The following is a 128,032-nucleotide window of genomic DNA, read 5'->3' on the forward strand; positions in this document are numbered from 1 at the left end:
GGTGGGCTAGAGTCTGCCTTGCAGTGCATTGGGTGCAGGTTTGATCCCTGCTCAGGGAATTATGGGCTTCCCTGCTGGCTTAGATGGTAAAGGGTCTGCCTGCAATGCGGGAGACCTGGGTTTGATCCCTGGGTTGGGAAGATCCCCTGGAGAAGGAAATGGCAACCCACTCCAGTACTCTTGTCTGGAAAATCCCATGGACGGAGGAGCCTGGCAGACTATAGTCCATGGGATCCCAAAGAGTTGGACACAACTGACCAACTTCATTTTCTTTCTTTTAGGGGACTAAGATCCCATATGCCACAGGGCAACTAAGCTTGTGCACCCTCCACAACTGGAGAGTCCGTGGGTTACACTGAAAGATTTTGCAGCAAAACAAATGTTTAAAAAAAAAGTAGCACCATTTTTGTTACCTTATCCTGATATAGCTGCATTTTTAAATCTAGTCACCAACTAAAAAAATGGAGTGGCCTCTTGAACTTAGAGAGGCCATGCTCCTTTTTCACCGGTCTGCAAGGGGTAGGAAAGAGGGGAGCCTGCCCGGAGCAGCTCTGATGCTCAGCTGCCCAAGGCTCTGAGGTCAGTACGGCCACACCCACCGGCTGAAGGAGGTCCAAAACCTGGGGACTGAGAAGCTTCACGGAACAGAGCAGATCTGTTTAGAGTTTCCTGAACGTTGAAGGGTTTGTAAGGAGGTCTTCAGGTCCAGGCTAATGGGGGAAATCATTGCTGCTTTAAGATGCATGGTCTTTAATCCAGTGGTTCTTATCTGGGGCAATTTTGATCCTCCTCCCAGGGGACATCTGGCAAGGAATGGAAACTTTTTTAAAAATTTTATTTTATGGAGGGAATTCCCTGGCAGTCCAAAGATGAGGATTCTGAACTCTGAACTAGATTTAATCCCTGTCGGGGAAATAAATCCCATAAGTTAATTGGCAAGGCCAAAAAACATTTTTTTAAAAATTTATTTTATTAAAGTATAGTTGATTTACAATGTGTTAATTTCTGCTATATAGCAAAGTGATTCAGTTATACATTTATATACATACTTTTTCATATTCTTTTCTGCTGTGGATTTCCACAGAAAATTGAATATAGTTTCCTGTGCTATTTAGTAGGATCTTGTTATATATCCATTCTGTATATGCTGTTAATAAAGCTAGTGGATGCAAAGGAATTCCAGTAGAGCTATTCAAAACCTTAAAGGATGATGCTATAAAAGTGTTGCACTCAATAGGTCAGCAAATCTGGAAGACCCCAGCAGTGGCCAGAGGACTGGAAAAGGTCAATCCTCATCTCAATTCCCAAGAAGGGTAGTACTAAAGAAGTTCTAACCAGGCAATTGCACTCATCTCCCATGCTAGTAAGATCATGCTTAAAATCTTGTATGATAGGTTTCAGCATTATGCAAACCAAGAACTTCCAGACATCCAAGCTGGGTTTAGAAAGGGCAGAGGAACCAGAGATCAAATTGCCAACATCTACTGGATCACAGAGAAGGCAAGAAAAACATCTATTTCTGTTTCATTGACTACGCTAAAGCCTTTGACTGTGTGGATCATAACAGACTGTGGAAAGCTCTTAAAGAGATGAGAATACCAGACCTTCTTACCTGTCCCCTGAGAAACCTGTAGGCGGGTCAACAAGCAACAGTTAGAACCCTGTATGGAACGACTGATTGGTTCAGGACTGAGAAAGGAGTATGACAGAGCTGTCTACTGTCACCCTGTTTATTTAACCTATACGCTGAGCACATTGTGAGAAATGCAGGACTGGATGAGTTACAAGCTGGAATCAAGATAGGCGGGAGAAACATCAATAATCTCAGATGTACAGATGTGAAGTGAAGTGAAGTGAGAGTCGCTCAGTCATGCCCAACTCTTCGATACCATGAACTGTTCGATCCCATGAACTGTATAGTCCATGGAATTCTCTAGGCCAGAATACTGGAGTAGGTAGCCTTTCCCTTCTCCAGGGAATCTTGGCAACCCAGGGATCGAGCCCAGGTCCCTTGTATTGCAGGCAGATTCTTTACCAGCTGAGCCACAAGCGAAGCCCCAGATATGCAAATGATACCACTCTAATGGCAGAAAGTGAAGAGCAACTAAAGAGTCTCTTGAGGGTGAAGGAGGAGAGTGAAAGAGCCTGCTTAAAACTAAATAGTAAAAAAACTAAGATCATGACATCCAGTCCCATTACTTCACGACAAATAAAAGGAGAAAAGGTGGAAGTAGTGACAGATATCCTCTTCTTGGGCTCTGAAATCACTGCAGATGGTGACTGCAGTGAAATCAGAAGATGATTGTTTCTTGGCAGGAAAACTGTAACAAACCTAGACAGTGTGTTGGGGAGCAAAGACATTACTCTGCCAACAAAGGTCCGTATAGTCAAGGCTGTGGTCTTCCCAGTGGTCACATACGGTTGTGAGAGCTGGACCGTAAGGAAGGCAGAGCACAAAAAAATTGATGCCTTCGAACTGTGCTGGAGAAGATTCCTGAGAGTCCCTTGGATAGCAAGGAGATCAAAACAAGTCAATCTTAAGGGAAATCAACCCTGAATACTCATTGGAATGACTGATGCTGAAGCTCCAGTATTTTGGTCACCTAATGCAAACAGCTGACTCCTTGGAAAAGTCCCTGATGCTGGGAAAGATGGAGGGCAGAAGAGGAAGAGCGCGTGAGAGGATGAGATGGCTGGATGGAATCACCAATGCAATGGACATGAACTTGAGCAAACTTTGGGAGATGGTGAGGGACAGGGAGACCTAGCAGGCTGCAGTCCATGGGGTCACAAAGAGTCAGACACGACTGGGCGACTGAACATATAATAGTTTACATCTGCTTAGCAAGATCTGGAAACATTTTCAGGTTTCATAACTGGGGAATTTTACTGGCATCTAATGCATAGGGATCAGAGATACAGCTAAACAGCCTACAATAGCCCCCCACAGAAAAGATTAATCTGTCCAAATGTTAAAATGTGAGAGTTAAGAAATCCGATTTAACCCTCCGGGGCGACACATTCAGGGCGGCCACTGCCTCCTAAGAAGTTTCCTACAAAGCCTATCTCGGCTTAAAGCTTAAAGCCCAGATAAGAAGAGGGTTGGACTACAGGCCCTGCCCAGGCCTTCAGGGGGAATTTCCCTACCATCACCTGGCCACCCACTCTGGTCCCTTTGCTGGAGGGCCCTGCCTTCAGGTAAATATTTTCCCTGCTTGTTTGGGAAACTTTGAGAAAAATCCCCTTTAGCCATCTTGTAAGCATTGAAGATGTACCCATACAGTGCTTTGTGCTTTGCCACCAAAAAAAAAATTTTTTTTTTAATAAGGCAACTAGGGGATTTTTATTATTTTTACTCAAATAGCTAACAAGCAGCAGTCAGCTCTTAAGATTTCAAAGGTGGTAGATCCAGCAAGGTGCTCAGAGACAGCTCGGAATAAAGAGTGGGGTTTTGGTGTCAACGTCGAAGTCCAGTTGCTCAGTCGTGTCTGACTCTTTGCGATCCCATGGACTGCAGCCTACCAGGCTCCTCTGTCCACAGGATTTTCCAGGCAAAAGTACTGGAGTGGGTTGCCATTTCCTTCTCCAGGGGATCTTCCTGACCCAGGGATCGAACCCGGGTCTCCAGCATTGCAGACAGACGCTTTACCATCTGAGCCACAAGGGAAGCCCGGTGTCAATGTATTAAAGGTCTAGATGGGAGGGGTGATAACCCAGGAATGCTGACCTGGGTGCTGGTGGCCTGCGAGGGTGGGCAGCAGTGACCAGAAGACCTCCCGCCTAACCCCCCGGCCTCCATCCACCAGTGAGGAGCCCCTGGGAACCTTTGCCTGCACCCACAGAAGATTCTTCTCTCCTCTTCCTGGGTCTCGTCTTTACTAAGCAGACAGGGGGCTATCAGGGAATGTGAGGCAGAGAGCTCGAGGAACGTGAAACTCCTCTAGAGGAAAAGGCAGAGGGGCCTGAAAGTGCGGCCAGTGTTCCCAGGTGCTCACTGATGGCCCTTGAGCGCCTGCAAGGGGAGGAAAGAAAGTGAAGTCGCTCAGTCGTGTCCAACTCTCTGGGACCCCATGGACTGTAGCCTACCAGGCTCCTCCGTCCATGGGATTTTCCAGGCAAGAGTACTGGAGTGGGTTGCCATTTCCTTCTCCAAGGGATCTTCCTGACCCAGGGATCGAACCCGGGTCTCCTGCATTGTGGGTAGATGCTTTACCCTCTGAGCCATGAGGGGAGGGGAGCTCTCCTCACCATCTCTGACTCTCATCCCCCTCCAGGGCCAACAACCCCCCCCCCCGCCCCCCCCACCGAAACCCTTCAGCCTAGCCTGCTTCGGTGGACTGGACCCCGGGATTCACACATACAGGCCCCGTGTCAGCTCAAATCAGGAAAGGAAAGTGGATTTGGAGCTGGTTAACCCCAGGGCGTGGAGGCCTTTGTGTCCAGGGCAGGTGGGAGAGGATGAATAGAGATGAAAGAACTGGGCGGAGAAGCTTAACGGGACTCTGAGGCCATGGTGGAAGCCCTCCTGGAGAAATGGGCTCCACAATTTCCTCTCCATTCAGTGGCTTCATGCTAGAACCACCTGGGGAGCTTTTTAAAAATTACCCGAGCTCAGACCACTTATATCGGAATAACCGAGGGGGGTCCCAAACAAGTATTTCCTTCCTTTTTTTCGACTTTGGGAGATTTTGTACCTCCTCCCAGGTAGGGAAGCTTGATTTCTGAAATGACTATCCTGAAGGAAAAGTACCTAGTTCTTTCGTCAGCCCCCAACTCCCACCCCCAACCCCTGGGGGCACCCCACCGACAGGCAGGAAGCTTCTGCTTTGCTAGGTTCCACAGTTTCAACCCATTTTCTCAACAACTGGGTCAGAGCATCTCAACTTTCGAAAAACAGGGGTCCTGGAAATGAACTGATTCAGTAGGAGTTGGACTGAAGTCTATATTTGTGCTGGCACGGGAAACAGCAAGGGAATAGGAGAGCTAGACTGGTGTGAATATAGCAAGCTTACGGCACTTAAAAAATATCTATTTTCAATTACCGTAAGAAGCCCATTTGCTTACAACATATCCTGCTAATTTTAAACTAGGCTGATCCGATAGGCACATGCGTTATGATTCTAATAATTTAAACACTGAAATAAATACATATTGGTAAATGGCTGCTGCCCTAAATTCTCAGAGTTGCCTCTCTTCCCACTTCTTCCATCCCTCCCTCAGCACCACCCCCTCTCCTGCCTCTGTGATCCCACTACTCAAAAGTTATTTGCTTTCAAAAATTACACTACTTTATAGTATGTCTTTCTCTCTCTCCGAAGTAACTGGAGAAGTGGCCAATCAGCCTATCAACATAGGTTTAAAAAAGTAACAATGTTTCTCATACTGTGTTATAAGTATAACTGTAATACAGTATGCCTTAAAAAATTTGTAACATTCACTCACTCATTAGACTATAAGCTAGGCTATTATAAGACAGTCATATTGCTTGATTGTTCATTATCTGTGCATGAATCATTATACCTGTAATAAATATGAATTTCTTTTTCACATGGTCTTTCCATTTTTGATGTCTAGTGTTAGTTACATGTATAACATCTTTGTATCACATAAAGCGATACTGAGGTAGGTACTGACAGACGATTCATCTTATAAACAGATGATGTAAACTGACAGTGCTGATAAATGAAATACAGTCCTGTAAATGAATTTTCTCTTCCTTATGATTTTCTTAATAACATTTTCTTTCTTCTAGCTTACTTTATTAGAAGAATACAGTATATAACACATATTGCATTCAAAAAATGTGTTAATCATCTGTTTAGGTTATCAGTAAGTTTTCCAGTCAACAGTAGGCTATTAAGTCAAAGATTCGGGAGAGTCAAAAGTTAAATGTGGATTTTTGACTATGCAGGGATCAGCACCCCTGACCCCCGAGTTGTTCAAAGGTCAACTCGACTTAGCTTCTATGTCTGTTGTGAGGGTTTAAATGAGTCATTTTATGTGCCTGACACATAGGAAGTGAGACACAACAAGGTACTGGACTGTTCACTGCTCTAGAGTCCTGACTGTAAGAGTCAAACAGGGCTTCACCAGTCCGTGCCTTTTGGCCTGGGATTGCCTACCAAGAGATGGCACTGTTCTCTAATTTGTCCCAGGACCGCGCAAGAGCCAACAACTGTTCTGACAGCTGTTAGTTGTCAGCATATGGGATTTAAGTGTCTAGCAAATGTTTTGTTGTTCAGTCACTAAATCATGTCCAAGTCTTCTGTGACCCCATGGACTGTAGCCTGCCAGGCCTCTCTGTCCACAGGATTTCCCAGGCAAAATACTGGAGTGGTTTGCCATTTCCTTTCTTCAGCGGATCATCCCGACCCAGGGATTGAACCTGTGTCTCCTGCATTGCAGGCAGATTCTTTACCACTGAGCCAGCAGGAAAGCTACCTTTTAGCATTGCCCTTAGGTTCTGGGCTGATGCTGACTGAACTGTTTACATCAGTCACTTGGTGGCTTTGTAGCGTTCTCCAGAATAACCTCAGTGGGAATGCCAGTACTCCAAGTCTTGCGGTGACCATTCAGATACTGTGTAATAAAAGCTAGAAATTAAATGTAGAAATATTGATAAGGTAAGAAGTTAAAAATAATGCTTGGCAGCACTGTGTATTACTTAGGTATACAAAGAGATATGGTTCAAATAAAGAGAAACATGTAAGAATGATAAGAACGATATTCTGGATACCCGTTACCTGGGTGGAGAGGGAACAGGATTAGGGGAGGATTTATAGGGGTCTTCAGTTCTATTCATCTTATTTATTACTAAGCTTAATGGTGGATATGCAAGTGTTTATTATTCTTTAATATTTAAAAATAATTTATAGCCATTACTATTGATGGAGACCATCTTTCTACATGAGAGCTAATTTTTCATTTCTGCCCTCATTAGTCTCTGTTGAATATTAAAGCAGTGTATTGATTTGGAACCGCAGAATAAGCAGTCATTCATACAAGAAGTGTTTACTGTTGAATGGTAGAAAGTTCATAGAGTTAAGAATTTCACCTGAACATTATTACAGTTATTACATTATTGTTACACTTCTGAGCGACTTCTTGGTTATTGGACTTCTTTCCCTTCTTACTATGGGGGTGGGGGTCTCTGCCTTACTCAGACTTACAATTTCCGTCCTATAATAGGCATTGTGTGTGTGCTTAGTCACTCAGGCCTGTCTGGCTCTTTGCGACCCCATGGACTGTAGTCCACCAGGCTGCTCTATCCATGGGGATTCTCCATGCAAGATACTGGAGTGGGCTGCTGTACCTTCCTCCAGGGGATCTTCTAAACCCAGCGATAGAACCCTGGCCTCCTGCATTGCAGGCGGATTCTTTACCATCTGAGTCACCAGGGAAGCCCCATAATTGGCATTAATCAGTGTTAAATTAAACTGAATGAAACACAAACATGACAGCTTTTATCCTTACAGAGCTTTCAGTACGCTAAGGGTGAGAAAAGATATAGGACAAGGTGGCCATGATAAGAGCCGTAAGTTATAGGCAAAGCTCCCTGGGAATTTATCCAGACATTAACTTCATTGACAGCTATTTCTTAGGCATCTACTACGCCCTGAATATGGGCTTCCCAGTTGGCACAGTGGTGAAGAATCCATCGGCCAATGGAGGAGACGCAGGTTCAGTCCCTGAGTCGGGAAGATCCCCTGGAGGAGGAAATGGCAACCCACTCCTGTATTCTTGCTGGGAAACCCCATGGACAGAGGAGCCCGGTGGGCTACAGCCCATGGGGTCACAAAAGAGTTGGACAAGGCTGAGCGACACCCTGGGTATATAGTTGTAAATAAGAAAGACACAGTCCTCGGTTATTGCATGGCCCACTTCTCACCACCTTCATCACTACTTCACTGGCACTGTCACCAATATTTTTTATTTGGATTCTTGCAATAATCTAATGCTGGAATCCTACCTGGCCTCCCTACTTCCGTGTTCCTCTACACTAAATCTCAACTGCTTCCAGAGAAATCCTGTTAAAATCCAAATTAGGGACTTCCTTGGTGGTTTAGTGGTTAAGAGTCCACCTGCTAAAGGGTTCAATCCCTGGTCTGGGAAGATCCCACACGCCTCGGGGCAACTGATCCCGTGTGCCTCAAGTACTGAGCCTGCGCCCCACAGCCCATGAGCTACAACTAAAGGAAGCCCGTGCACAGCAACAAAGACCCAATGCAGCCAAAACTAAATAAATAAATTTAAAAAGCCAAAAACCCTAAATTAGAGCTCATCACTCCTGCTCTAAAACCTCATCTGTGGGAGACCACAGACATGGCCACAATTCTTTAAATTCCTCCCATCAAGAGATGAAGTCTCTTTCTCAACCCAGAGCATCTGACCTGGCCTTGTAACTGTCTTTGTCCAATAGAATGTGGCAGAAGGACCGTGGTGGGAAATCTGGGCCCCAGGAGGCTTTGAATGCTTCCAGCCTTCCTCTTGGAATCCGAACGACTGTGTTAACAAGCCTGGGAAAGCCTGTTGAGGGATGAGAAGCCACGTGGAGTAGAACTATCCTGGACAAGGTTGTTCTGGACCAGCTGATGATCAGCCAACCTAATGGGTTTGAGGGCACAGGACGTGTAACTGTTCTGGGCAAGATTGCCCTAAAACAGCCGATGATCAGCCATCCCACAGGTATATGAGGACACATAATGAGGTCTGCTGAGAACCACCCCCAGCTCCCCTGGGGGAATATTCCAGATGACCCGCTCACTGGAAAGCTGACTAAATGGCTGTTGTTTTAAACCACTGAGATTTCTTTCTTTCTTCTTTTTTTTTTTTTTTTGTGGTTTTTCATGCAGCAAAACAAATGGATTCATCATCTCATTCAGAGAAACAGTCAAAATACTAACTGTATCCTTGGTACTTAGAACTGGAAGCAACGTAGGTGCTCAATAAACACTTGTTGAGTAAAACTCACAAATGGCGCTCACCTTCCAGAGAGGGAACACCCACACCATTCACTCCCTCCTTCCCTTCAGATTTCTGCTCATTTGTTTTCCTTTCAGGAAGGCCTTTCCCAACCACCCTGCAGAAACAGTAACCCACTGACCCCCAGAATTCCCTACCCCTTACCCGCTTTATTTTCTTCCATGCCCCTTGTCACCTTCTGCTGTGTTAAATATTAGCTCCTTTGTTTACTGTCTGCTTCCCCCACTCAAATACAACTTCCACGGGGGAAGGGGTTTTGTTTCGCTCAATTTACCTCCAGGACAGTATTGTCTTAGGGCAGAAATTCAGCCAGTGGACACAACATCCCTCAGGGCCATACTTCCTTTCAGTGAGGGCTAAGCAAGGCAAATATTTAGCTTGGAGCCATACGGGGAATAAGACAAGGCATTTTTTGAAAGCCCAAATGCCTAGGTGTGTGGGGGATTGCTTATTGAGAACTTATCAAACATGCATGTAACAGGACAAGTGGCACTACATCTAACAATTGTCTTTATGGCATAGTTTACAGTCTGCTGGGGCTTTGTAATCCACTTTTATTTGCTTCTCGAAACAGCCCTGAGAGGTAGGCAGAGAAGATTTTATCATCCTTCATTTACAGAAAAATAAGTGAGCTATCCAAGGCCACAGACATACTAAGGGATAGAGGGAGATTTCAAATCCTGATGATTTCGACTCCCAAGTACAGCGCTCATTTCTGTGTCCATGTGTGAGTTCAACTGTTCCTCCACTCTGGGCTCTGACCTTGGGACCTTCATGAATCATTAAGATTCCAGGCTGACCCTGATCCCCTGAAAGACCTTCAATACAGGAGGCATCTTTTCTCTAGATAGAGCACCTGCCAAGAGGCATAGGCAATGAATAAATGCTTAGAACATCGACTCCAGGCTAGCCCCTGTGGCTTTCAGACCTACCATCGCCCCTTCGGTCTGTCTGGAAAGGTCTGAGCCCTTGGGTCCCTTCACCCCCGGCCCACCCCAAGGCAGGACAGAGAGAGAGAGAAGCCCCCCACCCCACCCCCACCCCACAAGACAGGACAGGCAGCCACTTTGGAGAAAAACCAGAAAGAAATCCCAGCCCGTTGCTTTCCTTTCGGTTTAAAATTCAAGTCGGGTGACAATGGAAACTCTTCCCTTGCTGTCCTCTCTGCCCATGTTGACAGAAGACGGACTTGCTAATTCTGGCTGGGGTTTTTCCCTCCCTGGGCTGTTTTTCTCTTTTTATCTTCATCAATTGAAGTGAGCTGTTCTGCCTTTCAAACTGTCGGAAGGTATCTGGGGTTTTGTGTATCTTTTTTTTTTTTTTTCTATCTTTTCTTTCTTTCACATAATTCAGTGGGTCTTTTCCCAGATATGTATTTTCTCTCAATTTAACTTCTAACTTAAGTTTCCGCCCATGTGACTTCCAGCGCGAGTTACCAGAAACCACAAGAGTGAGAGAGGGCGCGAGCCCCAAGGCAAGCGACATGTCCCTGTGGGGAGCAGAGCCTCTGCACCCCAGAGCGAGGAGGACGCCGGGGTCAGAGGCAGCGGCAAGGCGGGCAGAGGAGGGCCCTGCGGAGGGGGGTGGGCTGCTGGCCCGGGGGGAGCAGTCAGGAAGGGAGGCCGGCTGGTGACAGCAGAGCCCCGAGGCGCCTGGGGCTGCGCGGAGAGCCCGGAAGACCGCGGCCATGCCTCACAGCTCCGACAGCAGCGACTCCAGCTTCAGCCGCTCTCCACCCCCCAGCAAACAGGTAGGGTCCTGCCTTTCCCTCCTCTTCCCTCCTGATTCTCCGGGGCAGAGGGGAGAGGGCCAGGCTTCCTGGGCCTCTGCCCGGGGACGCTGAGGGGCCAGGAGATGGCTGGTGGCCGGGGCATCCTGTTAGACTCAAGGGCTGCAGGGAAGCTGTGCATCTCGGGCGGAGACCCTCATCCTTCCGCCCCTCCTGCCAGAGGATGCTCTCCGCGTCCCCTGATGGTACCCATCGCCTTCACCTCACCTGGGGTCCCATCCCAGGAAGCTTTCTAGGAAGCCGAGAGGGGAATGGGCACCAAAGAACTCTGGTCTCTCAGAAGAGAGCGTCTATCTCTCTCCAAGGCGGTAGCAGAGTGAGTGGGGAGGAGCGTTGGTGCGGGCTGAGGGCACGCACACCCGGAAAGCTAGATGGTTGCCCAGGAGACAGCCGGCAGAAGAGGCGAGGAAAGGGATGGGGTCGGGGGAGGCAAGTTAGAAGGAGGAGGACCCCAGGCCAGCTCGGAAGGATCTATCTTACCTCCCAGCACGAAACCTGTTGCTGGCACAGGAGGGGGTTAGGAGAGCTGAAGGAGGAAGGAAATGGATCAGGAGATGGTTCTGGGCACTTGAAATTATTCCCTTGTAGCTCAGCTCTGGGGAAACTAGAGAGAGGAGGGTGGAGATTCTGGGTGTCTAAGATTCTGACTTCCAACTCAAAAGTTTTCAGCTTGAGGATTGCCAAAAGAAAAGAAAGAAAGAAAGAAAGAAAGAAACCAAAACACCACGAGCATCCTGGCTGCTTCCCATCTCCCAGGGCTTTCTCCTCATCACATTCCTTGACAGCCATCTCCACAGAAAGTCTCTCCCTGCTCATCCAATACAACCGTGCAGGACAATGTCTTCTGCAAATCTAGGGTTTAAAAACTGCCTTCTTTCCCTGGTACAGATGTCTGAGAGGGCCTTCAAAATGCTGCAGCCCGAATAAAAGTATACAAACATATACTACAGCTTCTGTCATCAATACCTGGCAGAAGAGAGGCAGGTAGGAAGGAGTCCTAGTGGAGACCTCTAGAGGAGAAACAACCCAGTCCTCCGCTCGAGACCGTATCTGAGCCGTTCAGACCACCTGGAAGCCTGGGCTCTTCTTAGGAAGGAAATTACTCATGGCTTTCATGGTAACCCAGCTCCCCAACCCCCTGAGAGGAAGAGCACTTCCTTCCTATCTAACCCACTGCCCTCTGACTGCAATGGCCTGGAAGTACCAGGCCATTGGTGAGACGTATGCTTGGGCAGCCAGACTCTAGTCCTGGGAACCGTGTCCCTCTAGCCTGCAGGGATGTGAGACGGGGCAGAGCTGGGGGTGCAGGAGGGTTTCGGTCCAACTTCTACACTTAGCCTGTAGCGTCTGGGCAAAGCCAGAGCTAACCTCTCTGCTCAAGTGGAGCACACGCCCATCTGTGGGAGGCACTCAGATGACACCCAAGGTCCCCGGGTCCTCCTAAGGACCTGGCTCCGACCTGCCAGGGCCAGGTTATCTCCATCATTAAAACTGTTCCTGGTCTCCACTTTGAACTAGGCCTTGTGCTCAGGGCACCCTGGGGGATGTCAGGGTCACGGAACATAAAGAAGGGAATGCAGGGGACAAAGAGGCAGATCTGGAATGGGGACCTCAGTCTGGGGCGGGGGCAACAGAAGCCCCAAGGGGTCACACCAGGGAAGAAGTAGTTGGTAGTGGGTGAGGGAGTGGCTTGGAGAGGCATCAGACTCAGCACTGGAGGATGCAACTTTCCAGAGTACTGTGAGCTCCTGGGCAAGCTCTTTGAGGCCTTTGTTCCCCCATGTAAGATGCAAATACTCATATCAACTTCTTCAAATCGGGGGGTTAAACAAGAGCACCTCAGGGAAAAACACTTGCACAGAAGCAAGCACATAGTGAGTGCTCAACAACATTTTAGAAAAAAAAAAAAAAATAGCAAAAAGGTTCTAGGCCAGAAGTGACAGGGTTAGGGTGGAACAGCCCTGAACAAGAGAGGTGATGAAACACACTTCATCGCCTTAACCATCTTTTTCCAAATACAGCTCTCCTGAGGCCTCAAGCTCTTTTGCCCTCTTCCTGTATCTTCTGGCCAAAGCTACAGAGACACAAGCAAGTGTAACAGAGTGTGGGGAAGAGTTGCCTTTGGGGTTCAGCCTTTTGGTCACTAGGGCGTGGACGGGCAAATAACAATGAAGAAATGGAAGAGTGGACATTTCTCATGACAAACACCATGAGAGGCGGCTTCAGTTCAGAAGAGAGGAGTAGACTCCCCTAATTCTCCTCATCTCTGCTCCCCAGGACTCATCTGATGATGTGAGAAAGGTTCAGAGAAGGGAGAAAAATCGCATCGCCGCCCAGAAGAGCCGGCAGAGGCAGACACAGAAAGCCGACACCCTCCACCTGGTGAGTGTTGAGTCCTCTCTTCATCCTCTCAGACTGTAGGCTTTGCTCCCCACCAACCTGTGGACACCCAGACAGAGTCTTGAGTCTGCCTGTGTGGAGATGTGTATGTGGGGGTGTCAGTGGAGGGGTGAGGGATACAGGTGGGGTGGGTGCGTGGAGAAGATTCTGTCGCAGGAAATGGGCCAGGAGGCTGAAAGAGAAATGAGCCCCAGGATGGCATGTGCAGGAAAGCTGAGTGTGGGCAGCCCAGAGGCTGGTGGAACGCAGACCCACCTGCTAAGAGATGGGATAACCTCAGAGAGCTCCATCCCACGTGAACCCAGATAGCAGAAATCACGACTGCCTTTGAGAGCAATTCAGAAGGTGTTATGTGCTTTGGGGAAGCCTGTCATCTCACAGTGCTAGGAACACATATAGTCCCATCCCCTGGGAGGCCAGCAGAGTGGCCACTTTGGGCCCTGCATTTGGGACAACGAGGTCGACAGGGTGCTGCACCCCACAACTTCTTTTCTCGACATTATTAAGGTTTGATTTCAAAATCTCTATTTTGGTGATATGCCAAGAGGTCTGTGAATGATACAGTTGCAAGTGCACGTATCTGGCAGTCATCATCCTGGTTGAGTTGCCTCCAGCCTTGCACTTTCTAGGGAAGCCCTGACCCCTGGCTTGAGCAGGGGTTTTGGGTGATCAGAACTGCATTTCCTCCAGTAGCGCAAGATCCTGGTCAGTGTTTACAAATCTTGGCTGTGTGCTTCTTACAGAAGAGTCTTCTCCTCACCTCCCTCACCTTACACCTCGCCTCTCTTCACCCTGCCCTTTAATTTGCTCCCTTTTCAATCAACTCTTATTTCACTAGCTCCTTTCTCTTCTATCCCTTCAGCCCTTCCTCTAGCAACACCGTCCTTTCTCATCCTACCCCACCCTCCCCCTGACCCCGAACCATTCCCAGACCCCTAGCATCCCAGGAATTCACTCCAGTGATAAAAAGGGGAATTGGCACCAAAAGTGAATATGCTTATGTTTATTTGAAAGATTAGCTTCGTAACTGGCCAGTTAGAGAAAAACTGTATTAATCCCATCAAGGAAAAGTAAGATGCAGTTTTAGGTAAAAAGATATCATTTTTAACTTTGTAAGGAAGCAGAGAGCAGGCAATGTGAAGACCTCTGACTGTTTGCTTGTGTTTTATTTGAAATGTATTCAACATGTTTTCCAATGCATACTAACATAATTTTATACTCATGAATATCTGTTGATTCAAAAGAGAGAATGAATGACCACTAAGTCTGTTCTCTTTGGTAATTGTGATCAGTAGTCTAAATGTTAAACTGGTGGTGGACCTGCTGCTTATATGTTCTCCGTGATTTCACCATGGCTTAGGGGCTCACGACCCTCAAATTTACTATTTTAGGCTTGAAAAATATATGAATGCTAACTTTGCCTCCATCAGCATCTGATTCTTATTCAATATTCTTTAGAACAAGCAAATGAACAAATAAATTAGTAAGGATAAAGTCTACTTTTTGGTATAAGTAGACAATGTTCTGAAACTGGAAATCTGCTTAGTTGCAGTTCCCTTATCAGGAAAATAGGACAATGACTACCCCATAGATAGAGTGCATATAAACAGCTCAAGCTCAGTCCTCCTAGGCATATCATAAATATTCAAAAATTTTAAGTATAATAAGAGTAATATTAGTGATAGTTTCATTATAAGAAATAAGATGATTACAACTAAGGTTTTATGCATCTGAATTTATATTTATATATAAATCACAGGATCTCAGTCAGGGGTGAAAGATTTCTTAAAGGCTGGAAAGTTCAGACACACTTTTGATGCTCAAGACTCTCTCCAACACCCTCTGGACATGGTCCCTAAAGTATGCCTGTCACTCCTAGCAATGGAGAGCCCCTGCTAGGGAGCTCAACCTCCTGGTCTTTCTTAAACTCGTTGGGGACATATCACTGAGGGTGACATGCATGCTTCCTTGCTATGGCAAGATTTTCAACACTGACTCTGCTGTCTCTCTTTGCAAGAAGAGAGTTTGAGCCAGAAGATGTAGTCCATCTGATTATACTAGTCAAGACCATACCAGGATACTCTCTGGGGTTTGGGGGTCACCACGTCCACACTCAAACCCTTGGCCTCAGTCTCTAGAATGCTCTCATCTTTGCCATACCTGGACACAGACTCCTTCCCACTCCTTTCTCTGAGCACCGTGGCACTCACCTTCACTTTTTGACCAGTGAGTAGGACTCCTCAGAGTTTATACAGCAAGCCTGAGTGTTGCAACCAATGTGACTTATATTTCTTGACTTTGGGTAGAAGCTTTTGGTAGCAACATATAAATCTGCCACCATCAAGCAGAGGGTTTGGCTGTGATCTGAAATTTGACAGCAACATACAAATCTGCCACCATCAAACAGAGAGCTTGACTGTGATCTGAAATGTTCGTTTCCTCTCAGACAATAATCACCCATCTTCTGCATCCATTATCCTGTTAATCATGTTTGTGATTCAGGTAGAAAACCTTCTATTTACCACAAGTATTCTTAGGTTTGGGTGCTTGGTTTGCCCTTGATTCCTTTCCACGCTTGTCTCCACAAGCATTGAGGCTCTGGAACCATTCTCTGGCCTGAAGACACAGCCATAGGACTCACTTAACAAGATGTAAAAGACCAGGGTTTAGAAAGTACTGTGGTCCTAAATAAGGACTATATTTGTATTAGTATGCTAGCCTCTTACATGCTGGGGTAACGATTGATTTCTTGGTTTCAACTTTGTCACTATTATTTCTCTTAAAATAGCAAAAAAATTATTCTGTTTCTCCAGTGAGAGCGTGGAATACCTATTATGTAGCATTTTCAGTATCTATCCTATACGTGGTTTGCATCAACACTGTGTGTAGATTGCTTTTAAAATAGCAGGGTAGGGAAGCTGGTGCTTTCAACAAGCGGTTTAACCTCATGCCAATGTGATAACATCTCTGGCCTTGACTACCACTCACATAAACCAAATTAGGAGGGGCTCCTTTTCATAATCGTAATAGCAACACTGTCCACATGCTGTCTTTTTGTTTATTTTTGCCGCACCTTGTGGCATGAGGGATTCCAGTTCCCTGACGAAGAGTTGAACCTGTGTCCCCTGCAGTGGAAGCTCAGAGTTCTAACCCCTGGACCACCAAGGAATTCCCCCACATTCTGTTTTAATTCTCACTTGGTTGGTGTCTCACCCAGCACTCAACACACTGTTACTTTTCTCCCGCGGTCAAGTGTAGAGTCCGTTAGGCAGAGTGAAGGAATTGATTAAAAAGGAGAAAGTCAGATCTTGAGCCATTCATTTTCAAAAGGTATTAGTCACTAATAAGTGAATCCAAGATAATCAGCTAAAAACTATTAAAAATAATAAGAACCCAGTCAGCTTTCAAAGTTAACACAAAAAGTAATAACTTTTCTTATGCAAACTAGATTAAAAAAATTTAATAGGAAGAAAGAGTCTGTTTATAATACCAAGAACAGCAAATGGAAAGAAGGAATAAATTTAACAAAAAAATACAGGGTTTAGTTGTTTTAAGCTTCAAAATTATTCTAGATGATTTTTAAAATTTCAAATAATTGAAAAAATTATGTCTTATGTAAAGATAGCAATTCTCCTTAAGTTAATTTAGAAATTTATCTAATTTAATGTGATCTCAGTAAAATAGGATTTTCTGGGTATTGGAGGAAATTAAATTAGATATTCTAAATACCTTGTGAAAAATAACCATATGAGAATTTCTAAGAAAATTCTAAAAAAAGGAGGGTAATTATAGGAAATTAGCTTAATAAGATATTAAAGTGAATTATAAATATAAAAATCAAAACAATGTGGAAAAGATAGAATATTGGACAGAATAGAACATAGAAGTAGACCTCCAAACAAACTCAAATTTGAGACCCAAATACAAATAGACCCAAATACAAATAGACTCAAATATAAATAGACTCAAATACAAATAGACTCAAATATAAATAGACTCAAATGTGTGTTAGTTCCTAAGACACAAGTAAAAATGCAAAATGTCTAAGATGGCATTTCAAACAAGAGAAAGATGAAGTACTCAATAAATTGTGTTGGGGAAACTGGTTAGTCATTTGAAAAAAAAAACAGCTAGAGTCTTCACTTTTTTTACAATACGTATAGATTAAATATAGAAAAAATTAAAGAAATTTGAAAAATTAGCATTAAAAATATTTATCTTGGAATGAAGTCTTCCAGATAAAATGAAAAACCCTGAAGCCATAAGGGAAAGATTGATACACATTTATCAATAAAAAGTGTATTTTATACATAAGTGAAAATGTCTATACAGTTCAAAGAACCTAATAAGTAAAATCAAAAGCAAGTGAAGACTGGGAAAAATACCTGCAACGCATATGACCAAAAAAGGGCATATTTGCTGAATATATGAGAGCCCTTATGAATAAGAAAATGATCTACAAACAAAAGAAAAAATGAGTGATAATAAGAATAGGCAATTTATAGAAAGAGAAAAATAAATGGCAAATAAATACAGAAAAGCTGCTAGACCTCAGTTAGGAGAATGACAGTTAAAGCAACAGTTACATTCTCTGCCAGGCTGACACAGACAGAAAATGTTGCTAAAAGACCATGTTGCCAAGATGATGGTCAAGCAGGTACCACCCCATACTACTACTGGAAGTATAAGTCGGTGCAACTCCATTAGGGAGAAATTTGACCATGTCCAAAGTTACTAGTGTGCATACACAGTAACTTGGCGATTTTACATCTAGGAATCTGTTTACAAACGTATTCACAGATTACACAATTATGTACACGTAGATATAATCCTCGCTGCATTGCTTGTCATAGCAAAGACTGGAAATAAGCTAAATAGTCATCAGTAAGAGAATCATTCAATAAACTAGAGTTGGTTTATTCAGTGGAATACCACAAATGTATTAAAATAACAAGTTAAATCTGAATGTGCTACTCTGAAAAGATTATCAAGCTTCTATACTCTTAAGTGAATAAGTATGAGTCTGGAGTATAGTTTTCTTCCATGCATATTTTTAACAAAAATAAAAACATATATGTGCATATGCATATAATCTTAAAAATTTTCAAGTAGGTTTTCCCCCAAAATTGCTAACGATATATGTTTCTGAAAGTAGGACAAAAGGTCTAAAGCAGAAGAGAGATACTTTTTGTACCTTTTTATATAGTTTGGATGTTTTTATTATGTGCTTTTATTTATATAATATAGATATTAAATTCCAAATATAGATCATTATTACATGTGCATTAGAATGATTTCTTTTCTAAATTGATCTCAAACATTGAATAGTCTTCCACTGTGATGTTTTATCCCTTGAATATCGTGCATAAATATCTCAGTCCTTTGGGACAACAGTCAATTGGGATTTCTAATGAGTAACCTTATGGTCTCTAGCACTAAACAAGCCACTGTAAGGGACAGAGAATTAGTTTCATTTGTGTGATTATCTTGGTAATTGTAGGATACTCTGGTGCCTTGTAGCAGGAAGGATTTTGAGTCTGTGTCCCAGGTCAGTGGGAAAGAGAATTGAGATCAGTTGAGACGCTGTGTTCATGAAAAAGCTAGAAGTAGAGGAGGTGATGGAGAGGCAGTAATATTAGCCCAGAGCTATGATGTTGACAAGTCATATCTGGCCTTGAGGATGGAACTGGAAGCAAAGCAGAGTTACAGGGTCAGATCTGGAAGCTGGAACTTCAGATACTTAGACTGGAGGAGGGATGTGTGTTTCCCTGGGACTGCCTCTAGTGTGAAAGATCTCATACTAGTTTAAAAAAAAGAGAGAAAGATTTACAGGTTCAGGGTAGATCTTTAATGTCGTATATAGCAAATATCAGGAGGGTAAATTATGTCTGAAATTAAGCTGATGCTGTGAGAAATAAAGTTTTTATAACTGGAGGAAAATTGAGTAATGGAAGAAGCAAAGCTCAGCAAAGGTGCTCGCTTCCCAGGCCGCCTTAGGAGAGTGTTCTTGGTCTTCTGGTAGGGCCTGGGCAAGAAGGCTGTATATGGTTCTTTTTCATATTCTATAAATTTTTTTCACCCTCTAGGAGATTATACCATAAGTTTTATTGGTATGGAGAAGTCATAGGTTAAAAAAAATAAAGTAAAATGAAAACCACAGAAAGAATGTTCTTGCTAGTTCCAGCCTAAAGAAGTTCAGTGTAAAATCAGTGAACTACCCAGGGAAAAGACATTTCTCTTGTGCCTCTACTGCTCTGAACTTCTTTTTATTGAAAACATATTAATTGAACACACAACTATATACCAGGCACTGTGCATTATGTTCTCTACCTGCAGTTATCTCACTTAATCTGCACAAAAACCTTATTTTGTCATTGCTGTATTAGGTTAAGTAACTTGTCCAAGGTCACACATTTTGTAACTAGGTCTGTCTGACTTCAGAACCCATCTTTTTAACCACTAGGCAACACAGCCTCTTCCTTTGGATTCTTGTGAAAACTGATCCTCTTTGAACCCCTTCCTGAATTTTTTCATTTTGTTCTTTAAGCAGTATCCTCCAAAGTTGACACTTTTCCTCCTCCACCATTAGGCTTAGCTGAGAAAGTAAGCATTATATCAAAGCCATTGAAACCATTTTTAAAGAAGCTGAGTAGCAGTAAATATTAACATCCTGCTCTTTGGTGGAGCAATTCCACCTACAGGAGTTTGAAGAAACAATGATGCACAAAGATGACCAATTCATCATTATTTGTGAATAGTATACACTTTATCAATACTCTAAAATTGGACATATGCCCAGCTATGGGGATAAGCATATTATGACACATTCATACACTAGAATTCTATGCTAGCACTAAAAATGACTAAGTGGATCCATATTTATCAACACAGAAAGATGTTAATGACATGGCATTGAGTGACAAAGCAAGTGGCAAAGAATATGCAGAGTATAATCCTCTTGATGTAAAATTTGTGGTTTGGGGGCATGTTTGCATGCATAAAGAGGTGTCTGGAAGAATAGTCTTCAAAATGCTAACCGTGGCTACCTCTATGTGGTTGAGATTTGAATAAGTCACCTTACTCCTAGTACTTTTCTGTAATTCTTTTTTATTATAATAAACGTGTACCATTTTAAAAATCAGAATAAAAATTTGACAATTCTCATTTGGAAAGGAAAAATACACCGAGGAATTCACCACCCCTAACTGCTTGTCCTACTAATGAGGGGTCAGTGTGGTTTATGGTCAGCAGGTGTATTTAGCACTGTAAGGAATTTCTGTCTGAATGCGATTCCTTGTCGAGGCCAGAAATTGGCGGCACCTACTCAGCTGAAGTCTTCATGAAGCTGTTTTCAGCGGCTACCAGACTACTTTCTCTTGGAAAGGATGAGGGAGTCTCACCAAACCCCAAGCTGCTCTGGGGTTTTCTCAGTTTCCTCTGTAGGACTCGGTCAGGCCCCCCGAGTCCTAGGGGGGTTCCATAGATTGGTTCCACAGGCCCAAGTCCCCTCCAGACTGCGGAGCACCTGTAGGGGACCCTGCATGGGTCCATACGGGAGTTCACAGAGGGAATAACCATAATTGGTCATGCCCCCTTCTTGATGGAATCGCAGAATTAAGAAGAAACTCAGAGATGCTCCAGGCCACCCTGCCGTATGTATTACTGGTGAGGACACCTCTGTCTTCCTCCAGGACACCCAAGAAACGAAACCTCTTGCCTTCCCACCACTTGCTTTTGTTTCTGTGCCATTTTGCTGAGCAGGACTTTGCCCTGCAGATGGTGTTGCCCTCCCACGCCCTTTGCAAAGGGTGAGTTAAGAAGTAGGCCATTAACCAGGACATGTGAACCGTCCAGACACTGTTCAGCAACAGAGCCCAAGCATATAGTAAGAGCCCAGAAAGGCAGAGAGTCCCAGGTTGAAAGGGGCTAAATTTAGAAGTTCCTTTATTTTATTTATCTATTTGGCTGTGCTAGGTCTTAGGGATCTAGTTCCCAGACCAAGGAATGGACCCGGGTCGCCTGCATTGGGAGCTCAGAGTCTTAGCCACTCGACCACAAGGGAAGTCAAATTTCCTTTATTTTAAAAAAGATCTTAAAGGTGTAATCCGAAATCAAGAGGACAATGACATATTAGGGGAAATATTTCTGTCAAATTAAATAAATTCAGGTTTAATACTTATAGTATAGAAAGAACAGCCTTTTTAAGAAAAACCTCAAGATGCCAATAGGTAAGTGGGCAAAGGCTATGAACAGAAAGCTTACGTAACATTTTTTCCTACTGAAATGAACATAACCCAATTTTCTATTCTGATTGTGAAAACAATACACACCATGGGTTTCCCAGCCTCGGCAATATTGACATTTTGAGTTGGACAATTCTTTGTTGTGTGTGTGTGGGAGGGGGTTGGTCTCCAGCACTGTAAAATCTAAAATTTACCCACTTAGATGCCAGTAGCACCACCTCATCCCTCTGGTTATGAAAATCAGAAATATTTCTGAATCTTCCCAAATGTTCCCTGGGGGGTCAAAATTGTCCTTGATTGAGAATGCTATACTAGGAAATACATATATAGAAATGTATTTCTTCTTAGTAATCAATAACTTGTAACATTAAAATGAAATGAAGAAACTTCCCAAACGTTTGTTAGCAAAATAAATTATTTAAAATTACAACACCTGGGACTTTCTTGGCAGTCCAGTGGTTAGGATTCTGAGCTTTCACTGCAGGGGGCATGGGTTTGATCCCTGATTGGGGAGCTAAGATCCCCAGTGCCATGCAGCAAGGCCAAAAAAAGAGAAAAATCACCTAAAATTACAACACCTAAATCCCAACAAGGTTGTTGTAATAATTAATATATACATTCATGGCTGATGACACTGTATATCTTACACAACCTTTTATAAAAAATACTAACCAAGGACTGGAAGATGTTCACTACACCATTATTTATAACAGCAACCAAAATGTCTAGCATTAGAAAGCCACATAAGGTAAACTGTGGATCATCTGTTTGTTGATGTAGCCATTAAAATAATAATTATGGTGATTTTGTAGGTGTACTCTAAGTATATATACAAATTTGTATTTTCTTTTCTGTCATAATTTTGTCACACTTACAAAAATCACCATAATAATTATTTTAATGGTTGTAACAACAAGCAGATGATCAACTGTTTGCCTTACATGGCCTTCTAATGCTGGACATTTTGGCTGCTATTATTTGTTAAAAAGGACAAGATGGCAACACGTATAAATGAAAAGGGTTGTGTTTAGAGGACTAGAATCATGGGTGGGTATACTTTTTAAAAAATATCTTTAATATATTTATATTATATGTTTTTTATTAAAAAAAACATAAGAAAATAATCAAATTGACCCTGAGTGAATTCTGGTAGAAACTGAGGATGAGAACAGTGAGGGTATCCCTGAGTTAGAATTTAGGAGAAAGGCTTTGGTAGAAGATCTCATAATTTATCCTCCAAACAGGGACATTTTTGAGAGTGAAAAGAGGCACTAGTTAAAAATTACACGAACTGGGACAATACTATGAACTGGGAGTGTCCCAGTAAACATCTGGTCACACTAGATTGAGGGGAACCAAGGAGGATGACATAAGGCTCTTAGGAAATTCACGAGTAAATATTAAGTTCAGAGCCAACTAGACGGAGCTAGATTCCTGGTGCTAGAGGGCAATTTCCTGCACGAGATGACCCTGTTACTAAAATATTTTCCAGTTACTCAGCTGGCGCAAAAATATGCCTATTGCTAAGAGGGTGCGGTAGTCCAGAAAATGACAAAAGCAAAGGCCATATTCCTAGTACTAGAGCTCATTCGACAGAAATGATTCTTTCTTTCGTACAAGTACATATGAAATGCCTCCTGTGGGCTTTTTTTTTTTTTTAGGTGCTGAGAGTTCAGCAGGGACAAGACAAAGTCTCTGATTTCAGGGACCTTACATTCAATCAGAAGTCACACTGGAAAATCAACTGACCAATTGTTATTTACTATTTCACTAATTACACAAAGTGAGGAGGGCTTCAAAGGAAACCAAATGGTGCAATGTTGACAGTGACTTGAGGACAAGGCTGGGAATGGTGATCAAGGAAGGTCCTTCTGAGGCCCTGACATCTGAAATCAAATATGAGTCTTGGGAAGGAGCCTGGGAAGATCCCAGGAGAGGGTGCTGTCTCCAGAGCCTTCAGGCCAAACTCTGTCAAGGGTCAGAAAGATGCCTTGTGGGGCCCAGGACTGTGAGCTCAAGAAGAGGAACTCAGGAAAAAAGGTCATTGTGCCCCAGGGAGCAGGAACCAGATGGGGTGGGGGTGGGGGCCTCAGTAAAATGAATTCAAATCCAGTGGGGACAGGGAGAGGGCATATACATCTGAACCTAAATTCTGATCTACAAAATGTAAAGCAATTACACCTCACTGGGCTGTTTGTGAAATAACGCGAGAGCAAATGTCAGAAGAAACAATAGGGCATTTGTCAGTTTTGCATTGGAGAGATTTTATTTGTTTAATGCAGAGAGGCCAGCATTTTCCTATAAGTCCATCACATGAAGATATCAGAAGTATTATCATATATGAAAATGTATGCCCTTCTTTCCAGTTGTTCATACAAACTTTAAGAACACTGTTTCCCTGGCTGGGTTTTTCGCTACAGCTGGTCAGGTCTCCTTTGCTTCGTTTGGTTGGGACAGGTTAAGCTGAGGCCAGGGAAACTGCATGCAGGGTTCTGACAGTGCTATAATTCAGCTCTCCCACTCCACAGCTTCAGTCTGGGGAACAAAAGTGTTGCTAAGCAGGTCTTTAAAAAAAAAAAGAATCTCTTACACTCATTTGTGGGCTTCCCTGATGGCTCAATTGGTAAAGAATCTGCTTGTAATGCAGGATACCCGAGTTCGATCCCTGGGTCGGAAAGATTCCCCGGAGAAGGAAATGGCAACCCACTCCAGCATTCTTGCCTGGGAAATCCAATGGACAGAGGAGTCAGGTGGGCTACAGTCCATGGGGTCACAAGAGTCAGAAGTAACTTAGCGACTAAACCACCACCAAACACTCATTTGTAACTCTTCTAGAGTTAAAAGTAGAAGCAATAAAAGTACTTAAATGCTTGGTTAAACACTCCCTGGGAAATTTCATGGATATCACAAATTTAGCAGACTCTTCAAATGCAGGTCTCAGAGTTTGGTAAATTATTACAGACTCCAAGTTGGCAGTCAAGAAACAGGATTTTACTGGCCACTTCACTGTGTGCCAGGCACAGTCCCAGGACAAAACTCTGTCTTTCACTCCAGACAGTGTTTTGTCCTTCACTGAGGACGTAAAACAGTGAAGACAAGGATAGCTCCTGTCCTCATAGAGCTTACCAATCCATAGGACAAATAATTTAATGAAGTTATCATTAATGAGATTCTGATAAGTCCTCTACCTCTTGCCTTTCTATGAGAGTGAACTATTCTGGGCCACTTGAAATTTTCACCAATTGTAAGACTCTTTGCTTTAAATAGCCATTTACTTTTAGAAAAAAATTTTGATTTAGAAATGTCGTCTTCCTTCTTTAAAAGTTCTTTATATTTATATTATTTATGCTATGTTACACAATAAATACATTTAGTAAAGCAAAAGATTAATAAATATATATGATACCATAAATTTAACAAAATCAAACTGTATATATTTATATTGTTTTATTATTTTCAAGAGGAATCTACTGTGAACATACTTCTCAAGATCGTTGTTCATTAAGCTCACCTAGGAAGTACTTTTTTGATCTTCATGCCTGAACCCAGTCTGGAACAATTAAATTGGAACCTCTCAGTGGTAAAATCCAGGAATCAAAAATTAAAAAAAAAAGACAAAACCTTTCCAGGAAACTGCAGTGTGTAGCTAGGACTGAGAAGCGGGGAGTGATGACATTTAGAAGCCTGTCCGATGCATGTGGTAGAATGTGTGGAGTGAATCTGGGGCAATTTTGCGGGTATATACCAAGACACTCTGTCCCAAAGACCTGCAGCTTAAAACAAAACCAAAGAAAACAGTTCAGACCTTGATGTTGATGGAAATTATTAGCTTGTTTTTCAAAACTGGGTGATATCCTTTATAACTTGAGGTATCAGTCAGGAGTTATAGAAAAACTATCCAACAGAGGCATCAACAAGTCACCATTTGTATTTTAGATTTTTCTCAAATAAGAAGTTCAGAAGTAGACAGACCAGAGATAGTACAAGACTGTCAACGAAGAACCAACCTCCTTCTCTCTCTTGGGCAGCCATTCTCAGGATGGGGTTTTAATCCTCAAGGCTGCAAGATGGCTGCTGAATCTCCAGGCATCAATCTGTGTCCAGAGAGGGTAGCCTTTGTCTGGTGAGGCTTTCCCTTTTCCCCCCAGAGAAGAGAAGCTTCATTCTCTCCCTTGCTGTATTTCTGCTTATGTCTCATTGGTCAGAATCTGTTACATGGTCCTTATCTAGCTGCAGGGGAAGCTGGGTAATTGAGGAATTCTTTTCGTAGCCTCTCTAGAGGAAAGCAGGGGTAAGGAGTTTGGGATAGACGTTGAGTGAACCCTCTTATAGTGTTTCTCATATATGAGGCCAATGAAGTCATGGTCCTGAAAGCCAAAGAACAGAAGAAAGGGCCCCAGGCAGGGCCCTGAGGGGCGTGGCTGGTGTGGTTAAATATCAGTGGATGACCAGCTGCTGATAGTCCTGGGCCTTCAGCTTTAAGGCTCGAAAGTGTAGATTTCTCCAGAATTCAGTGCAAAGACCTGTGGTTTGGTGGTTCTTCTCTCCTCCTCAGGTGAGGAACAGGAGTGGGGGCGATCTTCCCAGGATTGGTGGGAGACACAGCAGATCCCACGATGGCTTGGGACATGCCCTACTCTCGGTTCACAGACCTCTCGGGGAATGGTGGGCTCCAGCCTAGTCCTGCCTGGGGAGGGCCGGGGAGGGAGTGGGTTGCAGACTGCTGGGGATTAAATCAAGAGCTGGGTGTGAGCTTCACACAGTACTCTCGTATTGAAGTGTGGGTGGGAGCTGAAAGGTCACCCTACCAATAACTGCAGGTTCTGTTGAGGAGAAAAACACAGGGACTATTTTCACCCTTCTGGAAAGTGTGATTAGAAAACTCAAGGAGAAGGTCAAGGCACTAAACTAGAACTGGCAGGAAGACGCTCCAAGCCCTGCTCAGAAGGCCTGGAGAGTCCCTGCTAGAGCCTTGGGTTAGAGTTGGTCCTCAGCCTTGGTCCCAACTGGCTTCCCTGTGGGGAAGGGACCTGCCTGGGGATTCCCCATCATTCAAGCGCTCTACAGTGACCCCCTGCTTGGCCCCTCCACTAGGGAATTTCCCAGAATGTTCCCACACCCCCGAGAAGCCTCCTCCTTAGCCACCCCCAAGCTGCCTGTGGTTCATGGTAAGGCTGGCATCAAGTAACCTCACAGGTAAGGGTGAATTGTGAACATTAGCATCTCAATTTGCATGAGGCGGGAAGAGAGGGAAGATGAAATAGGAAAGTCAGCCAGGTTGAGGCCTCACAGGAGATAATTACCAGATATCATAAGATTTAAACAGACCTCAAAGGCAGGAAAGGATGGTGGGCACGGACTCTGAAGGCAGACAGTCTCAGTTCAAGGACTGGGGCTACAACTGACAAGCTATGTGACCTTGAGCAAGTTACTTAACTTCTCTCTACCTTAGATTTTCCTCTTCTGTACAAGGTGGCTAGTAATATTATCTACCACATAGGGTTGTTGCAAAGATTAAATGTAATGGTAACTGCAATGTACTTGGCACATGGTATCGCCCAAGAAATGTTAGTCATTATTAATTCACACGAGATTACTCTTTTAAATTTTTGGTTTCTACTATCTATCTCATATACATTGAGTCTACATACCTCTGCTTCCAACACACAACTACCCTTTCCAAACAGTTAGAGGTTCTAGTTGGCTAATACACACAGGTAGTCAATTTAAAATCTAAAATATTTGAGAGTTAGAGAGGGCTTGGACTTCTAATCCTGTGGTTTTCAACATTCACTGCACATTAGACTCCCCCTGGGGAGCCCTTAACAACTCAATGCCCAGGTGCACCCCAGCCTGATTAGATCAGAATCAGGCATCAGTAAAACTTTCCAGGGATCCCACTGATCCTAGTGTGTGATCAAGGTTGAGAATCGCTGTGTTGGCCCAGTCTTCCTGGTTTAAAGTGAGGCAACGGCGGCTCAGAGAGGAAAAGGATGTCACCAAGGGTCACCCAGCCAGAGCCAGGACCAAGACCCCTGTCCACTGTCACCTGATGGAGCCCCCCCTACCCCCCGCCCCTGGTGCCATGGATTCCAGACCAAGCTGTGGTCTGGGGATGGTCTGGCCCCAAGTCAGCCCTCTCACAGAGTAGCTGCACGTTAGACTCCATCCCAACTCAGGGCAGGAGGTGATGATTAGCTCTGTGTTTGGAAGAGTGTGACCGACTCAGGGTTCTTGTGTTGTCTTGAAGGATCACCAAACCAAGACCCAGTTTTCTCTTAGAAGGCTAGTGATCTTAGTGACTCCAGAGACCCTGAGTCGTCAAGTCTCTCAAGAGAAGCAGTGGGTGGGCTAAAAGGAGCTCAGGTCTGAAGATGGAGAAGCCGAGAACCCAGCCCTGCTCTGTATCTAACTGGTTCTGGGGCTTTGGATCAGTCACCCACTCCGACTTTCTGGGCCTCCGAGAAAATGTGTCTTTTTATTTTTTTTCACTTTTTATTTTGCACTGGACTAGCGCTGATAAATATTGCCTAGTTGATAGCTTCAGGTGGGCAGCAGAGGGACTCAGACATAGGTATACATGGATCCATTCTCCCCCAGACTCTCCTCCCATCCAGGCTGCCTCATCACACTGAGAGAGTTCCTTGTGCTATATGGTAGGGCCTTGTTGGTTATCCATTTTAAATACAGCAGTGTGTACATGTTGATGATATGAATGAACTTATTTACAAAACAGAAACGGATTCACAGAGAACGAATTTATGGGTGTGGGGGGTCGGGGATGGGGTGGGGGAAGGGATAGTTAGAAAATAAGTGTCTCTAGGTGAGTCTATAGCCCTTTGTTTCAGCAGCTGCCGCCACCAACCTGTAATCCTTTAGTGATGGGAGTGAGGGGTTTGCACAATACGTTTGTTCCAGGGTCTCAGTTGGCCTCATCTGTAAAATGGGACAACGATAAGGGCTGGCCTGACATAGCCACCTCAGAGGGTTATTGCAAGGAGCTTGAAGGATCTAAAGGAATTCCAAAAAGTAAAAAGCAGGTTACATGGAAGCCCAAGGGCAGGCTACCCCACCCCCACCTTAAGAGAAGACACACAGGTTAGAAGCCAAAATTTACTTTCTAAATGTTACTTTCCTTTTCCCCTTCTGAGTTCTCAGTTTCCAGGCCTTATTGGGAATTCAGGGGGAAGTTAGGGGGGCTGTGATCATGGTACCTCTGGGTAGAGAGCTGCTCCCAGGTGGCCCTAAGCCAGGTGGCCCTGTGTGAACCCTTCGCAGGGCATGCCGGGCCCCAGGGAGGGTCAGAATGGACCTGGGCCGGGCAGGGGCAGGCGGGGATGAGAGCCCTAGATCGGCCGCTTCCTTCTGCGAGGGAAGTCAGGCTCTTCCTCTGCAAAACGTCTGGCTGGCTGCAGGGCCCCTGGGCTGGCAGTGCTGGTTTCTCTGGGGCCCTGGCAGGAAGCAGTCTTGCTTCCCAAGGTAAAGACAAGTTTCTTGTCGCAGCTGGTTGTTTTCTAGTTAGAGGCTATGGTGGTTTCGAACGCTGTCCCAGAGCTCTGGGATCTCCCAGCGGGCAGGCAGAGGGAGAGGACAAAGCCGGAGCTCAGCAGGGCTGGCTTAGGGAGGAAGAGCCCGCTGTCACTTCCCGAAAGCCGGCCGGTCTCCGGGCGGAGAGAAGGTCAGAGCGGTTGGTCCCTGCGGCCCGCCTACCCCGCCCCTCCCTTCTGCCTCGGGGTTTGCCCAGGCTCTTCGGAGCACAGAACTTACAGTAAATGTTGTCACCAGTGGAAACTCTCAGAGGGGGCGAGGAAAAGGGCTAGAGGAAGGGGCCAGGACTCCCGGCCCCCAGTTCCCGTCTTGCCAACACCCCCCAGTCTCATGTGTTGCTTTATCTTACCTTTTGGTAAAGAGAGGGGATGCCCTCTCTCTGGGATGTGCCCGGAAACAACAGAATGGTGAGATGAATGAGCTGGTCACACCTTGCAGAAGCAGCAGCCAGTGCCCCTGTCTCTACCATCGTGGCTCTTTGCATCCCAACTCCCCACCCTGTTTTAGAGATAGGGTTTTCCTTTGTATCGACCTGGACATATTTTCTAGCCCCCGGCCACACACAGGAAATGCCGGGCTGAGGTTGAGCACGCGAGCGTCTGTCCTGTACAAACCGACGGAAGCTGCCTTGTTGGATAAGGCCACGTTCTCCTTACCACTTCAAAAGAACTCCCATTTACAGGGGTGAGGGCAGTCGGCAGTGTAACTAACTCTCTCATTAACCTGAAGCTGGTTTTCTAAAGCAAATTTTAAATGTCAAGTTATCATACATCTGCTCACTGCCTACTGTAATTCTGAGTCAACTTCTGATCCATCAGTCGATGTCATCAGGTGGCCAGTCAACAAGCACTTGAGTTCATACTCCAAGCCAGGCACTTAAGTGCTTGGATAGTTAGAACACATTTATTACCACATTTAACATTACTAGCTATTGTTTTCAAACTTGTCTGGTGATTAGAATAATCTGGGGCACTTGTTAAAAATTCAGATTCCCAGAATTCAAATCCCAAATCCCAAACTCACTGAGTTCAAACCTCTAGATTTCAGGAAGTGCCTGGAACTATATTTTTACCAGGCCCTCAGATTAGTTCTAATGCCATGGCAAGCTTGGAAAACACTAACCTAAGCGAAACAGAACAGGAAAAATAAGACCTGGAGTCCAAATATTAGGTCACTTTTTGAACAGAAATGTAATTTATTTGCATCTCCAGTGCCATTTTTCCTACCTCTGTGGGTACCAATGATTAGCAAAGATGGTCTATCTGAGTCAAGGAATGTGAACATTAAAATCACATTGGAAATGCAATTCCCCTGGTTTTCTGAAGGTGGGATTGTTTTCCAGTATATGCTAGCTGAAAGTGAAGTCAGTCAGTCGTGTCCAACTCTTTGCGCCCCGGTGGACTGTAGCCTACTAGGCTCCTCCATCCATGGGATTCTCCAGGCAAGAATACTGGAGTGGATTGCCATTTCTTTCTCCAGGGGATCTTCCTGACCCAGGGATTGAACCCGGGTCTTCCACATTGGAGGCAGACGCTTTAACCTCTGAGCCACCTGGGGAGCCAAATGCTAATTACCAGGGTGTAATTGTTGATTAATTAATGATGTGATTGGTAATCATCCCTCTTTACCCTGAGTCTTTCTTTCTTTTTAAAATTTCTTTGTCTGCACTGAGTCATTATTTCAGCACATGTGGGCTTCTCTCTAGTTGCAGTGCACAGGCTTCTCTGGTTGTGGCATGCAGACTTAGGGATTCTGCAGCATCTTAGTTTTCCAACCAGGGATTGAATTTACATCCCCTGTATTGGAAGGCGGATTCTTAACCACTGGACCACCAGGGATGTCCTGAGTTTTTCTGATTAGCATGTATCTGATGGTTCCCTGAAGCAAGGGGTAAAGGTGTTTCTGGAAAGAAAAAAGGAAGCACAGGTGCTGGGCCACACCCAGAGTTCTACAGGACAAGCTGCTGGGAGACAGCATTCTGCCGGAGTTTCACCATTTATCATTTAGAAGACCCTAAGTGTTCTAGAATTTGGGTGAAGTAGACAGTTAACCAAGGACTCCATTCATAAGACTAAATGCAAATGCTGGGAATGTTAGGCGAACACAACAGTGTAACAGAGCAGAAAAGAGTGAAATTAGTATAAGTCAGTCTCACAAACTCTTTTCTATTTTTCCAGCTCTGGCTGGTCATGCACTGGCCTGGACATGCACTGGCCTGGACATGCACTTGCCACTCTCAACTCTCATATACACTTATGGAGACCTATGCATGTACCTGCATGCAAAGGAGCACACTCATGCAATTCACACATGCCTTCACACACACACATATCTGTTAGTTGGGACCGGATGCAACTGCCATTTTTCTAGGTCAAGATAAATATCAGCAATTTCATATGGTTTGATCTAAGCAGCTATGCATATACATGTACAAATATACATTTGTTTATGCAGATGCACGGGCTTCCCTGGTGGCCCAGATAGTAAAGAATCTGCCTGCAACGCGGGAGACCTGGGTTCGATGCCTGGGTTGGGAAGATCCCCTGGAGCAGGGCATGGTAACCCACTCCAGTATTCCCGCCTGGAGAATCTCCATGGACAGAGGAGCTTGGCGGGCTGCAGTCCAAGGGTCGCCAAGAGTCGGGCGCGACTGAGCACAGCACACAGCACCGCACCCACCCACACACACGACACGTACAAATACACACGCACGCGTGCACACACTCGAATGTGCAGAAAAAGTCACCGATGCCCTGCCTGGTCATGCTAGTCGAAAACTAATGTGGAACTCCCACTGCCTCCTCCACGCCCCCCAATCTTCCCCTGCGCCCTGAGAGTAACCTGAATGTCCATCCTTTCCGCTCACAGGAGAGTGAAGACTTGGAGAAGCAGAACGCGGCTCTGCGGAAGGAGATCAAGCAACTCACAGAAGAGATGAAGTACTTCACGTCGGTGCTTAGCAGCCACGAGCCCCTGTGCTCCGTGCTGGTCCCCAGCACGCCCTCGCCCCCCGAGGTGGTGTACAGCCCCCACCCCTTCCACCAGCCTCACGTCAGCTCCCCGCGCTTCCAGCCCTGAGCTCCCCCGAAAGGAGGGCGAGCAGAGAATAGAGCCTCCATCTCCAGCTGCTCCCGGGGCCTCGGGAGGGGCGCACAGACTGTAGCCAGGCAGCCCTCCTCCCTCAGCGCCCTCTCTCCACCCAGAAAGCCGGAGGCTGAGGCCGGACCCCAGGATCGAGAACCCGGGGACGGGAACGCGAGGCAGCTGGAAGTGTGTGCGGCCACCCGCAGCGTGGTCGCCCGCCGCCGGGGGCTGGGTGGCCTGGACCTTCAACTGGGTGGGATGCCTGACTCAGAGCTAGGTTAAGCATGACGCCCAAGTTCGGTGACCCAGAGGGAGGAGGGTAGGGCAGGGCTATTTTTCTAAATAAATGTCTTAAAAGAAACCAATCTGGCAAGGGCTTGAAACCTAAAGTTTTGTGGGGTTGGGGTCATTTTTTTGGTCCTTGGGCTTAGGAGCCCTTAAAGGTCTGGAGACTGCTCGTAGGGCTCTTTCCCACAGCTTGTTCATCTACTTGGGAAGCTGGGTTTTCTCAAAGTATCTTCAATTTTCCCTCTAGGCATCTCCATCCTTTCCCTCCCCAAATCACCTTGCTGTGATCTCCCACTTTCCATGCCTCATTGCATGATGCTTTCTAGGTTGTCAGCTCTAGACGCTTCTAGGGTCATTCTCTGCACGAGAGAAGGATTGGTGTCAGATGCGGTGGAGTGGGATGGGTCATTCATGCTGGTATTAACCTCTCACAGGACTGCGCTGACTCAGCCCCATCCAGATGGCCAGCCCTGGGGGCTGCTGCATGCCTGGCCCCACGCCAGGAGCACTAGTAACTCTAGGAGCCCCTCACATGAAGCAAGGCTTTCCTCTCCGGGGGGGCAACCCGTGGTTCAGAGACACAGGCACTAGTATCCTGCTAAGGACTCCGCCTCCCCTGGGAAGCTGGGATAAAGCACACACAGCTTTGTCATCTCCGCAAGGCTCTACAGTCCGAGGGCAGGAGTGGCTCAGATCAGTTCAGTCGCTCAGTCATGTCCAGCTGTTTGTGGCCCCATGGACTGCAGCATGCCAGGCCTCCCTGTCCATTACCAACTCCCGGAGCTCGCTCAAACTCATGTCCATTGAGTTGGTGATGCCATCCAACCATCTCATCCTCTGTCATCCCCTTCTCCTCCTGCCTTCAATCTTTCCCAGCATCAGGGTCTTTTCTAATGAGTTGGTTCTTCGCATCAGGTGGCCAAAAGATTAGCTTCAGCATCAGTACTGTTATGTGGCTCAGATAACATAGGATTAGCTTCAGGGCTTCCAACCCACAAGTCTGGCCAGAACTGAAACCAGCGTGCTCTGGTTTCCCTGCTCGTATGTCCACCTGCTCCTCAGAAATCCCCATGCCAAGCGCCCCTCTGGGCTCACCCACACCACTGCCCAAGAGCCACGGCAGGGCCTGTCCCCTTGTCTCCACAGACACACACATGGCCCCTCATGAGTCAGCTGGGGCCTGAAGTGCCAGGGACTGGCGTGGAAGGTGTCAGATGCAGCCCCTTGGCAGCCTCTGAAGCTCACCCTGGGGTCCTTCAGAGCCACTACCTGTGGCCCCCCTGCTGGTGGCCGTCTTGGGATGCGGCGGGCACGGGGGAAAGGGAGGAACAAACTTGCTCCCCTGTGCCAGCATCTCCTGGGCCTGCCCGCTGATGGCTCTGGTTGACTTAAGGCAAGGTTTCAGGGACCTCCCCTGCCCAAGTCTCTCCTACCCCCTGGGATTATGCCAGTGCTGGACTAGTGTGACTACTAAACTCTGCAGAGGCCTGCAAGTGCTGCCTCCTAGCACATGGCCACCTGACCTCCTTGTGGCCTAACTATGGGAGATGTGCAGCCCAAGGGCCTCTGAAGGCGCATTGCCACCATCGAGCTCTCACCCCCGAAGTCGATTCCACACGAAAGCCCAGCATGTGGGAAGGGGGCTTGGAGCTTGTTGGAGACAGGCCGGAAGACCTCTCCCAAGGATCAACATTGCCTGCAGAATCCTGCGTTTTAACCTTTGGTGTCCCAACAGAACTTGGTAAATGAGACTTCCCTTCCAGTGCACGAACTTGGTGTAGCCTGGGATGAGGGGCTATGGCAAGAAGGAGCTCTCCCTCCATTTCCTTCAGGGCCTGGTTTCTGGTAGCTGATGCTCTGGGTAGCTCTTTCCCACACCTGTGTTAACAGGCAAAGCAAAGTTGCTGATGGCCACCTGAGATATGGCCTGCGTTGACTAGAATTCAATTTTTCTCTCTCAGACTCAGGAAGCAGAACTTTCCAGCTAGCCCTTCCTGGACCAGACCTCTCTTGGGCTTCCCTCCAATCAGAGATGTTGTCCCCACCCCTGCTCTAGCTCTGTGATTTCCCCCCAGAAACCCCCTGCAGAAGGCACATGACCAGTGCCGGGCACCTCCGAATGATACTCAGAGCCATAACCAAAAATGCAGGGCTCACGTGTGCCACTCCTGTCTCTCAGCAAGGACTTCTCTTCCCCTTTCATTCGCTACTTTCTAATGAACCTGGGAAGTTCCACTTCTCCTTTCTGATCAGTCTGACAGAGATCGCAAAAGGCTAGGCTGAGTGCCAAAGCTGACTTCATTGCCACACAGGGAAATTGGAGGGGCAGCTACAGAGAGGTCTTGACTTCCAGTGCCTTCACTTCTTCAGATGTCCCACCATCCAGGCTCTGTCTCAGCCTCCTACCCATGACAGAGATAGTCCCTCAGGTGGGTGGACCAGTCACTCATAAATCCCTCCAGGGCCCAGGGAGGCCCTGTAAATACATGAACCTCACTGGACACTGGACAGTTGGGAGTGGCTGGGAATGTGGCAAATTGAACAAGGAGTACTTACCTGCTGAAAGCAAACCACTGCCCCTTGGTTCTATTCCACGCTGCCCTGGAATTCAGGACCAGTGTGGCCAGGGCTTCCAATTTTCCAAGAAAAGCCCCAAACCAGAATTTCTACATGAATTCCCCCAGATTTTAAAACCCTCTGCAGACCAGACAAAATGTGTGTGTGGAGGAGGTTTGCCTCTCATATCTGCAGGGCTTGCAGCAAGCGTACACACAGAGGCCACGCACCCTACGGCTAAATACCCGTATCAAACATAAAAAATGTTAACCGTGTTAGACGAAATATGCTCTTTTCTCTTGCCTTGATAAATAGACCTTCCTCACAACCTGGGAGGTGGGGTTTGAATATAAAGTCTTCGATGCTTCAGAAATTTGTATTCGCAATGGCGGCACAGGGAGAAACACCCCCGCGACTGCAGCCTGTTCTCTTCTCGTCTCTCCTCCGGCTCCTCCACATCATGTGGATGTCGGTGGATATAGCCAGCATACAAGACCAGTCCACCCACACCCCTCCTCCACAGAAGCCATCCCCAGGCCGCTCCTTCAGGCCCAGGGGGGCACCTACCAGGGTCTGACCTACTCTGGTGGAGAGTTATCCGGGGAAGAAGGTTTCAGCTGCTGGAAGACAGCTAGGGGCGCTGACAGGGGATTCCAACGTGCTGGGAATATGGAGCATGGTCTAAAGGGACGGAGGGCTCTGGGTAGGCATGTCCCTTCTGTCCTCAGGACTCGGCCCCGTGAGAAGGGGTATAGCAGGCGGAGGGGAATTCCCATAATGTGGGGAGTCCAGAGCAGGGACCTCTCTTGCCCGGGTCTGAGGGTGGCCCTGCGGAGGCCTGCCAGAGTGTCTCTCTGATCTGGGTTAACCACGTCTCCGTGGAACGCCCAGCAACGTGAATATCCTATGCAGCAAGAAATGGGCACATCATTATCTGTCGTTTCGACGGAGGGTTCCTGTTGGCCTCAGTGTTGGCCTCTTGCTTGCGGCGTTCTTCCCTGAGATAGTGTCAAAACAAATTACAGGAAAGCCAGAATTTTGGTCTTTGGGCTGAGAAGCGTGGGTGGGGAGAGAGAGGGAGGTAAAGTCAGCTCAGAGGTCACGGGGTTGCCATCTGCTGGACCCAAACTTCCCAGCAGTGTTTATTCATACCTCCAGTCAATGTCCCAGCTGCAGCTGCAGCTTCGCATGCAGCTTCCCCAGGCGGCTGGGGACCCCATTTCTCTCTGGGACAGACAGGCCGGCCCTCTGTGCTGCCCTGGCCTCCTCCTTCTCCCTTACGGGAGTCGGTGCTCCCGAGCGGCCCAGGAATTCCAAGGGGGAAAACGATGGCTACGTGAACTAAAACCAACACTAAGGTGGGACAGATGAAATCATCTTTGCCTCTGTCACAGGGGATTGGCGTTTTAAGAGGTACCCGAGGTTCCTGGCCCAAAGGAATGATGCTCAATGATGCTTTTTAGACTTGGTGGCCAGTGTGTATGTCATGGAATCCTTGCCGTGTGGATGACTGACTTCTATTGTACGTACAAGGGGACTGGGGGCTGGAAAGGAGTAGAGACATATTCCTCTTGTAAATCTTTTTTTTTTTTTTGATGTGAACTCTTTTTAAAGTCTTTATTGAATGTGTTAGTATGTTGCTTCTGTTTTGTGTTTTGTTTTTTGGCTGTGAGGCTGGTGGGACCTAAGCCCCCGACCAGGGATTGAACCCTCACCCTCTGCTTTGGAAGGCGAAGTCTTAACCAATGGACTGCCAGAGAAGTCCCTTCCTCCTGAAAATGTTGTTTCTCAACTGCTTGATATGTGATTTGAGTTAATCTACTTCCAGGAAGATGGAATAAAAAGTTGATCCTGGTTTAAAGAATCTACCAGCAGGCAGAGCTAAAAAGCCCCCTCTTGAGACGAGAAATTTACAGACAAATTTCACTGGTGCTTAGGAAGTTTGTCTGGCTTCTTCTGGAGGATTCCTGATGAAAGACCAAGGTTAGGAACAGTGGCAGAGACTGATGATTGACCTCTCAAGGCCATTCTCCCCTTTTACCTAACTGCAGCACCCTTGTTTTGTCTAGGACGGCCTACCAACCTGCCCGGGCACTCTTGTCCACCTCTCATCTCTTGGAGGCAAACCCTGTGAATTGGCCAGGCTGTTCACAGTCCTTGTTCACGTCCTTGACCACATCTCAAACTTTCCTTTCATCAAGCCTTTGCTCATCTAGCTATTATCTCCTTAGTAAGTCTGTAAGCGGGACCCAGGAATCCTCACTTTTACTAAGATTCCTTGTCAATTCTGATCTAAGTAGCATGAGGTTAATATGATCTAAATGGCATAGATGCCTCACTTTATTACGCCACCGTATCTTTTTGAAATTCTACCCATTTTTCAAAGTTCCACTCAATCGCCACAGTGCCTGCCTAGAATGCAAGATGATTTTAGATGATACTCAAGTAAAACTTATTTAGTCAGTGTATATTTATTTCAATAAGTTTAGTGGTTTTTCCATCTTTTATGATGATATACATCATCCTTTACAAATAAATATACTTTCATAAAAAGTGAAATGATCTAAAGAAATATGCTAAAAACTATAGTCGATTAAGAAGCTTCACTCATTAACGTACATGGTATGTATTAATGAATATTTGCTCTGTTTTCTATGTTGTTGCTTTTTAATATGCATTGAACACAAGAATAAAGGGGTAAAAGAGAGATGAATAAAACTTCTATGTTGGCCAAAACTGAATATATATATTTATGTGTGTGTGTGTGTGTGTGTGTATATATATATATATATATATATATATATATATATATATATATATATATATAAAATGAATAGCTGATCTCCAAAGCTGATCACTGACTGCATATAGCAAGAAAGTCTAGAACGTTTAGCGTCAATATCTTAAAATGCCTCGAGATGGGGAAATGAGATATGTTGCTTTTCACTTTTCAGACTTGGACACGTCTCTAGAGAAAGAAGAAAGGGAAAATTTCAGAGATGCTACTGGGCTTCTAAACTTTAGTATTTATATTTGCTAGTAGAAATATAGAAGCCCAGTAGCATCTCTGAAATTTTCCCTTTCTACTTTCTCTAGAGACACATCCAAGTCTGAAAAGTGAAAAGCAACATATCTCATTTCCCCATCTCGAGGCATTTTAAGATACTGATGCTAAACGTTCTGGACTGTCTTGCTGTGTGCAGTCAGCGATCAGCTTTGGAGATCGGCTGTTCACAGCTGCGCTGCTGGAACAGTGAAATTAGGCTGTCTCATCAGCAGCAGGTCCTGCCCATCCCTGTTGGTGCATCTTCTCTGAGCGAAGTCAGTATTATTCACATCAAATGCTGATCAACTGCCTGCTGGCACAGGGCAGATTATAGTGTAAAAGTTATTCTAGATGACTATTAAGGATGGGACCCTGGACACCTTACATCCTCTACCCCTCAGCTCACAGAGTGCCTGCCTTTTAGCGGTATATAATCCAAGACATTGAAGACAGGAGGAGAAGGGGACGACAGAGGATGAGATGGTTGGATGGCATCACCTACTAGATAGACATGAGTTTGAGTAAGCTCCGGGAGTTGGTGATGGACTGGGAGGCCTGGCATGCTGCCGTCCCTGGGGCCACAAAGAGTTGGACACGACTGAGTGACTGAACTGAACTGATTCCAAGACAATTCTTATTCTGACAGTAGAATACAAGCAACAAAATTCCATTCGACCGACATATGGAGGGTGAGCATAAGTCAGATCTTTAAAGAAAAGGAATCAAGAGAAGGGACTCATTCCTACAGAGTCGGTAGAAACTGGGGACAGGAGCCCCAGATGGGGCCACAGGAAACACAGGTGAGCTGTGTCTCTTGAGTCACACCGTCGTCTAGCTTTTAGTCTTGTATTTAGATGTCATCCGTCAGACAGAGCCAAGGACCATGATCAAAGCAAAAGCAAGCTGGCATCCTGAACAGGACTCTCTAAAAGGACATTTGCCCCTGTCAACCCCCCTCAGTTTCTGCTTTGCTCCTCAAAGTCCATGATAATATACAGTGGGAGTCGGGCTGCCTCCATGTTCAGCTGGCTCTCCACACCCTCACCCCCTACACAGACACACAGACACACCCTCTCTATAAACTAGTCCTCTGACAGAAAGAAAGAGGACACACCCCTAGGAAGCATCCTCCATTGGAGACTCGAAAATGATAGCCATGTCGGTGTCTCCCAAGAGATAAACAATAAAGACAAGACATCCACCCATATCATGGGCAAAGCCACCAGTGGTGACTAATGGTGGACAGTGAATGGTTGTCTGCATAGGCCATCCATAGCCCATAAGCAAAATCAGAGACTGACTCTGTCTTAATTTCTTCTGTATCCCTAGTACCCAGCACAGGAGACCCTTATTATTTGTTTGATCAATGAAGGAAGGGGGAAAAGGAAGGAGGGAAGGAAGGAAGGAATTCTGACAGTCTTAAGGTTTGTCTACTTCAGGTAAAAGTTCCTTTTGGTCCCCTCAGATGCTGGCCTATTGTTTATCCCCAGGGGGGTAGGAAGAACAAGGCTGTAAGAACCCCAAATCCTGAGGAACCCAGGCTGACTGGCTTGATCTGGTGGCCTCTAGGAAGTTTAAAGTACCATTAGTATGGGGATCTAGTTCTGCCTGGATCTAACCCCTGGGAGCTGAAGACAGGGTGTCACTTGAACTGTGACCTAGAATTGAGATACAGGTGATTAGCAGGGTCATTTTTCACCACCCAGAATCCATGCCTCCTTCCTTTGGTAAGTTACCCTAATTTCCTTTTAAAGCATTGCTCCTTTCCCATGTGTAGAGCTATTAATCAGGCACTTTGCCTCATTTGGCCAAGGTGCAATGGTGTGACCCAGGCTGGGCCAATCAGATCGTGTCCTGGGAATGACTTTTGAGTAGAGCAAAGGAAGACCCAAAAGATAGTGAGTGGTTAGCCCTCCACTCCCACTGTGAACCCTGACTAGAGAATTCTGTGCTGGAGAACTGACCTGAATCCTGCCTTATTCTGAATCTTTTCTTCAGCCTTCCTTGGGATTTTGTGAGCCACACAATCTCCTTTCAGCAAATTCACTTTCTCCTAAAAATCAGCTAGTGCGTGCATGCTAGGTCACTTCAGTTGTGCCCAACTCTTTTGTGACCCTATGGACCACAGCCCACCAGGCTCCTCTGTCTAAGGGATTCTCCAGGCAAGAATACAGGGGTGGGTAGCCATACCCTCCTCTAGGGAATCTTTACCACCCAGGAATCAAACCCAGGTCTCCTGAATTGCAGGTGAATTCTTTATCATCCAAGTCCCTAAGTCAGCTTCTATTAAGGAACCCTAAACTCAGGAATGATGACTCATACCTGGGTTTCCCAGGAAGGCAGCGAGTGCTGGATCCTAATTTTCAGGGGCCGATAGGAATAGATTGTTTTCTGAGAGGGTTCTGGGATGCCCCAGGCTCCATGAGAAATGGGAGTTCAGCCAGCACTGCCCCAGCCTCTGGTGTGCCTGACCTGAATTCAGGCCCCTCACTGCCTCTGGCAAGAACCCCAGACTCTGATTTTAAAATTATCACTGGGATGGGGCTTGTCAGCTCAGCCTCCAGGCTGCATTCTGCATCCTCTGTAGTTCATTCTGTGTGGAGTCCAGCCAACCTGCTCAGAGGCAATATTCAAAATTCAGGCCAGGTGCTGGCCAATCAGCATGGACGTTGGTGCTGGAGCAGAGTGGAGCCTTCTCTGCACTGCAGCAAGGAACGGCATTAGGGCGGGGATTACTGGCTTGCAACGATGTAAATATTTTAATAATTAGTTCAGCTGCTCTGGGTGCTCACCACCTAGAGATTGGTTCAGCGCCTACAGGACTGGGAACACTTCTGAAGGAGGACTCTGTCTTCAGTGTATATAATTCTGCTCCCATCTGGGACTTCCCTGGCGATCCAGTGGTTAGGACTCCATGCTTCCATGGCAGGGGGACATGGGTTTGATCCCCAGTCAGGGAACTAAGATCCTGCATGCTTTGAAGAGTAGTCCAAAAAAAAAAAGTTGTCCTCTCTGCTCCCTTTGTACGCCCCACCCCTACTTGTCCCACCTAACCCAGGGCTTTACAGTTGCCCAGAGCAAGTGGTTAACATACATTTGTAAGTAAAAAATAAAACTCCCAGGGTAGAAGAAAGATAATGAAGAGAAGGGGTAGAGGGAAGGAAGGGGGAAAGCTGAATCTGTTCTAGGAAAGTCACACTGGACCTTCCCCTGCCTTCCCCCAGCCCAGTGTTTATCTATATGCTCATTTGGAATAAGCATCAGGGGTGCTCTTGAAAGGGAGGGGGGGAGGCACAAAATAAGAGTGATAAAAGAATAAGGGAACTATGCTGTTTAATCTTCTCACCGAGGGCAGGGACAGCAGTGTCTGCCACTTGAACATTTACCTTATTGTGGGGACTATAATTATCCCCATTTTACAGGTAAAGAAACAGATTCAAAAGAGGTGAAATGGTTTGCTCCAGGTCACATAGCTAAGGGCAGATATGGGACTCGAACTTGCCCTTGTTGGCCTCCGAAGCTGGAGCTGTTTACCAAGCTTGCGTGCCCAGGAGGGAATTTGATCAAGTCCCAGGTTACGGGATGGGGACAGCAGTCCTGTGTTGGTGCTGCCACCTAGGGGCAAGACAGAGAACTGTGGCGACAAACCCCCTCCTTCCTTCCCTTTCCTGAATCCACCTCCACTGCCCAGCTTAGGAGAGACCCAGACAGTTTGCATGCTACCTCTGGCAGCCAACCATTTGTGTTTCCGGGACAAGGAGAAGTAACCTCTAGATACAAGCTGGTGCCTTGTCGGGCTTCAGCATAGCTCTGGGGAAACATCTGTTGAATAAATGAATGGTTAGGGATGCAAATCTCTACAGATCTAGGGACCAACCTGGTCTCCGTAAGACAAGCTTTGAAGACACTTTCCTGTGAGGTGAACCAGGAGGATCGTATCCCGGTCTAGGGCCAAGACTTCTGCCTCAATGTGAGTCCTGCACAATCCATCTCACTGAGCACCTTCCACTTCCTGGGAAGTTCATGTAGCGTGTCTTGCATTATGTAGTTGCATCCGACAGCCAAAGAGATCAACGTGGCAGGCTCACCCAAGCTCACAGGGCAGAGGCTGGAGCCCAGATCCTTGGACTCCAAGGGCAGTGCTCCTACTGCTCCACCACTCTGCCCTACCGCCCTGCTTCCCACCAATTCGACTCAGCCCCTGAAACCTTGTTTTTGTCAGCCTAGTCATCCAGACGTGATGACTCAAGAGCTGTGGGGTAGACTGCCAGGGGGAGGAAGCCTCTGTCAGCACAGCGGCTGTCCTGACCTTTAAGGTAGTGGAGAGTTACCTCAACCTGAAACGTGCGGCTGCTGAGCGATTTCGGTCTCAAACGTAGCAGGATATCAGAGCTGGGCAGGTAAGCAGGAGCAGTTCCCACTTCCTGTACTTCCCATGGCTCTTTCTGGGTCTTCTCCCAAACCCAGAGTCACCTGAAACGTGGAAACCAGAATCCACATTTTCCTTTTAGACTTGGTTCTTGGAATCTTGGTGCAAAATGGAGCAAGACTAAAAGGGTCACCTTCTAGAAGGCGGGAATGGCTTCACGAAACATGTGCTCCACTCTGCCCAGAATTAATCCAGCTTAGTCCTTCTCTCTTTAGTCCTCAAAGGTTACCTCCAAAGTGCATCATTTGTGTTAAGAAATTCACTTAGTATTTGGGCTACATTATCCGGTTGCCCATAGTGATGAAAAAAACCCAACCGAAGAGTGAGGCCTGAACACGGTGTATCTAGTGAGGGTAGATATTAGGTGGCATAGTCAAAAGTTGACTGTTGTTGTTTTTTACCTGAAATATCTGAGTACCCATCTAAACTGGTGATTTTGATCTCAGAGAGACAGCGGTGAATGGTCCTAAAGAGAGATCTTAGTTCCCTGCCCAGGAATTGAATCTGGGTCAGTCCGTTAGTTCAAATCACTCAGTCGTGCCCAGCTCTTTGCGACCCCATGGACTGCAGCACGTCAGGCTTCCCTGTCCTTCTCCAACTCCCGGAGCTTGCTCAGACTCATGTCCATCGAGTTGGTGATGCCATCTAACCATCTCATCCTGGATGAAGGGAATGGCACACCACGCCAGTATTCTTGCTTTGAGAACCTCACGAACAGTATGAATCTGGGAAGCCTGGGTGAAAACCAGGAACCCTAGCTACTAGATCAGCAGGCTAAAGTCTAGAAGCAAAGTTCCCATGACCCTAACCCCCACTGAAAGCAAGAATGTTTCAAGGAGGCAGACACTGTAAAAGCAGGTACAAAGTTTACTATTAGAGATCCAGCATAACACGTGGGAGAGCAGAGAAGCAGTTTGTTTATTTAAGACAGAAGCAAAGCAGAAATGCATACCCTGAGAGAAAGGGTCTGGGAGTCCTCTCCAATAAGGGGGTGGGTAATAAAGAGGTGATTTCAATCACTTATATAGGACGACTCTTCTGGGGCTTCATTTACCTTCGGCCAGTTACTTATTTCTTTTTTCACTCCCGACTGGTCCTAGGACCCTCCCCAAGATGCATGTTCAACTTTTTGCTAAGATGGATCCCACCGTTGAGGTCTGTGAGGGTATGTCTGTACTTATTATGCCTTGGCACCCCTCCCTTTTTGACCCCAAAGGAGCCTTCCTGCACATGTGCAGACAGGGAAGTCTTCCCCGACCTCAGGAGTGGGCAGCTTATCTCTTTACTTCAACAGAGCTCAGCTTCTGCTACTGACTTCGTCCTTGGAGTGTCTGGGTGAGAACAAAGCTTCAGTTTTACTCCACTTGAAAAACACCAGCTGTCCAGCCCACGGGCCCATCTATCTCCTAATTTCTCACATTTGGTAGCCATTGGATTGCTTTGCTTCCCTTTGTATTTATGTACTCACCAAATCTAGATTATATGATTTCAGGAATTCATAGACTCTTGAAACCTATTTGTAGACCCTCTCCAAGGTAAAAACAACTCATCAATTGACACAGCAAGCACCCAAGCCTCAGGAAAAGGCTACCGGTAGACAGGATGGTCAAGGGCAGGGAGCATCCCGTTGGCAGCCACAAGTTCTCAGCAGCCATCACTATGTAGCGAGCCAGAACAGCCTCATATTTGCAAGAAGTCAACCAACTTGACGTAAAGCGGAATGTTTGACTCAAGGGCCATTTTGACCTGGCAAGTCTGATATAATGGATCATAAATGGAGTGAAGGAAAGAGTGGGGGATGATGGGATGAGGTTCAAGGGTGCAATGAAGATGCACATTAAGTTTTTAACTTGAGAATTTTAAAACAGTTAGAAGTTTAATGGGTTTTAAAGTAATATATAAAAAATATCCTTTTGGAAAAAAATATCCCTTTGACAAAATGCTCTTGTACTTAAAGTCATGTCAAGTATCTTCCAACCATGGTGAATGAAAGATTAGGACACCTTTTGTGAGACAGAAAGGGTTGTTGATAGAATATAATCACAAGGGCAGAAGAACACCAGACTTTGTTCCTGTGGCTTAAGGCGTTTATTACATCCAAAGTGCAGATGTCCCCAGTATGAGCTATGCTTTACCTTACCAGTCATTTACACTGCAGATAGAATTTTTGCCTCTTCCTTCTCTGAAGGTCTTTTTTGATTGACAAGAGGGTAGGGAAGGATAAGAAAACTAGACATTGTAGAAGGGTTATGGCAGGTGCTAGAGGCATTGAAACCAAATTGAACACTCCATGCTACCTATCAGGATTGATTCTGGTTTCAACTGTTGCTCTTAAGATTGTGTTGATTGAATCATTTGCCTCAAGAGCAAATTGTGGCCATAAACATTAGTCTCTGTTTTTGCTCCAATTTGTGTAAATGTCCTGAGTGGAGATTTTATATTATCAATGCATCTTTAGGCTTCATAGCAAGAGACACTGCTGTTACTGGTGTGTGTGTGGGGGGGGGGGGGCTTCCCCGGTGGCTCAGAGGTTAAAACGGCTGCCTGCAATGCAGGAGACCCAGGTTCGATCCCCGGGTTGGGAAGATCCCCTGGAGAAGGAAATATGTGTGTGTGTATATATGGGTGTGTATCTATATGTTTATGTGTGTGTGTATCTGTATGTGTGTATATGTGTGTGTATATATCTGTGTGTGTATGTGTGTGTGTATGTGTGTGTGTGTGTATGGGTGTGTGTCTATGTTTATGTGTGTGTGTGTATCTGTGTGTATGTGTGTATACCTGTGTGTGTATGTGTGTGTATATATATAGGTGTGTGTCTACATGTTCGTGTGTGTGTGTGTATATATCTGTGTGTGTATGTGTGTGTGTGTATAGGTGTATGTCTACATGTTTATGTGTGTGTGTATATCTGTGTGTATGTGTGTATATGTGTGTGTGTGTGTGTGTGTGTGTGTGTGTATCTGTGTGTGTATGTGTGTGTGTGTGTGGCTTGAGACACCCAAATAACCGAAGACGTGACTGTTCTGTGCTGAGTGACATGTTCACAGAGGGATGCCCCCTTTTGACAGGTGGTGCCATGACCCACCCAGCCCACCATCAAGACCTCTTACCCCAAGGCATATACATCTACCTGCCTCACTCATCCCTTGCCAGGGTTCCCCAGCTGCTCTGTTCCTTCTACCTTTGGCTCCCTGACTACTCAACACTGCAGCCAGAGTGATCCTTTTACAGTGCAAGTCAACCACATCGCTCCTCCACTTAAAACCCTCTCTCGCTTCTTACCTCAACCAAAGCCAAGTCCTCACCAGAGCCCATAAGACTCCACGCAAGGCGGCCCCTGCCTACATAGCTGAACATCTGTCCCCCACTCTCTCTTTTCTCTGCTTCAGCCACACGACTTCCTTGCTGTGCCTTGCACGTACCAACCATGTTCCCACCACAGGGCCTTTGTACCTGCCAATTCCAGTGTCTGAGTTTGCTCGATACAGATATCGAGCTTGTGGCTTGTTTCCTCACTTCTGCTGAAACATCACCTCCTCAGAGAGGCCTTCCCTACCCTCCACCTCACTCTGTCTCGCTGCCTTACATAATGTTATGGTCATTGTTTATCCACTGAGCATCTTCCCCACAGGACTGAAAAGTTCAGCAGTTTGGAGAACTTGTCAGTGTGTTCCCCATCACTTCCCCTGTGCTTGCACCAGTCTTTGGCACGTAGTCAGGTTTCTAAACGCACTTGTTGAAGGAAGAAATGAGTGAGTGGATATCACCACTCCCAGACCACCCTCTATCCCTGCCTCCCCCACCTCGCACTGACTTTCACAAAGAGGAGGAAAGGTTTCCTGGATCTCTGGACCCCACAGATTCCCTGTGACGTCTCAGACTTTTCCAGGACTCTGGCTGGGTGCTGGGTTTTGATGACTGTGGAGATGCTGGGGACATGTCAGATTCCAAGGGAGTGAGTGTCTGGGAGACAGAGGGAAGCTAGCTCCGTGACGGGATTGGGGCCAGGCTCTGAGGGGATACTGAGTCCTGGCTCGTAGGCCACGGAGGCTGTGGGGAATGGAAACAGGGTGTGTCAGTCGTTTCGTGTGTGGTTACCTGATTCACAGAGAGGAGGTGTGCCGACACTGAAATGACACGACACGGCGTTGTCACTGTATGCGCCGCCTGGATGTTCTCCATCTGAGTGTGTACCCACTCCTCTCGGGATTTCCCACACTGCAGTCACCCATGTCACTGTATGCACCGCCTGGATGTTCTCCATCTGAGTGTGGACCCACTCCACTCACTCGGCATTTCCCACACTGCAGTCATCCAGGTATCACCACCACCACGTTTGTAGCATCCATGAGCCATCTACCAGGAGGCGCTGGTGGCAAAGAACCTGCCTGCCAATGCGGGAGACAATGTAAGAGGTGCAGGTTCGATCCCTGGGTTAGGAAGTTCCTCTGGAGGAGGGCAAGGCAATCCATTCCAGTATTCCTGCCCAGAGAATCCCATGGATAGGGGAGGCTGGAGGGCTACAGTCCATAATTCAGTTGGGCACAACTGAAGCTACTTAGCGTAGTTGATTTACAATGCTGTATTAATTTCTGCTGTTCAGCACACTGATTCAGTTTTACATATATATGTGTGTGTATATATATATGTTCTTTAAAATAATTTTTCATTATGGTTTATCATAGGATACTGAATATAGTTCTCGGTGGTATACAATAGGACCTTGCTGCTTATCTATTCTATATACAATACCTTACATCTGCTAGCCCCTGCCTCCCACTCCAGCCCTCCCCCAAACCCCTCTCCTTTGGCAACCACAAGTCTATTCTCTATGAGACTCTTTCTGTTTCATAGAGGAGTTCATTTGTATCATATTTTAGATCCCACATGTAAGAAATGCAATATGGTATTTGTCTTTCTTTTTCTGACTTACTTTACTCAGTATGATAATCTCTAGTCGCATCCATGTTGCTGCAAATGGCGTTATTTCATTCCTTTTCATCACTGAGTAGTATTCCATGGTATGTATGTACCACATCTTCTCTATCCATCCTGCTGTTGATGGGCATTTAGGTTATTCCCACGTCTTAGCTTCTGCGAATAGTGCTGCTATGAACAGAGAGGTGTATATATCTTTCTGAATTAGAGTACAGTCTGGTTATATGCCCAGGATGGAATTGCTGGATCATATAGTAGTAGTTCTATTTTTAGTTTTCTGAGGAACCTCCATACTGTTTTCTATAGCAGCTGCACCAATTTACATTCCCACCAACAGTGTTAAAAGAGTCCCCTTTTTTCCACATCCTCTTCAGTATTTGTTATTTGCAGACTTTTATGATAGTCATTCTGGTGTGAGGTGGTACCTCACTGCAGTTTTCATTTGCATTTCTCTAATAATTAAGGATGTTGAGCAGCTTTTCATGTGCCTTTGTATTTCTTCTTTGGAGAAATGTTTAATTAGGTCTTCTGCTCATTTTTCAATTGGGTTGTCTGTTTTTTGTTGTTGTTGAGTTGTATAAGCTATTTGTATGTTTTGGAAATTGAGCCCTTGTCTATTAGACCGTTTGCAAATATTTTCTCCCATTCTGTAGGTTGTCTTTTCATTTTTGTCTATGATTTCCTTTACTGTGCGAAAGCTGGTATGTTTAATTGGGTACCACTTGTTTATTTTTGTTTTAATTTCAATTTTCTTTGGAGACTCACTTAAAAAAAAAAAAGGTATGATTTATGTCATGGGAATTCCCAGGTGGCTCAATGGTAAAGAATTTGCCTGGCAATGCAGGAGATGTAGGAAATTCAGGTCTGATCCCTGGGGGGGATTCCCTGGAGGAGGAAATGACAATCCACTCCAGTATTCTCGCCTGGAAAATTCCATGGACAGAAGAACCTGGTGGGCTCTTTATTGGTTTACATGCAAGTGTCCAGCTATCCCAATACCACTTCCTGAGGAGATGGTGTGACTTCATTTTTAAAAATCCACTTGCTTTCCTTGAATCCACGGATCTGAAAAGGAAACTCGAAGGCAAGTGAGGCCAACAGGAAAGGTGGGAGCAGCCTGCCAGCAGGAGGAGCCATCTGCCCAGTGGAGGCAGAGGGGCCTTGGCACTGCAGACACAGAGGGGCTGGGGCGGGCAGGTCCCAGGGGCTGAGCAGGGGGGAGAGGAGGTGGGAGGGGAGGGCCCGGGACCCTGGGAGGAGGGGCAGGAGGAGGGGGCGGCCTGGGGCTGGGAGCTGGGCTGGGGAGGCCTCCGGGGACGCTGAGGGACAGGGAGGTGGGGGCTGACTTTGAGGTCTTGTGGGGTTGGGGGGTGAGATGTGAGTGAGACACGGGGCAGAGGTTGCGGGGGGGCCTGGGCAGGGTGTTGGGGTCGGGGAGCTGGTGGGGGAGGCTGAGACAAGAGCAGGCAGAGGAAGGGGCTGCGGGGAGGGGGGCACAGTGAGGGCCGCCCTGAGAATTAAGGGAGGAACACAGAGGAGCAAGCTGCAGATAAGGGATCCCAGTGGGGTAGGCCAGAAAAGGGGCTAGAGGAGGGGCAGTGATGGGGAGAGACGGGGCTGGGTGCCCCCCTTCCTGGATGGGCCTGGCTGTCCTCCTGGGACTGGACAGGGAGCGTGCTGGCCTCGGCTGGGCGGCTGCCCTTGTGTTGCTCCTGTCTGAAATGAGCTCACTCACCCCTGGTACATGGCTCCTACTTGTCCCTTCTCTGGGGGCTCAGATGGTAAAGAATCTGCCTGCAATGCGGGAGACCTTTCAATCCCTGGGTTGGAAAGATCCCCTGGAGAAGGAAAGGGCAAACCACTCCAGTATTCTTGTCTGGAAAATCCCAAGGATGGAGGAGCCTGGCAGGCTACAGTCCATGGGGTGGTTAAGAGTCGGACACGACTGAGCGACTCCACTTTTACTTTCACTCTAAAGGAGATCAGTCAGCCAGTCTGTGGGCCAGAAAGCCGTTTATGGTCTCCCGCTGGGCAGGTAAAGGAGCTCTTGGGAGCAATAGGGACCAAGAAGGACATTAAGGAGTGAGAAAGGAGAGGGGGAGGGACCAGGAAGGTGAGTTGTCACAGGGACATCTGTAATAGCAGAGACACAGGGCTGTGCTTGGCTTCTGGAGGCGTCTGCAATATCCACAGGTTATCGTGCATGAGAAATTGACACAGGCAGACTCCAACGTGGTTGTAGTCCCGATCATTACTCTGGAGTTTGTATGTAGTCAAAAAATCAGGGCAGCCTTTCTCAGGCAGCTGAAGAGGTTAAGAGGTGAAACAGCACAATGCAGAAAGCTAGTCTTCAGGAAAAGACAAAGAAAGCCGACATGCAGGATGCTATGAATTGTCTGTGTCACCCAGATGTACATGCTGAAACCTAAACCACAATGTGATGGTGTTGGGAGCTGGGACCTTTAGCAGGGAACTGTGACATGAGGGTGGCACCCCCAGTAATGGGATTAGTGCCCTTATTTAAAAAAAAAAAGACCCCAGAGAAACACAGCAAGAGAAGCCTTCTAGGAACAGGAATTAGGCCTCACCAGACATGGATTCTGCTGGCACCTAGAACCTGGGACCTCCCAGCCTGTAGAACTAATTGTAAGAAATAAATTTCTGCCATGTGTCAGGTATGTTGGGTTACAGCAGCTCAGAGGGACTGAGACACAGGGAGACGGAGAGAAGGAAAGAGTCCTGAGCGCTGTCCAGCCCTGGCTGGGGCAGTTCCCAGGGCATCAGTCATGTTCTGACCTTTCTACCACTTGCCTGGTCACCTCCTCCTTGAAGTCTGTGATCTCCCCTATTGCAGCTGAAACACATTCTCCTTGGGCCTAAGCTGGTTCAAGTTGGGCATTTGCCACTTGCAGTCAATGTAACAGTAAGAGGAAAAGGTGACTGAAAAAAGTAAGGTGCAGTCAGCATTCTTGGTCTCCATGCTTGAGACACTAGGAGACACTTCCAAGGCTGCTAGGAGCTCAGGGCAGCTGGTGGCATTAATTTCAGGGACCTCACCCAGCTATCGACTTGGGAGAACTGCAGGGAATCCATAAATCCCTGGGTTTCATCTTGGACCTGATTTTCTAATTTTCTTTCTAATTATTCATTTACTCACAGAATTAAAGTGAACCTGAGCCAAGCATCCCACCCTGAAGCCTCGAGGGTGTGTGACACTAAAGAGTGAAAAAGGAGAGGATTTACTTTCCATAAAATTTGATTATTGGCTTTCCATGGGACTCATACTCTGAACTTAAAGCAGCTGCAGGAAGGGGTGGGAGGCCTGGTAGGGAAGCAGGAGATATGGGGGTGGGGGGGGGTGGGATATAATGCAGGCGCTTTTCTTGTACAACTTGTCTCTGCAAGATTTCCAGGAGGAGGCCGTTCCCCTCCCTCCAAGGGCATCATCCCGAGTCCTCCCTGTGCCGCCCCTTCCCCATCCAATCCCGTCCAGCCCTCGCCCTCACCGCCCACTGCTCCCCATCCTCCTGCCGTTACCCGTGTTCCATCCACAGGCTCCATTCTCACCTGGGTGACACGGCGACCTCATGAGAGATCTCTCTGTCCCCTCGCTCGCCCCCCACCCCAACTGGCTTCTCCAGGAAGCAGCCAGAGCAGCCTCTCCCGGTGACAGATCTGACCCTCCTCTGCTTGAATCCTCTCGGTGGCTCCCCTCTGCTCTCAGGACAAAATGAAAAGCCTGTGATGGCTCCTGCAGCACGAGCTGCTGACTCTCTCCAGTCTTGCCTTCACCCTCTCTCTGCTCCAGACACACAGACTTTGTTTAACTCCTTGACAGGCCCTGCTCCTTCCTGCCTCTCCTTTGCATGTCCTGTTCCCTCTGCCTGGAATGCCTTTCCTCTCTCTTTCTCTTACTTAGTTCCCACTCTTTCTTAAGACCTGCTTTAAGGTCAGACTCACCCATTCTTTATAAATGCTTACAAATAACCCTCATAGTACTTATCCAAGTTTTACTTACAGGCGTGACTGTTTGACTGATGGCTGTCCTCCCAACTAAACCATCAACTGTGCAGGGAGGGAGGGAACACATGTGTTTTGCTCATCACTGAACCCCAACTCTGCTACAGAGTCTGGCCAAGCCCTGCCTGCCCCTCGAGATTCTGCTGGAACATCTCTCTGAGAAGCCCCCTTCTGGCTCCCTGCTTTGTCAACTGTGAACCAGCATGGATCTCCACCATGCGTTCACTGCATTGCCCTGCAATGATGGGTTCACAGATCTGTCTTGTAAGTCTGTGGATTCCCCAAGGGTAAGTACCACAGTCTGTTTTTGTTCATTTGTTTTGTTTTATTTAAAGAGTTTTTTTTCATGAGACCCATTTTTAAAGTCCTGTCTGACTCTTTGCAACCCCATAGAACTCCATAGTCCATGGAGTTCTCCAGGCCAGAATACTGGAGTGGGTAGCTTTCTCCCTTCTCCAGCAGACCTTCCCAACCCTGGAGAAGGGATAGGCTGCCCACTCCAGTATTCTTGGGCTTCTGTTGTGGCTCAGCTAGTAAAGAATCTATCTACAGTGCAGGAGACCTGAGTTTGATTGATCCCCTGGAGAAGGGAAAGGCTATCCACTCTGACATTCTGGCCTGGAGGGTCGCAAAGAACTGGACATGACTGAGTGACATAATCATCATTTTTAAAGTCTCTATTGAATTTATTATCATATTGCTTCTGTTTTATGTTTTAGTTTCTTAGCTGTGAGGCATATGGGATCTTAACTCCCTGACCAGGGATTGAACCAGCACCCTCTGCATTGGAAGGCAAAGTCTTAACCCACTGGGCCCCCTGGGAAGTCCCCTAGAACCATGGTCTTTGTTGTGTCGGTTTCCCTGACACCCAGCGCAGCACTGGGTCTGTGGAGATGACTGTGAAAATGAATGAATGACTGTGAAGACAGCTCCACAAGCCCTAGAGGATCTCTATACAGCATGGGGCCGGGCCAGATGAGTCTATCTCTTGTCTACACTGCAGTTCCAACATCACATAACCCTGCTGGGTCAGCACCCCTCTGCTTCATCACCCACGGGCTGTTAGCTGTTGCCCAGGCAGCAACAACTCTCACTGCTAATGCAGTTCCTCTATTTCATTATGCAAAGAAAGCTTCACACCTCTGGGCTTTCTATAGATTATGCAAAAAAAAAAAAAAAAAAAAAATGAAGCCATTTTAATATCTCCTTCCTCTTTGACTCATGTTTTTTTAGTTAGGGCTTTCCATGTTTGTGGAGTAACTTTTTGTTTTTTTTTTGGATTTCTAATTATTAAGAAGCACTCAAGACATAAAGAGGTATGAAGAACAACACCGTGGATACCCATGGACACAGCCCAGTTGGTACAGCTGAAAATAAAATGGGCACAAGGGCCCTTCCTTAAAGAAGGGCTGATACCATTTGCAGTCCCTCTAGGTGCAGGCTTGTGTTTCCAAGGAACTGAAAAATTGATTTCGAACCTTGCGTCCAGGGCAGAGCCTGGCATCTCCACATCCAGACACGAAGCTCTCATGCCGTCCTCTTCTAAGGAGAAGGATCTCCCTCCTGCCTTGGGCCTCAGCAGGCTCTGCCTACATCCCCTTCAAGGATGGACTTGGAGACTCTCTGAATGGAAGGAAGAGGAGAAGGAATTCAGATTCCCCATCGGCGTAGGCGTGCCCCCAAATCATCCTGACCATGGGCTCCATGAGATTTCGGGTAGGGGGGTGCGGGATGGACAACACCCATGGAGGAGGCGCTTTAGGAAAGAAATGGGCAAACGAAGTGAACAGATGAGATGGGACGATTCAGAACAACCTGGACCTGCTTTCATTCATGCCAAGGCCTCCGGAGGGGGATTCGTCAGGAACTGCCTCACAGAAGTCACTTCAGTTATGACATCATGTCCCTTCTAGGTCAGGACAGCAAGTGAGAGGTTGTGGTTTGAACATGAACAGGCAAGCTTCCTATTGAGGGACTTGAGGGACTCAAGTAAGTGGATGACTTACTGAAGAAAATAAACATTCATGCTACAGTAAGACAGGAGCTATCATAAAGGGGAACATACAGGATGTAAGGGGAGCCTCTGAGTCACACTTGGGTGCTGAGGAAGGCTTCCTGGAGGAGGTGATGCTTGTCCTGCAGTGAGGCAAGTCACATGCTAGGCATGATGAGCTCATAATCATGTAGCTCACTGGGAGCTACAAGTGGGCCCACCCTCCTGGGGCGAAAGGTGGGAGTGGGTGGTGGTGGGAGAGGTGGCCAGAGCGACATCACAAAGACCTGTGTGCTAAGCCAAGGAGTGAGAGCCTTCTGCAAGCTAGGGGCAGCCCCTGGAGGACTCGAGGCAGGACAGAGGCCTGGAGAGAGCTGCAGAGCCCTGTGGAGCTGCGGGATGGGAACTGGGAGGCATAGGAACAATGAGGAGGGCATCGCAGGACCAAGGTGAGAAGCCATGAGAACCTGGACTAAGATGGTGAGGTCAGCACCCAGTGGACAGAGTGATGGTGCTTCTCAGGGTTTGGGTTTGGCTGTGACTGCGAGCTGGCAGAGCTACTCATTGACACACCGGATTCAGGGGAGACGCAGGCCTGGGCCAGCCTTTGGATGCTGGGGCAGCAGGCGATCATAAATATTGTAGGAAGCATCAGACCCCCAGAGAGTCTACAAGCCTGACAGTCACTAGAAGCAGATGGAAGGTCAGAGAAGGGTCAAGACTTGAGTGCAGGTAACAGGGCCTCTGATCACACACCTGCTTTTCTGAGGTGACACCCAGCACAGGCTTCCCTGAGTCTCCAAGGCTGCAGCCTAGGTATTCATTTTAGCACCAACATTATAAAGTCCAGGATGGAACTGACCTCACCCCTGGACACATCTATGGGCCTCAGTGAAGCAGCTCAATCTCTATTTAATTTGGTTCTATCTTTAAATTCTGTAGTTGTTTGTTTTTTTTTTAACCAAAGTTATACATGGTTTAAAAGTCAGTTATGTATCAAAACTATCACTATTTACCCTGCTTTCCTGGTCCTCTGAGTCAACTATTTTCAGCCATTAGCAGATGATTTTTTTTTTTTTTTTTTTTTGGTATTTACCTTTCTAGTTCTAAACAACATGGGTATATAGATACTTCCTGATTTTGTCCACATTAGGCATCATCCATTGACTTTCCAATACGGCACACAGGGATTCAGCTCTGTTCACCCCGCCCTCACCTCCACCACATACATGTGCCCACTTCACGTCCCTCCATCCTCCCAAGACAGTTGTCATATTTGGTTATATCAATTTTTAGTCTTTACATTATTATGATTGTGTTCATGCTGTTCACAACTGAGTCACTTAAAGTAACCATGACTTTGTTCCTCCATAGATTTTTTTAAAATTTTTTAAATTTTTATTAGTTGGAGGCTAATTACTTTACATCCTCCATAGATTTTTATATTCCACCGGAGTTCAAAACTGTGGCACTTACACAGCCTCCTCCAACTATTACTTGGGGCCCCTGGATCAGAGACCTTCAATATGAGGGTTAGGAGAATATGTTCCCTCAACAATTTAGGGACCACGCCCCTCAACAGCAAGAAGTTGTTATGGAACAAAAACGACGCCCCTTTCCCTTGGCAACATAATTCGCCTAAAAGAAAAGGGGGGGATGAGAAAGTCAATTCTTAGGCAGGTTGATAAGAAGTCTAGGGGTCCCCAAGGAGAGAGGGGTGTGGAATTCTCAAGGGGGGAAGAAAGGAGAAACTTTTTTTTTTTCCTCTATATTTCTTAGGATTATGTAACAATAATGTGTCCTGCCTGAGGACAGTCTCTGGATTAAACCTTCTGGCCAATCCTGTTATCTTAAAATGTAAATTATGGGAGTAGGTCTGGTGAGGTCTTTACAACCTCCAGATGTTCTTTGGATTCATTGGAGAGTATATAACTCCATTGCTAACACTAGCAAGGGGGTACTCTTTCTGCCCCCTTCTGATGTCTCTGTCAGAAGCTTTCTCTAATCTCTTTTATACTTTAATAAAACTTTATTACACAAAAGCAAAAAAAAAAAAAAGAAGAAGAAGAAGAAGACAAAATTGTGGCACTTAATTTGTGCTTATCCCTACTCCAACCCCCCAGTTTTCTCCCAATTCTGCAAACCCTTCTCAATATTTTCAGACACCATCCTATCAGTGTCATCTTTTTGACTAATCTTTCCTGGAGTCTTCGATCAGCTTCCATCAGAACAGGCTGTTTCTCTGACTGGCTCATAGCTGTCCACCCGGGATGCTCTTTTACCACAATTTAGTGATTCTCATCACTTGCCATCATGTCCCAGTTTCCTGGATCTTATGTCTTACTCTCTCTAGGTTTCCCCCCTTGTTTTGGTGGAGCACTTCCTTTAGCAGCTTCCTGAGAAAGAGGATATGCAACTACCTTTTAAAAAAACTATTCATGTGTGAAAATGTTTGATTCTTTTCCAATACTTTTTTTTTGGATAGCTTTGAGTATAGGACTCTAGGTAGGAAATGATTCTCCAGAAGGCATTGTTATACTGACCTCTAGTTTTCCAGGCTTGAGAATAATCTGATGACATTCTACACCTGTTTTCTTTAAAATGTTTTAAGAAACCTGTTCTTATTGCTCTGAAAACTCATTGGGTCTCCTCTTTGTCCCAGTTTTCTGAAATTCTGTGGTGATGTGGAGTTCAACTCATCTTCACACACAGATATCAAGACAGTCCTGTTCAGTGGAGCTTCCCTCACTCAGGGTTTCAGGCTGAACAGAGACGTGCCCAAGAGTTTAGAGCTGGAATATACGGGAACTGAGACAGGTGAGGCAGACAGGGTGTGGGCGAGTGTGCTGTGTCACACACATACGTTACTCATACAAGATGCGTAAGGGCACCAATTTTACCAATTCCACGTGTCAGCACTTTTTAAGGGAGATTCATCCAGGTTCGACTTTGCCCTTGTGGCACAGTGGCAAAAAATCTGCCTGCATGCAGGAGGCCTGGGTTCGATCCCTGGGTCGGGAAGATTGCCTGGAGAGGGGCATGGCAACCCACTCCAGTATTCTTGCCTGGAGAATTCCAGGGACACAGGAGCCTGGCGAACTACAGTCCATGGGGTCACAGAGTCAGACACGACTGAGCGACTAACACTGTCACTTTCATCCAGGATCACAACCTGATTCATTAGCCATTTAGTTTTCTCATGCTCTCTGCATGCTCCACGTTCCCACATTTACAGCTCCAGTGGAGATGCTGGTAAGCTATCAAAAAAGATGCTACAGCTTGACTTCAAGTCCAGGAGTAGTTGCTGGCCTATAGGGAGCAGGTTCCCCAGGTGGCGCTAGTGGTAAAGAATCTGTCTGCCAAAGCAGAAGACAAAGAGATGCAGGTTCGATCCCTGGGTTGGGAAAATCCCCTGGAGAAAGGGCATGAAAACCCACTCCAGCATTCTTGCCTGGAGAATCCCATGGACAGAGGATCCTGGTGGGCTACAGTCCATAGGGTCACAAAGAGTTGGATACAACTGAAGCGACTTAGCACACACACAGAGGGATCAGACATTGCTAATTTTCTGTAGAGAGCCAGGAAGGCTTGAGTTCCAGGTCAATGAGTCCCAAAGCTACCGGGGGTGTCAGCTGAAACAGAACCAGGAACCAGGCCCCTTTTCAGGAAGCAATCCCTAAAATGAACTTCTCCTTCACCCTGAAGGTGTACCTATTGATACTGATAGGTAGATATACTGATAAATATATGGAATATATGGTAAACTGCTCAGTAAATGTCTTCCCAACGGATCCATACAGAATAGTTCAAAGTAAAATCTACCTGACATTTGTATACCTGTCCTCTCCCTGGTGGGAATCAGCACTACCCTGGAGGCTGCCAGAATATCATTATTGAAAACCAATGATACATTATCTTAATTAAATCTCATAACAACCCTATGAGGCAAGTGGTTTAATCCTCATTTTACACATTCAGACACTTAAGGCTAAAGAGGTAAAATAACTTGCCCAGGATCCCAAAGCTCATTGTTGTTATTCAGTCACTCAGTCATGTCTGATTCTTTACGACCCCCAAGGACTGTGGCACACCAGGCTTCCCTGTCCTTCACCATCTCCTGGAGCTTGTTCAAACTCATTGTCCATTGAGTTGGTGATGCCATCTAGCCATCTCGTCCTCTGCTGTCCCCTGCTCCTCCTGCCTTCACTCTTTTCCAGCATCAGGGTCTTTTCTAATGAGTCGGCTCTTTGCATGTTTCAGCTTCAGCATCAGTCTGTCCAATGAGCATTCAGGGTTGATTTCATTTAGGATTGACTAGTTTGATGTTCTTGCAGTCCAAGGGACTTTCAAGAGTAACTTGATAATAACAACTCTCAAATTGTTGTTCTCCAACACCACAGTTCAAAAGCATCGATTCTTCAGCACCCAACCCTTTTTATGATCCAACTCTCACATCCACATGTGACTATTGGAAAAAACATAGCTTTGACTATACGAACCTTTATTGGAAAAGTAATGCCTCTGCTTTTTAATATGCTCTCTCGCTTGGCCATAGCTTTTCTTCCAAGGAGCAAGCGTCTTTTAAAGCTCATAATGCAGAACAAATCTTGAGTACACTGAATTCAGAGCTCACAGTAGATCTGACTACCTCCACACAAAAAGCAACCCCAGAAAGCAACCTCACTTGAATCCCAGGTGAGATCCCCTGGGAATTCTCAGCAAACTGAAGCACTGCCCCAAGGAGCATGTGGGAGAGACATGTGGAAATGAACACAAGAAACTTATCTCATTATTACTGCTTCTGATGCTAATCAGCTGTGGGACTGTGACAACACTTTCTGACTCTGGGCTTCAGTTTCCAGATCTGTTAAATGAAGTTAAGAATGTATCTGTGGAGTTTGGGGAAAGGACCATGATAACCTGGGGCAAGGAACAGAGATCTCAGAAGGCTTTCCAAGAAAACGGAAGTTCAGTGTTCCCTGGAGAAAGATGGGAAACACTATTGGAAAACTGAGAATAGTGAAAGTGAGTTTAATGTATTAATACAAATTCTTAAATGGGTATGAATTTTCCTTTCAAATCCTCCATTATAACCCAAGACTCCATGATTTCTACCCCCAAAATTGGGTGCCTCCAATGAGAACCAGTGGTTCTATAAACCACAAGGGTGCTCAAACTTGGCTGCATGTTGAGATCATCTGGGCATCTTCAATCATATGGATGCTTAGGTTCCCTCTCACAGATCCTATGGAGAAGGAAATGGCAACCCACTCCAGTATTCTTGCCTAGAGAATCCCGTGGACAGAGGAGCCTGGTGGGCTGCTGTCCATAGGGTCGCACAGAGTCGGACACGACTGAAGCGACTTAGCATGCATGCATGCACTGGAGAAGGAAATGGCAACCCACTCCAGTATTTTTGCCTGGAGAATCCCAGGGACAGGGGAGCCTGGTGGGCTGCCATATATGGGGTTACAGAGAGTCAGACACGACTGAAGTGACTTAGCAGCAGCAGCAGCACAGATCCTAATCTGAGATGTGGTTCAGGCTTTGGCAATGTGGAGAGTTCCCCATGCGATTTTAATGTGCAGACCAAGCTGGGAATCTCAGCCCCAGAGCTTTAAATTGTTCACTTTGGGGGTGAAGATTAAAAGAGAAAACAGGAAGCACAGGCACCCAATGGCTTTTTGATGTGCAAACAAATCACCTCGATGTCTTTTAAAATGCAGCCTCTAGTTCAGTAGGTCCAGGGTGAGCCTGGACTTTGTAACAAGCTCCCAGGGCATGCCCACGCTGCTGTCCCCAGACTCTGCCTGAGGAGCTAGGCTGTAGCGTGGATGAATATGAGATGAGAATTATGGCTCTTTAAGTCAGCTGAGACTTTACTTCTATGAGGGTCAGTTTTCTGATCTATAAAATGCCGTCAAGCAGTAGCACTTACATCACAGAATTCTTGGATGCTTAAATGAGGTAACGTAGTATACATATCTAGCACAATAGAAATGTTCAATTTTTAATTGTTAGGATATCTGACACTCCGGGAAGGCTTATCATCTGCCAGGAATATTTCAAATGCTTTCAAGCCTTAACTCGTCCAAGCCTCAAAACAACACTGTGAGGTAGGTACTATTATTTCATCATCCCTGTTTTACTGATTTTCCAAGCTGCAGAGGCACAGAGAGGTGGGTGTCTTACTTTACTAACCATGCCTGGGAGCAGCTAAGTCGGTGTTTGAACCCAGGAAAGATCTGGGCTCTTATTCCTTCCCAGGGCTGCAATCAACGCAGGCCTGACCTTCTAGAGGCCCTGACTTGAAGGCTCCTCTGCAGAACCGGCTGTGCACCAGCAGGGGGCAGCGTAGGGCCACCTGCGTGCAGAGACCACTTAACTTCGTGCGCTGTGCTGGGCACCTCACCACAAAACCTGCGCTGGGTCTATATCGTCTTAGAACTCCCTTCTCTTTCCGCCCTCAAGTTGTCGCCTAGGAGGCCGCCCCGAGGATCAATCGAGGAAGAAGTGTCCTACTGAACAGGTTCAAATCTGAGTTCCCCAATGTAAGACCAGGTTCGCAGGGAAAGCAAAGAGGGGAAGTAAGTCTGCGCTTCTCGCCTTTACCCCAGGAGCGCAACCAGCCGGGGGAAATCTACAAATCTGTCTTTATTCCGAAAGTCCAGCAAGGGCTGGGGAGCCCAGTCAAGTGGGCAAAAGTCGAGAATCCCTCTTGGATACCACAGAGCCGTTTGGAGGCGCCGGGCATCCGTGTGGGCGCGCAGGGAATGCGGACTGACCGGGAGGAGACTCTTTAGAGGATTACCTTCGCAAAGGCGGAGGGCATTTTCTTGCAGAGTGCCCCGGGAGGGGGCAAATGAATTTGAGAAAGCAGTGCCAGGGTGGGAGGTTTAACCGGGCGGTTTCCATGGTGCCTGGGGCGTGGGGGGGAGGAATGCACCCGCAAGCGGTGGCCAGCGGCTAGAGAAGGCTGGAGGCTGTGGGGGCGGGGCGGGGTGGGGTGGGGTGGGGTGGGGGTGGGGGGGTCGTGGGTGGGGAAGCCGCGCGCGGCGGGGGCGGGGCGGTCACGTGTGCGGAGGGGGCGAGGCCGCAAGCCGCCGAGGAGCAATTGGAGTTCCAGCCGAGTGGCTGTGCAGCCGGGAGAAAACTGTGACCAGGACCGAGGGGCTGAAGGTGGGCAGGACGCCTCCGAGGCACTCAAGGCACCAGCGGCCGGGACCTGGCTCCGGCCGGTCTGCAGGAGGACAGCTGTCCGGGAGGGAGGACGGCAAGGAAGAGTGAGAGCCGAAGCTTGGGGCTGAGCGAAGGTGCCCCACTCGCGGCTTTTACTCAGCCTGGGGACTCAGTTTATTCCTCCGGGGCAGTCTGGGCAAGCGCCACGTCAGTTCTAGCTGATCAGCCGACACCACTGTCCTTTAAGTCGACTCGAGTTGTCAGCACCTGCTTAGGTCGCCAGGAGAGGCTGCGGTCATGGTGAATGAAGACCCTAACCAACAGGACCACGATGGCACCCCTTCGCAAACTTCGGCGCTCCAGGAGCACCCCAATCTCTCAATCCACCCCAGCGTCTCCATCCACCCCAGCGTCTCGGCTCACCCCAGCGTCTCGATCCACCCCAGCGTCTCCGCCCACCCCAGCGTCTCGGCTCACCCCAGCGTCTCGATCCACCCCAGTGTCTCTGTATACCCTAGTAGTTCGGCCCACCCAAGTACCTTGGCTCAACCCAGTGGCTTGATCCAACCCAGCAGCTCAGGCCCTGAAGATCTTAGCGTGATCAAGGTGAGCAAGCGCCGGTGGGCCGTGGTCCTGGTGTTCAGCTGCTACTCCATGTGCAACGCCTTCCAGTGGATCCAGTACGGCTCCATCAATAACATCTTCATGAGCTTCTACGGGGTCAGTGCCTTTGCCATCGACTGGCTGTCCATGTGCTACATGCTGACCTACATCCCTCTGCTCCTGCCGGTGGCCTGGCTCTTGGAGAAGTTTGGCCTGCGGACCATCGCCCTCGCTGGCTCCGCTCTCAACTGCCTGGGGGCCTGGGTGAAGCTGGGCAGCCTGAAGCCACATCTCTTCCCAGTCACTGTGCTGGGCCAGGTCATCTGCTCTGTGGCCCAGGTCTTCATCCTGGGTATGCCCTCCCGCATTGCTTCCGTCTGGTTCGGGGCTAACGAGGTGTCAACCGCCTGCTCCATAGCTGTCTTTGGCAATCAGGTGGGTAGAGGAGTGGCTGGTGGTCACTGTGGGACTGAGGGTGTTCGTTGTACCAAACTGCTTCACTCTGTGAAGACTACCTTTCTGACTTCAGCAGTGTTTGTGACTCTGGCTGACTGTGGCTGGGTGTGACTGAGTGCGTGCGTGCGTGAGTGTGACTGAGTGAGTATGTAAGAGAAGTGGGGAGACGAAAGGAAGGGCCTTTGCTGTCGTCCGCAGTTTCTCTTCCTCCAGCAGAAAGCGTGCTTCTGGAACACGTGTTGTCTTTATGATCTCATTCCTGAACTTACTTCACCAGCTTGAACAGGAAACCTCGTCTTTCTCGGGGAATAGCCCCTGGGCGTGGGACTATTCTGTGTCATCGGAGGTTGGTGGGTATTTTTTGCCTGTCCAACCAGCTTTCCCGGAGCGCAGCATCTCTTGCACCACCTGGAAAGGCAGAGCAGTGTTGGCGCTGCGCTCACCTTTTTTATCCACAGCTGGAGCCAGGACAGTGTACGCAGTGCTTGGTGTCAAATGCCTACCCTGAGGGTTAAAGTCAAGTCCAGGAGGATGGAACCAAATTCCTGCTCTGAGTTTCCAAGGCTTAGAGGCCATCAGAAGGCCTGGAAAGTTCATATCTTAATCCTTTGTCTTTCCTCCTTTTGGGAAGGAGAATATCAAATTCTTTGCATCTCTGTCAATGACCCAGAAAGGTGGACTTGTGAGTCTGATTGCTGTGTCAGCTGAGACAGCTATTTATGGGTTCCTTCTTTATCTGGACCGCTGCCTGGGGGAGGGGGGTCCTCACTTCTTCCAAAGCACATGCAGTTGTGCCTACACATCTAAGAAATGACCAGGAACCCTGAGTTCTTGAAGGCTTGTTTTCTCTTCCCTGTTTATTACATTTACAACATGGGTCCCTAACTTTTGCGCCATGGACAGGTACCTCCTGTCAGATCAGTGGCGGCATTAGATGAGAAATAAAGTGCACAATAAATGTAATGTGCTTGAGTCATCCCCAAACTATCCACCCCTTCCCAGTCTGTGCAAAAATTGTCTTCCACGAAACCTGTCCTTGGTGCCAAAAGGTTGGGAACCGCTGATTTAGAATGTTTAAGCTTTCATTTAGAAAGTTCTTATTTGGGTCAGAAATTTCCAAACTTCTCTAAAGGTGAATTGTCATTCTGTTTACCACCAGAAAGGTAACTTGAGCTAAATTTTTTCAGGCCAGTGAGTCCTGCCACTTGGGTAATAGCGTAAACAATCGGTGAAAGCAACAGACAGGCCTTCTCAACACAAGCAGGCAACATAAAACCTCTATCCAGTCTTCTTTAATCTGTGGGTTTGACCATTCAGAAGATTGAATGGATTTGAGGGCTGGGGAAGAAGCCAGTTGGATCTTTTTGTTCAGGGCAATTAAAAAATAGGTACTGAGGGTGACATTTACAACCCCCTATTCTCGAAGGTGGTGTGGCCACGGATTTGAAAATCTCCATTGCGGCGTTATTGGTGGGGTTGACATTGCTGGATGTTTTCTGTATCCGAGGGTGAAGCCGGGGAGTCACGGGGCAGGATCTTTCATGTCTCCAGAGGGTTAAAGCTGTCAATTTGCAGCCCCAACAGGATTCAGACTAGATCACTGCAGTCCCAAACCCATTGTTTGGGGAGGGCAGGAGAGAGATGCACCCTCAGGTGGCTTGGTGAGATCAGAGAACCCAACACCCTTTTTGTTAACTATGGAGCAAAAGCAAATTGGTTTTCAGACTTCTCCACACACACCTGTGAGGGAAAAGTTTAAGTGTTAGTTACTCAATCGTGTCTGACTCTTTGCAACCCCATGGACTGTAGCCCACCAGGCTCCTCTGTCCATGGGATTCTCTAGGCAAGAACACTGGAGTGGGTAGCCATTCCCTTCTCCAGGGGATCGTCCAGACTCAGGGATCAAACCCAGATCTCCTGCATTGCAGGCAGATTCTTTACCATCTGACCCACCAGGGAAGTCCTAACTTAAAGCCAAATGTATCTTTAAAATTTAATATGAATAGTTAGCCATTCCTTACCCCTACTCCCCACCAAGGTCAGAAAATGCTAAGAATTTCACATTGAAAAACACCCTAACAGCATATATTCTTGTCATGGAGCCATCAATTTAGTGTGTTCTTTTAGGCTTAACCCACCATGCTAAGTTAAAAAAAATTTTATGAAAAGCTGAATTGCTTATGCTTCATCACGTAGAGGTGACTTTGGCTCTTGGCGTGTTTTTAACCTTTTTTCCTAAGTAAGGCGTGATGGAATGGTGGAGAAATATTAATAGAATACCTTGAGCTCTTTTTTTAGGGAATAAAAAAAGATTCCACGAAACTGACTAAACAGACTATAAGCGTCTTTTCAGAGAGTTACTCTTCGTGGCCACAGACTTCACACTGATCAGCCAAACTCCTGTTCCTCGGTAATTCTGACCTCATTCATTCCTTGACTCAATAGGCATTTACCCAGAACCTGCGGTGGCTCAGTCGGTAACGAATCTGCCTGCAGTGCAGCAGATCTGAGTGGGGATCCCTGAAGATCCCCTGAAGGAGGAAATGGCAACCGACTCCAGTATTCTTGCCTAGGAAATCCTGTGGACAGAGGAGCCTGGTGGGCTACAGTCTTTGGGATCGCAAGAGTTGGAAACGACTTAGCGACTAAATCACTACCACCATGATTGGTGTATTAGAATAGAAATGGATGCCTTGGCCAGGCGCTGTGCTGGGGCTACAGAGAATCCCTTGCCTTCAGAGTTCTCCTCCCAGGCTTTTAAATTGTACCAGGCACCAACTTCCAGATTTTTTAAAAAAACACACAAGAAGCAACCAGATGAGAGTATAGAGGATTTGTTTTCAATTCTTCACGAGGTTTTTACTATCTTCTTGTCATTGCTAAGGGAAGATTGAAGGAGAAAGAAGCTAATATCTATCAAACACCTATGATAATACAAGGCACTTTTTCACCCATATGCTTTCGTTTTGTTTTTTTTTTTTTTAAGCCTCTGAGGTGGGTGGATTGTCTCTGTTGTTACAGGTGAGAAACTTCAGATGCAAATAAATGAAGCAAGCTTTTCCAGGGTCCTGCAGGCCCTGAGTGATAAAAAGGAGGTTTGAAGCCAGTTCCACTTCCACAGCCCCTACCGGTGGGCCATCATTGGGTCTTCATGGGGACAAAGCGTATATTTAAAAATAAAAAGGCAAGATTCTGAGTTTCAAGTTTTGGCCCTGTGTCTGAAGGTTTGTTGGTGGTGACACAGTGTCTGGCAGTTTGTCTAGAATTTGTGAGCCAGCCCCTGCCTTCTGTTCTGACGTTCCAGGCATCAGCATTGCCTCCTCACCTGATGGATTTCCCAGGTGGCTCAGTGGTAAAAGAATCCGCCTGCCCATGCAGGAGACACAGGAGGCGTGGGTTCAGTCCCTGGGTTGGGAAGATCCCCTGGAGAAGGGAATGGCAGCCCACTCCAGTATTCTTGCCTGGAGAATTCCATGGACAGAGGAGCCCAGCGAGCCACAGTCTATGGGGTCTCAAAGGGTTGGATGTGACTGAGCAGGTACACTTCACCCGCTGCCTACAGAAGGGCTGTTTCTGCCTGCCTGAGCCTCAGGAAGGCGGGACTCCAGGCTCCAGGGCGAAGAAACCAGTGGATCTGAGCTGGGGTGAGAGTGGACAGGGAGTCGGGGACCGCAGCTGAGGCACTTGCCTGGGACCCTCGCACAGGTGGTAGCAGTCCCGCAGTGTTCGCGACACTGGTCCCATTGTTTCCAGGGAGAACCATCTGAGTGGGGCTTTGAGTGATGTGGACACATTGTTATTGAGCCAGGCGGGGAGGAAAGGCTTGTGTGAGATCTGGTGACCCCTTGGTGGCATGGGGGTGAAGGAGAAGTGGGAGCAGGATTAGATCTTCAAGGCGGCCGCAGCCAGGATGAGGAGCCTCCAGCGCTGAGACCAGAAGGGATTTCCTCCCAGGCCCCGGGGCAGCTCCTAGCATAGCGCCACCCAGAAAAAGACTAGAGAGAATCAGTTTGCTTTTCAACGTGAAGAAAATACAGTCACCCTAGAGTTCTACAGAACCCTTGGCTGTGGGCTATGGAGAATAGCCCTGTCCAATAGAAATACAATGAAAGTCACAAACACGAGTCACATACATGACCAAATTTTCTAGGAGCCACATGAAAAACAGGTAAAATGTAAAGTTGTTTGCAAAAGTAAACAGAACAGTGAAGTCAGTTTTAGAACTATATTTTATTTAACTCAGTATATCCAACATAGCATTTTGACATGTAATCAATATAATAAAATTACTGAGAGGCTGTTTTACATTCTTTTTCCATGGTGAGTCTTTAGAAGTTGGCATGTATTTTAGACCTACAGACTAGCAACATTTTCCACTATGTCTGGAATGATGATGCTAAGTGGAGGGGAGAAAAAAGTTTTCCTTGACTGTCTTAGAGTCCCCAGCTAAAAATGAAATGGACAAAGTCAGGTTAATAAAAGCAAATTATGCATAATTATTTATTATAAATATTAGGTGACACGGGAGTGTTTGTGAGGAAATGAAGCAATAGTTAGACCTATGCACTTCTTTTTTTTTTAAAAAAAAAGATTTTATTTATTTTTGGTTGTGCTGGGTCTTTGTTGTTGCGTGGACTTTTCTCTAGTTGCAGCAAGCAGGGGCTACTCTCTAGGTGTGTGCGGGCTCCTCATTGCAGAGGTTTCTCTTATTGCAGAGCACATTCACTGGAGTCTGTGGGCTTCGGCAGTTGTGGCTCCAAGGCTCTAGAGCACAGGCTTAGGTGCTCTGCTGTATGTGGGATCTTCCTGGATCAGGGGTTGAACTCATGTCTCCTGCACTGGCAGGCTAATTCTTTACCACTGAATCACCAGGGAAGTCCAGACTTGTGCACTTCTGTGCCAGGTTTGAGAAGAGTGGACACTCAGAGGAGTGTGATAGGATAGGTCTGAGATCATTGTAGATCGGGAGCACTGTCAAGGCCTGTTTGTTGGGATTCTTTTCTGCAGTGTCCCTTTATCTTCCGAGACAAGGATGCTCCCTTCCTCTGGGTGCCAGGAGGGTACCTCCCACAGGAGGGTTTTAAGGCTTGTTTTGGGGAAGAATGGGGTGGAGGGTGGAGGAGGTCAGAGGAGGTCAGAGGAGGTCAGAGTGACCTTCCTGCTTTGCAGTTCTCAAACTCCTTCAGCTTAAAATGTTCACTATGCCAAGGTCCCATATTTGGGGGCATTGGGTCCTGAATCTCATCATATTTCAAGCATTTGGAAATCAGGCTCTCGAGGATAAATGCAGGCTCTAGGAAAGTGAGTCCAGTCTTGAGGAGGTGGTGTTTGCTGGACTGGCTGGTCATCAGTTGCCCAGGGAGACTGGGTGTCCCTGAGGCTGACTCAGGAGTCAAGGTCAGGAGAGGTGGCTGGCCAGCCTCATCTTGTTCCAGACTCCCGAGCATGTGGGAGGGTGAAAGTGCAGGCTTATCAGTCTGGCTGTTGCCGTGTCAGAGAAACTCTCAAGGTCTGAGTGTTGCCTAGGGGGAGGTGAAGGCCAGCACCTGTGTGCTTTTGTTTGTGGTCATTGTCAAGGCATGTGAAGCACCTGCCCACGTGGCTGGCTACTTGCTGACCTCCCCTTCTGGCTGGGATAGAGGACCAGGCCGGGGCTGGAAGAGCCAGGGCAAGGCTGGTGGAGACTGACATGAGAAGGGGTAGGGCCAGGACCGACCCTCTAATGCTCGTGGGGCAGCCAGGTCGTGGAAGGAGAAGTGACACAGGAGGGGGGGTCACAGCATCATGAGAGCGCGTGTCCCAGCTGAACTGGCAGCTGCTTCAGCCTCCACCAACCGTTCGTATACACAGCATGACCATCTCATGTTATCAGACCATCTCCTTTGTTGTTGCCTTTAAAGAAGCCAGAAACCAGATTTTTACTTAAAATTTTTTTAAATTGTGGTAGAATTATAACTTATTCATAATTTCAACCATTTATAAGTATACAGTTCAATGACATTAAGTAGTTTCACAGTGTTGTTTAAGAATTACCAGTATCTATACCCAAATTTTTTTATCATTCCCAACAACTCTGTACTCATTAAACAGTAACTCCTTTATAATCTCTGTTCTATCGCTACTCTATTCTACTTTCTGTCTCTATTAATTTGCCTATTCTAGGTACTGCATATAACCAAAATAATGCAATATTTTGTCTTTGGAGTCTAGCTTATGAAATCTGTTTTTTTTTTTTTTTATTCTGATGAAACTCAAAAATTATGCTATTGTTTTTGTCCATGTTTTGAGATTGTGGGTCATATAAGACTTCTAGGGTGAGACTTCTAGGGAAGGTAAAGAGGAACTGAATGCCAGTTCTGGTTTCTCCTTCATGCAAAGCCCTCACCAAAGATACAGGCAGGTGGGTGAGCTCAGAGGCCACTCCGGGAAGGAAACTAGACCAGTACTCCCTCAAATGGTGCCCATTTACCTCGCCTCTGGCTCCAGGACAAACTGCAGATGCCTGGGCCCTCACCTGGACTTCCTAATCAGATCCTCTAGGGAAGAGGCCAGTCGCCTGTGTTTCCACCTGGCTTCCCAGGCGAGGTTTGTGATCAGACGTGAAATCACCAGGAGAGAGGAGCACTGTGCCCTGGGAAGGCGCCCTCCTGCCTGGAGCCGGGTGCCTGTCAGGGCTGCTGTGTCTGTGCTGCGGTAGGATGGACCCGTTCCCAGGTGGAGGAGCTGGGATCTCAGTCACTCTCCAGATTGAGACGGGAGGGTGGGCTTGGGACAGCGATTATAATTCTGATTCACTTGAGGTTCTGAAAATATCCTGGAACCCTGGGGAGTGTGGGGCAGGGTGGCAGAGGTCCTGCAGGCCTGTGAGGTGGAACCACAGCAGAAGCTCCTAATCCTGTTTCTTTAACCTTCAGCTCAGTGCACTGCATGGGAGGAGGCTCTGGGAGCCTGGCCTGACTTCTGTCCTGGCCGTGTTGTGTTGGCAGGCAGTCTTGAGGGTCTGATGATTCTGTGGAATCAAGTCTCCGTCTTCAGTTTAGCATCCAGGGCCCCTCCTCCCTTGCCTTTCCTAGCCAGCCTGTCTCTTGTTCCCTCCCAGTTTTCCCCCTGCTCTGACCAGTCTGGCTTCTTAGCTCTGTCCTTGAAGATACACTACTTAGAGATTAAGCCTAAAGCCTTGAAGAGTGACATCAGTAGCTGGTGGACCAGGAAGCTCCACACTCTTGTTCTCCCACAAAAACATTAAATAAATGAGAAACTGGCTAAAATAACCTTCCCTATGGGATTTCTATACATCAAAGATCTACAGCACCCAAGCGAACACCCAACTGAGGAAAAAATCACATGCAAAATGGTAGGAAGTTTCATGGCCGTTTTGCTCAAGCTCACCCCTCCCCTCTCTGGTGCCTTCCTGCAAACCTGAGAGCGCAAAGGGGACCAAACTTGCAACATTTTACATCAGTTGTTTCTATATACGAACAATGAACAATCCCCAAAGAGAGTCAGAGAACTATTCCAATTACAGTAGCATTGAAGAAAACACTTGAGTCATTTAACAAAGTGAAAGACTTGTGCACTGAAAACAGTAAAGTGTTACTGAAAAAAATTAAAGAAGCCATACATAAATGTAAAAACATCCTGTGTTCATGGATTGGAAGACCTTAATATTGTTAAGATGTCAATACTACACAAAGCAGTAGTATAAATCTATAAATTGAGCACAATCACTATCAAAATCCTGATTTTTTTACAGATGAAGGAAAAAAAAATGCATCCTAAAATTCATATGCGGAAGTTTAAGGGACACTGAGTGGTCAAAGCAATCTTGGAAAAGAATCACAAAGTTGAAAAAAAAAAAAAAATAAATAAATAAAAAAATAAATAAAAAAAAAGAATCACAAAGTTGGAGATCTGGCACTTCTTGATGTGTCTAATAAACCTAATAAAACTAACAAAACTAATAACAAAGCTATAGTAATCATGACAGCGTAAAGACAGACTTACAGACCAAAGGAGTACAGAGTCCAGAAATAAACCCTCACATATATATGGTCAAATGATTTTCAACAAGAGTGTCATTTAAGACCATTTAAGACCATTTAAGAGGAAAAGGACAGCATTTTTTAAAAAATAGATTTTGTTTTCTAGAGCAATTCTAGGTTCACAGCGAAATTAAGAGAAAGACAGAGCTTTCCCATATATTCCCCACATCTGCTTCTTGTGTAGCCTCTCACATTGTCAACAACCGCCACTAGAGTGGTGCATTGGTTACAGCTGATGAACCTACAAGGACACATGATCATCACCAGTCTTTTCAACAAATGGTATTGTGAAAAGCTATAAAACTCTTAGAAGAAAACGTAGGGGAAAATCTTCATGATACTGAATTTGGTAATGATGGCAGTGATTTCTTGGATGTGACAGTAAAAGCATCTATAACAACAGTAGCATAAATTGGACTACATCAAAATGAGAAACTTTCATGTAAAAAGGACTCTCTCAACAGAATGAAAAGGCAAACTGTGGAATAGAAGAAAATATCTGCAAATCATGTATCTGATATGCGGTTCATAGCCAGCATACATAAAGAACTCCTGCAGTTGAACAACATCGAACACACAACCCAATTTAAAAATGAGCCAAAGACTTAAAGAGAAATTTCTCTCCCCAGAAAGATGCATGGGTGGTCAATAACTATATGAAAAAAAGCTCAACGTTAGGGAAATACAAATCAAAACTGCAATGAGATGCCACTTCATTACCCCTTAAGATGATTGTCAAAAAGAAAAAAGTAATAAATGTAGGCAAAAATGTGGAGAAATTGGAACCCTTGTGCATTGCTGATGGAAATGTAAAATGATGCAGTCACATGGAAGACAGTATGGCACTTCCTCAAAAAATTAAAAATAGAATTACCGTAGGATTTAGCAATTCTACTTCCGGGTATATACCCAAAAGAATTCAAAGCAGGAACTTGAACAAATATTTGTACCCATGTTTATAGCAGCATTCTTCACAATCGCTAAAAGGTAGAAGCAACCCAAGTGTTCATCTATGGCTGATTGTTAAAATGTGAAATATACACATGATGGAATATTATTCATTCTTAAAAAGAAAGGAAATCCTGACATGCTACACATGGATGGACCTTAAAGACATTGTGCTGAGTTAAATACAGTAGCCACAAAAATAGATATTCTGGAATTCTACTTGTGTGAGGTATTGAGCTGTCTTTTTTTTTCTGACACCAACCAATTCTGACTTTCCCTGATACCAACTGGGTGTCCCACAATTCAGTTCAACTCTGACACTAACTACTTGGAGTTAGTGCAGACCGCAGAAGTTAAGGGCTTGGACCCACAAGACTGTCTCCACTTGCAAGTCCTAGGGACCTCCTATATTTCTGACTGACTAGTTATAAGGTGGGGTTCCTATGAGCCCTGCTCAGGATCTGTAATTTGCTAGAATGATTCAGGGAACTCAGATAAACAGTTTACTTAACTGTTTTTCCTGGTTTATTATAAAGGGTACAAGTCAGGGACAGCCAAGTGGAGGAGATTCAAGAGCCTCTGCGGGGTGCCGCCCCCTTAGCACTTTGATGTCACGTGTTCACCAGCCTCACGGAACTTTCCTGGTTCCAGAGTTTTTCTAGAGCTCAATTCCCAGCTGCCCTTCTGTTCTCAGGGAGGGGGAGGGGGGTTTGCTGAAAGTTCCCAAACTCTAATCACTTGAGCTTCTGGAGACCAGCTCCATCCCAAGGCTCTAGAGGGGCCCCAGTCTGAGTCACCCCATAGCATGAGCTCCGGTGTGATGGAAACAGGATCCTTACGAATCACAAAGGACACTCCTATCACTCAGAAAAGCCCAGGGTTTAGAGCTCTGTGCCAGGAGCCAGGGACAAAGACTAAATACATTTTTATTATACCACAGGTACTGCGAGTAATCAAATTCATAGAGACAAAATGTAGAATCGTGGTTTTGGTGGGGCTGGGGCAGGCGGGTGTGAGGAGCTCATGTTTAATGGATACAGAGATTCAGTTTGGGAAGATGAAAAGTATTGGCGATGGATGGAGGCGATGGTTGCACAAGAATACGAATGCGTTTAATGCCGCTGAACTGTACAGTTAGAAACAATGAAAATAGTAAAGGTTAGGCCATATATGTGTGTGTTTATACATGTATGTATTCTACTGCCAAAGAAACAAGCTACACACTGCTGGTGTTTGGAAACTTCTAGAAAGGCCATCACCTTGTCAGTCTCTGCTGGAGGAAGGCGGTCCTTGCCCTTCTGTGTAATGGCTGAGTTTCCATGGATACTGGCCTCTGTTTCCCCATGGTTTGTGTTTCCCCTCTTCCTTAACTTTTCTCCTGTCCTCTTCCCCTGTTCCTCCACCTCCTCTAAATGGGAAGCTTGCCAAAGGACTGGAACCTTGACTAATACATCTTTCCTGTGTCTCGGGGCTCTGGGCATAACAGGCGCTTACGAATGGTCATACTTACTAGTAAACAAGTATTCCTTTCCTGACGGGAAGTAAGGTGACCAGTCAGGTAGCTGAGAGCTCAGGTGGTTGTCGAAAGGGACTCTCATGCCCAGATTGTCTTCCTGACATGACTCAATCTTATTCCTTCAGTGGAAAAATCTATTCAGTCCTTACAGGGCGCCTTGAACTCTGCTGGGCCCACGATGGTTAGAACACCATCTTTAGCCCTGCTGTGTACTCTTGGGCAGGACCTTAACTTTTCTAAATTTTGGCTTCTTTTTTTGTAAGATGAAGATAATATTGAAAGAAAGCATTAGTCGCTCAATTGTATCTGACTCTTTGTTACCCCGTGGACTGTAGCCCACCAGGCTCCATCCATGGAATTCTCCAGGCAAGAATACTAGAGTGGGTTGCCATTCTCTTATCTGGGGATCTCCCCGACCCAGGGATCAAACCCAGGTCTCCTACATTGCAGGCAGATTCTTTACCATCTGAGCCATCTGGGAAGCCCGCAGGAAATATTGGCTAATGGCCATGAACTTGGGAAAACTTGGGGGAGATGTGAGAGACGGGGGAGGCCTGGCGTGCTGTAGTCCATGGGGTCACAAAGAGTCAGACACGACTGGACAGCTGAACAGCAACTGCAAAAGGTGGATGAGAGGAGTAAGGAGGGCATTTAGTGAGCAGAGTTTATCTGCTAAATGAAGAACAGATGCTGTCACTACTCAACACAGATAATTGGCTGCTGATCTGGAAAGAGAGACCAACACTTAAATGTTCATTATACCACTGTGTGGCAGGCTTAAGGGTCCACGCCTAGAGGACATTCAGGGCTCACTCTGTGGGAGGACACGCACCAGAGTGAATGTCCGGGGGACCCAGCCGGACAGCATCCCCAAGGAGGTGACGGTTATGAGCCGATTCTCCATGAATGAAGTGACCAGGAATTGGGTGAACAGGGAAGAGTGGGCCTTTCTAGAAGTTTCCAGGCAGTGTCCTGATGGGGACTTGTTCCTCTTGAGAACCACTCAGACTAAAAGCTGTGCTGGTGCTGGGAGGCGGTGTTACCTTCCCAGTGTGTGGTTGATGGAACCTGTCATTTGTGGTGAAGATTTTAGAGTCTCGGGGGGGATACATGTACGGGGCCAGCTCCCATGCATCAGACTTCAGTCTTACAAACCTAAGACCCTACTGAAGGGGGGACAGTGCCCAGGCTTATCAGGTGGACACAGCCGCTTTCCACTGCCTGATTCTTAACAAAGCTGTTAACAGGATGTCCTTCCGTTGCCTTCACCTCCCCCCACCCCGACCTCAAACGGCCCTGTGTGAGTTGGTTGGATCCCTAGCAGAGATCCCTATCAGGGCTTTTCCCCCAGTGGCTCAGACAGTAAAGAATCTGCCTGCAATGCAGGAGACCCCAGTTCGATCTCTGTATTGGGAAGACCCCCTGGAGAAGGAAATGAAAACCCACTCCAGTATTCTTGCCTGGAGAATTCCATGGACAGAGGAGCCTGGTAGGTTATACAGTCCATGGGGGTCACAAAGAGTCTGACACAACTCAGCGACTAACACTGTCAGAGATGATAAAGAGCTATGGGGTTAAGGTGCAAGTGGGTGTTTGCTCTCCTTTCTTTTCTGTCTCTTGACTTCTGTCTAGCACCATCCCAAACTTAACCCAGGGGAGCATCTCCCTTCTCTTGTTTCTTTAGGACTAAGGGCCTTTGTCTTTGCTGAGTCATTCAGGGGTGGGAAGTATCCTGCATGTTCTGGCGACCCATCCGGACTCCTCTGCCTTTTCCCCCTTCTCCAAGCATCTCTCTTTTTCTCTGCTGTTGAAATCTGTAGCTTGACCTCTGAGCCACACATGGTTGGAGATGAGGGCTTGCCCCAGCGTGAGGACAGAGAGTACCAGGGCACTGTGCGTTCGCAGGAGGGTATTGGGAGTAGAGCTGGCTTTCCGTTGCTCGTCAACTTCTCGGGATTAGACAGAGTGTCCCGGAACCATGAGTGGAGTGGTGTTTGCTTTGGCTCCCATCCGAGTCTTTCTCTAGAGAGGAGGGGAACACAAATCCCTTTCGTTACCAGGTGATCACTCTTGATTGGACAACTCTGTGGACTCCAGGAGGGAGGGGGATAGAAGCTGGAGCAAGATTGGGGAGTTACTTTTCTTCCTCTTCCCCTCCCCTGGACGTTTCTGATCTCTACTCCCACGGTGCTGTGTTGGCCTGGCTGCGTCTGCCCTGCTGACTCTGGACGCAGCTGTCTCTGCTCAGGGCCATTTGCTGTGCCCACCAACTCAGAAATGTAGGAAGTGAGGTGCCATGAGTCATGGCCTTAAAGCAGGGTCTGTCGCATCTAGCTGTTTGTTTGGGGTGGCGGCTCCCCCTTGAGCAATCCTCGCCTCCTCAGGCCTTTGACCTGGGCTTCCTGTTTGGCGCTCGACATGTTTGCGGAGCCAGTCAGTGAACTCAGAGGCCCATTTCTTCTCTGTCAAGGAGCTAGGCAGAAGCCCGCCGTGGTCCCACCATCTGCTCCTGCCTGGGACTCCAAGGGAGGCAGCAGCTGAGAATTAGCTCTTGATTTCTGTCCTTGGGGGCTGCTAAGACACTTCAATCATATTCAGCTCTGTGTAACCCTGTGGACCGTAGCCCATCAAGCTTATCTGTCTTTGGGGTTTCCTAGGCAAGGATACTGGAGTGGGTTGCCATGCCCTCCTCCAGGGGATCTTCCCAACCCAAGGATCGAACCCTCATCTCCTCTGTCTCCTGCATTGGCAGGCGGGTTCTTTACCACTAGTGCCACCTGGGGAGTCCTCGGAGCGGCAAAGGGCCATTGTTTCTAAGTGAGCTCCATGAAGCTCCAGCATCAGCATCCTCCAGCGGGGGAAGGGGAGGATGTTTGTTAGATATGCAGATTGCCAGGCCTAGGGGGCCAGATCCAAGGAATTACCCTCTCCAGGGTGAGACTTTAGACTCTGGGGTTTTAATTCTCCACCGGGGGCTGTGATACGCCCGAGAACTCCCGATATGGGAGCCATGGGACCCTGGCCCGGTTCTGCCAGCCCCTGTCTTTGGGGCCTCTGGTTGGACACCTGCCCTCTTGGGGCATCAGTTTCCTTATCTGTAAGGAGGAAGCCAGCCTAACAGGTGGACACCCAAGTTCAACGAGGTGTGAAAGCTCCTGATCCCGAGGAGCCTCCATAGACAGTCACTGAGTACACATCCGTCTTCTCCCTGCCCACCAAACTCAGGTTCGCAGCACCCTTCAGGTGTCTCTGGGTCTAGGCCTTTCTTTCAGCTCAGCTGCTGTCCTAGAAATACCACTCACTGATCCTCCTCCCTGACGCCATAGGTCAGGAAGGAACTTAAGCAGACCTGCCTGTCCACTCCCTCCACTGATGCATTAGGTTGGTGCTGGCATCACCACCCTTCTAGAAATAGGCCACCCCCCACAAGACCTTGTTTATAGAAAACAGGCCAGAAGAGGCCCTGGTGGGCATGCAGTGGGGACTGAGAACATGCAGATGGAAAAATAGACAACTGGTGTTCTGGTTTTACCCTTTATCTTTGGGGTATTGTCTTCTCATTGCTGAAGGGAGATTCCAGAGCATATATTTGCCATCGAGCAACATGTCACCCAGGGCCTCAGGAGCATGGGAGTGGTGGGTGGAGGAAAAATGCAGCTTGGCCCAGCCCTCCTACTAATCTTTTCCACATTTTATGTGTCAGTGGGCCTCCTGAGAAAATCCCCTCCACCTGCTTCCTCAGCAGCCCTGGAAGCTGGTCCTGGGAAGAGTGGCAGGTGGAGAAGCTCCTCCTTCTTTGAGACTGGCTGACTTGGGGGGTGAGACCTGGGAAGACCTGGCTGCCAAGAGGCATTCTCAGCCTCTAGCCTTGGGACAGGCATCTTGATAACTCCTTGGTTTATTTGTGGAGTAAAGACAGCCCTAGGGCTTCCCTGGTGTTTCAGTGGTAAAGAATCTGCCTGCCAAGCAGGAGATGCAGGTTTGATCCCTGGGTCAGGAAGATCCCCTGGAGCAGGGAATGGCAACCCACTCCAGTATTCTCGCCCAGAGAATTCCACCGACAGAGGGGCCTGCAGGGTTACAGTCTATGGGATTGCAAAAGAGGGAGCAACTATACAACGACAATGACAGTCCTCCTTGGAAATGTTTGGTTCTCTCAAGGCTACTGTGAGGGAAAGGAAGTTGTGTTTGCAGGGATCAGACCACCGTGAGACACCCAGAGATATTGACATTGTCTCCAGTTACTGTACTGCCTTTTGACCCACTGTCCAGAAAGAACTTTAAGAAAAAAGTTATTTATTCACTTGGCTGTTTCAGGTCTTAGTTGGGGCATGTGGGATCTAGTTCCCTGACCAGGGATTGAACCCAGGCCCCCCTATATTGGGAACATGGGCTCCTAGCCACTGGACCACCAGGGACGCCCCTAGAAAGAACTTTGATAAGAGGTGCAGAGTAATTGTTAGCCATTCTATAATGACCCAAACACATCCCTTAGTTATGTAACAAACCCCATTGCAAAGGACCCCTTTGGTCCCTGGCTTATCTTGGGTCTCAGACTACGTGTTCCTGGGCTGTGTGGCTGCTTGAAGCCTGGCTCAGCGAGGTTCTGTGGGAAGAGAGCAGGACTGGGAGTGGACCAACAGAATTCCTGATGTTACCTCACTGCTGATCAGCTCTGTGACTTCAGCGAGTTGAGCCAACTCAGTTATGAGGTGGAGAGAAGGATGGGCCCCTCCCAGGGCGCTGTGTCTCAGTCTGTGCTGTGGGCTTCCTGCTGCTCACCTCGCTGGATGGTTTTGATGCTGTTTGTATGCTGGATGTGCAGGTGCCTTAAAAACTGTGAAATTCTGTGCAAATGTGGGTTTTTGAAAGTGAAAGTGAAAGTCACTCAGTCGTGCCCAACTCTTTGTGATCCCATGTACTTATACAGTCCATGGAATTCTCCAGACCAGAATACTAGAGTGGGAAGCCTTTGCCTTCTTCAGGGGATCTTCCCAACCTAGGGATCAAACCCAGGTCTCCCACATTGTAGGCGAATTCTTTACCAACTGAGCCACAAGGGAAGCCCAAGAATACGGAGTGGGTAGCCTATCCCTTCTCTGGGGCATGTTCCTGACCCAGGAATTGAACCCGTGTCCCCTGCATTGCAGGTGGATTCTTTGCCAACTGAGCTATCAGGGAAGCCCCTTCAGTGCCCTTAAAAAAAAGTCTCTAGACTTGCCATGACACTTAGAAAGTAAAAGGCTTTCTGTATATAGATCAGGTCCTGGCCACCTGGTAAAGAGCCACCTTGGATCAGGGGCCACACCCTTGGTTTACAGGGCTTGCCATTCTTGATTTTACAGTCAGCTGTTGATTTCAGAAAAAGTTCCAGTCATTCTGGTTGTCGGGGCCTCTCCCACAGCTCCTGGGTTCCAGAGCATCCCTGCTGATTTGATCTTTTTGACTTGAGTGATGATGCAGCTCCTGAGGTCCTATGGACCATTCTAACTCCTTTTGATCCCAAGAAGGGCCTTTTGCCAGGGGTTGGCACAAAGCAGCTTTTCAATCTCTGTATGCCCTGGATGGCTCCTGTCTTCAATGTAGGCAGTAGCCGCTGTGGCAGAACACAGAGCTGACTTAGTCCTCACTCTCAGGAGACGGGTCCCGGGGGTAAGGTGTCTTCTCCTCAGGGTGGTCCTGGTGTTACCACATTTTCTCCCAGGCCCCTTACAGTTGGGCTTTCCTGGTGGCTCAGTTGGTAAAGAATCTGCCTACAATGCAGAAGACCGGAGTTTGATCCCTGGGTCAGGAAGATCCCCTGGAAAAGGAAATGGCAACCTACTCTGGTGTTCTTACCCGGGAAATCCCATGGACAGAGAAGCCTGGTGGACTACAGTCTATGGCGTCGCAAAGAGTCGGACACAACTGAATGACCAAACCACCACCCCCAACCACCTAAGGGTGGTGCTGATCCGTGGTAACAAGCGGGGACTGGTGGGGCTCAGACCATCTTTGTGGCTGTGATAATTGACTTTTCTTTCTCTAAAATTCTTCTGTCTCTCCTTGGGGAACAGAGGACCCCATCATCTGTCCCAAAAGTGCTAACCTTGTATTCTCATGCTATTCCACAAAAATCTACATCCTTTACTAGGGCGTCCCCACTGTGGGCCAGATCTCTGTCCCTTGCAAGTAACTGACACAGGCCCCTGGCCATCAGTCCTTGTTTCTCTTTGAATTCTGTTTATACTGGATTGCATCCATTCCGGCCAGCCTCTGGGTGTTTCCCCAGTTGACAGACCACAGGTAATGTGACAAATGAGAGTCAGTGAATGAAGGCTCTAACCCCCTTGGCTGTCTGTCTCATGTGGTACAACCTTGGATGAAGGGTTACGCTGACTGGTTGGTTTGTCGTTAAGTTGTGTCTGACTCTTTGTGACCCTATAGATTGTAGCCCACCAGGCTCCTCTGTCCATAGGATTCTCCAGGCAACAATACTGGAGTGAATTGCCACGCCCTCCTCCAGGGGATCTTCCTGACCCGGGAATCGAACCCACATCTCTTACATCTCCTGCATTAGCAGGCGGGTTCTTTACCACTAGCACCACCCAGGAAGCCCATTAAGGGCTATACTCTCCATTTATAGGGCCAAGCACTCTGACCTTTATGTCAGTTCTTGGGAGCTATGGTTTCTTTGAGACAATGCACCACAGCCTTTATATACTGACTTAACAAATATTTCTTGAATGTCTACTCTGCGCCAACCCACATTCTGAGCTCTGAGGAAAGAGTTGTTGTTCAGTCACTCAGTTGTGTCTGACTCTTTGAGACCCCATAGACTTTAGCAATAGAAAAGAAAAGTTCCTGAATTCACATCTAAGAGAAGAGGGACTAGACTGTAAGCTTGATGGAGTGACTAGTGGTGGAAGCGTTGGGCCAAGTAGGAGGGGAGCTGGGTAACTCCCTAAATCCCAGGCCAGAGCTCATGGTATTACTTTCTGGGGATGGTGGTAGATATGGGTAATTAATAGTTTTTCTGGTGCAAGGTTTAGATTTCTTTTTCTTTCCAGATCTCTCTGGGACCATGAGGCAGGGCTTATGAAGTTGGCATCTTAGGGAAAAACTACCTAGGGCCCAGCCTGTCTCTTTCTGGAGGTTCAACCTGAAATGGGAGGAACTGGGTCTGGCTCGTGGCAGCCTTTTAAGAAACCACTCTTCCACGGCCTGCCTGTGAGTAAGCCCTCTGATCTGAGTTTCACCTCTGAAAGTTAGACGTGGGGGTCTTTCAACCAAGAAAGCCCAATCAGACTCGGAAGAAAACTTGGGAGTATTAGAAACATGTATGGTCACATGAGGGGCTTCCCTGGTAGCTCAGCTGGTGAAGAATCTGCCTGCCATGCAGAAGACCTGGGTTTGACCCCTGGGAAGATCCCCTGGAGGAGGGTATGGCAACCCACTCCAGTATTCTTGCCAAGAGAATTCCATAGACAGAGGAGCCTGGCGGGCTAATGGGGTCGCAGAGTCAGACACGACTGAGCGACTAAGCATGCACACATGGTCACATGAGCTGCTTTCAGGAATGACCGCATGTGACATATCAGACAAAGGAAACAGTTCTTCTGCTTTGAGCTATTTCACCATCTGTCGCCAGGCAGGGAGTGGTGAGGTTGAGTATGGGAACAGCACACAAGACATGTGAGTTCAACTGTTGGCTGCTGCGGGCTGGCATCTGGTTGGGGGTTGGTGGAAGTGCCAAAGCATCTCAATGGAGCTTTTTATTTTCTCCAAGAGTTGGAGAAAGTGAGGTCTGCATCTGCGCCTTTCCTGGCCTGGTGCTTAGAAAGATGTCCCCTTTTCTTTCCTCTTCCCCGACTGAGTCACTGGGGAAGTTCTAGGAGCCTGTGGTCATTGGCTGTCTGCTCTGTCATGAGAGGGACCTTTGGGTGGAGAAGTCAGCCATGAGTTGGGCACTTGGGGAAAGGGGAGCAGAGGCTGGAAAGTGGGGGCAAAGGCTGCTCTCATCTAGACCAGGACTGAGCCTTTGCTGATGTCACCACAAGCACAATTTCAGGAGAACACCTACCCTTAAAAGGAGGCGTGTGTGTCCCAGAAACCTCCCGAGGTGATGACTGAAAGCAGCGCAAATATGAAGCTGAGCTAAAAAAAAAAAAAAAAAAAATCAAGCCCTTTGTCAAAAAAATTAATCAGAATTTCCCTGTAGAACTCAGACCCCTCCCCTAAACTTAGCTCCTTCCCTGTTTAGAGCCCAGGGTACCTCTGCTACCTGCCCTCTGCCAGTAATGAGGAGGAAACCCATCCCCAAGGCTGTAGGTCAAGATCAAGGTGTGTTGGCTGCTTAGAGGCTTGGTAGTACTCTTTGTCTTGCATTTATCTCCTCCCTTACCTTTTAGTGTGGTGCTTCATATCAGTGGGTGTTCAGTAAATCTTAAGTGTAGATTTGAGGGTGGGTGGTTGATCAGCCTACATTCCAGGGAGCCCCTCCCCCCCCTCCCCGTGTCTGATCTTAGGGAGCTTCAAATTGGGGGTCTTCCCTGTGTCTTTCCACCTTGCATCTGCTTTCTTTTGGTGGTCAACTCTTGCAGTTCAGCAAATTGCTACTCTTCCCAGCTTCTTTGCTGTAGCAGAGACTGGCAATACCCGATTTAGGCTTGAGTTCTGGAGTTCTGAAAATCTTCTCTGTTCAGAAGATATTTCCTGAGCCTCATCTCTGTTCTTGGCAGAGTACTGGGCGTGGTATGGGGAGGGGTCACACAAGGAAGCACAATTTGTCAATGTCCCTGTCCTCATGGTGCTAAAATCTAGCTGGAGAGATGACAAATAGCCTACATGGAAGACAATCAGAAGTCAAGCATGTAAGAACAAGAAACCCCATAGGGGTTGACTAAGTGGTCAACAGTCAGACTATAGCTGGAACCACATCTCCTGATTGCTTCCTCCAATAGCTAGACTCATGGGAGGTGCTTGAATGATAGCATCGCACCTGTAAGGCTGGAGATGTTATCAGGTCTCTGAGGCAGTGACTTCCATGAAATTTGCCCAGTTCGTCAAGGGACTTGGAATCAGATTGCCATGGGCTTGCATCTCAGTTCTGCCTTTAAAAGCTGGGTGACCTTGGGCAAGTTACAGTGTTCTCCTCTATAAAGGAGATAATCTTGCCGATTTTAGGGAGTTTTTGTAAGGAATTAAATGAAATAGCATGAAAAATCCTTTCGCAACTGGCTAGCACACAGTGGGTACTCATTATGTGTTTATTTATTTCCTTCCTTCTGCTTTGAGTTAACAGCTAGGACTGGAATGTTCAGCCAAATGGTTAAGGCTAGGGACTCTAGTACCCATGACCTGAACTTGAAGCCTAGCATAGAACACTTGCTGTTGTTTGACCTTGGACAAGCTACTTAAATGCTAGTTTTCTCAATTTTAAAAAAGAGATTTGGGGACTTCCTTGGTGGTTGAGTGGTTAAGAATCCGCCTTCCAGTACAAGGAACACATTCGATCCCTGGTCAGGAAACTAGGATTCCACATGCCATGGGGCAACTAAGCCTACACACCCAGCCCATCCAAAACAGCATAAAAAGCAAAACAACAACAAAAAGTAGGGATTAAAAGAGGGTGTGTGTGCATACATGTACAGTATTCAGTAGCACCTAGGCCGGCAGCTGTGGCGTGGTGAGTACAGTCAGCCAGCCTTGATGGAGTTTCTGACCTTCCCTGGGAGGCAAGTCTTAGAGGCCGTCCTGGTTTCCCTGGTGTTCCTCCTGCCTTCACCTAACCTCTTTTCCTCAAGTGCCTGCCAAGTTGCTTCAGTCGTGTCTGACTCTTTGCCTGCTAGGCTCCTCTGTCCATGGGATTCTCCAGACAAGAATACTGGAGTAGGTTGCCATGCCCTCCTCCAGGGGATCTTCCTGACCCAGAGATCAAACCCATATCTCTTATTTCTCCTACATTGGCAGGTGGGTTCTTTATCACTAGTGCCACCTGAGGGACTGAGGAAATCCAAGAGTGTCCAGGTTATGTAAGCCTCCAGCGCAATCACAGATTTGAAGACAGACCCTGTGATGGGGGGAGGGGATGCTAAGGGAGTCTAGAGTCTGACCAGCTGTGACACTGCTTCCCAAGTTCTTAGGGACCTAAGCTTAGCCTTTTAAACCCATAAACCTCTTTCATGGGTGATTTGTCCCCAAATCAATGAGACTGTTTTCGTTCCTGAAGGTCTGCTCCATCCTTAATCCCGAGTTGGCTTTTGCAAAAGAAGCCAGGGGCTTGGATTTGGGAATTTCAAAAATACAGTCATGTGAACAGGCTTTGCTTGCACATTATTGCTGACTGTGATGTGTTCCTAGGAGCTGCCAGCTGGTCCTGGGTGGCTCGTCCTCACGATTAAACCGTTGTTCGAGTTCAGCGTTTCAGTGCCCAGCAGCCGCCTCGCTCCTTTCTGGGGCATCCAAGACTCAGTCCCAGGACCGCCTCTGAGCCTGCTCACATTCAAAGGTGGCTTTCCTGCAGTGTGCCGTCCCGCCCTGCGGACCCGGAGCCTTTTCTGTGCGTCATTTTGCCTAGATTAGTTATGCCTTGATCACTGAGGTGCAGTGTTTTCACTAAGGTGTAAACAATGGTCTGAGTGACCCTGACCAGGGGGAGAGAGAGGTATTAATAGTAGCAGAATTTTGTATTGAGTGTGCCGACTTGCCTCAGCAGCACCACTTTCTGGTGTTTAAATGCACACAGCAGTGTGTAGGGATGGACCTGGAGTGTTGAAGTCACTTCTGGGTTTTGCCCAGACAGGGTATAGTGATGGCCTCCCTGCGAGTGGCCCTGCTGTCCATGTCTGCGGTACGAGTCCAGAGATGCAGCCCAGGAGTGGGTGGGTCTGTGCGTATGGGATGGAAATTTGACATACTGCTTTTTGAAGCACCTTTTGGTGCTTCCCTGGTGGCTCAGACGGTAAAGAATCTGCCTGCAGTGTGGGAGGCCCGGGTTCAATCTCCAGGAAGATTCCCTGGAGAAAGAAATGGCAGCCCACTCCAGTATTCTTGCCTGGAAAATTCCATGGATAGAGGAGCCTGGCGGGCTACAGTCCATAGGGTGGCAAAGAGTCGGACACAACTGAACAGCTAACACTTTCACTTTAGTGCCCCTAAACTCTGTATGGACTTAAATGATCCTTTATGAAAGAACATTTTCGTATATCTGTCTATGTATGTTCTTCTCAACTGTTGTTCTCCATGACCTTTAGTTTCTGATTAATCTGTAATGATTAATAGATCATTAAGATCATCACTAATGTATATAGACATGTGTAGATACGCACCTGTTCATGGTCACCCATCACATAAAAACAGCCTTGTAGGGGTAACATGGTGCTGTGCGCTTTAAGATTGCTCGTAGGGGTGGATCAGCTTTAAGCAAACCTGGTGTAAGGAAATCTAGATTGAACACAGATTTATCTTTCATGTGGTGCTAGTTTAAAAGAAACCTTCAACTATGTTCTTTTTAAAACCACACTTTCTCTAAGAGCCTTGTCTAGACAGTTTTAAGTTTCCAGCCACATCATTCCCCAGGTCTGGGTTCACAGCTAGTCTGGAAAGGAAGTGATGTTTCCTGACATTCCAGTAAACTGTAGGCCTTTTGTTTAATGCCCATTTATCGAATAAACCCCTGTCCTGTTCACCAGGCAGCAGACTAATGTCGGAAGAAAGAGTGAAATTTAAAGGACTCAAGGAGTTAGGTCAAGGAAGTCAGGCCTCCCTGAAATAATCAAGGACTCAGAGAAGGAGCTGAGGGTGAGATGGGCCCTAAAAGGTTCGAGGAGGGAGACCCTTGCAACCAATGAATCTGCTGGGATAGAGATGATGAAGGGTTGGACCTGTGAATCATCCAATCGGGGGACATCCAGAGAAGCAGATGGAAATGAGACTGGAGGTGAAGAAAGACAAGAATATCAGGCTGAGGGGTGTGTGCATGTGGTCCTCCCTAGGAGAGGGCTGGCTCTTTGAGGGTCCTTGAGCTGGACCCCATGATCAGAGCAGTGCTGAGAGAGGTGCCCCTGAACACACAGTGCAGGCTGGTGGGGAGAGGTCACATCACCTAAAAGGGACACAGAGGCCAAGTGGGCATCCCAGGGAGGCTGGGGAGGGTCTGGACAGCGTGGATGTGAGAAGGTAGAGGCCAGGGCAACCAAGAGATGAGAGAGGCAGAGAGAAGGAGCAGAGAAGGATGAGGAGGAGAACCAGGGCGGGTGGCTGAGGGGCCGCATTGGTCAACCGAGCACGTCTTGTTTGTCCAGGTGGCCTCTCCTCCCAGGCCTGTCGCCCATGCTATGGGAGAGCGTGGCGGGTGGGAAGGAAGTGAAGCCTCCTGACATAAAGCCTCCTGCTGGGAAGTCCATTCAGATGGGCCCACTAGTCCTCAGAGCAGCCCCCTGAGCTAGAGGGTATGAACTAGGCAGTACAGTACCTTCCTGTGGGCTAGGAAACAGGCAGAATGAAGGGAAATAACATGTCAACGTCAGCCTTCTAGTGACTGGCAGAGCTGGGGTGTGAACTCAGACCTTTCTGACCCCAGAGCCTAAGCCCTTACCGCTGTATAGAGTGATGACAAGTCAGAGGGATACTGGGATAGAAAGGAGGAACGGGGAGAGGTTTGCTTTGAAACGACCAATGTTCACTCTTAAAATGAACCTCATGGGTATGAGCTCCTTGAGGAGCAAGGTGATTCCTGGTGAGGACATAAGGAGACCAAGCTGGATGGGAGCCTTCAAGCCCGGGGCTTCTGCTTCAGGGAAACTGCTGACCCAGTAAGGGGACATTTCTGATCCTTGGTCTTAGGGAGCCGGCTCTTGGGAGCCCTGAAATCCAAGAGGTATGTTGTCCTTATCTGGTGACTGTGGCCAAAGGGAAGGAACGAGGCAGTGGGAGCCTAGCCGTGGGGCCGAGAGTGGGCTGGGCTTTCTCTGATCAGCCGATCTGCCTGGGGGAAGAATGGGCCGAGAAGGAATGAGGTTCGGTGGGTGAGAACCTGCTTGCTGACGCGGTTGCCTCCTACCAAGAGGAGCGGCCCCCTCCTGGCCAATACCTGGGTCTGGAGGATGAAGTGCCTGCGACCCTGGCAGAGGGTTCAGATGGGGACCAGTGGTCTGTCCTGGTTCCGGTAGGACTGAGCCCTCACCGTGGTGTTGACACAGAGCCCCCTGCCTTTTGCGAAAGCCCCAGGGTCTTCCTCGGATGGTCTGGGCATGTTCATGACCAGGTAGCTTTGGGGGGGCGGCTTTGTGCCTGGGTTCTGCTTCAGTCTGACTTGGGGCTTTTCTGAGTGCCCCGTGTGGATGGTGATGGGGACAGTGGTTCTGTGGGTCTCAGAGCAAACATAACACGTGTTGTGCTGTGCTGTGTAGTGGGTTAAGTGTGGACATCTCACCCCAGATGCAGCCTCGTGGTTTCTGGATTAATTTTTGCTCTGCCAAGTGTGTGAGCCAGAATGACAAGTGATGCATGACGCAAGTATGGCTTCCTCCTGTCACCCGAAGCCCTCAGGCTGCACAGGCGTGTTTTCAACTGGGACATGTGCTCTGCAAATGCTCATGATCGCAGCTCTTGCAACAGTGTTTAGATGTCATCCTTGCTGTTTGCAGAAAGGGCGAAATCAAATCAAAGATAAAAATAGAGTATTTTCCCAGTCTGCATTTCACCCTTCATTCACCCCATTTGGATTAGACGTCTTCTTTTGGGGCAAAGTGCACCATTGTTATTTAGGCTCCTGGGCTCTGAAGGGTGGAGACTGTGACTGGGTTTGTCTGTGTGTTGTGTACTTTGCCCATGACTATTTGGTTAAGGAGGATAAAACTAGAACAAATGCTGGGGCAAAGGGCAAGTCAGAACCAGTTAGCAGTGATTTTTTTTTTTTTAAGCAGTGACTTTTAATCCTTTACATTCATGGTGTGAGCTTTGCTTTCTTTGTGAGCATGGAAAGGATGAGGCTCCTACCCTTGGGAGCAGCGTTCTCTCAACTCTTCACATTTTTCTTGGCCTCACTTGGGCTGCAGGTCTCTGGTTTTTACCCTGGTGGTGTCCTATCGAATGTGTGACAGAACTCAAAGGAGTGAAAATATAGGCTTCTGTGTCAACTGATGTCACACCAGCAACATTTCCTGGGAGGCAGGAGGTGAGCTGGGGCCCAGAGTCAGACAGAACTGGTTTGGGAGCCCAACTCGTATGCTACCAGCCAGTGTGACATTGGCTGGGTACTGACCAGTTTTTCTCATTTTTGTCTTTGTTTTAAGAGCTCGTGGACTAAGTGCAAAAGATAAGCTGTATTACATGCCCCGTGCCTAGTAGATGCTTAAAGCTGGTTGGCATCCTATCCTCTTCCCAACCCCCGAATCCCGCACCCATTTTCTTCCCTTACCTGGAAGTACAGCATGGTTTGCAGAAAGAACATGGTCATTAGTGGGCAGACCTGTGTGATTCTACCAGCTTTGTGTAGATAAGACCTTCTACCAATATCCATTTGTCCATCCACCCAGCCAGCCAACATGACTGAGTTCCTGCTAAGGGACATACTCGGGATCTAGGAGCTGGGTGTAGAGCTCTGCGGACTCACTGAGCACGGCTTTCAAGAAGCTGGAAAAAGTACGTTCTGAAAAACAGAAGTGGCAGCAGCTTGCAGTGCAATCCCTGTTTTTAAATTTTCACGCAGGGCATGAAAGTACCGCCAAAGCCAGCATCCTTCTGGAGAAAGGTCCCTGTGGGACAGCCTTGCTACCTGGCCAGGGCTGCTTCGGGCCTTTAAGCTGATTGCCCCATCCTGAGGCTGGAAAAGCACTCATTCAGGCTTAGTGTGTGGACGGAGTGTGGACAGAGGATGGAGTGGGGCCTCTGAGGGTTCAAGTGTGTAGCGTGGACCCAGCTGGGAGGACCTCCCTCTCGAGGCAGAAGATCACTGGGCATTAGATCCCTCTCCATCAGGGTCCTTTGAGAATGACAGAATCCCAGAACCTTGAGTGATGTCCCATATCTTCCCTCATTCGTGCAAAAGGAACCCTCTGGCATCCTGTTTAACCGCTAGATCTGCAACTTCAAAGTGCTTAGGAAACCAGAGAAGCCGTGCAGTGGCCCACCTTCCCAGCTCTGAAGGGTACATTGCCCCTCTATCTTTGGCTGGTTTTTATCCTCAACGTCTTGGAGACCAGCAGTTAAGAAGCAGGACTCAATTCTGATAGATTAATGTAAGTGAGGATCAGATAAAGTCTAAAGACATGAAATACCTTCTCTCATGGAGGAGCCTGCTCGCTTGGACTTTTCTCTGACTTTTAGCCCTGAAGGGCAATCTAGGCCCCATGAAGGAGGCACTTCTTAGAAACACCAGGAGATCTGGTTTCTCAACTCTGTGTGACCCTGAACAAGTCCCTAAACCTCTATTTGGTCCTCTAATAATGGGTTTCTAAGAGAGGATAATAAAGGCACTCTGGAACTATTGTTCAATCATTTCAACCCACAAATATCTCCATTTGTGTTACCTTTTGTATCTTTCTTTTAATTCTCTCTGCCCCCATTAGATTATAAAGCTCCTTGAAGTACTCTGCCATATACATCTCTGTACTCCCTGAGAAATCTAGCAGAATACATTTCAAAAAGCAGATGATTTAAAGGTCAGTTTGACTTATTGATTGTATACAGTATACACTGGAAGAATGCTACTCTGAGCCTGTTGATGGTGACTTTTGAGACTATTTCAGAGCTAAGAATCACTAGTGACTACCTTGAGTGGCTGTAATTGACCGGCTAGAAAACCAATTGGGATGATGAGCCCATTGGCAGCTAATGATGTTATAATTGTCCTGAAAGCAAATTGCTTCTCTACCTGCTATTGCTGTCAGTTTCAATAAAGGAGAAGTGGTACCTTAACACAAAAGAGTTAGCTTCTCTCAATTCTAGAATTTGAATCTTGCATGAGTTTTCAGGCTATGTTCCAATTTCCACCTTGGTATTTCATGTGGCAGAAGGGTTTGCGGCGTTGTATCACAGCTGATCACTCCTGAATCATGGTGTTTCTGCTGTCAGAAATAACCAACTGTTAGGTCCCTGAAGTTAGAACTGCAGGGCTGATATGAGATGTTTCAATTTGTTGGGGTATGTGAGTGTGTGTGTGTGTGTGTGTGTGTGTGTGTGTGTGTGTGTTTATAGCCAGTTTACATGTGCCTATGTCCTGTGTATATAAATTTATGCAGTTGTGTGAATTCACACCACAGATGCTTTCTTTTTTTTTTTTCCATTTATTTTTATTAGTTGGAGGCTAATTACTTTACAATATTGTAGTGGTTTTTGCCATACATTGGCATGAATCAGCCATGGATTTACATGTGTTCCCCATCCCGATCACCCCTCCCACCTCCCTCCTCATCCCATCCCTCTGGGTCATCCCAGTGCACCAGCCCCGAGCACTTGTCTCATGTATCCAACCTGGACTGGCGATCTGTTTCACACTCGATAATATGCATGTTTCGATGCTGTTCTCTCAGGTCATCCCATCCTTGCCTTCTCCCATAGAATCCAAAAGTCTGTTCTATACATCTGTGTCTCTTTTTCTGTCTTGCATGTAGGGTTATCGTTATCATCTTTCTAAATTCCATATATATGTGTTAGTATACTGTATTGGTCTTTATCTTTCTGGCTTACTTCACTCTGTATAATGGTCTCCAGTTTCATCCACCTCATTAGAATGGATTCAAATGTATTCTTTTTAATGGCCGAGTAATATTCCATTGTGTATATATGTACCACAGCTTTCTTATCCATTCGTCTGCTGATGAACATCTAGGTTGCTTCCATGTCCTAAAAATATGGAACGCTTCACGAGTTTGTGTATCATGCTTGTGCAGGGGCCATGCTAATCTTCTCTGTATCATTCCAATTTTAGTATATGTGCTGCCGAAGCGAGCACCACAGATGCTTGCTAGATGACAAAGTTACAGAGTGAACTTAAGCGTTTACGTTTGCCAGTGTGGTCACAATGTTTGGCTTCCATCTCTCACTGAATACAAGTTCTTGGGGTTGTAGTGTATAGAATTCATCCCTCAACTGGTCTTTCAGCTAAAGGTTAACAGATTCACTGAAATCAAGAATTTAACTGGAACCAAAAGCAAAACTAGCATTGTTTTACTTTACCATAGAGATGGGAATATAAAAAATTCTTCTTCATTAATTTGTTGTTAGAAAAAAAAAAAAAGGCCTGCAATGAGAGCCCCACTATAATCTTTTTCAGTGGTTCCCTCATAGCTCAGTCAATAAAGAATCTGCCTGCAATGCAGGAGACCCAGGTTCAATTCCTGGGCCAGGAAGATCCCCTGGAGAAGGAAAAGGCAACCCACTCCAATATTCTTGCTTGGAGAATCCCATGGACAAAGGAGCCTGGCAGGTTACAGTCCATGAGATTCCAAGAGTTAGACACGACTTGGCAACTAAACCACCATTGATAATGATAGTGGTCAAGGGTATGTATGAGTTGAGCTGTCAATCAAAAGAAAGATCTCTGGTGGTCTTGAGTGGGGAAACCACCCCTGTTTGGGTTTTAAGGACTGGAAGTTGAGGATTGTTTCTTATTAGGAGTCTCTTAAATGTGTGCCTCTTGGCTGTTGATACTGCAATTGATTGTCTCTGTCTTCTTTAGCTTGGAATTGCCATTGGGTTCTTGGTCCCTCCTGTCTTGGTACCCAACATCAAAGACCAGGACAAGCTTGCCTACCACATCAGCATCATGTTCTACATAATAGCAGGCGTGGCCACTCTGCTTTTCATCCTTGTCATCATCGGTAAGGGCATTAATAGACCCATGGTGGGTGGGGAGGCAGGGAGGTCCTGCTGACTTGGGTGAGAACCTTGTGAATATGGCCCTAGAACACCATTCTAGGTATCACGTATTTTATAAAACATGTCTATAGAAACTGGAAGCCAAGCTTCCAATGGTCTTCAGATGTTTTAACCAGAGTAGTTGCTGCCTTAACTGGTCCTGGGTGCTTTGTCAGCCGCTCAGTCAAAGTTCTAATTACCAGCTTCTCAGTATGACCTTATTAGAATTAATGGGCAGCCTTGATCCACTTGATGCAACTCTGCTGAGCACTTATGATATCACAGGCCCTGTGCTGAGTGTACCCGATCTCATTGACTCCAGTGGGGGAGTTCCTAGTATCAGTGTCTCTTAACCAAGAGAAATCAGTGACTTAAGAGGAGATAAGGAAATTATTCAAGATTAGATAGTGAGTGGCAGAGACTGAATTCTAGCCCAAGCTTCTAACTCCATAATCTACACTTCTGAAATAAAACAGGATTGACCCACAAACACTAAAACTCTCATATATTCACCTGGGAATACCTGGGGCCCACATTTTTTAAATGTTTTGAAAAAATGTGTATAGGATAATGCTCATTATGAAAAAACCTAGAAGATACAAAAAAGCATACACAAAAGGATGACCATTAACCTAGCCTAGAATTAGTTAATCCCAAGCACCAACCCCAGAGAACTACTATTACTCCATGTATACATATTTAATCATTGAGATGTTTGGTTAATATAATTTATATCATCTTTTATTACTCAGATAATAAATAATATCAGATGGGCTGTGATAAAGAGTGTAAAAGAAGTTTTCATTTTCAGTGAGTCAATTGTCTTTAAAGGTTAACCAGCTTTCATTTAATATTTGAAAACTCCACCATACATGTTAAAGGTTTCCTTCCTGCCTGCCAGCCTCACCTCCAGAGTCAAACAGTTTTATGATCATGGACCTCATCCAACTGATCTCACTGTGTTATACCCTCCCTGGGGTCCACACTGAGAGGAAGGGCTTTTCAGAGTTCACAGAAACTCTTGGACGGAGAACCTGGTGTTTCTGGAAAGGTGAGAAAGGTGTTCCTTTGAAGCTGTGGTTGAGAACAGGAAAGAACATCCTCAGACAGCCTTGAAGTTTCAAATTATAATGTGCTCAGCTCCAAATTCTTGTGTTTGTAGCACGTGAGGGCCTGGTCCTTTGCAGAGATCCTGGAGGTGGGACCTTTCTTCGCTTTTCATTTTACTAGTAAGCACTGACCATTGCTCACTGAATAAAGAACTGAAAAATCTTATCCAAATTGTGGCTTGTGGTTGCCCAGTCCTTGAACAAACAGCTATTGTTGCCAAGATTAAAAACAAAAAAACAAAAAACACCTCTTGCCTTGATTTCTTTCCCCTGATAAAAGGGGAGGTGAACAGGTCAGACAATGATTGAGAGGTTCCCAGGGGGCGGGGGAAGTTGGCCAGGACTATTTCCGGAAAGGAAGAAGAAAGGCTCTGAAGTCTGGGCTGGAGATTTATCTGGGTGGAGCGGGAAGACCTTTGATGTTCAAGAGAGTAAACCTCATTGCCAAAGCTTCCTCTAACTGGAGACCATCTCCTGACCTTTCAGGAGCATTCTCATGGAGGTTGGGGGTAAAGATGGTGCTTTAGCTGGGGGACCGATTTAAGCGGGCCGCTGGTTAAACTGATGTGGCCCTCAGAGAACTGAACAGCCCTCAGAGCAGTGAAATGGGTTGTACCAGCTGTACTGAAATCAGAACATAAAGAGGATGGTTTTCCCACTGTCCCTCCCCGGTCCTTCCTATCAGAGGCCCCATCCTGCAGAGCCTGTGTTAGTCCTCTGGCTTCTCAGGAGGCAGATGTCTGATTCCCGCTCTGAGAAACTAGGGACGGATTCGAGGTCTCTCCAATAGGAGCAGACCCTTTCCCTTACTCAGGGAGTGGCAGCATGAGCCAGGCTCTGTGCTCAGCATGGGCAGCCCAGCCCTTTCCCTGGGAGGAGCCCTGGTGCTGAGTCCTCATCTGGGCTCACTAATCCCAGAGCCTCAGCTCTCACTTCCTTTCTGTCCACTGGTTACTATGGGATTTTTCAGTGCTCTGCCGTTTTGTATTTGCCATTTATTACAGGACTCCTTTATCCTTGAGCCCTGCCTGGAAAGTCCAATGATCACAGCTGTCCAAAGGTCATTAAGAAAAAGTAATCAAAGGACCAGCCCCTCAGCCACAGACAGTGAGATGCAGCTTCAAGAAAGGAGGTTATAGAGGATTTAATCAAAGAATTAATATTTCCTTTTGGCATCTGAGCCCCCTTCTCAGATGAGGGAGCCAACTCTCATCCCTGTGTCAGCTCCGCAGGAGTAGGACCAAGGGATTTGCAATGATCTCTCTGTTTTTTTTTTTCCTTTCAGTATTCAAAGAGAAGCCTAAACATCCCCCCAGCAGGGCCCAGTCCCTGAGCTATGCCTTGGCGTCCACTGATGCTTCGTACTTAAGTTCCATCATCCGACTCTTCAAAAACCTCAACTTTGTGCTGCTAGTCATCACCTATGGTAAGATGCACATGTGTCTAGTCATCACCTGTGGTAAGATGCACATGTGCCTAGGGTGCACTGAAGCTGGGCATGTGAGACAAGAGACCTGACGTTTCTGTGCCTCTTGCTGTTTCCAGATCCCAAAGGTGTATGTAAAGTCGTCGTTTAGGGTTAAGCAGAAGAGCCAGCTGTGCCCCGGAGTCTTCCCTGTTCCTCTAAGTTCACCTAGGAAACCATTCCTTCCCCTGTCAAGTCACCCGGCAACATGCCGGCTGGTCCTCTAAGTCTCATCCCAGTATGTCTGCTGTAAAGCGGTGTTAGGTGACTGTTCACTGTGCTGTTCTTAGTACATCTTTGGAGAAGGAAATGGCAACCCTCTCCAGTACTCTTGCCTGGAAAATTCCATGGACGGAGGAGCCTGGTGGGCTACAGTCCATGGGGTTGCAAAGAGTCAGACAGGACAAGTCATTTCCAGATCTCTTTTCCTGCAAACTAGGAACTCCCTGAGAGTAGGGATTTATGTCTTTTTACCTGTATAATTCCTCAGCAGTAGGAGGAATTTTAGCCTGGTGTAGGTACTCCAACAGTTGTTAGATGGGTGATTGAATGAATGGATGGATGGATGTTTACATGAGTCTTACTACGTGAATCACTCTCCAGCCAATCCTTCATCTTCTAACTTGGCTCCCTTTTTGCCTGAATGCAAGACAACATCCACAGTTCATGTAATTTTCTTGGCTTTGGTAAGGTAAGTGTCAGTCTTTTTGCTGGTATATACACCAGTATATACACCTTTCCCGCAAGGTGTTTGCAGCATCTTCTTTCAAATGATTGATGGTAATGTTGTCCCAGACCAGGGCAAGGACACAATCTCAGGGCATTCCATTAAAGGTGTCTTTACAGATCTACCCAGCTCTACCCTATTCACTCTGCCCATGTAACCCTCCAGTGTGGTGTGATTAAAATCATGAGAGTATATCATGCTCAATAACCAGAAGAAAAAAAGATGTGAGATTGGTTTGACATGACTTATTCTTAGTGAAATCCCAGTTGACTATTTGTTGTTCAGTTGCTCAGTCATGTCCGACTCTTTACAACCCCATGAACTGCAGCATGCCAGGCTTCTCTGTCCTTCACTGTCTCCTGGAGCCTGCTCAAACTCATGTCCATCGAGTCGGAGATGCCATCCAACCATCTCATCCTCTGTCATCCCCTTCTCCTCCTCTTTCCCAGCATCAGGGTCTTTTCCAATGACTTGGCTATAAGCTTAGGTTTTCTCTAGGCTCCCTAACCATGTGTCTTTCAACAATAATAACATTTACTATAGGCCAAGATTTTTTTATTTAACTCCCACCACACCAGTGTGCGGTAAGTGGTATCGTTTTTCCCATTTTAACAGATGAGGAAACAAACAGAGAGATTAAGTTATACCTCAAGAACACACAGCTTTTAAAGGGCAGAACCAGGATTCAAACACAGATTTGTCAGACTCCAAAGCCTTAACCATGATTGTCTGTACTCTTTCCTTGATTTTTGCCAGGGCTTCATTTTAAACTTATCAACGCCCTTTACCTGAATTAAAGTGTTTAGCTGCTGAAGTATTAGGTAAGAGGTGGTATCACCTACATTAGAGAGGCACACCTGATTTTCAGACATATGAATAGGTTAGATGAAATAGCCCCAGGTATCCATGTCAGTCTTCAGGGTCTGTGGTCTCCAATCCTCCCTTTCTTCACCTTCTCAGTTCTGAATGTGTCTGCATTCATTCTCAGAACAAAGTTTCTAATTCTCAGGGTGGCCAACTAAAGATAAAAATGGTGATAAAGTGGAGTTGCTCACCACTGAGAGATATTCAAGTGTAGGTAGAACCAACCACTTAGTGGGGATATTGTGGGGAATATCAGGCTATAGATGGATAGTGAAGCATAGTCGATCTTTGGCCACCTGATGTGAAGAACTGGCTCATTAGAAAAGACCCTGATGCTGGGAGAGATTGAAGGCAGGAGAGAGAAGGTGACTGAGGATGAGATGGTTGGATGGCATCACCAACTCAATGGACATGGGTTTGGGTGAACTCTGGGAGTTGGTGATGGACAGGGAGGCCTGGCGTGCTGCTGTCCATGGGGTCACAAAGAGTCGAACACGACTGAGCAACTGAACTGAAATGTGATGATCTTTTGGTTTCCTTCCAGACTCCAGATTCCATGCTTCTAAGAACTTTCCCTTTTCCCTAGAATTAAACGTCTTGAGTGCATCAGCCTTTGACCACCATAAACCTTACTGCATTTGACAACAGGGCATTTGAGACCTACCATGGAACTCTAAGGCAGATAACTGCTTAATAAATATCTTCTGTGAGTGAGATTGGTGATGGTGGTATTAACCAGGCAGGGACCTCATTCTAGAGGTTTCGTTCTTCAGCTCTAGAGGCTGTTGATGGCAGGGTCAGGTTACTGACCCATGAAAGTAAAAAATAACAAAATGTATGAGGAGCAGCACTGTTTGATGTGGGCTCGGCTCTGGGCCATGCTGTGGGGCAAAGCAGCTTCTTTTTCTTCCATCTTGAACAGCTGGTTGCATCTATGGTCTGGCAGAATGGTGTTAATTCTGTAGTTCTGGATACTCTTCCTTATCTATCTGGTTAAGTGATAACACAGAGAATAAATGGGTTAACACTTCTGGGATGATGGAGTGAGGACTGTAGATCTTCTGATCCTCCATGAAAACAAAAACACTGGCAGACATTATCAGCATCAGTTATTTCAGGGTTCTTGACTAAAGGCTTAACCCAACGAGCATCTGTTCAAGACAAATGGCTGAATAATGGTAAAGTAGCTGTAAGGAGCAGCGGCTGCACTTTGCTGGAGCAGCCATGAAGAGATACCCCCACGTCCATGGTAAGAGAAACCCAAGTAAGACAGTAGGTGTTGCGAGAGGGCATCAGAGGGCAGACTCACTGAAACCATAATCACAGAAAAGTAACCAATCTGATCACAGGACCACAGCCTTGTCTAACTCAATGAAACTAAGCCATGCCGTGTGGGGCCACCCAAGATGGTCGGGTCATGGTGGAGAGGTCTGACAGAATGTGGTCCACTGGAGAAGGGAATGGCAAACCACTTCAGTATTCTTGCCTTGAGAACCCCATGAACATTATGAAAAGGCAAAATGAAAGGATACTGAAAGAGGAACTCCCCAGGTTGGTAGGTGCCCAATATGCTACTGGAGATCAGTGGAGAAATAACTCCAGAAAGGATGAAGGGATGGAGCCAAAGCAAAAACAATACCCAGTTGTGGATGGGACTGGTGATGGAAGCAAGGTCCGTAAAGAGCAATATTGCATAGGAACCTGGAATTTTAGGTTCATGAATCAAGGCAAATTGGAAGTGGTCAAACAGGAGATGGCAAGAGTGAACGTCGACTTTCTGGAATCAGTGAACTAAGATGGACTGGAATGGGTGAATTTAACTCAAATGACCATTATATCTACTACTGTGGGCAGGAATCCCTTAGAAGAAATGGAATAGCCATCATGGTCAACAAAAGAGCCTGAAATGCAGTACTTGGATGCAATCTCAAAAATGACAGAATGATCTCTGTTCGTTTCCAAGGCAAACCATTCATTATCACGGTAATCCAAGCCTATGCCCCAACCAGTAATGCTGAAGAAGCTGAAGTTGAATGGTTCTATGAAGACCTACAAGACCTTTTAGAACTAACACCCAAAAAAGATGTCCTTTTCATTATAGGGGACTGGAATGCAAAAGTAGGAAGTCAGGAAACACCCGGAGTAACAGGCAAATTTGGCCTTGGAGTACAGAATGAAGCAGGGCAAAAGCTAATAGAGTGTTGCCAAGAGAATGCACTGGTCATAGCAAACACCCTCTTCCAACAACACAAGAGAAGACTCTACACATGGACATCACCAGATGGTCAACACCAAAGTCAGATTGATTATATTCTTTGCAGCCAAACATGGAGAAGCTCTATACAGTCAGCAAAAACAAGACTGGGAGCTGACTGTGGCTCAGATCATGAACTCCTTATTGCCAAATTCAGACTTAAATTGAAGAAGTAGGGAAAACCACTAGACCATTCAGGTATGACCTAAATCAAATCCCTTATGATTATACAATAGAGGTAAGAAATAGATTTAAGGGACTAGATTTGATAAACAGAGTGCCTGAAGAACTATGGATGGAGGTTCATGACATTGTATAGGAGATAGGGATTAAGACCATCCCCATGGAAAAGAAATGCAAAAAAGCAAAATGGCTATCTGAGGAGGCCTTACAAATAGCTGTGAAAAGAAGGGAAGCAAAAAGCAAAGGAGGAAAGGAAAGATATTCCCATTTGAATGCAGAGTTCCAAAGAATAGCAAGGAGAGATAAGAAAGCCTTACTCAGCGATCAATGCAAAGAAATAGAGGAAAACAACAAAATGGGAAAGACTAGAGATCTCTTCAAGAAAATTAGAGATACCAAGGAAACATTTCATGCAAAAATGGGCTCGATAAAGGACAGAAATGGTATGGACCTAACAGAAGCAGAAGATATTAAGAAGAGGTGGCAAGAATACATAGAAGAACTATACAAAAAAGATCTTCATGACTCATATAATCACGATGGTGTGATCCCTCACCTAGAGCCAGACATCCTGGTCTGTGAAGTCAAGTGGGCCGTAGAAAGCATCACTACGAACAAAGCTAGTGGAGGTGATGGAATTCCAGTGTAGTTATTTCAATCCTGAAAGATGATGCTGTGAAAGTGCTGCACTCAATATGCCAGCAAATTTGGAAAACTCAGTAGTGGCCACAGGACTGGAGAAGGTCAGTTTTCATTCCAATCCCAAAGAAAGGCAATCCCAAAGAATGCTCAAACTACTGCACAGTTGCACTCATCTCACACACTAGTAAAGTAATGCTCAAAATTGTCTAAGCCAGGCTTCAGCAATACGTGAACTGTGAACTTCCAGGTGTTCAAGCTGGTTTTAGAAAAGGCAGAGGAACCAGAGATCAAATTGCCAACATTCAGGATCATCAATAAAACAAGAGAGTTCCAGAAAAACATCTATCTCTGTGTATTGACTATGCCAAAGCCTTTGACTGTGTGGATCACAATAAACTGTGGAAAATTCTGAAAGAGATGGGAATACCAGACCATCTGACCTGTCTCTCGAGAAACCTGTATGCAGGTCAGGAAGCAACAGTTAGAACTGGACATGGAACAACAGACTGGTTCCAAATAGGAAAAGGAGAACGTCAAGGCTGTATATTGTCACCCTGCTTGCTTAAGTTATATGCAGAGTACATCATGAGAAACGCTGGGCTGCAAGAAGCACAAGCTACAATCAAGATTGCCGGGAGAAATATCAATAACCTCAGACATGCAGATGACACCACCCTTATGGCAGAAGGTGAAGAGGAACTAAAAAGTCTCTTGAGGAAAGTGAAGGAGGAGAGTGAAAAAGTTGGTTTAAAGCTCAACATTCAGAAAACTAAAATCATGGCATCCGGTCCCATCACTTCATGGGAAATAGATGGGGAAACAGTGGAAACAGTGTCAGACTTTATTTTTTTGGGCTCCAAAATCACTGCAGATGGTGATTGCAGCCATGAAATTAAAAGACACTTACTCCTTGGAAGGAGAGTTATGACCAACCTGGATAGCACGTTTAAAAGCAGAGACATTACTTTGCCAATGAGGGTCCGTCTAGTCAAGGCTATGGTTTTTCCAGTAGTCATGTATGGATGTGAGAGTTGGACTGTGAAGAAAGCTGAGCACTGAAAAATTGATGCTTTTGAACTGTGGTGTTGGAGAAGACTCTTGAGAGTCCCTTGGACTGCAAGGAGATCCAACCAGTCCATCCTAAAGGAGATCAGTCCTGGGTGTTCATTGGAAGGACTGATGCTGAAGCTGAAACTCCAGTACTTTGGCCCCCTGATACAAAGAGTTGACTCACTGGAAAAGGCCCTAATGCTGGGAAGGATTGGGGGCAGGAGGAGAAGGGGACGACCGAGGATGAGATGGTTGGATGGCATCACCAACTCGATGGGTTTGGGAAGACTCCAGGAGTTGGTGATGGACAGGGAGACCTGGCGTGCTGCGGTTCATGGGGTCGCAAGGAGTCGGATACTACTGAGCGACTAAACTGAACTGAACTGAGCAAGCTTTGTGTTTTAACTTGTCCTATTCCAATCCTCCCTTCCAGACTCTGTGGTAGCCTTGAAAACCAGCAGCTTCCCAGACATGATAGCTGTGAAAACTAGCAACCTCACAGCCACTGTAGGGGGCCAAACAATTTTGGACCCCGCCCCCCCCCCCATCCCCCAACAAAGTCCTATTTCTGGCTCACTGTTTATTTGACTTCCGTTTCCCTGGAAAGGCTCCATTTAGAAGATTTGCCTATATTTGACCTGACTCAGAGTTTTCCCAGTGGGAAATCACTATGTCCAGAGTATTTATTAAAAGCAGTCACTGTTTAACATCACAAATGCCTGAGGTTGTGATACCAGTTGGGGTCATCAAGAGGCTAGCCAAAGATCTTGAAAGGAAAATTTGGAGAATGAGATAACCAGGGGGCTTTGGAAACCTCTGACATATTATTAGCAGTCTAGAAATCTGCATGCCCAGAGTTGTGCACATGCCTGGGAAAGACCCAGGGAAGTGCTAAAGTCTCACCTCTGGCTGCACATGAAGCTCTGGGTAAGGGGAAAGTGAAGGCTAGGGCAGAGTTGGCACCACCCTGCTGAAACATCACAGACGAATCCCAATGAATACATAGAGGTCCTCAGCAAAGTGGGGAGACTTATGGGCTTAAGATATTTAAGGAAATTTCTGTCTAATCATTAGCCCTAAACTAAGTTAGTAGAGCAGAAACCAGTGGTTGCACATGACTGAGGACACAGATTTTAAAAAATGAGTCCAAGAAGGTTATTGAACAAAGAACAACAGCAACAAGTTTGGGGGAAGGAGAAGAATCTCATTTGTAGGGATGACATTATATTAAAAATGTCCAGTTTCAAAAAACAGAATTTCTTAACATTTTCTCAAAAGCCTGGGGCAATCCCAGTGAGGAGGAATTGAACTAATCTGGTTGTTTGCACACATTTTGTTATAATCAGAAAAACACAAGCCTTTTCTCAATAGAGAGTTGGACTTAGTGACAGAGCTCTTTGCCAACTAGGAAATGATTCTTAGGCTTGATCACAGATTTGGGAAAAAATGTTACTGAGCCATTACTGTGTGTCAGGCACCGTGTAAAGTGCTTTATATACATTATCTCATTTAATCTTCAAAAGAAATCCATGACTTAGGTGCTTAACTGCTCCATTTTATACCTAAGGAAACTGAGGCTCTGATTTAATTCCTTGCCTGTGATTAAACAGTAGTAAGCAAGAGAGCTTAGTATAAACTTCTGTCTGTTTCTGAGACCAAAGCCTGTCTCCCTAACCACCACACCACTTTGTCTGCCCATGCAGAAGGGAGCCTCTTGGAGACAGAACCGGGGTTCTGTTTTCAGCCTCAGTTCCCTGAGTGGCTTCTGGATATGTCTGATGGGGTGGTGGTGATGGATGTCCTTCCTCAGATTCAGTCCTCAGACCATTTGCTTGGGGCTTGCTTTCTTTGAAGATGAGGATCTGGAGTTCCGGGGGTTAGAAGCAGGACCTACCTATACTGACCAGCCATCTTTGGGACATGGGGATGATGAGGTTTCAGTCTTAATGTGTCTTTCTAAGGGTTGTAGGTCATGTAAAGGCACTGTTTGACACTCAACCTGCCTGAGAATCCCTGCTTTCTTCTTCTATAATCTTTGCTCCAAATTGAAAAGACACACACAACCAAAAAAGAAAAGGCCCTCTACAAATTCGACTAAATGCTTTGAGACCTCAGAGAAATGGTTCATACTTTAATTATATACATGTATAACCATTTAGTGTAGGGCTTCCCAGGTGGCTCAATGGTAAAGAATCTGCCTGCCAATATAGGAGATGCAGGAAACTCGGATTTTATCCCTGCGTTGGGAAGATCCCCTGGAGTACCCTGTGGTAAGAAATGGCAATGTACTCCAATATTTTTGCCCAGAAAATTCCATGGACAGAGGAGCCTGGTGGGCTACAGTCCATGGGGTCATAAAGAGTCGGACACAACTGAGTGACTGAGGACACACATAACCATATGATACATAATGTTTATATTTTCCTCTGAATTATAAACACTTAAGACTATGTCGTTGGGAATCAAGCAGTTGATAGAATTTCACGGACAAATGTGCTGGATCTGGGTGGACATGTATCAGAGTAATAGCCTTGATTGATGGGCCAGTGAATTCAGAGTGGGTACGTAAGGAATATAAGGTCTGAGTTTTTGGTGTCAGCTCTGCTAATTGCTGAGTATACCACCTTCACCCATCCTGGGCCCATCCTTTGTCTCTCTAAAAAAGAGTAATAACCTTTGCTTCCTATTTGAGTTCCCTGGAACTCAAGGTATGCTTATGAAGAGTCTGTGTAGGGTTGGGCATCTGAACTCCCAGTCTCAACCTGTGTCCTGAGGACACCTGTCCCTGGGACTCTCAAGGCCTTTATACCGCCCTACATGGGCCTCGGAGGGGCTGTGTGCCCCCTCAAGATGCCAGCAAGATGCTGGGTGGGTAGCAAATCCTTCCGGGATTCCCTGGAGCTTTGTTGAGGTCAGGCTGGCCCTTTAAACCAACAGTTTACTCCAGGTTCAGGAAGGACAAAGGGAAATGAGCACAGAATACAGGAATCCAGAGATGAGATCTGGGATCAGAGTTTCCCACTCTGGCCTGAGAGTAGAGTCCCTGGGTTGTGGCTGGTGTGTGCCTGGATTCCCTGCCTCTCTCTTCTGCAAAGTCAGATTCAGATAGTCTGGTAGGGCCTGGGAATCTGCCTTTGCAAGCATTCCAGGAGATTGTAGTTTGCAGCAGAGTTGAGAACCTGTAATGTGGGTGTGTAACAGGTGATTCTCAGTGTCTTGAAGCCCCTTGCCCTCCCAGCTGCCTCCACGTGAACCCAGCCTCTCAGAGCCTGGGTCTGCTCTGTGATCTTCCTGTGCCCAAGGTCATTTAGTCACCTTTTCAGTGAGTTTAAGAAATGCCCGGGGCGGGGGTGGGGGGGCGGTTTGTGGTTGTTAAGCAAATTCCTAGCTTCATTCCAGGAGAATCAAATTAAGTGGGTCCCGGTAGAGCTCAGAAATCTGCATTTTAAAAATCTAAGGCCTTAAAAAGCAGAGACATTACTTTGCCAACAAAGGTCCGTCTGGTCAAGGCTACGGTTTTTCCATTGGTCATGTATGGATGTGAGAGTTGGACTGTGAAGAAAACTGAGTGCGGAAAAATTGATGCTTTTGAACTGTGATGTTGGAGAAGACTCTTGAGAGTCCCTTGGATTGCAAGGAGATCCAACCAGTCCATCCTAAAGGAGATCAGTCCTGGGTGTTCATTGGAAGGACTGATGCTGAAGCTGAAACTCCAATACTTTGGCCACCTCATGCGAAGAGTTGACTCATTGGAAAAGACCTTGATGCTGGGAAGGATTGGGGGCAGGAGGAAAAGGGGACGACCGAGGATGAGATGGCTGGATGGCATCACCAACTCGATGGGCATGAGTTTGAGTAAACTCCAGGAGTTTGTGATGGACAGGGAGGCTTGGCGTGCCGCGATTCATGGGGTCGCAAAGAGTCGGACACAACTGAGCGGCTGAACAAACAAAACAAATAAATGCCGGTGATCTCTAGATTGCCATTTGGATAATTTAGCCTTGATACAAGGGACTTAGAGTCTCTTCTGCCTTCCTAAAGCCCACCCCCTCAGGGACCTGCACCTCTCCCAGGTGGCTGATGCAAGAATGACCCGGCCTTTCAGGGGCGATCACATTTCCCCACAGGCACTTCACTGACCTGGCTAGGCTTACATTGTTGAGGGACAATCATACCTAACTATAACACAGTCGCCTGCATTCCTGGGAGAGGTAGTCACACACAGGACAGAGCATGAATTTCATTCCTGCCTTTCAGTGTGGATGCCGGACCCCTTGATTTGGTCAGTGGAGGGGAAAGAAACTGAAGTCGCTCAGTTGTGTCCGACTCTTTGTGACCCCATGGATTGTAGCCTACCAGGCTTCTGCATCCATGGGATTTTCCAGGCAAGAGTACTGGAGTGGGTTGCCATTTCCTTCTCCAGGGGATCTTCCTGACCCAGGGATTGAGCCCGGGTCCCCCGAATTGCAGGCAGACGCTTTTACTTTATGAGCCACCAGGGAAGTCAGTGAAGAGGACTCACGCCGTTTAACTGTATCTGGCAACCTTTGGCAATATGGCAAGGGACGTCTAGATTCAAAAGGGGTTTGAAATTTCTAATTCCTTTAGGGTTGGAGTGTAGAAAGAATTGGAAAGAACGGCAGCCTTCCAGAGTGAACCTCTGCTCCCCTCCACACCCTGCCCGCCTTAGCCCTGATTCCGTCTCCTCTCTGGCTGGGAGGTGGGGATGGTTATTGGTAGATCACACTAGTCTAGCTGAGCCAGTGGGTCTCAAACTGAGCTTTATCAGAATTACCTGGAGGGCTTGTTCACACAGACCGCCCAAAGCCCCGCTCCCAGTTTCTACAGCAGGAGGTCTGGGTGGGGTCATGATTTGCATCTCTAACGAGCTCCCAGGGGTTGTTGATCTGGAAGAGATTTTCCTAAACCTTTGAGCCTCACAAAGCTGCTCAACCTCCTGGATCAGTCCCCTCTGCCCTGCTTCTTTCTCTGCTTTTTGGGGTCACGAAAGTGCTGGTGTTTAGTTTTTTGCTCCCAGTCCTCTTGGATAATTTCTCAGTCGCCTGGGGATTCTGCCCTCCTTGTTCATCCCAGGTGGGCCCAAGCTGAACTTGACCTGGCATGTGCCCTGCCCCCTGGCCCTGTTAAACTGAGGGGCAGGAAGGGGGCTGGTTTCATTCTTCTTGCACACCATTTCAGGAATGTGTCTCCTTGTGGGTTCTCTTGACTTGGGAATGGAATTTCCAAGTGGCTGGGTGTGTGGTAAGAAGGTGAGGTGTAGGTATGCTTGTTATCTGAGAGGCTGCTGAGAGCCTGAGTGTGGCAGCTGTAGTGATGCTTGATGACACGTCTGGGGCACCGACTGTGGCCCTGTGCCCCTCGGGAGGTGGCACTGGGCTCAGCCTTGTTGCATCCCTGAGGTGACCTGCTCGGAGAGTCTGGGCATGAAATTACCAGTGAGCTGAGCTGGGGAAGTCTTTGAGGATCAGTTCAGTAAGGATAGAAGATCGAGTGTTTAAGCTAGAGGACCCAGCACCCTACAGTCGGTTCGAATGCAGCCCTGCCTCTTACCACCCATGTGATGGTGTGGAGGGCAAACCAAACTCACCCATTTTGCAGGAGAATTTGACCTTTTCTTAACTTTTTCTCTCATTCCTCTGGGAACCTGATAAAGAATGGAAGTCAACTGCAGTTAGGCGACTTTACTTCTGATGAAAAGAACTGCAAGTGGGCTGGGCGATCTACTCACCCTGTTGGGAAGCCATTCTTTGTGTTTCTCTGAGCATAGCAACTCTTTCCATTGGTCTGGCCTTTATGGAGATCCTGGCAACCATGCCTCTGCATGAGTTACAAACAATAGTGGCTCCTGGGAGGGGTTAAGGCAGGATGGGGGCCATGCCCACGTTTCCCTGCACTGGCTTCTGAGTGGCTCTGTGGCCTGGGTCCTGTGGACTGGCTCCAGTGAAGCGGGAACCTGAGGCTGCCGTGCCCAGGCACCGTGTCCTGTCTTATGTCCTTTTAAGTGGCCCTAATGCCAGGTGTGCCCGTGGTAGTCCTGTGAGCCTCAAAATTAGCTGAAATTAAAAAGATCCCTGGTGGGTCTTCCAGAATGACCTCTGTATTTGTTTTTTAAATGTGTGTGCATTTTTCTTATCTATAAAATGGAAATGAGGATATATTAACTACTTTCTGGGATTATTATGAGCACTGTAAGGTGTTTAGAAAAGTACCTAGTACATAAGAGTATGCCGTCACCATGACTACCACCATCATCACCATCAACTATCACCATCAATTCCTGAGGCTGCCCTATTTGGGCACCGTGTCCTGTCTTAACATCCTTTTTAGTGGACCTAATGCCACGTGTGCCAGTGGTCGTTGTGTGAGCCTCATCACCATCACCACCACTACCGTTTCACCATCACCATGTCCATCACCATCACCACTACCACTCTACCACCGTCACCACTGTGGTCATCATGATCACCACCACTGTCTTCACCACCGTCACCACCACTACCATCATCACCACCGTCACCACCACTACCATCATCCCACCACTATCACCACCACCATCGTCACCATCATTGTTATTATGAAAGGAAGGGAGGAGGTCCTTCTCCTTTGGATTCATCTTAGTCTCACATTAGTTACGAAGTCATTGTATGGCTTTGAACAAAATGACTTCATCCTCTAAGGAAATTGATTCTTAGAGAATGTTCTAAGTATTCCATTTATTTGTTGGATAAATTAATGAATTAGGAGAGTCATCTAAATGTCCTTTAGGGTCCTTTCTGGTTTCAAATGTAAGACTCTGTATGCTGTTGAGTCTGAGAAGAAAAGTTGGAGAGATGTGAAAACAGGTGAGAATGGGAGTGTTGTCAGGGGCCAGAGGTCGGGAGCATCCTGGAGAGGGCATAGGTCATCTGGAGGAGGTGGAAAGGTGTGCAGTGGTGCAGTGAGTTCAGGCCAGCGCTTAGGAGGGATGTAGGTGGATCTGACCTAGGAGTAATGTGTACTTCTTGGAGCCTGTGTTTTTAGCACAGGATAAAGGGATGAGAGGGCAATGGTGTGCGGCTCAAAAGAGGTTAAAATGGTTAGCTTGGGTTGTTCTGTAGTATTTCTTCTTCTCTGAGGTCACCACCTTCAGTGGCAACAAGGATGAGAATTTCCTTCCTCTCTCACCACTGAGGGGGAGAGCTAGCAATGACCCCAGCAGGACAGTGACCCTAATGCTGTGTTTCCCCCTCCTTCCTTCAGGTCTGAATGCTGGTGCTTTTTATGCCTTGTCCACTCTGCTGACTCGCATGGTGATCTTCCACTATCCGGTAAGGACATTCCCTAAGCTGACCAGTGCCAGAGGGAAGGAGAGGTCTAGTGTCTGGGCAGGAGCTGGGGAGGCGGTGTGGCATGGTGTGCACTCTAGGATTTGGAGGGAGGCGGCCCTGGGTCTCAGCCCCAGGTCTGGTGGTTCTCAGCGGTGTGAGAGCTGGTTAGCGTCTCTGAGCTCTCATGCTCTTTTTTGCAAAAGAAGTCTAGTTATTTATTGAAAGGTTAATTTAAATTTATATTTTTAAAAGACTAATTTTAGAATTAGAAAGTAAATCATAAGATTTACATGTGTAAAGTATATAGCATGGTGCCTGGCAACATGGTAGGTAAACATATATACACATAGAATCACCTATGAAATCAGTTAAGTTGTGAAATGTGGGCAAGATTTAATGTTAAAGTCTTAGGTTGTTCAACGGAAAGCAGGTTGCAAATGTCTCCAGAACCAGGGAGGGTTAAATACTGGGAAATGGACACTGAGTATCCTGCAGTCGGGATGTCAGGCCCGACCCTCTTTCGGAAGGTCACGGGTCTCAGCGTGGGAACGGTGGGCCACCATGGGTGAGTGAGTGTTCCAGTGTTGGAGGTTGACAGGTCTGAGTTCAAATCCTGCCTCTGCACTTAATAAAGGCCTCATGACCTTCGGCTAGTAGGCTAATTTCAGTGTACCTTGATGTCTTCATCTGTAAAATGGGGAATGTTGATTCTTAACCTCCTGGTGGGCAATCAGGAGAATTAAATACGATGATGATATAAAACCCTCAGCATGGTGTCTGGCTCTTAATAAACACGCAAACATATGTAATATCTTCCTACCTCTAAAACAGTGATAACTGGAAAAAAAGCCCAAGTATGGAATGTTCGGATGTACATATTTCAATTTTTCCATCTGTGAAATGGAATAATGATAAAGGGTTCCTAAGAGGGTTATATTTTTGAAAACTACCTAAAAGTGGTTTCTAAAGATAGAATTTGTTTTCCCCCAGCATCCACTATCATGCACCCACACCCAGGGTCATATTATATCATATTAGGAGGAGCAGTTATTCTAGGATTTCCTCCCCTAGAAGTACTGGCAGCTTTTTACAGCTTGTCTTGTTCTGCTACTTTCTGAGAATTGGCTGTAATGGCACCCCAGTTACTTGCCTTTACCCCTCTGCCTCCTGGTGACCGTGCCCTGTCAGATGTCTTGTTCCATCCTTGAGTGATCCTTGGGGCTGTGGTTTCCCCAGGGGGAAGAAGTGAATGCTGGAAGAATCGGCCTGACCATCGTCCTTGCAGGAATGCTTGGGGCTGTGATCTCAGGCATCTGGCTGGATAGGACCAAAACCTACAAGTAAGTGACTCTCCCGCTTGGACTGAATTGGAGACCATGTTTTGAAATGACATGTTCTTAGGAACATGGCTCCAAGGATGTGATTGCTGCAGCTGGGGTATGAGTGGTCAAGGAGGCAGTTCAGATGTATCTTCTCTGGGGATGAGGAGGTGGTTCCATTGCCAAATTCCCATGTCTTGCTCATGGACCTCCTGGGGTTAACCAGGGTGCTCTGTGTGTCCAACTATTTTCAGTGTATTACCTTGCAATTGCTATCACGTCATTGGTAAATACTGTGATATGGTTTAGTCCTGATTGCCCAGTGCATTTCTAAGAGCCACTAAGATTTTAGTGGATTGCAGGCTAATCCAGGACACTTTCTAAAAACACAGATCCCTGGGTCCCACCCCTCATGGATGCCAATTTAGTAGGGGAGTCTGCATTTAGAAATCAACCCGGATGCCTTGATTCAGTAGCCAGCCTTGGAGAAAGTGCTCTGAAAACAGAGGCTCAGCTTGAGTGCGTCCTGTACTCCGCATCCGCTGGGTGCTCAGTTAATGCGGCTCAGTGGGGCAGCTGCCTGGGCTGTCCTGCGCTGGGCAGGGCAGTATTCTGGGCTGCTTTGTCAAGGCCTCCAAAGTTCCCAGTGTCTGGAGGCGACAGACAGCGGCAGACCTGTTCTCTGCACACAAACCCGCTTCTGTGAGGCTCTGGTCAGACCAGGGCTCCCTCTGGCTGCCCTCATCAAAGGCCAATTGAGGCCCTCCCTGGGGATGTGGCTGCCTGGCTGGACACAAGGAGGAGCCCAGCTGGACCTAATTCCTGCTGGTGGAGCTGCGCTACTGCCTCATTTCTGCCATATGCCAGTTGCTTGCTTCAAGCAGTGAGGACTGGCCTCCTTTGAACCGGGGAATAGCAGCATCTCTTTTCCGGGCTTGCTCTGTGGCAACAGAAAGCAGGGATTGGAGTGTTTGCTGGGCCAGGATGTGGGCAGCCAGATGATTCAGATGAACCAGAAAAGACAGTGAAAAGACAGTGAAAGGGCTGGGAGGACACTGCAGAGTCTAGCTGACACTGGTTCCTAGTGTCATTTGATGTCTGCATCCTGCAGTCAGCATGGACATTCTTTCCGCTCCACTACTTGGGCAGAGAAAGGGTGGGGGAGCTCTGTCATCTGGGCATTTTGGTGCCTGTTCCTTCTCCCCGAGGCTCCCAGGTGTGTCTCCTTTGGTTTGGAGATGGAAATTGGATGGTCAGGTCCATTTATGTCTGGCTGAGGCTACAGATAGTTTTGTAGACAGGCTAGTGGTTTAAGAAGAAGCTGTGTGTAAAGAAATATATGGCAAAGGGTGAACTTGTGGGGTCAGCAAGGGAGATGGGTGCCCATGTGGCTAGGTTCTGCAGCAGGAGGGCCTGTATGCGGGGAGCAGGGGGAGGAGAGATGAAGGCCCTCTGACCTCAGCAGCTGCTTTGAAGACCCAGAAGGGAGGGGTGTCCTTCAGAGGCTGTTGCTTTTTTCCGAAGATGTAGCCCCATCGTGTGCTAGTATTCCTGTGTGTGGGAGTGGAGAGGGTGTGGGTTTCTAATTCTACTCTGCATTTACCTAGTAGGTGACTTTGGACAAGTAACTTGACTAGTCTGAGCTCAGTCTCCACATTTGTCATATTGGAGATAGTCATATGTTTCTTTTTTCCTACCAGTTTTATTAAGATATAATGGACTTAAACTGTATCTGTAAACAGCATATGGTTTAATTTATATACATCATGAAATCAACATCACAAATAGTTTAGTGAACATCCATCATCATGTATGGATACAAAATTAAAGAAATAGAAAAAATATCATGATGAGGACCTTTAGGACTTCTTTTCTTAACGACTTCTTTTCTTAACAACTTGCATATATAACATACACCATGTTGACTATGTTTATCGTGTTGTACATTACATACTTGTGTGTGTGTGCTGATCGCTCAGTTGTGTCCGACTCTTTGCGACCCCATGGTCTATCCATGGAATTCCCCAGGCAAGAATACTGGATTGGGTTGCCATTCCCTCCTCCAGGGCATCTTCCTGACCCAGGGATGGAATCCAGGTCTCCTACATTGCTGGCAGATTCTTTACCATCTGAGCTACCAGGGAAGCCCACGTTACATACTTAGCCCTTACTTATTTTACACCCGGAAGTTTTTAACCTTTTGATTGCCTTCTTCCTATTTCCCCTTCTCCTACCCCATCCTTACCTTTGGTAACCAAAAATCTGATCTCTTTTTCTGTGAGTTTGCATGCTTGTTTGGTTTTTGAAGTATTATTGACCTACTACACTATGTTAGTTCCTTGACACTACATAATGATTCAATATTTCTAGAAATTTCACAATGACCCCTAAGTTAAGTCTGGTTGTGGTCTGTTACCACACCAGGATATTATTACTCATTGGCTGTATTCGCCACCCTGTACATTTCATCCCTTTGATTCATCTATTTTCCATCTGGAAGTTTGTACCTCTTAATCTCTTTCACCTGTTTCTTTCCTTCCCCCTCACCCCATCCTCTCCCTGCTGGCAGCCATCTGTGTGTTCTCTGTATCTACAAGTCTGTTTCTGACTTAACGTCTGTTCATTTGTTTTGTTTTTTAGATTCTGCATAGCAGTGAAATCATATAGTATTTGTATTTCTCTAACTTATTTCACTTAGCATAAAGTCATTTGGGTCCATACATGTCACTGCAAATGGCAAGAGTTCATTCCTTTTTATGGCTGAAATACATATGTGTGCATACCACATCTTTTTAATCCACTTGTCTATTGATGGGCACTTAGATTGCCTCTCTATCTTGGCTTTTGTACATGATAGTACAGTGAACATTGGGGTACGTGTATTGTTTTGAATTAGTGTATTCATTTTCTTGGGATAAATGCTCAGGAGTGGAATTGCTGGATCATCTGAGTGTTCTGGTTTTTCATATATATACATATAATTTTATTTATTTTTGGCTGTGCTGGATCTTTGTTGTTTTGCAGGCTTTTCTCTAGTTGTGGTGCATGGACTTCTCACTGCAGTGGTTTCTCTTGTGGTGGAACAGTCTCTAGAGTGCCTGGGCTTCAGTAGTTGCACTGCTAGAGTTCAGGCTTAATAGATGTGGTGCACAGGCTCACTTTCTCTGCCCCATGTGGGATCTTCCCAGACCAGGGATCATACCCATGTCTCCTGCATTAGCACGTAGATTCTTTACCACTGAGCCACCAGGGAAGCCCCCTGGGTGTTCTGTTTTGAAACTTTTTTTTAGAAATCTCCATATTGTTTTCTATGGTGGCCGCACCAATTTACAGTACCCTCCAGCAGTTCACAGGGGTTCCCTTTTGCACTGCTTCTTGGCCATCTGTACGTCGTCTTTGGAAGAATCTCTGTTCAGATCCTCTGCCCACTTTTCAATTGGGTTTTTTTTTTCTTTTGATGTTGAATTGTATTAAATCTTTGTATATCTTGGATATTAACTCCTTATAGATATATCTTCTTCCATGCAACAGATGGCCTTTTAATTTTGTTGGTCGTTTCCTTCACTGTGCTAAAGCTTTCCAGTTTGATGTAGTCCTATTTGTTTTTGCTTTTGTTTCCCTTGCCTGAGGAGACATTTCCCCCCCCCCCACCCCAGAAATTGCTAACACTGATGTCAGTGTACTGCCTATAAATTTATTCTAGAATTTTTGTGGTTTCAGTCTTTAAGTCTTTAGTCCATTTTGAGTTTGTTTTTCTGCATAGCATGAGAGAGCAGTTGAGTTTGATTCTTTTGTGTATAGCTGTCCAATTTTCCCAACGCCGTTTATTGAAGAGTCTGTCTTCTCCCCACTGTATATTCTTGCCTCTTTCATCATTTGGGGGTTGCTCTTCAGATCCATTCATCTGTGCCTGTTTTGTGCCGGTACCATACTGGTTTGATTACAATAGCTTTGGAGCACAGTTTGAAATCTGGAAGAACTGATACCTCTAGTTTTATACTTTCTCAAGATTGCTTTGCTATATGTGGTCTTTTGTATTTCCATACACATTTTAGAATTATTTGTTCTAATTCTGCAAAGTTTCCATTAGTGTTCTGACAGGAATTGCTTTGATTATGCTGACTGCCTTGCATTACACTGTTTAAAGATTTTTCTTAAGTCCTGAGATAGGCTTGTGTCACTAAAACTTGCCTCTGGGAACTACTTTTCCTGTACCCCATATAATCTGTACTGTATTTTTTGTCAATTTGTTTCCAGGTGTTCTTTTTTTTTTAATTTCTACTTTGATTTCTTCAGTGACCTAGTGGTTGCTTGGTGGATAATTATTTAGCCTCCATGTGTTTGTGGGTTTTGTAGTTCTTTACTCATTGTTGATTTTTTTTAAACTTTAAAAAAAATTTTTACATTTACAAAAATTTGCTTATTTTTTAATTGAAGGATAATTACTTTACAGAATTTTATTGTTTTCTGTATTAACATGAATACATGTATAAACATTAACATGAATCAACCATACTCATAGTTGATTTCTAATCTCACTTTTGTGATTGGAAAAGATGCTTGATATGATTTCAGTTTTCTTAAATCAGTCGTTCTTTTCCTGCAGGGCTTTTGTAAGGGTTAAATGAAATACTAAACATATGGAAAGTGCTTAAGAGAATCTCTGGCATCCAATCACTGCGGTATCAGTTTGACATAAACACAGTATACACCTGCCGGCCCCACTGTGTTTCTGGCTTCAGCAGAGATGAGGGAAGGCTCTGAGCTTTCATGGTCTGAGTCCTGATGCTCGTGGCCACAGCGCCCAAGGAGGTGCCGAGCCCCTGACCTCAGTCAGGAGGACGGGGAGAGGGTGGCGGTCCCAGAGCAGGAGTCAGGGCCACAGCAGTCCTGGGTGGGCCACCTGGGGGGAGAGGTGCGTGCAGGGGCACGCGCAGGGTGAGCCCGGAAGAGAAACCAGCCCTGCTGGGCCTTCGGAGGGGCCAGCGGAGGGACACGCGCCGGGAGTGGGTGCAGCTTTCTCCCTCGGGCTTTGGAGTCAAGGGCTCGTTCAGGGCTGGAGAATGTTCTCTCCGCTGCACTGTCAGGAGTGGAGCAGTTCAGATTCAGCGGGGAGAGCTGGGCTGCACGTGTGGCAACAGGAAGGACCCGGAGACGACAGACTCTCAGGCAGGTCCCTGCCCTGCGTTGTGCGGGGGGCGGGGGGCGATGCAGACAAGCAGAACGGGCTTCTGGGGTTGTCTGCGTGCCACCGCCACCTGACCACAGCTGATGTGTGCCCCTGTTTTTTTGTGTTTTTTTTTTTTTTTTTCTGGTGGAAAGAGAAAAGGAAAGGGCTGTGTCCCTGTTTGTGGGTGGGATGTACCCAGTCCAGTGTTGACTTGCTGAGAGGTTTCTGCAGGAGAACACACGTGCTACAAGAAGGCTTCATACTGTCCTGGTCTCACCCTTTGTAGCTCTGAGCTACACTGTGATCATTGGTCCGGTGTCCATCAACCTCATGGACGGAAAATTCTTTGAGAGTAAATAGCACACAGACCTGGGCTTGCTCAGCACTCGGCAGTTGCCCAAAAGATAGGAAGTGGGGTGGAGGAAAAGAGGAAGGAAGGAAGGGAAAATATCCTGTTAAAGTCTGCAGTTTATGACTCAGCTTCGCTGCCTCTGCTTGTAGGGAGACAACTTTGGTGGTCTATATCATGGCTCTGGTGGGCATGGTGGTTTACACATACACCTTGAACCTGGGACGCCTGTGGGTAGTGTTCATCACGGCTGGCGCAATGGGGTAAGTTGTACTTTGAACCTACTTAACTGGAAAGCGCCATCCATGGTTCCAGGACCTACTGACATCCTAGGATGCGATAGGGATCTGCCACCTCTCCTTGACCTCTGCAAACGTGGAAATGGTCAGAGGTCATGTTCACTCATAAAGGTTTCAAAATGCTGCCTGGGGCACCCAGGCCCATCCATGCTGTTGGGATGGACTATGTCCTTCATAAATCTCTGGGAAGCTAGGAAATGTTTAGCATCTTTATGAGTTCTGCCTGGGACAACTTGGGGTCACAGAAAGTACACAGGCCTGGGGATCAGAAAGTGTGGGTCCTGAGCTCTTTGTTGCTGACTGTTTATTAGATCATAGGCACCTCCCTACCCACTCTGAGGCTCAGTGTCTTTATCTGTAATTGCAGATGAGTGACCTCCCTTGTGGAGTTGTTGGAAAGAACGAGAGAAATAACAGGTGTGAAAGCACCAGGAAGTGTGGTGCAGATGAAAGAGATCAGAACTGGAATTTTCTAGACCTGTTGTATGAGAAAGTATAGGAAATGGTGCCCCTTCCACAGGGATCTCTACTCAGCTTCACCTCTTGCTTATTTTTCTATGGACAGTACATGAAAGGGTAGGGTGTGTGAGCATATGTGTATAATGACCACCTAGAGGGTGGCCTGATTTTCAAGGGCCTGGAATGTCTTGATGGGAATAAACAGAAAAAGGAGTTGTAGGGCAGGAGATGGGCACCCTTTTTTCCTTTTTCCGGACATTCTCCATCACCTTGTTTCTGTGATCTGGGCTTTAGCTTCTTTATGACTGGCTACCTCCCACTGGGATTTGAATTTGCCGTGGAGCTGACATACCCAGAATCAGAAGCCATGTCATCTGGCCTCCTCAACGTGTCTGCCCAGGTAGGCCACTCGTTGGGTGGTGGCCTTGAAGCCGTGGGTCCTTGTTCCCTCCCGGGCTCGGCGGGAGCAGGCGCTGCATATGGGCAGCTCAGCTCCCCTGTGGGCTGGTTGCCTGGGCCCCTGTTTCCAGTCTTCTCCATGTCTCTGCAGGTATTCGGGATCATCTTCACCATCTCCCAGGGCCAGATTATCGACAACTATGGAACCATGCCTGGGAACATCTTCCTGTGTGTCTTTCTGACCCTTGGAGCAGTGCTCACTGGTGAGTCGGGGCCTCAGGATAAAGTGATGCTCTGACTGCGCCTGAGTTTAGACTGTTGGCAGTTTGGCAGCCAATGTCTTGACTGATCATGCAGCTAAGGGGCTCACATGCAGCAGGGCAGACGAGAGGGCTCATGAGGAAGTATCTTTGGCAGGCAGTAGTATATTTTGTTGGAATGAGCTTCAGTTTTGGTCTCAAAAGACCCTTGTTGGAACCCTGCACTGTGACACTGACCTCCATAGCTCTTTGACCTTGGGGCAAGTGGACCGACCTCTGGGAGCCCCACTTTCCTAATCTGTAGATTGGAGATTGCTGTGAGGACTGGAGCACCGTGTGCAAACTCCCTGCAAATATCAGGGGTCTATGCATGGAGGCCAGCGTCATCACTGGCTTCTTCCTGTCTGGCACAGCAGTGGTCCCCCAGGCTCTGTCAAGGTGGCTGATGGAACCTCCAGATCCCTGGAAGATCTGAAGGAGGTGGGATACTCGTGACCCTTAGGAGAGTTAAGAGCTCCCTCTTGTGGATGAACTTGACCATTGCTCTGCTTGATAACTTTCTGTTGCCCTTCTTCTGTGTCCTTGAACCTCAGCGTTCATCAAGGCAGATCTCCGGAGGCAGGATGCAAACAAAGAAATTCCTGAAAATGTGAGTATGTGGGAGCTGCCGGGGGAGATGTGGCGCAGACTTTGCTGAGGCTGTGGCCTTGGGGGGAGGCGGGGGAGCGCCGGGGGACCGGTGGCTGTGAGAGCAGCTCAGCGTCACACACGTGGAGACAAAGGGCTTCCTCCGTGGGGCTCAGCCCCGCTTTTCTGCTGCCCTCTCCGGGTTTTTCTCCCACTTCCTTCCCTGCTCCTGGCCTCCCTGCTCTGGTCCCCAGATCTGGTCCCTGTGTCACAGTTGGCCGAGCAGCACCCACCCCGGGGTCCTGAGACAAGTCCGGAGGCCCCGGCTCCTCTCCTTTCAGCCTGGGGTTCTTGAGTGGAGAGGAGATGTGGGGGGCTGGCTCCTTCATCCTGTCATAGCGGTGGTGGCCCCAAGGCAGTGGCTCTCCTGGCATGTGGCAGGCCCCCAAGAGGTGCCAAGGAGGGACCAGAGTCAATGGGCTGCCAGCAGGGCTCTCAAAGTACACGTCAGGAAGCAGGGGTGGATCATGGTGGAAGGGGAGAGGACCTGGAATTATTAAATCGAGAACAGAAAAGTATTTCCCATCTTTTCTAATTGGCTGGGAACTATTTTAACCATCGGCCTGTGCTGGGCTTAGTCGTGTCCGACTCTTTGCGACTCCATGGACTATAGCCCGCCAGGCTCCTCTGTCCATGGGGATTCTCCAGGCAAGGGTACTGGAGTGGGTTGCCATGTTCTTCTCCAGGGGCGAAGGGATCGAACCCAGGTCTCCTGCATCGTGGGAGGATTCTTTACCGTCTGAGCCACCAGGGAAGCCAAGAATACTGGAGTGGGTAGCCTATTGCTTCTCCAGGGGATCTTTCCAATCCAGGGATAGAACCCATGTCTCCCACATTGCACGCAGATTCTTTACCAGCAGAGCCATAAGGGAAGCCCAAGAATACTGGAGTGGTTAGCCTATCCCTTCTCCAGGGGATCTTCCCGACCCAGGAATCGAACTGGGGTCTCCTGCATTGCAGGTAAAGCTACCAGGGAATCCTTTAATCAATGTGTTAGATATCAAATCTGAATCAGGATGAAAGGAATTTCAGCTCTCAGGAGGCAGTGCGATATTGCTTAAAAGAACAAAACACCCAAAACCCGTTACAGAGGTAATACACATTCTTTGCAGAAAAAAATTTTAAATATAGCAAAGTGTGCACATTTTTAAATTTTTTGTTTGTTTTAAAGTGTACAAAATTTAAAAGTCATCCTGTAATAGCATCACCTAGAGATGAGGTCCTGTCTTTTTGCATTTGCTCACACATGTCTGTGTACACATATGATAAATATATGTGGGTATATGTATGTATTTTTTAAACAAAAATAGAGTCTTGTGCTTTTGTTGTTCTGTAAGCTTTCTTGTTCTACGTGCTTTTGTACTTTCTGCAAGCGCTTTGTCAGGTCATTAGTCTTTTACAACATACTTGACGTCACAGTGTTCTAATCACTGCACATGAATAGACATGATTTGATTAACAATTTTCCTGTCCAGGAACACTAAGATTGTTTCTGGTTGTTGTTAGAGATGATATTGTGTTTACTGTTCTGGAGTTGACTCTTTGGGCATGTTCTTAAGTACCGTATTTTCTTGAGAAACAGATCAGTGGTTGCGCCGTTAAGACTTTGATATGTGTTACCAGACTGTCCTGTAGAAAGAAGGTGCTATCAATACTACTAATGTACATTGCTGTAGCAGTGTATGAGGCCAACCCGGAGTATTCATCATTTTGAAAATCTTTGCCAATTATCTAAGGCAAAAATGGTATCTGAAAGAGGTATGTTTAGTGCTTTAAGGATATGCACTGAGAGACGGATGCTAATCTCTGTTCCCTTCTTGTTTGTCCTCTGATCTCATGCTCTGGAGTTGGCAGGTGGTAGCAGGTAGCAGGTGAAGGGGGCGATGCCTGGGACAGGACATTCAGTGGGGCCACAGGGAGCATCTGAGACAGGAGTGGTCTTCTCAGAAGCCTGTGAGAAGCGTGGCATCAGCCCTGTGGAGATGGGCTTGTCCCTGGTGCCATAGACAAGGAAGCGTGATTTGGGACACTTTGGTGACTATTAGTGTGAGCCTATGAAAAGGTGCCTGTGATAACAGGATGGATTTCTCGTGAAAAGATTTCAATTTGAAACGTGATGCATTGTGTCAAGCGATGTGAGACTCTGCTGTGTTTACTTTGTAATCTGTGTTTCCCTGGGCAAAAGCAAACAGAAGAAAGTAAAGGTTGCTTGTAGGCCCAGTGCCCAGAGATAACCCGGTAACATTTAGTCATTTTCCAGTGTTTTCTGTGGATGTAGAAATGTGCTTGTGCACGCTGGGCTTTCTACCCTGCTTGTTTCCTTAGGAGAGTCTGACGTTTCTACACCACTGCCCCCCCCCGGCCCCACATCTCCATGTACACATTTTCATTTCCTCCTGTTACTACCTAGGTCGGCCCACACTTCCCTGTCTTACAGGCAGATCCTTGTCCCCGGGGACCAGGTTTGTTACCCGGTAGGCGGTGAGCGCTCAGTCTGTCCGTGGGGACTGTGGGAAGCATCATGGGTCGGACCAGGAGGCCAGCGGGTGCAGGCACTCACGGTGCTGTGCTGGATACTCCCCATGTGTCCGCACCTCCCTCGCTCCTGGGGGGCCTGGGACGGGGGTCAGAATCACGCGGGGCTGGTCCCAGGGAAGTCAGGGCTGTCAGGGGCGTCGTGAAGGAGCCGTCATTTCCCCCACCGAGGTGGCGGGCGTGAGTGGGACCTGCAGGCCATCCCAGGACTTCAGTCTCAGCGCCAGGGGAAGACAGGATAGGTATGAATCGGGCCAGAGCTGCGCTTTCTGATTAGTGAGGTGGGTCACTGGCTGAAAGGGCCAGAACTTCCAGTGGGTCAGGACTGATGCTGATGATGACAATCTGTGTTTGGGTTTCCATTTTTCTTCCAGTTGGTAGTTCTCGGCCACTGAGACATAAGCCTTGTTTGGTTGTGATTTCAAGGTGATGGCGCTGAAGGAGGCGGGTGTGTGTGCATGAGTGTGTCGAGACAGGAGGTGGCGTGACTGATTGAAGTCAGCTGCTGGCTCCTGAGTGAGGGCTTCTCAGGGCTGAGGCTGAGCTGGTGCCAACAAGTTAGCAAGATGGAGAACTGGACGCTGGATCTCCCACTGTTGCCTCTGCCACGGGCTGCCCTGGGGGTCATGGCGGGTGAAATGCTGTTTGTCCAGCTGATGTGGCCTGCATGTGCCCTGCCAGCCTCGATGGTCAGAGCTGTGTGGGGCTTGGCCTGTGCTGGAGGCTTGTTGGGAACGAGATGAGCCCCTGAGGGAAGAAGCAAAGTGCTCCTAAAAAGCAGACAAACGCCCAAGGTGGCAGTCAGCACCTAGGAACCTCAGAGCATAATCTCCAGGGCATGTTTAAATCCCACCCAGCTAACAAGCGTGACCCTGAATGCCTTCTAATTCTGTGCCATCGTCCCCAAGAAATCTGATGACAAACTGACCCAGAGTCTCTTTTTCTATGGGGAAAAGATATTCACATATAAAGTCTCTTTTTCTATGGGGAAGCTATATTAATATATACATATTTTGAGCCATAATACATCCTGTCTTTGTAACAGTTCGCTGTGCATCTGTTCCACACACATGGTAACCGTGTTCATCATCCTGGGGGCTGCTCCTGACCGGGGGTAGTCAGCACTGCTGAGCGGGGTGCAGACCTGGCCCTCCCACAGGCATGCAGGGGTCCATCCAGGTGGGGTGAGGCTGTCAGAAGGGGAGGAGGGTGACGGGAGCTCAGTGGCACTCACAGTGAGATGGTCCCTGGAGGCTGTGGTGTCCCGGAAGGCTGGCCTTTTCGCTCCTCCTTCACTCCTGTCATGATGGTGTGTGTCGGGGGAGCACTGTGTGTGAGCGTAGCCCCTGTCTTCGTCCTTGTTCACTGTCAGGGATGCTGAGTGCCTGGGGCTCTGGTTTTCCCCCGGATTCCAGATGCATGGGCAGGCAGATACTCAGCAGGGTGGAGTCCCTGCCTCCTCACCCCAATGGCCGTCCCCTTGTCTCTCTTGTAGAAACCCCAGGAAGGGGAGGACGAGGAGGACAGCAAGAGCAGCAAAGCCCCCACCACTGTCCGGGAGGAGCGTTTCTGAGAGAGGGTGGAGGAGCGACTCAGGGGACTCGGACTGCCCCCACCTCTTCAGCCAGCCCAGCTCTGCCTGCCAGCCTCACCGCCTTCCCCGAGCAGCTTCTGGGGGAACTGGGAGGAACATCTGTGTCTTGGAGGAAAGAGCCTCTGCCTCCTGGAAGCCACTCCAGAGCTTGCCCGGTCTCCGTGGGGGAGTTGCACTTTCCAGCACACAGGTGGGGGCCCTGCCTTCCCCCTGCAGGTTCTGGGAGCTGGGGAGGCAGAGAGAAGCCTGGAGTCAGTCCTGGCTGCTGCCTCACCTTCCTGCTCCAGCCCATCCCTCGGGACAAAGCCTGCACATTATCCTGAAAGAAAGCTTATTCAGGAGATTAATTTTTCTAGTGTCTGAAAACCCTTAGGAGCCCAGTTCTCAGGAGCAGCAGCTGCTCTGGACAAGGGTCATTATTGGGCCCCAGACTGACCACTGACCTTCTGTGGGAGAGAAAACACCCTCAGGACACCCCCCAGGACGCCGGGACCAGGTTCTTCCAGCTCGTGTTGGCGTCTGTCTGCAAACCCTCTCTCCTCAGAGCTGATCACACCAAACACCAATAAACTTGACAAAAACATTAATGTGGCTGAGAAGAAGAAGCCAATTCAGGGTGTTGACCTCCTTGGGATGTGATGGTGCTAATGAATCTGGGGCGTCTGGTAGCCTGATTTGGGAACAGAAAGGTTCTTTTCTGCAGGAGATGTCCTGGTCCAGGGCCCTCTGTGCTCACTGTCACCTCTGCTGCCTTCCTCCGGGTGCCACTCAGGGGCTCGTGTTCTCCTACCTGTAACCCTCACCACAAGCTCACCTGGGTCCTTCCCCCCTGAGAACTCCAAAGGTCCCTGAGAGATGAGGGGAAGGGGCAGAAGGAGAGGTGGCCCGTGAATGGGACTCGGGTCTGCTGGGTTAGGTAAGCGCATCCTCCTCAGGTGGGAACAGAGTTTGCAGCCCCAGCCCCCATCCCCACCCCTTCTATAATAGTGTAATTCTTTCTCAGATATTCTGAATTTAAAGGGACTCCCTTTCAACCAGGAGCTTCTCAGGTGTTGCCAGTGGTAAAGAATCTGCCACTGGAGACGCAAGAGACACAGGTCCGATCCCTGGGGCGGGAAGATCTCCTGGAGCAGGAAATGTCAACTCACTCCAGTATTCTTGCCTGGGGATTCCCATGGGCAGAGGAGCCTGGCGGGCTGCAGTCCACGGGGTCCCAGAGGCAGACACTTCTGAGCGCGCACAGACGCACATGTCCTTCCAACCAGCCCAAGCTGCCCCCTCTGACCTTGCCTGCTGTCTGGCTCCACTCACGGGCTTGGGGAGAATCTCCTCAAAATAAGACATTTTGGTTGTTTCTCATGTCCTTGAACTCTGTGCCATGACCCCTGTTCTGTTTTGTTGTGGCCACTGCCCCGGGCTCAGAATATTGGAGCTGCCTGCGTGGAAGTGGTGCTGGGTGCTTGGGTCACTGCCCAAGGGCAGCTGGCGTGTGTGTGTGTGTGTGTGTGTGTGTGTGTGTGTGTGTGTGCACACGTGTGTATACAGTACTCTGTACCTAAAAGAAGTTCACACTTCTGGTGCAAGGACTGAGTTAGTGGTAGAAAGGAGGTGGAAATGGAAGGTGCCTTACTTTTTAATAAAGAGAAAGTGTTTACTCTTGAGCCTCTTAATTTTATAAACAAAATGTTTACTGAAACCACCGTTTTATTCAAAATCATAATTCGTATTTTCTATTTGTAACACCAGATATATTAAAGCAATAAAATATCTTCTATGTGGTCTGCCTTGTCACTTGTTGGGGCAGAGATGGCTTTGGCGGTGGGAACAGGCTGGAGGGCTGGCGCTCGGGGTAGAGGGGGTGCTCCTCCACACTGTGGAAGGTGGTCCTCTGTAGACATAGATGCTACCATGCTAGTGGTTTATTTTTTAAAGATGAGGCTGCAGACGTTACTGTCTGTCCATGTGGAGAGTGCAACTCAAGGCCGAATCTGTGGTTCCAACAACTTTCCATTCAGCATGATCTTTTTACAGTGCATGTCACCCACATCAGTCCTCCACTTAAAACCCTCTTCTAGCTTCTTACCTCAACCAAGGCCCAGACCTCATCAGAGCCCACAAGACCCCATGCACTATGGCCCCCACCTTCCTATCTGACCGTCCGTCCTCCACTGTTCTGTTCAGTCTCTCTGCTCCAGCTACGCGACCTCCCTGCCTTGCCTTGAATGTACCAAGTGTGTTCCCACCACAGGGCCATTGCACCTGCCAGTGCCGTGTCTGGGGTTCACTGGCGGCAGATGTCCATATGACTTGTTTCCTCACTTCAGCTCAAATGTACTATCTGTGTATGTATATATGTACCTGAATCACCCTACTGTGTGCCTGAAACATTGCGAGTCAACTATACGTCAATAAAATATATATATTTAGAAAAAAATTTCATGGACAGAGGAACCTGGTGGGTTAACGTCCACAGCATCACAAAGAATTGGACAAAACTGAGTGATTGAGCTTCATCATCAACCTACAAAGGACCATCCGGTGATCTCTAAAAATTGCTTGATTTGTACTAAAAATAATCCAAAGACTGCTGTCAGATCTCCCCAGATAGGGATCCAACACAGAGGAGCCTGCGCCACCGGGGACTGGCAAATAGACTTGACTTAAATGCCTTGAGCCGCAGGAAATTTCAGATTCCTGCTAGTATTGGTGGTCCTTTTCAGGACTGGTGGAGGAACCAGGACTGAAAAAGCCTCCAAAGTGGTGAAAGCCATGCTTAAGGAAAATTTCCCCCAATTTGGATTGTCTGCTGCTGCTAAGTCGCTTCAGTCATGTCCGACTCTGTGCAACCCCATAGACGGCAGCCCACCAGGCTCCCCCATCCCTGGGATTCTCCAGGCAACAACACTGGAGTGGGTTGCCATTTCCTTCTCCAATGCAGGAAAGTGAAAAGTGAAAGTGAAGTCGCTCAGTCATGTCCGACTCTTAGCAACCCCGTGGACTGCAGCCTACCAGGCTCCTTCATCCATGGGATTTTCTAGGCAAGAGTACTGGAGTGGGGTGCCATTGCCTTCGCCATTGGACAGTCTGGCACCCTTCAAAGTATTAGCCCTGCTTTTCTCTCTAGCATAACCCAACAAATGTCTAAACCACTGCAGATTAATGGAAAGCTATATTCATCCTGGAGTGCACATTCAATAGGAATAACAGAGAAAATGAATTCTACATTAAATGGCATTGCTAGTATATGTTGAGTCTAATTTAACTTGGGGTCAGGGCTTGACAGTTGCCCTACTATGGATCAGAGTGGCTTCCAGAAGCAGGCTTAAAATTAGCCTCTTTGAAATATTGTATGGTAGGCCATTCCATGTGTCTGCCCATGAGGGAGAATGTATAAATACTTTGAACGATTTAGCAGTTGCCAATTATGTTAAAACTCTAGGTACAATACAAACCTCTGTTCATGAGCTTGCTTCTAGAAAGCTTTCCTTACATCCTTTCCGGCCTGGACATTGCATCTCTCAAAACATGTGGAGAACAAGGGCCTGGGCACCAGCTGACTGCAAAGTGCACAGAACCACCTGTGGTATTACTCAGCACACACTCGTCTGTCAGGTTAGCTGGAGTAAAGCCAGGGATGCATCACACTCAGGTCAAAGCAGCCTCACCGTCATCAGAAAATGACCCAACTCCTGAGAGTCCTAGAGAGCAATGTGTTTGTGAACCCTTAGAAGACTTAAGGTTGCTCTTCAGAAAGGTAAGGATTGAGAATAAAATTTCCTCGCAGAAGGAATTTCATCAGGTTCAAATAGTTCGAGAGAATTGTTTTACTTACTAAAATTATTAAGGAGGATTCTTGACCCAAAGCTGATCAATTCCATTTTATGATCACCCCCTCATTGTCTCTGTTCAGCAGGAAGTAGCCAGAACAATCATCACCCCTTATTCCCACAAGACTGTGGAATGGACATTGACAGATGGGAATTGCAATAGGTGCGGGGCAAGCACTTGACTGTTGGTGAGTGACTGTTAGAGGTTCCGCCCAGCCATTGGTTAGAGTCAGAATGGGCCCCCTACTTCCTCCGTTTAAAAGGAACTGAATTCAGACTGAAGGACGTTGGGTTTTGTTTTTTTTAATGAAACAAAGATGACTATTTTTAATGATAAAAGGTACAATTCACTAAGAAGATAGATATCATAAACAAACAAAAAAGCAAAAATCAGAAGATATATAAGGGAAAAGAAAAATATATAATCATAGTGAGACATATAAACATTTCTCTGAGAATATTTTATCAAGTACATAAAAAATAAGAATAGGAGCATCTGGAATGATGTCATTAATAATTTAAATATAGTAGATCTGTTTATATTTATATTAACCTTACATACTACCCAAATATATTTAAAATTTTATATCTCATAAGTTATTAGATATCTACAGGACATTTAGAAAAACTGACAAAAGATAAACATTACTAAATTTCAAAAAGTAGAATTCTTTTTCTGGTGATTCAGTTATACAAATAGATATATATATTATTTTTGAAATTATTTTTCATAGGTTATTACAAGATATTGACTATCATTCCCTATGCTATAGAGCAAACCTTTGTTGCTTGTTGCCTGTTTATTTTTTTTAAATTAGAAATCTAGCATTCTATTCGTGCTAAGTCAAACAAGTAGAATCAAAATGTCATAAATTTTTTCAGTTAGGCAAAAATTCATAAGGTTTCTAAAACATATACATTATACATATTATTTATATATATGTATAGAAGAGTTTTTCTACTATACTTAAGAACTACACTTCAAAAAGAAAAAAAAAAAGGGAAGAGATGGAGAAACCAGAAAGCATAAGCTAAATGAAATGGGAGCACTGAATATGAAGTAGAAAAAGTGAAACAAACTAAATAAAAGTAAAAGATCATCATAGAGTCCAGTTATTTTTAAACAGGGCTGCTCATTAGAAACATATCTGGAGCTCTGGTGAAAAAAAGCAATACCTGGGCATTTGTATTTTTCAAAAGCTCCAAGATAATTCTGATATGCATCTGGATTTAAAAAGTGATTACAGGGTTTTCTATTAAATTACAATATAGAATTTTGTTATTTTCTGAAAGCCAATCATAATAAAGTGGTGTTAAGTAGTAGTTTTATAATTGAAAGGTTGCAGCTGCAAGCCATGTGCTATGCTGGGACTCATGGCCTCCAGCAGAGAGGATTTTGACCCAGGGCCAGAGTCAAGGCTTGATCACTCGGACATTTTGTGTAGCAAAAGTTTTGTTGTAGAAAGTGGGGGGCCCTCTCCAGGGCCCTGAGAGAGGTCTCTTGTCTAACATTCAGAAAAGAATAGTCTGAGGAGACACGTGCTGACAAAGCAAGAGATTTTATTGGGAAAGGAGCGCCCGGGCGGAGAGCGGCAGGGTCAGGGAACCCAGGAGGAGGACTGCTCTGCCACGTGGCTCGTGGCTCGCAGTCTAGGGTTTTATGGTGATGGGATTAGTTTCCGAGTTGTCCTTAGCCAATCGTTCTGACTCAGAGTCCATCCTGGCGGCGCACACACCCATGCATCACTCGGCCAATACGGATGCCAGCGAGAGGGATTCTGGCAGGTGGACGGACGTGTGGTGTCTCCTTTTGACCTTCCCCGAACTCTTCCGGTTGGAGGTGGCTTATTAGTTCCGTGTTCCTTACCAGGACCTCCTGTCCTAAAACAACTCATGCAAATGGTTACTGGAGAGCCGGGCCAGGGTGGGCGGTTTCAGTTAGTGTGCTTCCCCTAACAGTTTTATTCAAGTATAAAAGGGATAGAGAAAGCTTCTGACAGAGACATCAGAATGGGACAGAAAGAGTGCCCCCTTGCTAGTTTTCAGCCAGGAGTTATGCATCTGTTAGCAAGTTGCTAATCAGATAAAAGAAACACTTCAAAACTGAGAGAGTTGCACCAGGCCCCTTTCCTACCACATGCATTTTTGATAGCATTGACACAACATGAGTGGTCCTGGGCCATAAAACAATTGGCATGAACCTTGAAAAAAGGCAGATTTCCAAGCAAATGCATAGTTTCATTAGCATAGCTTAGGAAAACTTTTCCATGAATAAGATGTACTGGTTTGTTGAGCCATTATCAGTTCCAGGTTTGAGAAAAAGCTTAGTCTTAGGCAGAACCAATTTGAAGAAAGGCAGATTCCAAGGCAAATACAGTTTCATTAACATAGCTTAAGAAAAAGGTTTCCATAAGAGAAACGCATTGGGTAGCTTAAGGTTTGAGAAAAGTTAAGTTCAGACAAATAGATGGGGAAACAGTGGAAACAGTGGCTGACTTTATTTTTCTGGGCTCCAAAATCACTGCAGATGGTGATTACAGCCTTGAAATTAAAAGACACTTACTCCTTGGAAGGAAAGTTATGACCAACCTAGACAGCATATTAGAAAGCAGACATTACTTTGCCAACAAAGGTCCGTCTAGCCAAGGCTATGGTTTTTCCAGTAGTCATGTATGGATGTGAGAGTTGGACTATAAAGAAAGCTGAGTGCCAAAGAATGGATGCTTTTGAACTGTGGTGTTGGAGAAGACTCTTGAGAGTCCCTTGGACTGCAAGGAGATCCAACCAGTCTATCCTAAAGGAGATCAGTCCTGGGTGTTCATTGGAAAGACTGATTTTGAAGCTGAAACTCCAATACTTTGGCCACCTGATGCGAAGAGCTGACTCATTGGAAAAGACCTGGATGCTAGGAAAGATTGAGGGCAGGAGGAGAAGGAGACGAGATAGGATGAGATGGTTGGATGGCATCACCGACTCAATGGACATGGGTTTGGGTGGACTCCGGGAGTTAGTGATGGACAGGGAGGCCAGGCGTGGTGTGGTTCATGGGGTCGCAAAGAGTCGGACATGACTGAGCGACTGACTGAACTGAACTGAGGTTTATGCAGAACCAGGTGTCGTCATGTCAACACAGGATTAGAAAAGAAAAAAACGTCTGCCACTTGCAGTTTATTTCCTCCTGCCTCTTGGGGACCTCTAGCCTTCCTACCTGTTACCTTTTCATAATCACAATAGTGAAAGATGTTTATCAATTTTCACAATCAATAGCCGGACAAAAAATAAAAGATAATTACAATTGCAAGTCACAATGGGAACATGATTAAGCTAACCTGTATTGTGGAACTTGATAACCTAACCCAGAGCAAGCTTGGGCTGGTTAACAGCCGGATATGCTTTCATATTGACCCCTCTCAGGAATTGCCTCTCAGAAGTCACTTCAATCACACTTTCCTGTCCCTTCTGGGGCCAGTCAGCAAGCTGAGAGGTCGGGGTTTAATATGAAAGAAATGATTCATAACCTTGAAGAAACCATGGTAAGTGGAGGACTTAAAGAAGCAAACACTCATGCTACAGTGAGACAGGAGCTACCAGAAACGGACAGGCAGGATGTGAGGGGAGCCCCTGAATCACACGTGGGCTCTAAGGAAGGCTTCCTGGAGGAGGTGATGCTTGTCCTGCAGTGAGACAGGACACTAGGCATGATGTGTTCATAGTGATGCCCGGGAGCTGCAGGCGGGTGCAGCATGTGGAGGGAAAGTTGGGAGTGGGCGGTGGTGGGAGAGGCGGCCAGAGCGACATCACAACTTCCTTTGTGCTAAGCCAAGGAGTGAGAACCTTCTGGAAGGTAGGGGCAGCCACTGGAGGACTCAAGGCAGGACAGAGGCCCGGACAGAAGGGTGAAGAGGTGAAGTGAAGAGCCCTGTGGAGGGTGTGATGGGGAACGAGAGGTATAAAAACATTGAAGATGGTGTCGCAGAGTCAAGGTAAGAAGCCATGAGAATCTGAACTAGAGTGGTGTCCATGGGGAAGGTGGTGAGGAGGTCAGCACCCGGTGGGCAGAGTGATGGCGCTTCTCAGGGCTTGGGTTTGGCTGACCGGGATCTGACAGGGCTACTCATTGACACACAGGATTCAGGGGAGAAGCAGACGTGGGCTTGGCCTTTGGATGCTGGGGCAGCAGATGAGCTATAAATAGAAAAGTTTAAACCTCCACAGAGTCTACAAGCCTGAAAGTCACTAGAAGCAGGTGGAAGGTCAGAAAGGGTGAAGACAGAGGTAACAGGGCCTCTGACCACACACCTGCTTTTCTGAGGAGACACCCAGCATGGCTTGGGAGGACACAGCTCAACTGGAGAGGCTTCCCTGCAGCTCCAGGGTTGGAGGTTTGGTGTTCATTTTAGCTCCAACATCATAAAGTCCAGGATGGAACTGACCTCACCGCTGGACATCACCTGTGGGCTTCAGTGAGGCAGCACAGTCTTCATTCAACTTGTTCCATTTTTAAATTTTTACAGCTTTTGGTTTTTTTTTTAACCAAAGCTTTATATAGTTTAAAAAATTAAATAGTCATGTATCAAAAATGTCACTGCTTACCCTGCTTTCCTGGTCCCCTGAGGTAACTACTTTCAGTTATTAGTAGGTGATTTTTTGGTATTTATCTCCATAGCTCTAAATAACATGGGTATATAGATACTTCCAGTCTTCCCTTGTGGCTCAGCTGGCAAAGAATCTGCCTGCAATGCAGGAGACCCTAGTTCAATTCCTGGGTTGGGAGGATCTGCTGGAGAAGGGATAGGCTACCGACTCCAGTATTCTTGGGCTTCCCTGTGGCTCAGCTGGTAAAGAATCTGCCTGCAATGCAGGAGGCCTGGGTTTGATCCCTGGGTTGGGAAGATCCCCTGGAGAAGGGAAAGGCTACCCACTTCAGTATCCTGGTCGCAAAGAGTCAGACACGACTGAGCCACTTCCACTTTAACTATAGATATTTCCTGATTTTGTCACATTAGGCATTGCCTGTTGATTTTCCAATGTGGTAGACAAGGATTTAGCTCTATTAATTCTACCCTCATCTCTACCACACACATGTGCTCACTTCCTATTCCCCCATCCTCCCAATACAGTTATGCCATTTTGGATTATATCAACTTTGTTTTCACAATATTATGGTTGTGTTCACATTGTTCACAACCGAAGTCACTTCAAGTAACCACCGCTTTGTTCCCCTTTCCTCCATAGCTTTTTATATTCCACTGAAGTTTTGAATTGACTTCCTTCCCCATTTACTTGGATATATTGGTGGTACTTATCACTAGTCCAGCCCCTAAATCTCTCCAAGTTCTGTTTACCCCACTCTATATTTTCAAATACAACCCCCTCAGTGTCATCTTATTGATAGAGTCTTTCCTGGAGTCTTTGATCAGCTTCCATCCGAACGGGCTGCTTTCCTGCCTGACCCATAGCTGTCCACCTGGGAAGTTCCTTTTCCACAGTCTCAGTGATTCGCATCCCATGCCCTCATGACCTAGTTTCCTGAATCTTCCCTCTTACTCTCTCTAGGTTTCCTCCCTTGTTTTGGTGGTGCATATCCTTTAGCAGCTTCTGGACATAG

The 128,032-nt window shown here is 46.9% G+C and overlaps 2 protein-coding genes and 1 non-coding gene across 3 annotated transcripts; 2 read left to right on the forward strand and 1 right to left on the reverse strand.

The window, feature by feature from the left end:
- Positions 1-10,426: 10,426 nt before the first annotated feature.
- Positions 10,427-32,401, forward strand: BATF (basic leucine zipper ATF-like transcription factor). Its single transcript, XM_065941326.1, has 3 exons — positions 10,427-10,732; positions 13,049-13,153; positions 31,831-32,401. The coding sequence occupies exons 1-3, from the start codon at positions 10,670-10,672 to the stop codon at positions 32,038-32,040; spliced, it is 378 nt and encodes a 125-aa protein (XP_065797398.1). The 5' UTR covers positions 10,427-10,669; the 3' UTR covers positions 32,041-32,401.
- A 28,028-nt stretch (positions 32,402-60,429) lies between these two features.
- On the forward strand, positions 60,430-120,366 carry FLVCR2 (FLVCR choline and putative heme transporter 2). Its single transcript, XM_065940174.1, has 10 exons — positions 60,430-61,536; positions 89,726-89,867; positions 92,299-92,439; positions 105,459-105,526; positions 106,763-106,866; positions 112,517-112,627; positions 113,417-113,522; positions 113,673-113,784; positions 114,375-114,430; positions 118,499-120,366. The coding sequence occupies exons 1-10, from the start codon at positions 60,796-60,798 to the stop codon at positions 118,574-118,576; spliced, it is 1,659 nt and encodes a 552-aa protein (XP_065796246.1). The 5' UTR covers positions 60,430-60,795; the 3' UTR covers positions 118,577-120,366.
- On the reverse strand, positions 88,893-88,999 carry LOC136172704 (U6 spliceosomal RNA). The gene has a single exon (XR_010664058.1). It is a non-coding gene; the product is annotated as a U6 spliceosomal RNA (small nuclear RNA).
- Positions 120,367-128,032: the final 7,666 nt, after the last annotated feature.

Source organism: Muntiacus reevesi, chromosome 7 (genome assembly GCF_963930625.1).
Source record: "Muntiacus reevesi chromosome 7, mMunRee1.1, whole genome shotgun sequence".
Taxonomy (NCBI): Eukaryota; Metazoa; Chordata; class Mammalia; order Artiodactyla; family Cervidae; genus Muntiacus; species Muntiacus reevesi.

What these genes read in the sequence shown, in the direction of transcription:
- BATF (XM_065941326.1), top strand. Translation starts at nt 10,670, where the DNA reads ATGCCTCACAGCTCCGACAGCAGCGACTCCAGCTTCAGCCGCTCTCCA. An exon ending in CTCCACCCCCCAGCAAACAG is followed by an intron (nt 10,733 to 13,048) that starts GTAGGGTCCTGC and finishes TCTGCTCCCCAG; the next exon opens with GACTCATCTGATGATGTGAG. An exon ending in AAGCCGACACCCTCCACCTG is followed by an intron (nt 13,154 to 31,830) that starts GTGAGTGTTGAG and finishes TTCCGCTCACAG; the next exon opens with GAGAGTGAAGACTTGGAGAA.
- FLVCR2 (XM_065940174.1), top strand. Translation starts at nt 60,796, where the DNA reads ATGGTGAATGAAGACCCTAACCAACAGGACCACGATGGCACCCCTTCG. An exon ending in GATAGGACCAAAACCTACAA is followed by an intron (nt 106,867 to 112,516) that starts GTAAGTGACTCT and finishes CTCTGCTTGTAG; the next exon opens with GGAGACAACTTTGGTGGTCT. An exon ending in CCTTGGAGCAGTGCTCACTG is followed by an intron (nt 113,785 to 114,374) that starts GTGAGTCGGGGC and finishes CTTGAACCTCAG; the next exon opens with CGTTCATCAAGGCAGATCTC.